At 35.4% G+C, this 107,063-nt stretch overlaps 18 protein-coding genes, 1 non-coding gene and 1 pseudogene across 28 annotated transcripts; 8 read left to right on the top strand and 12 right to left on the bottom strand.

Annotated features, from left to right (window-relative positions):
* The first annotated feature begins 933 nt into the window (after positions 1–933).
* LOC108223619 (pectin acetylesterase 8) lies at positions 934–5,746 on the top strand. Its single transcript, XM_017397958.2, has 13 exons — positions 934–1,168; positions 2,406–2,537; positions 2,661–2,743; positions 2,975–3,104; positions 3,188–3,267; positions 3,532–3,618; positions 3,697–3,821; positions 3,928–3,988; positions 4,142–4,195; positions 4,276–4,353; positions 4,520–4,625; positions 4,815–4,960; positions 5,321–5,746. The coding sequence occupies exons 2-13, from the start codon at positions 2,411–2,413 to the stop codon at positions 5,426–5,428; spliced, it is 1,185 nt and encodes a 394-aa protein (XP_017253447.1). The 5' UTR covers positions 934–1,168; positions 2,406–2,410; the 3' UTR covers positions 5,429–5,746.
* Positions 5,747–5,996: 250 nt separating this feature from the next.
* Positions 5,997–8,703, bottom strand: LOC108222043 (serine/threonine-protein kinase BSK5). Its single transcript, XM_017395931.2, has 10 exons — positions 8,503–8,703; positions 8,193–8,407; positions 7,967–8,102; positions 7,713–7,846; positions 7,524–7,629; positions 7,343–7,428; positions 7,076–7,264; positions 6,844–7,008; positions 6,530–6,643; positions 5,997–6,443 (listed from the first exon to the last, which is right to left on the bottom strand). Exons 1-10 carry the CDS (start codon positions 8,585–8,587, stop codon positions 6,195–6,197), a joined length of 1,479 nt encoding a protein of 492 aa, XP_017251420.1. The 5' UTR covers positions 8,588–8,703; the 3' UTR covers positions 5,997–6,194.
* Positions 8,704–9,725: 1,022 nt separating this feature from the next.
* LOC108221753 (uncharacterized) lies at positions 9,726–13,055 on the bottom strand. Its single transcript, XM_017395611.2, has 3 exons — positions 12,920–13,055; positions 10,150–12,572; positions 9,726–10,068 (listed from the first exon to the last, which is right to left on the bottom strand). Exons 2-3 carry the CDS (start codon positions 12,457–12,459, stop codon positions 9,871–9,873), a joined length of 2,508 nt encoding a protein of 835 aa, XP_017251100.2. The 5' UTR covers positions 12,460–12,572; positions 12,920–13,055; the 3' UTR covers positions 9,726–9,870.
* A 1,159-nt stretch (positions 13,056–14,214) lies between these two features.
* On the bottom strand, positions 14,215–18,528 carry LOC108220783 (uncharacterized). Its single transcript, XM_017394644.2, has 5 exons — positions 17,908–18,528; positions 16,806–17,670; positions 16,108–16,199; positions 15,430–16,017; positions 14,215–15,158 (listed from the first exon to the last, which is right to left on the bottom strand). Exons 1-5 carry the CDS (start codon positions 18,398–18,400, stop codon positions 14,287–14,289), a joined length of 2,910 nt encoding a protein of 969 aa, XP_017250133.2. The 5' UTR covers positions 18,401–18,528; the 3' UTR covers positions 14,215–14,286.
* Positions 18,529–21,888: 3,360 nt separating this feature from the next.
* Positions 21,889–24,374, bottom strand: LOC108220492 (uncharacterized). The gene is made up of 3 exons (XM_017394276.2): positions 23,927–24,374; positions 23,105–23,351; positions 21,889–22,307 (listed from the first exon to the last, which is right to left on the bottom strand). The coding sequence occupies exons 1-3, from the start codon at positions 24,152–24,154 to the stop codon at positions 22,135–22,137; spliced, it is 648 nt and encodes a 215-aa protein (XP_017249765.1). The 5' UTR covers positions 24,155–24,374; the 3' UTR covers positions 21,889–22,134.
* Positions 24,375–28,247: 3,873 nt separating this feature from the next.
* Positions 28,248–30,703, top strand: LOC108219860 (ras-related protein Rab2BV). Its single transcript, XM_017393412.2, has 2 exons — positions 28,248–28,543; positions 30,001–30,703. Exons 1-2 carry the CDS (start codon positions 28,376–28,378, stop codon positions 30,478–30,480), a joined length of 648 nt encoding a protein of 215 aa, XP_017248901.1. The 5' UTR covers positions 28,248–28,375; the 3' UTR covers positions 30,481–30,703.
* A 1,915-nt stretch (positions 30,704–32,618) lies between these two features.
* LOC108220742 (serine/threonine-protein phosphatase PP1 isozyme 2) lies at positions 32,619–35,687 on the top strand. Its single transcript, XM_017394591.2, has 4 exons — positions 32,619–33,127; positions 34,156–34,715; positions 34,789–35,002; positions 35,377–35,687. Exons 1-3 carry the CDS (start codon positions 32,929–32,931, stop codon positions 34,960–34,962), a joined length of 933 nt encoding a protein of 310 aa, XP_017250080.1. The 5' UTR covers positions 32,619–32,928; the 3' UTR covers positions 34,963–35,002; positions 35,377–35,687.
* Positions 32,634–32,715, top strand: TRNAS-GCU (transfer RNA serine (anticodon GCU)). Its single transcript has one exon. It is a non-coding gene; the product is annotated as a tRNA-Ser (tRNA).
* A 395-nt stretch (positions 35,688–36,082) lies between the features above and the next one.
* Positions 36,083–47,262, top strand: LOC108223262 (pentatricopeptide repeat-containing protein CRR2, chloroplastic-like). Of its 7 annotated transcripts, none has more exons than XM_064093092.1 (4): positions 36,083–38,462; positions 39,055–39,108; positions 45,793–46,134; positions 46,842–47,260. In XM_064093092.1, the coding sequence occupies exon 1, from the start codon at positions 36,153–36,155 to the stop codon at positions 38,091–38,093; it is 1,941 nt and encodes a 646-aa protein (XP_063949162.1). In that variant the 5' UTR covers positions 36,083–36,152; the 3' UTR covers positions 38,094–38,462; positions 39,055–39,108; positions 45,793–46,134; positions 46,842–47,260. The 7 variants fall into 7 exon arrangements, with proteins under 7 accessions (XP_063949162.1, XP_017252912.1, XP_063949159.1 ...); XM_017397423.2 differs by having other exon boundaries at positions 46,830–47,260; XM_064093089.1 differs by having other exon boundaries at positions 45,793–47,262.
* A 780-nt stretch (positions 47,263–48,042) lies between these two features.
* LOC108220615 (uncharacterized) lies at positions 48,043–49,510 on the top strand. Its single transcript, XM_017394428.2, has 2 exons — positions 48,043–48,519; positions 48,811–49,510. The coding sequence occupies exons 1-2, from the start codon at positions 48,165–48,167 to the stop codon at positions 49,320–49,322; spliced, it is 867 nt and encodes a 288-aa protein (XP_017249917.1). The 5' UTR covers positions 48,043–48,164; the 3' UTR covers positions 49,323–49,510.
* Positions 49,387–51,017, bottom strand: LOC135152886 (uncharacterized). The gene is made up of 3 exons (XM_064094043.1): positions 50,286–51,017; positions 49,601–50,137; positions 49,387–49,523 (listed from the first exon to the last, which is right to left on the bottom strand). The coding sequence occupies exons 1-3, from the start codon at positions 51,015–51,017 to the stop codon at positions 49,425–49,427; spliced, it is 1,368 nt and encodes a 455-aa protein (XP_063950113.1). The 3' UTR covers positions 49,387–49,424.
* Positions 51,018–51,787: 770 nt separating this feature from the next.
* LOC108220614 (ATP-dependent RNA helicase DEAH13-like) lies at positions 51,788–61,364 on the bottom strand (annotated as a pseudogene).
* Positions 61,365–62,841: 1,477 nt separating this feature from the next.
* LOC108221752 (uncharacterized) lies at positions 62,842–64,233 on the bottom strand. Its single transcript, XM_017395610.1, has 2 exons — positions 63,469–64,233; positions 62,842–63,384 (listed from the first exon to the last, which is right to left on the bottom strand). Exons 1-2 carry the CDS (start codon positions 64,231–64,233, stop codon positions 62,842–62,844), a joined length of 1,308 nt encoding a protein of 435 aa, XP_017251099.1.
* A 1,299-nt stretch (positions 64,234–65,532) lies between these two features.
* Positions 65,533–66,918, bottom strand: LOC108221751 (uncharacterized). The gene is made up of 2 exons (XM_017395609.1): positions 66,160–66,918; positions 65,533–66,078 (listed from the first exon to the last, which is right to left on the bottom strand). Exons 1-2 carry the CDS (start codon positions 66,916–66,918, stop codon positions 65,533–65,535), a joined length of 1,305 nt encoding a protein of 434 aa, XP_017251098.1.
* A 1,490-nt stretch (positions 66,919–68,408) lies between these two features.
* Positions 68,409–75,509, top strand: LOC108224071 (transcription initiation factor IIA large subunit). Its single transcript, XM_017398620.2, has 11 exons — positions 68,409–68,757; positions 68,983–69,153; positions 69,248–69,445; positions 69,681–69,732; positions 69,860–69,918; positions 70,882–70,998; positions 72,748–72,861; positions 73,937–73,997; positions 74,078–74,241; positions 74,363–74,446; positions 75,151–75,509. The coding sequence occupies exons 1-11, from the start codon at positions 68,632–68,634 to the stop codon at positions 75,172–75,174; spliced, it is 1,170 nt and encodes a 389-aa protein (XP_017254109.1). The 5' UTR covers positions 68,409–68,631; the 3' UTR covers positions 75,175–75,509.
* Positions 75,510–79,707: 4,198 nt separating this feature from the next.
* On the top strand, positions 79,708–83,368 carry LOC108222067 (D-xylose-proton symporter-like 3, chloroplastic). The gene is made up of 14 exons (XM_017395953.2): positions 79,708–79,961; positions 80,050–80,138; positions 80,321–80,399; positions 80,524–80,583; positions 80,674–80,740; positions 80,865–80,989; positions 81,090–81,191; positions 81,278–81,655; positions 81,791–81,838; positions 82,118–82,180; positions 82,262–82,342; positions 82,461–82,559; positions 82,813–82,950; positions 83,052–83,368. The coding sequence occupies exons 1-14, from the start codon at positions 79,926–79,928 to the stop codon at positions 83,184–83,186; spliced, it is 1,500 nt and encodes a 499-aa protein (XP_017251442.1). The 5' UTR covers positions 79,708–79,925; the 3' UTR covers positions 83,187–83,368.
* Positions 83,369–84,310: 942 nt separating this feature from the next.
* On the bottom strand, positions 84,311–90,055 carry LOC108222882 (uncharacterized). Of its 2 annotated transcripts, XM_064093563.1 has the most exons (6): positions 89,926–90,055; positions 88,578–88,631; positions 86,351–86,498; positions 85,684–85,989; positions 84,706–85,581; positions 84,311–84,483 (listed from the first exon to the last, which is right to left on the bottom strand). In XM_064093563.1, exons 2-6 carry the CDS (start codon positions 88,605–88,607, stop codon positions 84,440–84,442), a joined length of 1,404 nt encoding a protein of 467 aa, XP_063949633.1. In that variant the 5' UTR covers positions 88,608–88,631; positions 89,926–90,055; the 3' UTR covers positions 84,311–84,439. The 2 variants fall into 2 exon arrangements, with proteins under 2 accessions (XP_063949633.1, XP_017252329.1); XM_017396840.2 differs by lacking the exons at positions 88,578–88,631; positions 89,926–90,055 and adding an exon at positions 86,615–86,882.
* Positions 89,793–90,895, bottom strand: LOC108222883 (transcription factor LUX). Its single transcript, XM_017396843.2, has one exon. It carries the CDS (start codon positions 90,752–90,754, stop codon positions 89,948–89,950), a length of 807 nt encoding a protein of 268 aa, XP_017252332.1. The 5' UTR covers positions 90,755–90,895; the 3' UTR covers positions 89,793–89,947.
* A 1,030-nt stretch (positions 90,896–91,925) lies between these two features.
* Positions 91,926–98,632, bottom strand: LOC108222881 (pumilio homolog 2). The gene is made up of 9 exons (XM_017396839.2): positions 97,307–98,632; positions 95,441–96,972; positions 95,211–95,352; positions 94,993–95,100; positions 94,222–94,434; positions 94,016–94,126; positions 93,669–93,863; positions 92,617–92,791; positions 91,926–92,160 (listed from the first exon to the last, which is right to left on the bottom strand). The coding sequence occupies exons 1-9, from the start codon at positions 97,922–97,924 to the stop codon at positions 92,072–92,074; spliced, it is 3,183 nt and encodes a 1,060-aa protein (XP_017252328.1). The 5' UTR covers positions 97,925–98,632; the 3' UTR covers positions 91,926–92,071.
* Positions 98,633–99,851: 1,219 nt separating this feature from the next.
* On the bottom strand, positions 99,852–104,812 carry LOC108220206 (E3 ubiquitin-protein ligase SDIR1). Of its 3 annotated transcripts, none has more exons than XM_017393907.2 (9): positions 104,659–104,812; positions 103,976–104,097; positions 103,792–103,843; positions 103,661–103,710; positions 103,311–103,539; positions 102,628–102,739; positions 101,780–101,828; positions 100,614–100,736; positions 99,852–100,119 (listed from the first exon to the last, which is right to left on the bottom strand). In XM_017393907.2, the coding sequence occupies exons 2-9, from the start codon at positions 104,051–104,053 to the stop codon at positions 99,994–99,996; spliced, it is 819 nt and encodes a 272-aa protein (XP_017249396.1). In that variant the 5' UTR covers positions 104,054–104,097; positions 104,659–104,812; the 3' UTR covers positions 99,852–99,993. The 3 variants fall into 3 exon arrangements, with proteins under 3 accessions (XP_017249396.1, XP_063949635.1, XP_063949634.1); XM_064093565.1 differs by having other exon boundaries at positions 100,614–100,727; positions 104,659–104,799; XM_064093564.1 differs by having other exon boundaries at positions 104,542–104,668.
* Between the last annotated feature and the right edge of the window lie 2,251 nt (positions 104,813–107,063).

Raw genomic sequence — 107,063 nt, 5'->3', positions numbered from 1 at the left:
TGTAAACATAGGTATGCCCTATATTAGTTCCACAAAAAAATCATTCGACCGGTCAACCAGATCCTAAAAATTAAACTGTTTTAGATATTAATTTTTTTAGTTATAAATATGTAAAAATATGAGCGTAAATTATCTTTTATTTGGAGCCACAGTAAATATATGTAAATATAATATTGCAATTATCAAAACTTCACTGAGTTTCTAAATTTCTTCAGTCTCGATCATATTTTCGGGTCTATCTTTATACCATCTCCTAAAATTTGGTCAGATGCCACAGCACTGTTTACCTGGGAAATCGGTTAGAGTTTGGCATACAAGATGTCACCAGAATCAAATTATTTGTTAAATTCGGCTAAAAATTATTTTGCAGTAACACTCTTATTAAATTTCAGAACGTATATTTTCCAAAGCACTATCTACTGGAAACTGATTACTACAGAACTATTCGTTACTATGATCGTAAAAATCCAAAATAAAAAATCACGAATTAATTGATGGAGGTGTTGAGTTTAGATTAATTGAATGATAGGTCTAAATAAAAGAATTAATCCTATTACAAATAAAATATTTATAATATTATAATAATACCGATATATTACTTAATTCATTATATAATTTATTATTTAAAAAAGTTATAATAATTAACTGGATTTTAAAAATCTTATTAGAGGAACGTTTTGTAAAAAAATATTGGAAGATCGATGAGTCAGGAAGAATTCTCATAACCAAGTTTTCTTCTTGCTCACGTAAGAGCCTGCAAAGTCGAACATGTGAATAAGAAATACAAATGCTCTCTTTAACCGGCTGAACCGGCTTCTCAGAATCAAGTTCTGTAGACATAATTCAATATTTTATTCACCGCATGGAAGCATAATTGAAAGAAGTTTCACGCTCACGTTCAATTATTTAGGTTGTTGTTCTGTGTGTCTAGTCATAAGTGTTTTGAGCCAAATTTAATACTACTGCTGACAGAACATTGTAACTATGTAAGATAAGGTGCATCTACTTACACTTCAGACAAAGGCCACACTTTACAGTTTGCACACAAACACTCTATATATACCTCTACCACTTTCTGCACTAATGCAATACATAATCTCCTCTAAGATCTCAATTAAGTAGCTTATTTCTTTCAGGCCCTTGAAGCTTTCTTAAATTCTCCTTTCAGGTACTCCTTTGTTCATGCTTGTTTTTAGTAATATTGTGTGATACATGCATTTATTCACACACCTAATAGTTTTAGTTTAGCAATAAATTTTCATAGTTGTATACTTCCATAGGCAAACTAGTTTCCTAGTACAGGTATGTGAATATGTGGTTGTAGTTGTTTAGATGGTATGTACTCCTTTGTAGTGTTAATTAAAGCAATGCCCTTGGATTTACTGTTCCAGTTTCATAGTAGTACTAAGTTACATCTTTATCCAGGGGTATAATGGTACAAAAAAATATTGTGCTATGTTGTTGTGATATGTATTTTGGTGAGTTACCATCTCTGTCAAGTGATCTGAGTTTTTGAGTGGTGTGAAGATGGTGAACAATCCCCAGGGAGGTAATTTGTGGTTGCAAAGTGGATAATAAGGAGTGGTTTAAGGAAAAGCATCTGTTGGGGAAACCTATTAATGTGCAAACACTCGATTTAAGTGATTTAACTGATATTCAGTTTAGTTGGGTGGTGAGTTCACTCATAAAAAAGTCCTCCGTCGGAAAATTGTTGAGCAGAACTCTTGAAAAGAGTTTGTTGTTCCCAAATTTAGATGTAAAATAATTATTATGTATTTCGAAAAGGGACTCATTAGACTACACTATTACTTATAAGGTTGAGGGAGGCCTTGCCAGGATATTCGAGGCTCAGATACCATGTTAAGTAAACTCATCTAAAACCTTAAGCTTAAAGTGTTAAATGAAGCCTGAGATCATATATTATTCAACAATGTGCAACCCATAATTTTTGAAACATAAGTTTATGGCCTGGAAAATAAAAGAGAGTAAAAGCAGGAAAAAATAGTACATGCGGCGCCATAAGTTTATATATAATTTGATATGATATCTTTTCTATTATATATATCTTGAATCAGGTAGGATATATAGAAATGATCTATCCTGTTTTTTCCTTGGCCGGCTAGCCTGGCTGAATGTAGACACGTGTCTTCTGAATTTTAAATTGATCATGTCTGACTATCAGAGGAAAGAACATTTGGCTTCTTAATCAGCTATATGACTATTATAGTTCAACTAGTTATTACTTTAAGTTGAATATGTTAAGCATGTTTTTGTAATCTAGTACTGATTAAGTTAGTATAATGTAGCCTGTTACGTTCTTCAAATCGGACAAATAGCATAAAAAATTAATTATTATTATACTTTCCTCTCATTATTCTCATAAATTGTGGATGGCTCTTTTTTAGTTACAATGAGGATGGTGAACACCAGAGTATGCCTGTGGTTTCAAATACTAGCTGTAGCGCTAGTTCTGCTCAAAGTCGATAGTTTTGATGTTGGTATCACTTATCTCCAGAGTGCTGTAGCAAAAGGAGCAGGTAAAAGACAAGGAGTAATTTTTATTTTTTTTGGTTACATACTCTTTTTTGTTTCTGTACTGATATGCGAGTGGTTGTTGATCACAATATTTGCTGATCATATGTATGCATATGTTTTTACAGTATGTCTGGATGGAAGCCCACCGGCTTATCATATGTCCAAGGGGTTTGGTGCTGGAATTAATAATTGGTTGGTCCACTTCGAGGTTGGTATATTTTGTGTAACATTTTCAATTTTATTTTGTATGGCAACAGAATTACTATATGATCTTGATTAACACCTTCAACAAAAATATCAAAACTATTTAAATATCTTCAATATACTCTCAGAAATGATAGATTGATTTGAGACAATCTTCATAATGTGGTTTCGAGTAGTATACAGAACACAAACACACACTAACGTAAAAAGTGTAAATATGTGGGGAATTTTCCAGGGAGGAGGTTGGTGCAACAATGCGACTACCTGCCTTGATCGTATAAATACACGCTTAGGTTCTTCCAAGCAAATGACGAAAGTACTATCATTCTCAGGGATGTTTAGCAACAAAGCTAAGTTTAATCCAGGTCTGTACGTCTACTCTGTTATTCTGGTTAAATATTTTCACCTGACTTTAACATTGCTGACAAACTCTTTCATTTATTTCTAGACTTCTACGACTGGAACACAATCAAGGTTAGGTATTGTGATGGAGCATCATTCACTGGGGATGTAGAAGCAGTTGATCCTGTAAGTATTGCAAATTTTGTGAGAAATACATTTTTTTCATTCCTGTGGAGATTGATATCAAATACACAAATCTGTAATCCCGAACAAGAAAATATAAAAACAGATGCATCTTCTCTGTGTATCCCCCTGCAGCATAGCATATTTTAGATATGTGATAACTTGAGCTCAGTACATATAGGCCAGGTCCTATATTAGGTCTCATGTCTCTATATATCTTCTTACCTCAATTCTTAGTTTTCCTGATGCGCGAACAAATTTTTTCAGGCTACTAATCTTCACTATAGAGGACAAAGGATTTTTCTCGCTGTTATTGAGGATTTATTAGCAAAAGGAATGAAGGATGCAAAAAATGTATGTGCCAGTTAGTTATTAGTGCTTCCCTCTAATTCTGAAATGTTCTTATTAACTCTGTAAGCCTTTTAATCCCAGGCAATAATTTCTGGCTGTTCGGCTGGTGGATTAGCTTCCATATTGCATTGTGATAAATTTAAATCTCTTCTACCTGCGAGTGCAAAAGTGAAATGCCTTGCTGATGCGGGTTACTTCATTAATGTGTAAGCTCTTCTTGACAGACTTGCATATATCCTTTATATTTGCATGCAGATTATATTTCACTCCATTCTAATCTGTCCCTTTATAAACATTTTGTCATCTGTACAGAAAGTCTGTTGCTGGAACATCACATATCGAATCTATATACGATGACGTTGTCAGAACACATGTATATTCTCTTCTCTTTGCTTCTCCAATCAGCCACTCATTCCGTCTATAATATCACACAACGTCCACTATTGTTATCCTCTTCCTCATGTGTTACAGTCGACATGTACTCTTACGTGTTCGGTTCCTGAATAAATATACATCTTTATTGCAGGGATCAGCGAAGAACTTGCCTTCATCTTGCACTTCACGACTCAAACCGGGTTTGGTAAGAGTTGTCAATATCATATGTTTGTCCCCTTTTGCCTATTAAAATTTCTTAAAAATCTCATCAAATTAAAATTGCAGTGTTTTTTCCCTCAAAACGTGGTGCAACAAATCCAAACACCAATCTTTCTGCTAAATGCGGCCTATGATTCGTGGCAGGTTAGACATCTTATGCTTATAATCTAGATATACTAACTACTCTTTGAGTGGCCATTCGTATTTTCTAATCAATAATCTTTTATAATTTGCTTCTACAATATGGTAGCCAAATAATCGTTGTTTGTTCAGTAATTCTTAGTTCGTGCTTTCAATTCAATCATTTTAGGTAAAGAACATTTTGGCTCCTGGTGTTGCTGATCCCCATGGCACCTGGAGCAATTGCAAGCAGGATATAACAAAGTGCTCTGCAGCTCAACTTAAAACCTTGCAAGGTATATTACAAAAGCTCCTCTTTACTTTATTTTTTTCGTGCATAGCACAAGATCTAGTCTGACCATAATTTCTAGCCAAATGTCTATCACGGAGAATCACTTCTCTCTTATAGTAAATGTATCAGTCCACATTTTCTTGGGCAACACTATCGTACTTAAACTAATCGGAGTAAAATTTTATTGTTTCAGAATTTAGGACGCAGTTTTTGAGTGCTGCACCTGCAGTGGGTAGCTCTAAATCTAGAGGGCTTTACTTAAACTCTTGCTATGCCCACTGTCAAACCGGAACACAGGAAACTTGGCTAAGGGCTGACTCTCCCTTGTTGGATAACAAGGTAATAATCTCTACTTCTCTTGCTGTTTTGAGTTGGTTTCCACATACTATTACTATATTACCATGCTTAACAACCACTTTAGTCACATGCCCCTGTTTTATATTCCATGTCATGTCCCCCACTAAATCATTTTAATATGAACAAGTTTTCAGCATAGGCGAATTACAGTGCAGCGACCTTCAGCGCTGTCTTAGTAAATTTAGCACACAAAAAAGCGCATAGTCTGTGGTTATTGATTTGGTCTACTTAACAAGTCTGCTAAAATAATCTTTTTTTATAGTGACATTTTGTGCTGGACACAAGGATATCTTTTCAGTAATACTAACAGGTTTATGTTTTTGTTCAATATATGTACTGCAGACGATTGCGAAGGCAATAGGGGACTGGTACTACGACAGGAGTCCATTCCAGAAGATAGATTGTCCATACCCTTGTGATAAAACTTGTCACAACCGGATTTTTGAATGAGCACCCGATTTGCATCACAAATCCTACCTTGGCCGCTATAATTGCTTGTCTATCAATTCATGTTTATCTTAAAATAAAAAGGGAATATGGGGAAGAAAGTTTATGATTGATCAAGTTGCTGGAATAAAGTCTGCACAAGCTGCGATCTGGTGCTTGTAATATAATGAAATCAGTGGAGTGACTCTGATAATTGATGTAATTGAATATCAGATGCTATTATTTTTAATTTTATTAACATATTTATCTTATTCATTAAATATGCATCAACCATGTTGTATATCTTTACTGTATATGATCACAGTTTACTTTCTTGTTTTACCAAGTTCAGTTGGAACTATTTTTAGCTTTCAATCGTATTTCTTTTAAGCAGTAGAAGTATGCATTTACCTTTTCGGAATCTGGAATTTGATATGACCAGTGATTTCTTCATGTCAGAACTAACAACTTAACTGCGGTTCCATAAGACACACTATGGAAACCCTGACATTGGCCATATTGTATTTGACAATATTTGAACTCTCAATCTTCGGTGGTAAGCGAAGCGAGGTAAATGTCATATGATCAAGAGGCCATAACTCTGAGACTTTCTTTCTTGATAAATGGATGTAATGTTAAACGCACATAAAAAACAAAAATACAGCAATTACAAATCAACATATTCTCAGACCTTGCTGCATTGCTTAGAAGTCTGCCCAATAGATAATATAAGACAAAAACTACAAAAATTAAGAGTTTGTTGTAACAGAGGAGATGTAAAGTTTTACATCTAAATTTTTGCTTCTTTTGTTTTGGCTTCTAATAAGAAACCATCTTCAAGTGTTTCCCGTGCATCCTTGTCCATCCCCAGGCTGTACAAAGCAGCTGCCTGAAGATACAAGGTAGAGCACCAGTCTGGAGATATTACTTGCGCTTGCATTGCGTCTCCAAGAGCTTCTTGAGGCTTGTCATTCGTCAAGTAACACAAACAACGTCTCAGGAACACGATAGGACATGCCAATGCTCCGGCCTCAATGAACTAGATGTGAAATCAGCACTGGTGAGTGATACCTCTAAACAATATTATGGAGTTTGCAGATACCACTACTTCCTGATGATGCTTACCTGTGTATAATAATGGATGGCTGTAATGAAATCTTTAGCTCGAAAAGCACTGTCCCCACGCTTTCTGCAGTTTATGGTTTCCTGCATATGATTGGTCCACATTTGAAATGAAAGCTGCAAAGACAAACAAGAGTTATTATTACAAATGTCAATGCACATTGGGCTATTTCTTTTTCAGATAGAGAGGGAGGGGGGGGGGGGGGCAGAGAGGGGGGGAGAGAGGGAGAGGGAGGGAGGGAGAGAGGGGGAGAGAGAGGGGGGGGGAGAGAGGGAGATAGGGAGGGAAAGAGGGGGAGAGAGAGAGAGAGAGAGACCCCTTCTGCAATCCTTGTGTGATCATTGTACCCAAGCTTCTCCAATATGTCATGAATGGCAGCTAGATCCACTCTTGAGCAAGCTTCTCCCAGAGGAGATAACTTTGTGAATTGCATTGAGGAATCAGTTTCCTGACTAACACCGAGCAAAATATAAGACGCAACCTGCAAAGAACTCCATATCAGAAACTGTCACATAATGTTCCATAGATGAGTTGTGATTAAGTTGAACCTCTGTTTCTTTTTGAAGAGAAGCAAGAGCAGTGACAAGAGATTTAGCACTTGGCCTATCTCGCGCCTCATACTGTAAACATCGTGTAGCTATCCGTACCAACTCAGCTCCATCATCATTTGAGAAATGACCTTCTAAGCACGAGTCTGTTAGCATGGCATAATTCTTCCCACGTATCAAGTCAAGCGCCTGCAAGATATCAACAACAGACATTTACGTGTGAAAACTCGTGCTAACAACAGTTCATTGTCTAAAAGTGACATTTACATGACTTGGTGGAATGTGTTTGCCACTGAGAAGATCAAGCAATATGGTGCCAAAACTGTAAACCACACTCTCTGCCGTCACTCTGCCTGCCACATAGAGACTTTGATTTGAGTTCAAAACATACAAAAAATTATGTTGTGCTTGTAGTTCTTGTTGATTAATATCAAAGTCTCTGTCATACCTGTCCTCAAATATTCTGGTGGGGTGAAAGCTAAGTTTGTACTATAGCTCTTTCCGTCCCTGCTATTTTTCATAAGGCCAAAGCATGAAAGCCGTGGATTGCCATCCTGTCACGGACTCAGGTATCATAGTTTAATAACGAGATCACCAAATAAGTACTTGCTAAAAAATGAGAAGGATTTAGAAGAACCTGATCAAACAGAACTCTGTAAGCATGGAGGTCATGATACAATGCCCTTCCTTTACTGCTACAATAATCCAAGGCTTGTGCAAGATACAAGGCCACTCTCAACCTAAACGCCCATTTTAACGGTTGTTTCTCCCCTAAATAATGCAAAACAATCGATATACCTTAGGCACACACTCAGTTCTCTCATTTGGGAATCGAAGAATAAAGATATCTCAAACTTTTTAGCAGATTTTGAAAGAGTGAGTGAGACTAACAATGGAATAGATGCTTTGAAAGTGTTTCATGAGGCATAAACTGTGCCACAAGCAATCTCTCATTCCCTTCACAGCAACATCCAATCAAATTTGCCAGCCGTTCACTTCTAAGCATCCCCACTGATTTAGCTTCATCCTGAAAATACCAAAAACACCATGTTTTTGTCACAAACATACTAAAAAAACATGTGCATACATAATCACACTGATGCAGAGTAGCACGAACGAGGAATTGGCGAGTATCTGGCCATGCAGATCTATTAAAACGCTTAACCGCGATCCAACGATCATCATCTTCCTGCTGTCCTTTGTAAACAACATTAGGAGCTTTTGCACCATGTTCTGATACAATGTTTTCTTTTGAGAATCCAGAGGTTGCTGCTCTAAGTTCATCTAGACTGTAAATCCTGAAAGCAGGCAATGCAGCTAACTCTGCAGACTCTGCACAAAATCATCCACATAAAAAAAGAAATTCAATATAACATTGCATGGCTTCTTGGATCAAAAGAAACGAGACTCGAAAGAATAAAGTTTACCCATTTCAGAAGAATTAGTGATCATGTGGGTTTTTAGGTTGGAGGGCCAAAAACATAGAGAAACTTTTGAGCAACCAGCACCCATTTCAAGGTCTCAAAGAGAGAGTTTTGATTATTTCTTGTTTTTCTTCAACAGAACTGCAGGGAAAATTTATAGGAAACACTGAAATGGAAAGAAGTGAGGCTTAAAAAGAGTGACAGAGAGAAATACACTTTTGGGTCCAACAGTTCTCCTTTATATAAAATGAATGCATAAGCTCATCATATCATCCCACTCCATATTTGCTTTAATCTCTGAGTTTCAGTTTTTTCAGGTTTTCGAGATACCAAAGCATAAAAAAGAAAAAAAAGGCACTAAGCCAATTGAATTATTCATATCATGGGGAAATCAGAGCATATGGCAAGATTTTTTGTAATTACATTATGACTAATATGATAGTAGTGGGGCTGATGATAAGAAAGATCATACAAGATATGAATCAAGTATTGTAACATTAAGATAAGAAAGAGACTTGTAAAGTAATTACATTGATGATTCTATGAGTTGGGCTGGTTTGAGGGTGGCATGTGATGCTAGGAGTTTTCTTGTCCCCAAATATGCATCACAAAATCTATTATAGATAATGAGTATCTTTCATTACTATGCTTTACATTTACATACTTTCTTCTGTAACTTCTTCTCCTTACTATTGTGTCTACTTGTAGGTTTTCTTTTCGATTTCCATTGGAATGGTGTATGGTTGATTGCTTAGCTGCATCATTGACTCACATGGCAGCGCCGTTGCCTTTGTTTATTTATTCACTGGTCTCGGCTTTTTAGTTGGGTACATTGGCTCTGGACCGTTTAAGGTGAGGCTGCTAATTAAGTAGGATAGTTTTATCTTATCGAGTTTGAACAAACAGGTAAGAAATTGTAATGCAATGCAACGTGAGAGTTTAGTATTCGATGACATTATGAACAAAGCTGGCCTTTTTAGAAAGGGAAAGGCCCTTACCAAATATCAAGATGTTTTAATGCAGTCTTGATCAAAGACAATGTATTTGAAGTAGAATCCGTCTGGTCATACCAGTGCACAGGTCTCCCACATCCCACATATGTATTTTGTACACAAATACAGTTCCAATACAAAAATAATATGAAAGCTATACGAAAATGCTTGCTTTCAGCTAGAGAACATTGCAGTATTGCAGGTTGGGAACCATCTTAATAAGGTAATCAGGATGATGAAACTTGGATGCCCGGCTTCTAGTGAAATATTATTTTCATGTTTTAGACTCATTGGACAGCGGAATGGGATGAGTCTGTGACATGTTGCAGACTTGCAGAAATATCACCTGACTTATTAGGGGACTCATTTTCATATTTGTTTAGTGATGTGTTTCAGCTAAATTCTCCTTAAACAAGCCGCTTGGTTCTTGAAGCTCGGATGGTTTTCTGCTGTCTATTGCTGCTATACTAATGGAGAATGCTTGTAGAAATGAAATAGATGAATCAAACTTGACTGAGAAGATCCCACTATTTAGTGAGGACAGCGCAAAGAATGGTGGACACTTTGAGACTTCATCCTGCATGATAGAATTGTTTAGAAGAGCTTTTTTGTAGTAGTGAGCACCTAGAAATAATTTATCTCCATGAAAGCGTCATACCTGAGATTGTGTAAAAAGTTCAAACTGCCCTGCAGAATTTTGATGTTGATTACCAAGAACTTTCACCATGCAGCCAAGATCCCAACCTCCACAATCACATAAGCCGCCTGATTTCCATCGTTCAATCAGAGATGATGGTTCTCCTTTACTAGGCATACCATGAGCTTCACCAGGTAGTATGACAGTCATGCTCTGAACTTTATGACTTCTAACAGACAATTTATTCTTAGAAAGACCCCTCACATTATAAGAGTTTCCAAGATCTGGCAGTGACTCATGTAAACTTGCAGTGGTTTTTGTTGTAGGCTTGACAACAATGGCTGCAAGCTCATCGTTTGGCTCAACATCTGATGGTTGCTTATCAAACAGCCTCAAGTCAGCCGCAAATAAAACATACTCCTTTGAGATCAACCTATCAGCCAAATGCTTTCCACCTGAATCTAAATGTTGCATGTCAGAAACCTTCATTTGTGCAATCACATTAGGAATGTACTCTTTGTTTTTCGGTCCATAATTCAACCAACCTACACTTTTCTTCGTTTCTTGAATTTTGAAGAAGGTATAAATCCAGACAGTATCATCTTTTCTCAGTGAAAACTTCTTGACAGTTGCTGCTAGAACAAAACTGTCGTTGTCAACGGTAAATGTGTATAAAGGAAGATTATTCTTGACTGCAACTTTTATATACGCTTGTTTTGTTGAGGATCCTCTTGTTTCACAGAGAGGTACAACATCCAAGTTTACATTCGTTGAATGCACTGAAGAAGGTTCCTTTTCTGCATGAAAAGATGTGGAGACCCTATTAGATGATGCTGAATAATCGCTTGATTGATCTGGAAGAGATTGAGATTTGGCTGCCTTTGGTTTTAGCAATGGGTCAAGTAGTCTTCTCAAAGGACTAGATCCTTTTCTTATAGTATTCGGTATATGGCTTATTGGACTTTTTGAGCAAGACGAAGAATCGCCCCCCTCTAGGCCTGCACTGTTTTTGGCTGTGACAACTTGAGAGCCAGATTGAAGTACAACTGCACTGTTTTTGGGACTGGCAATAACGCCTATTTTGCTTAAGCCAATTCCTAATAGACGTTTTGGTGAAGCGTGTCTCAACTTAGTTGTTGGCGCAGCTCCTATGTTCATATCTGATCCCCTAGAACCATTAGATAAGGTTAAAACTTTTGGCATCACAGGTGACTTTGCATCCTCAAACTTGCTTTTAAGCGGACTAACTGAGCTTGTCTTTGATGGGGGTGAGGGAAAGAACTTAAACTTAATTGTATCATCATCATGTTGTCCCTTCTGTGAGCCTTCAACAGTATCAATTTCTTGAGGCGGCAGGCTATGTGGGATGCTGGAACAAAGGTCAGCACGGGAGAGCTTCTCAAAATGAAATCCTTCTAAGTTCATCCGGGAACGTTCTGTACTTTTTCTACCATTTGTTTCAGAATTGCGGGATACTGCAGCATCTGTATTCCCAGGACTATCTCTTGGCAAAAGTAGGACTATCCTTTTGTTATCCGGGGACACAACACGAGGCATTTCATTGTTCTGATCCAGAAGTTTCTGAGACATCTTCATATATTCGTCGTATTTGGCCTCAAACTTTCCTTTCATATGTGAAGCTGTTCCATGGCCATCAATGTTTCTGGAGGTTTTTGTCTTGGGGATTTTATTGCACTCTTTTAACTTAACTTCTGAAGGTTTTTTGTTGAAAAACCGAAACTCTTTCAGAACATTAGCGTGGCCATCAACAGAGTTGATTGGCACAGCTTTGACATCTTGAAACTTATCAGTATTTCTCCAAGAAGACTTCACGAATTCCAGCTGACCTTCGCTGGTAGACAAGTCTAAATAAGATTGCAGCGTAGGCCTGCGCCCTCTACGACCAATAGGAGAGCTACTATGACCTCTTGGCCGACGATTAGATGAACCATCAAAACAGTTTGGGGCAATGTTGCTAGGTGATGAGTACCTGGTACTTCTAATAGGAGTTCTCGGATGATAATACTGCCAATCTTCAAAACTACGCCAATCAAGCCCCCCGATATCCAAAGGCTTGTCCACAACTTCTACTTCCTTCTCTAGATAAGCTGGTGATCTTGACACAGGTTTAACAAGCACTCCTCGTTTGGTTGCCTCCACTCTAGCATGTTGCTTTCGATGAGGACTTGGAGAAGGGGGATTCATAAATTTAACATCATTCACTACTTCTGAATGGAGATCTGCATATGATAACTTAGACTTGTCTGGTTTAAGCCTGTCTTGCAGCTTCGTATCACCACGACTTGCACCAACCAGGGAAGGACTTCTCATTATCTCAAACTCGACCTTGAATTGTTTCAGACTTTTTGCTGCTATAGTACTACACAGGACCTCCCTTTTTCTTTCTAGGTTGTTCTTATTTTGATTGCACCGACAGCTTAGACCTAATGACATTATAAAATCAAATCAAAAGACGAATATGAAAATAACCAACTCTCTCAAAAGCTTAATGTACATTTTAACAATCGGGGATCATATATACTATATTCAACCAAATCCACAACGCAAACTGCAAACTAAGGCTTTACGGAACAGTTATCTGATTTCTACCGAAATGAAAAAACCAAAACTTAAATTTCAAACATAAATCAACAACCATAAGTGAAATTAAACTAGAAATATAGAGCATATCATGTACATATTCAAAGTTCACATGCAAAAGGAAAGACATGAATACTTTACATTTACAACAACAGAAAAGAAGAAGAAAAATTAAAAATTTTAAAGTTACCTTTATGTTTTCTCTTTTCTGCAGGTTTTAGCCCTTGTTCAAGAATGTACAGAGCCTGTAGAAATAAGGACTTAATATATTACTACTAGTATTTTGAAGGCGGGCTGGAAGCTCAAAATGGAAGAGTGTGGGTCCTCCATTGAAGCACACTTTTCACCATTACATCCTTGTAATCATATATTTGGATACTCTGTTATTCCTTTAAGGATTTATTCAAAACCGCTGCAGAATATTTACATGCACAGTGATGTACGGCTTTCTGACCAAGTTCATCATTTTACGTGTCATGTAATTCCGTTTGTTATTTATAAATTCTGTTTTTGACATAGTGAAAATGATTTTTTGTGTTTAAAGAATAAGATGTCAACGTTGATTTAGGCATTTTGGTGCTGCCGTAAAATAAATAATAGTAAAAATACAAACCAGACTCTGACACTGACCCTCCTGGCTCCTGATCTTTTCTGTCATTTTTTCTTTGTTTTTAACAGTACTGAAATCTTCTTCAAATTGCTTACTGATCTTCTGTTTCTCCGGTTCTTGCCAAATGGCACTCATTCCTTTCATTTTTTAGTACATGACTCGAGGCCTCAAGTTGTACCAAAATTTTAATACTCACGCACACATATTCAGGACTTCTTCTGCTCAGCTGGATATTTGATTTTAAATGTATATGAAAAAAATAGAGTACTTATTGGGACAAGAGAGGTCTTAATGATTTTATAGGTGATTGATAAAAAAATTTATTGACGGATAATTGGATGATATACCTTAAATTTTGCTGCATTTTGATTTCTGAAATTCTGAAATGATTCAAGAAAAAGTTTGAGTTCAAGGCAGCTTGGTGTAGCCAGATCCAAGTTCACCCTCACCATTTGATGATTGACGGATCTAGGAAGGGGCAATGGAACACATTATTTTAACTAGGACTGTGTTTACAAGGTTGTGATAACTCCGAAAAAGGGGAGAAACATTATACTTATACTTGACCCACTTCACCCATGTTGTTTTGTGAAAAACTTTATTGTGGGTATGGATCAGACATTGTTATCTGAGGAAGTTTATGTGATGATACATGAATATAAACACCTTGAAAGGGGGTAAAATTTAGTAATATTTTTATCAGCATGGGTAGTGCCAGACTGCGTAAACCAATTTCTGATAGCTTTTCATTGTGATACTTGTTACAACACACTTATACTTCTTATAATTGTACATATTTCTGCAATGCAGACATGAAACATATAGTACAAAAATGCAATGATGCACGTTATGATTCAACGTCGTTTAAAATAAAATGACTCTTTAAAAATTTAATTAGGATATTGAAACTTGAGTTGCTGAACCTGGTCCTGCTGCTAATTTGTCAATCAATATGACAGGATAAGCTCTGCTAAAGCATTCATCGACTCGTATGAAGAACCTCCCTTACTCACACTGACCCTAATATTTTCCTTCATCCTAATTGCGTTCTGCCTTAATTCTTTTCCCTCTTGGTCGACCATAAGTCTTAATATAGCTTGCTTGATAGGCTCTTTCTCTAATGCATTCTCAAAATGCAGTCCAAGCTTCCACACATGACTCAAGTACCTAGCATTTATGTATTGATCTCCGTTACAAGGCTGGCAAATCATGGGGACTCCCTGGCTCAAACTTTCTAAGGTCGAATTCCAACCACAGTGACTCCAAAAGCCTCCCACCGCGCTATGTGCCAGCACCTCGCTTTGGGGTGCCCATTTAACAATGCACCCTCTTTCTCCAACTGACTGGATAAATTCATCAGGCAACAGATTGCATTCTGATTCACTAGCCAAGTCTGTTCTGATCACCCACAAGAACGGCTGCTTACTGTTTGCCAGACCCCAGGCCATCTCATGGATCACTTTCTTTTCCAATACTGCTAGACTCCCTACACTTACATAGATAACTGAATGAGGGGCTTGCTTATCAAGCCATGAGATGCAAGTGGAGTCTGCCTCCCGTAAGCTAGTCGATGAACTCGGGGCAATCATATGCAAAGGGCCTACTGAGAAAAATGGAAGCGGATATCTCTTCTGGAACAGAGTCAGTTCTGTTTGCTCAAGATGGTCGACAGTGTTCCAGATATTGGCCGAATATTTGCTCGATGCATTTGTGAAAATTCTGTCCTCTAGTACATCTTTGAAACTACCCAAATCAGATGTTGATATATCCTTGAACCTGAGAGCAGGAAATCCGGGCACCAGGTCCTCCAACTTGGAATCTGCGATACATTAATAGTTCATGATAAATTTCGATTTTAAATATTTACCAAATATTTCATTTCAAATGACAGGATTAGAGTTGTCATTTCAAATTCTCATGTTTATACTAATATTTGAATGTCCAGGATTTGAAATGAAATCTAAATCCATATTCACATACAGGTTATTTGTTCAATTTCAGAATTTCAAATGAAATCCAGGTTTCCAAACGGGGTAATATGCCTCAGGGTGGTGAAAATTTTAATATCGCTAAAAAGTTGGAATACATACTTGGATAAGGAATGTGCCCTTGTGCTGCAAGCATCGGTAGGGAATCATATAGTAAAGCAACAGAAGCCGGAACAGTACGAAAGTTGATACACGGAATCTTGAAATGATGAGCCACAGCTTCAGAACAGTACATGATTGTGTCATAGATGATGCATGCAACTCGATCATTACCATCCCCTTGTGTGATGAACTGAGCCAGGCTTTCGCGAAGCGGCTCTTGACAGTTGGTATTAATAGTCTTTACAAGATCCAACCGCTTTTCGATGGAGGTATCGGGATGATCAGGAAGGTTATCAGGTATAGGTAAGAAGGTAAAGTCAGGGTGATTAGAAGGGGTGGGAGAATTGAAGATGGTGTGTGCTATAATGATCGAAAAGCCTCTGGAATGCAGAGCAGTGGCTAGCTGGAGCATTGGACTTATATGGCCTTGGAATGGGAATGGGGCGATTACTACATAAGGGCGTTTTGGTAGGATTTGATTCTCCATTTGTGATTGTGTTTGTGTTTGTGTTTTTGACTGAGCTGTGCTTGTGATGTTTATATAGAGGCTCTCGCATGTGTAGATACTTGCCGTGCAAGAAGATAAGACTTTTTAGTAATAGAATATGGCGACTAGTGATCAGAACTTGCAGAGCAAGAGATGGTCTTGTTTTGACTTGCTTAGCAGCAATGTTTGACCTCGTGGGCTGACAGCACTATGCTCAGAGTGAGTGTCCTCAGGACCTCCAGAAAAGATTTTCAAAATCCAAAAACGATCAGTTGGTTCACATCTGAGACCCGTCACAAGATTTCAAATGACATGATTTGATCGTGAGGCCATCAGCGTGACCTGTTTAGCATCCGGTCTTATATGACATGCTTGTTGTCAATGATCTAGCATTTTTTTATGTATTGTGGGTTTAGTATAGTATATGTCACGGCTTGTTGGTCGAATTATTATCTCCCATCTATAAGTACACAATAATTTTTTTTTTGTCATAAGTACAGAATACTTGGAAAGGAACTTATAGGATATTTTATTAACCAATAATTTAAGGCTGCAGAATTATTTATCGTTATCCGCAGACACTAGAGAGTGGGTCAAGTATGATATGTTTGATTGTTTGTCACTGTTCAATCACTTGCTCTCGACTAGCTCTGCTGTTTGGATAGATGTATGAAATTTAAGTTTTAACTCTTTACGAGAACTGATAACTTAACATTCCGACCTGCCCTGACAGCCTGACCCTCACTCTGATTCTGATAAAATTTCAAAAAAATTACTAATAATGATACGACACTAGATCCTTATATGTAAAAAAATTCTGAGGGGAATGATATGTTAAAGAACTATGATTTAGCTTCATACACCAGCATAATAAAATCACTTCAGTTACAGAAAGAAGTCTACCAAATTGTTGAGGGAATTGAATGAAGAACCACCTGCAGACATACAACTCTCTATCTTTTCCTTGATTTCAATGGCTCTTTCCCTCATTTCTTCACCTTCTTTTCCTCCAAATAGTCTTCTTATCGTACTTTCCACGTTCCTTCTATCGAATTTCGTCTCCAATTCCAAGCCTATCTTCCAAACATAACTGATAAACCTTGAAACAACCGGTTGGTCTACATAAAAGGGTCTGCACATCATTGGTTTCCCTTCACATAGACTCTCCAATGTCGAATTCCAACCACAATGACTCCAAAATCCTCCCACTGCCTTATGCGCCAACACGAGCTTCTGAGGTGCCCATTTCACTATATGACATCTTTCTCCAACATTTTCTATGAACCCTTCTGGTAATAGCTCAAGCCATTCTGAACCAATGACTGAGCCTGGCCGAATCACCCATAAGAAGGGGTGACCACTGTTGGCTAATCCCCAGGCTGTTTCTGTCAGCTCTTCCGCGTCAATTAAAACTAGACTTCCTAAACTTACATAAATCACAGAGTTTGTAGCCTGTTTGTCTAGCCATTCCATGCAGGTTTTATCTTCTTCTAGTAAGCTAGTCGATGAGGACATCGACGATGTTTTGTGCAAAGGGCCTACTGTGAAAAATGGAACTTTGTAATGCTGTTGAAGCCTGGGGAGTGACAAATGCTCAAGAAAATCAACAGTATTCCAAATGATGGCTGAAGAACTTCTCAAGTTAGATGTGATTGCATATAGTGCTAATGTTTCCTCTATATTTCCTCCGGAAAATGGTAGATCTTTGAATCGCAGAGGGTAAAGCTCTGGCACTAGCTCCTCCAACATTGAATCTATGATCAAAATGATCAACACTAATTAAGCTACACTGTATATGAATGTTCATAGAAGAAAACATCTCCATTTTTGGTTTTTTTTTCCTAGAAAAACGACGAATTTCAATACAAAAATGTGCAAACAAGGTTATCTTATGTTTAATTTGTTCTAGCACTACAGAATCAAGAATAACCAATAAGCTTATGTTTAGACAGCAGCGCATCTTGAAATCGAAAATTTACAATTTGTTTTACCTTGCAAAGGGAAGTAGCCTTCTGCCTGGAGGCGCGGCATGGCAATTGTAGCAAGAACATACGTAGAAAAGCTTGTCCGAATCACCATACTAGGAATCTTGAGCTTATCAGCCACAGCCTCAGCACAAAACATGAGCGTATCGTAAATGATCCCCACAACCTGACCATAAGCCCCCTCCTGTTCTTGTTCAATCTTCTGAACCAAAAACTCCTGCAACTGTGCCTCACAATTCGTATTAATTTTCTTTATAAAATTAAGAACTCCAATATTTTTCGGTGTATCAAGGCTGGTTAAATTATCCGCGAGGGGACGAAACTCGAACCGAGGATACTGAGAAGGATCAGGAGCATTGTGACAGGTGTGAGCAATTGTCACAGACAGGCCTTTCTGCTCCAGGGCTGCTCCTAGCTGTAACATTGGAGTCATGTGACCCTGGAATGGAAATGGTACTAGCACTAGTCTTTTCTGAACCTTCTTGCCTTGTGTTTCCATGTCTGAATTCTCTTCTGGTTCTTGTGTTTACAAATATGGAGTATTGAGATCCTTCTCTTAAATTGTTGAAACAAGTGGACAATGAATGTAATAGTAATTGTTTAGAGACATAACGGCATCTATTGATGCAGATTTTTTTTGAAAGAATGCAGATCTTTTTATATAGCAGTATTGTTAATATACAATTGTGCCTTTTAAAGAAAGAAACAATGGGCCCTGCTTAATATTAAATAATTTTTCTGATTACTTCCAAAATTTTGATTCCGGCACCTTATTTTGTCGTAAGTCGTCGCTAAATTTAAAGTTTACGCAGATTGGTTACTAGACTTGGGCATGGGAATTGATCACCATGGACGAGATAATAGGAAAGTCATACTCCCTCATGTCCTTATTATGGGCCTGTTCGGCCATTCACGAGAAGTATTTCTTTTCCAAAGAAGTCGGCTTCTACTTTTTTTTCATCCGTTTGTATAAAAATGTAGAAGCATTTTTTAGAAGTTACAAATGCTAGTTTTTCACTCACATCTTCTGGTTTTTTTCAAAACACTTTGATCACTTATAAACTTCTAACTTCTACTTCACTTTTTTACTTTAATCAAGAAGCACTTATTTTAAGCTCACCCAAACGGCCCCAAGTCATCAAGATTTTTTCCACATAATTCTAGGTGCTTTGACCACACACTTAAAATTATTTTTATAAAATTTTCTTTCTCTGAATTAAAATATATATTACATATTTTAATTCATTAAAATATATATCACATACTTTAATTCAGAAAAAAAAAATTAGAAAAAATAATTTTAAATAGGTGGTCAAAGCACCTAGAATTGTGTGCTAAAAGTCTTGGTGCCTTATAAGACGAGAGGGAGTACTAAACAAAATTGATGAATAAGAATAGAGTAAAGTGCATTATGTGTACCTGTACTTTGGGCGAGACACCACTTTTAATACTGTATTTCTGAAAGCTCCACTTGAGATACTGTATTTACTTTTTTGTTAAACATTGTTGCCTTCCGTCTATTTGAGCTAACGCCGTTACATATTCCATGACCCTTTTAGAAGTACTATCTATTGGCGGGCTTTTGGGTAACTGCCGATCGAGTCTAACTTTCTTTTACATCGAGCACCATTTCTGAAGCATCCACACGGCGATTCTTGATTTCAATAGCAAGGGGAGATGAACTGGGTTCGTTGGTCACGGGCAGATCGCGATATCTACACACCAAATGAGTGCCCTACTTATACCTGTAAGTAAAATTAGGGTTATACACTGATTTGGGGGCTGCATCCTGTTCTAATAGCTGGAAAAGAAAGAAAAGAGCCGTTGTAGTTGTGAAAGTAAGGAAATACCCTCACCTTTCCTAACGGTGTCATTGCTACACAGACGGCAACACACAGAATGCTGCGGGTTATGAACATCAATATCTCAAGTGGAGCTTTCAAAAATACAGTATTAAAAGTGGTGTCTCGCCCAAAGTGCAGGTACACATAATGCACTTTACTCATAAGAATAATTATAGATCTTTCAGGCACGTGATAACTACTCCCCATGTCTCACAAATTCTTTACGGTTTCTCTTTTTGGTTATCCCACCCATCTCTTTACACTACAAAACTTTCCTAAAATGTAAATGGGTCCCACCACTTTCTCACTTTTAACACTACTTTTACTTCACTATCTCTGTTTTATATATTAAAAATCCCGCCACTTCACCCACTTTTCTTTCTTTTTTCCACTACTTTATACGTATTTCATAACCTCCGTGCACAAATCCAACGTAAAGAATTGGATGGACGGAGGAAGTATTTTTTATTTAAATAAAAAATTTTGATTAACAGAAATACATGCAAAGGGATCATAATTATTAATAAAATAAGAGTATATTTTATTAGTGTGCACACTAAAAAACCGAATAAAGATTATGCTCCAGCAAAGCACTATGAGTGCTCATTCCACTGGAGTTCTTTTGTTGCCACAGGTCCACTCACATGGCTAAGAACTTACGTGTGCCTGGGTCCAAAAAATTTGAATTCTAGATTTGTTCTATCTACATCTCTTAAATACTTGGGTTAGACACGAAGTTAAAATTATAGTAAAATAAGATAAAAAAGCATAAAAATGAGAATAATGGTGGAATCGATTGATATTAAATATGATAAATGGGTATAATAAATTAAAAGTAGTTGATTTTTATATTATAAAATATTATTATAAATTTTGAAATATAAAAAATTGAATGATACATGAAAAGAAAAGTCTAAACAAATAGTTGCGATCAAAAGAGTAACATAAAGGTAAAGGAAAAAATAATTTCGGTACCTATGCCTGAATTTTTTTATTTTTGTAGTCCGGCCAAAGCACTGATGAACAAGGGCCGACTGGTCAGGAACCAGCTCTCAGACGACTAGTTCTTCAACCGGTCCTGATCAACAGACTTTTCTAAATTCTTATTGATACGCATAAATTCTTATATTTATGTTTTTTTGTGTGAAACAAATGTAAACTATGGTTAGCAAAGAATGGTTCGTCTCATTTCCATACAGTATTTTTATATTATTTAAGACGTAATTTGAGACTTATATAAAATGTAACTTACAATTTTTCTAAAATTATTATTTCCGAATAAATATTTTATTTTTATTTCAAAAAATTGAAATAACATAATTTTTAAAATTATATTGTATAACTTCCTGTGCTGAAAAAGTACAAAATCTTAAATATATACTCTCTCTTTCTGGTTGTTTACGTTCACTGTTTTCTCTCTTTCTGGTTGTTTACGTTCATTGTTTGCATGTATTTTAATGCTCCTGTAAAGTATAATTTCATAATTTTTTTTTATTTTTTTTTGAATAAAAGTTAAACATCAAGCTTTCATCAAAGATTCTTGGCGTTACTGTTTTTTTCTTTCATAAGACCCTATGTTTTCGTTCTTATCATGCTTATTCTATGAGTCAGAATGTCAGATTTTTAATCTTTTTATCTTCCCGTGAATAATTTTTATCCAACCCATTTCACTAATAAAATGTAATTTTTTTTAAAAAATATATAATGAAACTATATTTTAAATGAATGTTGAAAAATGTGTAAAAAAATAATGTAAATAATTGAGAGAAACAGAAGATTACGCCTCAGTGTCACCATGAAGTAACCTGGAAGTAGAAGTTAAAACGATTACAATCATTTTGACCAGTATTTTGTACCGCTGAGATGAGGATGGCCTGCATTTTGAACTATTAAAATGATTCATATCGAATCACGACCATTTGTGTGTGTTCACATGTCAGTATATCACCCCCAAACTACCAAAGCATCTAGCATCATATCCTCTCTCTCGGCGGATCTAAGATCATGGAGTCTAAGCGCACAGGACAAAAAATAGAAGTACTTTTATATATGAGGGTGATTTCCAAAACTTTACTTAATTCCCCCGAAATAAAAAATTCCAGATCTGTCTTGCACTAATTTCAAAAGAAAAGATAAGAGCATATAGCCTAAGCAGGATACAATCATTATTAATTTTTATAAATAATCAAATATTTATTTACAAAGCGGAATTCCAATAATTTAACTAGACACATCTTAATCATCAGCACCATATTCATACGTATGGTGATTACTTAACCTGAATCTATGACAAGATTTCTTATTTGACAAAGAATATTTTCTTCTTGTGTGTTGATTATTCTTAACTAGTTCCATCTGACAAAGACAGCCATTACTAATGCTTCGATCATCAGTAAGTCCATTCTTGCGGAAGTTGCAGCTCCTGGTTGTGATTCTCCTGCGACTGCAACCGTTGATTCTGTTGCGTATGCGATTGCAGCCCTCCGTGAGCATTTGATCTCTTCTCGAAATGCTGCTTCAGAGTCTGCAGCACTCTTTCTGGTACCAGAACCGTGGAGCATACTGATGAAAAAACAAGTAAAATTATTAGAATATAATATGATTCTGACAAGTCTTCCTCCCAGCATTTTGAAATTTTGGGAGAATTGGTCACATAACATGGTACGAGAACTCAATCTCACCGGACTGTAATACTAACAATAAGCAATAAGGTAATGAAAATTGTTTAAGGTAAAACAGTCCTTTCATAAGGAGACCTTAATTCTTTTTGATAATTGCAGATGCATGCACACTTCAGTAATTACTACTGTGCACGTTAATCAGATGATTAGGTACAGAGTCTTGAAATGTGAAGTAATTATGTAGTGGTGTAATCATGCAACTAGTCAATAATGATAAACAAAACCAAATTAAGTTATTCCAGCACAGGGCATTATGGAAACCAATAATTGGTTGCATAAGTTAATAGGCTTTGTCAGGCCACTTGCTGGTCCGCTAAAACAGATTCCAAATGACGAGCATGATCAAAATTTTAACATGCTCAAAAGGTCAGTCCCGATCTGATTCCGCGGGTTAACAATTCATCCCAGATTACACTCAAATGTAAATGAAATTGCATAATGTAATGTATGATGCAAAATGAAGATGCAATTATACAGAGCAAGATGGGCCACACAAGTCACAATCTCAAGCTCCAAATAATTCAGTACCCAACAAGTAATTTTCAAAAAGCAAGATTCTAAAGTCAAAGAATCTTAATTGGAATCTATTGCACACAACAAAACAAAGTACAATACGTCATTTTAGAGTTCAGAAATTTCAAAAAAAATAGGTGGAGTACATTAGATTTCAAAACGTACCTGGTTTCTTACGGTACTGATGATCATAGGCTGGATTAACAATATTATTATTATTGGTAGCCTGTGATGGCAAGAAAACCCCAGTTCCGGATGACCCGTTTTTTGACCCGAGAAACACCACTCTCATACCCGACCCGGCCTGTGCTGCACTCAGAACACCCGGTCTCCTTGCATGCGCATACCCATATTCTCTGTTTCTTGGTTGGTGTTGAAAATGAGCCTTCTTTTGGTGTTCATATTGTCCGCACTTTAAAAAAATAAAATAAAAAATCAGATATTAATTACGGTACTGGTATTTTTTTATGGGTCCGGATACTATATTAGTGGTTTTTTTTTTGGAATGATATTAATTCTAGATTTTTTATGAAAATATTGAAAAAAAACTAGTGTATTTTTCTGCGAAAAGTGCTCATTCTACAGACTTTACCTTCATAAAATTTTTCCTCAACATATGCCGAATATAATTGATTGTGGTGTACCATTATCTTTTTTTAATAGAAAACACTAAACATTCCAAAAATTTTAAATACAAGTAACTTTTTTTTGAGTAAAAGTAACTAAAAACAATTTTAGCTTCGTATAACATACAGATATTCCATTTAAATGTTTACCAACTCGCATACAGATTACATGCTTAGAGCGATGGGATTTATAACGTTTGTGGGCTAAAACGGATATTTATCGAAAACCGACGGTACATAAACCGTTACAAATATAACGATCATTCTAAAAAAAATCTCGATTTCACTAGTCACTTAACATGATATCATAATTCAATACGGACGAGATAAGACATACGACAAGCAGGGGCTGTGTACATACCTGAGCAGTGTTGTCCGAAACAGGGGAAACAGGGGTAGTTTTATTATCATCTTCAAGAAGCATGTTTTCCGCCATTTTTCGAGTCAACTCCGCCATAAAATCATCCTCCTCGCTCTCCAGAGAATCCAGGTCCGACCCAGCAGGAGTATTCAGACCCGAAGAAGATCCAAAGCCACTGAAAACAGATTCAGCGCTAGAACCATGCTCATAATTCATCTTCTCCTCCATAATAAATCTCGAAACTTTCAGTAGTCGTTAAGTTGATGAGAGAAAATCTAGAGAGAAGAAACATAAGAAGAGGCAAAGATAATAAGTTGGTGATGGATAAATACAAGTGAATGTAAGTACATATCTCTTAGCTGGGGTGGGTCAGATATTTAGTTAATCAGTTGATGAGATTGGGTTTCAGCTGTTGGGGTTTTGTTAGTTGGACAGTGTATTTGTTCAGCTACACAACTATCCTGACATTTGTTTCCATTTTATAACCTTCACTTGTCTTTTTTTATAATCCTTATATTATTCAAAATAAATATATAGTAAAATTTCCATATCCAGATACACACGTTAAAATAAAAGGGGGGTATTATATTGAGATTTTAAAACTTTTTTTTGCATTCATGAAATCCGAGGGTATTTGATTGAGATTGTGTGATATCCATTAAAATCTTGAGATATTCAATTGAGATTTTAAATTACGCTACAAAATCTGTTGGTATTCAATTGGGATTTTAAATTATGCTTTAAAATCCGATGGTATTCAATTCGGATGTTTAAAATCCATTAAAATCTGATCATATTCAAATGCTGATGAATTTTTTGGATTTAATTAAAAGATGGATTTTTTGGCATTCTTCGGTGTATTTTAAGTTTTTTGAAATCCCACCAATGTGGCAAAAAAAAAAAAAAAAAAAAATCCCACCAAAATCAATAGGACTTTGAAACATTGTGCTTAAATCCTATCTAACTCTGCGATATTTTATCAAGAATCCGTATAAAATCAAAATCACATACAATCCATTAAAATCTATAGACTAAGAACAATCCATTAAAATCACAATCGAATACATCCCTCTGAATTAAAAAATCTATTAAAATCATCGGTTAATAAACTCAACTTATGTGAAAATTAAGTTGACGACGAGTATATATATCATTATCACATTGAACTGTGATCATAATTGTAAAAATCGAGAATCAGAATTAATTGATTAACTTACCGCTTTAGGATTTATTACACATATATTTGATAAATCAAGAATTTTTGGTCATCGTATATAATCGATATGATAAAATATATTTTAAGAATTAATCGAATTTTTAAGAAACCGTGATGATTAAAAGAGACGTAGTGATGGTTAGGGTTGTTCAATAAGCATCACCTAGATTATTTGACAAAAGGGCTACTTTAAGAGGTGAAATTATCCTTTTGGCTTGAGGCAGTTAAAATTCGGCTGCACCTGATTTTAGAGATGGAATTATGAGCTGTTTTTGTATACTCCCTCCGTTTCAAATTACATGTCCACTTAAAAAAAATCACATAGTTTAAGAAAAGTGGATTGTGAGAAGAAAGAGGTGTATTAAGTCATTAATTGAACATAATGTGTGGTGTATGGTTGATTTTGGAAATATAAGTTTTTAATATGTGAAGGAGAGTTGATTTTGGAAATATAAATTGACATTGAAAGTTGAAGTGGACAAGTATTTTGAAACAAACTTTTTTTGCTAAAGTGGACATGTATTTTGAAACGGAGGGAGTATTATGTATTGACTTGATCATAAATAAATAAACCTACTTGTGACTTCGTTATCTATCTATCCAAGTAGGAAGTGGTTGTTGGGTCACTGAATAAACACCTAATACACATTACATCTATATCTATGGGAACAAGTTCATATATGCCTTAACTTTGTCTTCAAATTTCCATTTGTTTTTTATGCTTGCTTCCAAAGATCAATTTTATTAGCTTAAAAATTTTCTCATCTAGGAAGTTAAACACATTCGATAGATAAAATACCCCAGAATCCAATTTTTTTTTTAATCATTTATCGAGGTTATCCGAAAATTTTATTGCTTCATTCAAATATCTTTCTTTTTAATTACTCTTACACCCTGTTCTCGAGTTTTAAATAGAGAGGAAAGGTAATGAAGAGGAAAATAAACGACAAACCTTGCACTCTGGGAATGCCATCAGACCAGTCCAATAAACCCCATTCTGTGTAATTCTCTGGTAATCCTTTACCAGCAATATGATAGTTTGGCATTACCTAAAAGAAGTGCTTCAAAAACTTGATACACTAAACCAGAATCCGAGGCTCGTACAGAATTGATGAGACCTGCTCCAATTCTGTATCCAGGTGCTTCATTGCATTCATACGCCAAGCTGTGACAGGAAGGATAAAGACACGAAAACGGAAACAAGAGATTAAAAGTTTGTTTCTGTTTCAATATGTAGAGTCTTAGACCTTTATGGTCCGGAGGCCAGAGGCCATGGAGCTTCTAATTATACTATTAGTACAAAAAGTCGTTCATAGGAGTAATATTACGAGCCTCATGGTCATACATGACATTGGTCCTGTAGTTAATATAGCAGATGAATAAGTAGCTAAACTAGCTACTCCAGATAATATTGGTTCTGTCTTGAAAAAGTAATCTTTGCGCGACTTGTGTAATATCAGGCTCCTTCAAATTCAAGATAATATTACTTCCGTATGTGTCTAGGGTCATGTTACACTATAAACTACTCGTTAATCAGCCTACAAACTCACAAACCAGCAAAAAGTCCATAGCAGTCGGCTAGTCGCGGTACAAATCACATTGTCAAACTAATCACAGTAATACAAATCACCATTTTGTAATCAATAGGCTAAATTAAGTTGTATATGAACCAACACTTGTATATATGCATGACTCAAATCAAACACGAACCAAAAATCTTAAAACCAGAAAGCTCTTTTACTTCATCGCTTGAAAGTCTTTTTTTTGACTAAATCGCTTGAAAGTCTAGTTACCAAGTGGTCAGATACAAACCTAACATCACATAAGCAAAGTTAATGTTAGAAAACTTGCAGGTTGCATGCCGTTCAAATAAAAAAACATTTATCATGATCAAACAGAACAAAATTCACACTATAACTGAAATAAATAATGCCATATGTCCATAAATCACTCTGTACTCTGTTCTATGACTGCTATCAACTAAAAATGCAGTAAAACACGAAATTTAATCAACCCACCATACAAAGTACTTGACACAAATACTGCATCCCTTTCAAATTACTGGTCTTTTTCCGGTCAAACCGACTTAATTTTGACTTCAATTTACAGCACCAAAATGTAAACCTGTTTTAATAGTTGAAAGTTGGTGGCTACCTATCCGCCGCCAAACATTTCTCTTCACACCGATATAACACATACAATAAATTCGCTCCCGAAAACAAATGCAGGCCACGACCCACGACCCATGTTCTGTATAAATTTACAAATCGGAGTTAAATACTAATATGCATGGAAAGTGGCGTCACCGTCTTTGCCAGTCTGTGTCTGCCTGCCTGCACTAAGGGCCAACCCAACTCAACTTGGTTTTTTATTGTTATTCATACTAATTAATTAATTGTTCCTGCACTACAACAAATATAGATATACAAAAAGAATATAAACCTACAACAAGAATCTGCATTCATTTTTGATTCTCTGGACCCGGTCCAACCTATATAAAAAAGTCTTCGTTTCAGTTGTGTTTCTTTATTTTTTACTATACTCAATTTTGTTTTAGAATAAAAATTTGTTCATATTTTAAGAGAACCTGTTGCTCCGATATCAGTTCATATAACTGATAGTTCTAAATATTGTTCTATAAATGATGCTTATGTGAAGGTCAATTATCATGCTATCAGTTTTATGGCTGTTATAGGTTGGATTGCTCGATTTGTCATTGTATTACTTTTTAGATAAAAGAACTTGAATATTCTATGTGTTAAGCGATCTGAAAACAAAACGATTATTTGTTTAACTCGTTATTTGTTTCACAATCAGTTGACAGTTCGAGGATTTGTTAAGGCTGAGTTCTAATGAGTGATTTCGTTAATAAAATTATTTGTTTGTAAAAAAAATTTATTTAGTTGAGCTCAAAGAAGGTTGAGTTCAAGATTACCGGAACTCAAGGGCATAATATATTTAAGTTTAGCCAGAAAAAAATTGGAGAAAATTTTATTTAAATTTTGAGGTCATATTTCCGATTTTAACTTCGAATGAATTTAAACTATTGGCCAGTAATAACTGATTTTGTTTTAAACTGAAAGTGATTTTAAAAAGGGAGAGAGGGGATAATTGAAGAGTCATAAAGGGATCAAAAACCTGATAGCAACAATACTCTCTCCCTCTCTCGCTCATTCACATTTCTCCCCTTTGCGAGAGAGAAACAAAACAAAACACAACAGCTTGGGAGAGAGATGGCGAGCAGAGTGGATCATCACGAGTACGATTACCTGTTCAAGATAGTGTTGATCGGTGATTCAGGTGTGGGCAAATCCAACATCTTGTCTCGCTTTACAAGAAACGAGTTCTGTCTTGAATCTAAGTCCACCATTGGCGTTGAGTTTGCAACTCGAACTCTTCAGGTCTTCTCCTTTTCATAACTCACATAGACATACATGAACTTGGTTTTATTGGTTGGCTGTGAATGCACTTGTCTTTTCTTGATTGCTGCTCACCTGTTTGTGTTTTTGTCTCTCAGAACTATTTTGTTTGATTTGGGGTTTGATTAAATTCTTGTGAGGGAGGAGGGGTTTTTGTTTCGTGGGTTTTTGAAATGTCGTTGAAATGCTTTACTATCTTTGACTTGTGCTTTGATCGGGTATTTGGGGTTTTTACTAGTGAGTAAATCATGTATGTTTGGTTCGATTCGGATATTTGGGGTTGCCAAGTGGTAATTTTCTCTGTCATTTTTCAAGAATTCGTTATTGCTACTAAATGCTGGTTTTCATGATCTCATATGATTGGTTGTAATGTGAGAAATCATGTTTGGTTCGATTCGGATTTTGGGGTTGCCAATTGGTAATTTTTTTTGTCATTTTTCAAGAATTCGTTATTGCTACTAAATGCTGGTTTTCATGATCTCATGTGATTGGTTGCAAATTGTAGTCACTTGTATAGTAATGTTTGGTGGCTTTGTTTGTTTCGTTGAAAACATTTTAACCATTATTTTGGTGTTTGATTGGTTAAGTATTAATGAATATATTTCGAAGGAGGAAAATCCGTTGAAAAATGTTTCTGTATGATTTTAGGGAAAGAAAATTTGTGTTGCTCTGAACCTCACAAACTTACCAATTGTACCCTTAAGCAGCCAATCATTACTCCAAACAACACACATAACAGAAAAGTGGCTCCATCTTTTGTTTAACAATTTGCCTGTGAAGTGGATTCCATGAATCGACAGGGTGTCTTTAGGATGGAGGAGAGGGAGAGAGATAACTGGAACAAGAGTAAAGGATTCGGGATTTGAGTTTTAGTATATTGGGTAATGAGATTAGGAAGTTGATTTCTGGGTTCTAATTTATACATAGAACTATAGAAGTGGTTATTTGATGCGAGATAACTGGAACAAGAGTAAAGGATTCGGGATTTGAGTTTTAGTATATTGGGTAATGAGATTAGGAAGTTGATTTCTGGGTTCTAATTTATACATAGAACTATAGAAGTGGTTATTTGATGCTCCTTTATTGAAGCTTGATTATTAAGATTTGTATGAGAAAGAGGATGAAGTGAGAGGGAATTTATACTTTATGTGATAATGGCCCAGCAACAGAAGGTTGACATATACTTTTAATACTTTTAATTTCTAAATCAAGTCATTTCCCTACAAAACAAAGTATATAATATATGCACACAATTTTTGTCAAATGGGTAATTTACTTGGAGTTGTGTTTTGTGTTATATAATTAATGATCTCTATAGTTGGTTTAGAATGTTTTTAATCTTTTTTTGTAATGTTTGTGTGGGTAAGCAGTTAGATAAGTACTAGTGAATTATGTCTTAGTACTCATGGTTCGCTACTTTGTTCCACTTTAAAATACAGATAGATGGAAAGACGGTCAAGGCCCAAATATGGGACACTGCAGGACAAGAGAGGTACCGTGCTATAACAAGTGCTTACTACAGAGGAGCCGTCGGTGCCTTTATTGTGTACGACATAACCAAGAGGCAAACATTTGACAATGTTCAGAGATGGCTCCGTGAGTTGAGAGATCACGCTGACTCAAATATTGTTCTCATGATGGCTGGGAACAAGTCTGACCTAAACCATCTCAGAGCCGTAGCAGAGCAAGATGGTCAAGCTTTGGCAGAGAAAGAAGGGCTCTCATTTCTGGAGACATCTGCGCTAGAAGCATCAAATATTGAAAGGGCTTTTCAGACTGTTTTAACTGAGATATATCATATCATGAACAAGAAAGCACTGGCAGCTGAAGAAGCAGCAGCTACACTTCCTGGTCAAGGGACTACCATTAATATTAATGATGCATCTGGGAACATGAAGAAGGGTTGTTGTTCTACTTAAGATAGGAATACAGCCAGAAATGTAGAGAATCATTAGGAGCATATACATGTTTTCATTATTCCCTCCATTACAAATTGGATTTTTTTCTTCCGTTGATTGATTCAGTTACCTAAAAGGAAAATTCTTATATGAACTGTAGACTAAATATTTGCTCGGATGATTATTGCCTTAAACTGGCAGCTAATTTGAAATATCAGTAACTCTGCAATGGAGTTAATTGCAAGTGTTTTGTTCCTGCTCAAGAGTACTTGGTAGCTTTTACAGGATGCTTAGAGGTAGAGGCTAAAATTGATACTCCTGTCTTTTAACAGGATATCGAGTTTGCGAGGCTGTTAGCTCATTGGCTAGGATTAATGTCCATCTCTCCCTTTCGCTAATTAGGTAATGAAAGGTTGGTAATTTGACTCACTGGCCTGCCGCAGGCTGCACATGAGATGCTCCGATGAATACAACAAATACTAAACAACGGGTCTTGGTTTATAGTTCGGGGGTATTTCATGATTGTATTTATTTAACAAAAAAGATCTGATTAATATTCTATGTTCCAGCTAAAGAGGGCAATTCATCCATTATAATATTCTGGTGAATTTTACACAAAAATGACATAATACATGTATTCTCTCTTTAAAAAGAAAAAAAAGAGAAGATAATTTTTGTTGCTGGGCTTTACTTTATTTTTAGCTCAAAATAATAATGAAGTACATTGAATAATGGTTTGAAGAACGAAAAACAGCAGACAAAATGAAACAACAGCAAAACAATCAATACCTCTTATTAATAAGCGAAACCTCCTTTCAATGGAACATCGGTACCAAAAGTACCAAAATTTGGTCATCTTATATCATATTTAATTATTATTATTATTATTATTATTATTATTATTATTATTATTATTATTATAAGTACTATATTATTATTATGAGACTTATATTGGTCAGAAAATTTATAATATATTAAGATATTATAATTAAAGACGACTTCTATAGTTATTAAGATTTTATAATCAATATAAACTTTTTACTTAATAATGATAATCATTAAACTATTATGAAAAAAATGTCGTATTGGTCAGAATTTTATAATTTTATTATATTATTATGAAAAAACTTTCATATTTATTATGATTTTATAAGTAAAGACTTTAATATTGGTTAGGATTTTATAATTAAAGACTTCAATGTTATACTATTAAAAAAAGACTTCTAACGTTGTTAAGATTTTGTAATGCAAATACAACCAATAAAATTATTTATTTTAATTTTCTTGAACTCAAATAATATAATCTATGAAACAACTCTGTAAAACTCCTATCATATTTCAGCATTCAAATAAATAAAGTTTTATATTGATATTAATAGCCAAATCAATATTATCCATATATATACTATTTATTAATATGCGAAATTTTTCTTGGAAGAACATCAGATGCAAATACCGAACTATCAAAATTTGATTATTATCATGTAATTTAACATTGTCCTACTCTTCACAATAATATAATATTATTATAATAACGGAGAGGGTGTGGTAGCACTACCATGGCAAATGCAAATTCCAACGAGAATAAAATTACTGTGAACATAAAAAGAGGTTTACAAGACTTTGTGAAAAAAAATTATAAATAAATTAATTTTAAATTCATTTAATTTATAATCTCTGTTATAGTTTTATATTAATTTGACAAATGTCCATCAATATTAAATTACAAGAACTTCAATTAGTGATACACTTAATAATATTTATTAGACGTCTAAAACAATTATGAACTAAAAGTTAAGTTTTATTAAAGACTGAATACATTATATATGCTGGTGTTGAATTTTTTTTCATCTATCTAGAATCAAAAACAACATAATGATTTTATTAAAATAAAATGTACTATTTTAAAATAAATTCATATAATAGCATGTATCCTGAGAATATTTATTTTGAAAAATAAAAGTTAAACATAATTAAATATTAATATGTTAATGCATAATAAATTTTGTATCTCAACAATATAATTTAAATAACTATATCAAAAATATTATATTTTCAATAAATAATAAACTTAAAAAATTCAGATAATCCCGTGCTTGGCACGGGTTATAAACTAGTTATATATAAATTATCATGTGATATGATCTGAAAAAAGGACCATCTAAAACATGAGCGACGCTTTGGCCGAGTGGTTAAGGCGTGTGCCTGCTAAGTACATGGGGTTTCCCCGCGAGAGTTCGAATCTCTCAGGCGTCGCACCTATTTTTTGGCCCAAAGTGAACGTTGACTCTGCACCAGACAAGCATCAAAAAAACATATGGATGCATCTCCATATACAAACAAACTAATGTTTATAGGCATGAACGCCTGATCTGTGTTGTGTTATAGATAAAATCGGACAGCAACAATCCAAAAATCTCTCTTACTAGTATTTTAAGGCTTCGTGTTTGTAAAGATTTTGATAGATTGATGGCCCATAATGAGGAGGGAATGAACGCTTTGCTTCTTGATGATATCATCAGCCGTCTTCTGGAGTCCCGACACGCAAGAACTCCCCGCCAAGTTCATTTATCGGAGTCGGAGATTCGACAGCTTTGTTGTGCTTCTAAACATGTGTTTCTGCAACAGCCTACACTGTTAGAACTTGAAGCCCCCATCAAAATCTGTGGTATATATCCCCCTCTTCACAATTTAGGTGTATGTTATGTTTGTTGTCATTCCTTTTGCTTTTTTTTTTATGTCTTGTTCCTTTTTTCCTTGTGAGAACATTGATTTTGTTAGGTTTGTATTTATATATTGGGAGTTTTTTGAAAATTTCCGATTTATTAAAAAATTCGCGATTAATTCTTACAAAAATTGTCATCAGTTTATTGACTCCGATTTGACTAAAAATCTCCGATTTGTTCAAAAAAATCTCCGATAGATCCCATATAAATCTTGAATCGGTATGTCAATCGATTATTTCCGATTTCCGATTTCTACGACCATGGGACTTGGGAGTAAATACTTCAGTAAAGTTTGGGGTATTATCAGATTAAACAAATGTGATGGGGAGGCTCAAACCCGAATCTCTCCTAAAACCAAGCTATCATGTAAAATAACTTGATCATCTAAAACCTCAGGGTTTTAGAAAACATGTTTTTTCTGTTCCTGTAATAGTCACTTGTGTGGTTTTAGTAGCCTTGCAGTACTGGGTTCTTAAATTCGTATCTTAGGGAAATTCAAGTTGTACCCGTGATATTGTTGGCTACTTTTTCCATGATATGATATCAAAGTAAAGGATGTTCATTTGAAAGTGTGTAGACTTGTCGAAAATTTAAACACACTTGATTTATATAAAGGGCAAAAAGAGATTGACTAATACAGTAACATACGCACCATTTCCATAATTTCCACAAATAATTATGTGCTATAAAATATGGTATATCTGACCCAGATTCATCGATCTCCCCAAAGAAAACTACTACTTGTCTCATCCGAAGACCTGCAGCCTGTAGATTGTTAGTGGACAGATGAAAATATGAAATAAAGGATGAGATGTAGAAGAAATAAGGATGAGACCCATATAATGTGACTATACGAAGTAAAAAAAAAAAAAGAAGTTAAAGGAGAAACAGACTGAATGATCTTAAAAGTTATTGATGTTTTGATACCTTTCTAGAATATATATATTTCATTTTTATTCCTGTTTTTCAGGTGACATTCATGGGCAATATGGTGACCTTTTAAGTCTGTTTGATTTTGGAGGATTTCCTCCTGAGGCCAATTACCTGTTCTTAGGAGACTATGTGGACCGCGGGAAGCAAAGTCTGGAAACGATATGCCTTCTCCTTGCATACAAAATCAAATACCCGGAGAATTTTTTCCTTTTGAGAGGAAACCATGAATGTGCTTCTATTAACCGGATATATGGATTCTATGACGAATGTAAGCGGCGTTTCAATGTGAAGCTCTGGAAAACATTTACAGATTGTTTTAATTGCCTTCCAGTGGCTGCTCTCATAGACAACAAGATACTTTGCATGCATGGGGGCCTTTCTCCTGATTTGACAAACTTGGATCAAATAAGAAATCTAACTCGTCCTACCAATGTTCCTGAGTCTGGTTTGCTCTGTGATTTACTTTGGTCTGATCCTAACAGAGAAGTTCAAGGCTGGGGAATGAATGATCGGGGAGTCTCGTACACCTTTGGTCAGGATAAGGTGTCAGAGTTTGTAATGCAACATGATATTGACCTTGTTTGTCGTGCTCACCAGGTTTTCTATGTTACCCTTCATCATTGCTCTTTTTATTTTCTTATATTACCTAATATTATTTTTCTCTGTTTAGGTTGTGGAGGACGGATACGAATTCTTTGCTGAGAGGCAGCTAGTTACCATTTTTTCAGCCCCTAACTACTGTGGGGAATTTGATAATGCTGGCGCAATGATGAGTGTTGATGAAAACTTAATGTGCTCTTTCCAAATTCTAAGGCCAGCAGATAGAAATCATAGGTTCTTATGAAGACATAAGACGCTGCAGCCTCGATTGCTTTATATTTCAGGTCAGCATATTTTTCTTCCATGGTTCAGGAATTGCCAGCTCTTCCACTGTTTGCTAAAGTGTCTTATCCCTTTTTATTTTGTTCCTGACTAAATTAATTATTTCGATTTATATATCAAATGAGTCAAGTTTGCTATGTAGTTTACTGCGTTCAAGTATTTACCACATGTCTGAGGCATTAAGACAATTATTTACTGGATGAATTTGTAAAAAAAGCCTGGTGTGCTTTTCTTTTTGGCACTAGAAACTGTATTTTCAAAAAGATGACCTTGGACTGCATCCTTTCGTTCAGTGTGGATTTTGAATGAACTCTTTGGATTAATCAGATAGTTTATATTGTGCGGACAGATCATTTGCTTGTTCTTGTTGTTGCAGATGTCCTGCCTATCATGTTGGCAACTGTGAGTTGCAGATGCTGGTTTACAAGCACAGTAGAAATCTGTGCGAGGCAGCACAAATTTCCAGTGACATTAGATATATACATCATTGGTTTGGATAGTATAAAACATACTAATGCATTACTGCATGTTGTCAATATTCTGGTGTAGATTTCCATTTTTATTTTCCGATGAGGCGACAAAGTACCTGTAAGCTGTAGCTATTGATTTGCCACACATGAGATTGAATGCACTGTTCTTTAAACATTTGACAGAATGCTGAGGTGCAAAATCTTTTTAAGCCTTAAACTCATGACTATCATCTTGCCCGGATAAAACCGTTCATTAGCAACTTTTTAAAAAAAAGGGCGAACATTAAAACAGCAAATACATTGCTAAATGCATATTCTGGGTGAAATAGCTTAAGGATGGGAATCACGTTGGTTTGCAATTAATTATATCTACGTTTTTTTACAAACTTTTGTCTTACAACAGTAAGACACAAATTCTAGAATGAGTGTTTAAATCGCGGATAGGCGACGTGATTTCTTATATTTACATCAAAAAATCGGAAGTTATTTTTTTTAATGATAGAATACCGCTAAAAATTACCGGAAATTATAATTGTCAGAGACCCTGCCCAAATTTAAATGGCCAAACGTGGTTAATGTATTAAATATTTAAATATAAAACAGGTTTTGGCTTAAAAAAAGCCAAAACTAGGCACCAAAAATTTCAAATAGAACACCAGATGCAGCAGTAGTATACATGTAAATGCTTGTGTATCATCTCCCTAAAACCCTCACACGCCTTTGCATTCGTTTCTTCACCCACCCATCTCGTCTCCCACCTCATCTTCAACACACTCCCACTGGCAGCAACTACTGTATACAGTCTCTCTGTCAACAAGGTGACCTCAAACAAGCTATTCATCTCCTCACTCAAGAACCCAACCCAAATATTCAAACTTTTGAGCTTTTAATCCATTCTTGCTCCATCAAGAACTCATCTTTTGATGCAAGAACTGTTCATAAACATGTCATTGATAATGGGTTTGATCAGAATCCTTTTCTTGCTACTAAACTTATTGGTATGTATTTTGAGTTGGGGCTAGTTGAGAGTGCATGGCAAGTGTTTGATGGAATTTGTAATAGGAATTTGTTTGTGTGGAATGCTTTGTTTAAAGGGTTGGTGAAGGTTGGGAGAGGTGATGAGGTGTTGGGTATGTATAGGAGGATGAATGAGGGTGGTGGCCTTTCAGACAGTTTTACGTATACTTATGTGCTTAAGTCCTGTGTTGCAGAGAAGACTGGGGAGGGTTTTGTTGAAGGGTTGGATAGAGTGAAAGAGATACATGGTCATGTTTTAAGACATGGGTATTGGGGGAATTTGCATGTTATGACTACTTTGGTTGATGTGTATGCTAAGTTTGGTTGTGTTGAGTGTGCTGGTTTTGTTTTTTATGGGATGCCAGTGAAAAATGTGGTTTCTTGGACTGCAATGATTGCGTGTTGCGCGAAGAATGGGAAGCCTTTTGAAGCGGTGGAGCTTTTTAGGGAGATGATCGTTGAGACTCATGGCTTGGTTCCAAATTCGGTGACTATGGTTAGTGTTATCCAAGCTTGTACGGCTTTATGTGCTGTGGAGCAGGGAAGACTTCTGCATGGCTATGTACTTCGGAAAGGTCTTGATTTGGTTTTGCCTGTTGTTAATGCCTTGGTGAGTATGTATGCAAGATGCGGTGACCTTGATATAGGACGTCGTGTGTTTGATCAGATGAAGAGGAGAGATGTAGTTTCTTGGAATTCTATGATTTCAGGTTATGGTATTCATGGGCTTGGTAAAAAGGCTATAGAAGTTTTCGAAGAGATGTTACACTGTGGAATCCAACCCAGTCCCGTATCATTTGTCAGTGTTTTGGGAGCTTGTAGCCATGAAGGGCTTCTTGAGGAGGGTAAAAATTTGTTTGAATCAATGGAAAGGGATCATGGGGTATACCCTAGTGTTAAACACTATGCTTGCCTGGTCGACCTTCTAGGTAGAGCAAATCGGTTAGATGAAGCAGCAAAGGTCATAGAAGATATGCAAATTGAACCAGGACCTACAGTTTGGGGTTCCCTTCTTGGATCATGTAGGATTCATTGCAATGTTGAGCTTGCAGAGAGTGCCAGCAGAAGGCTTTTTGAGATTGAGCCAGAAAATTTTGGCAATTATTCACTAATGGCTGAAATATATGCACAAGCAGAGATGTGGACCGAGGTTAAAAGAATAAAAAATCTCATAGAGGCTCGTGGAATTCAAAAGCTCACAGGATGTAGTTGGATCGAAGTGGAAAAAGGAATTTACTCCTTCATATCAGCTGATGAGCTTAATCCAAAGAATGAAGTGGTTCTAGCTTTATTAATGAAACTCTTAACTGAGATAAAGAAGATGGGCTATGTTCCACATACCAAGGTGGTGCTCTATGATACAAGCGAAGAGAAGAAAGAAAGTAATTTACTAGGACACAGTGAAAAGTTGGCACTTGCTTTTGGTCTGATGAATAGCAACGAAGGTGAAACCATTAGAATTACTAAGAACTTAAGGTTATGTGAAGATTGTCATTTGGTAACGAAGTTTATATCAAAATTTTTGGATAGAGAGATCTTAGTTAGAGATGTCAACCGGATTCACCGATTTAGAGACGGGGTTTGTTCGTGTGGTGATTATTGGTAATAACCAATGCGGCAATGCAGGTTTACTAATTCTTTCTCATGAAGAGTCACAAGCTCCACTTGTTGAGTATGCTGAATGGATATATCAAACTCTGGTCATCACTGGGATACACTTAGCTCTCAAATTCATCAAATATTATAGGCTGCTCGAAATGGAAACTTATTGGTAAAAGTCTCCCACAGCCAAATGTGGCACATCAGTCTAGTCAAAATGCAACTTCTATAGGAAAAAGGGCTAGGATACAATGTGGACTCCAGATACAAGGTTTTCACGTGATATTGTTGGACACTATATTGAAATACACGCTGAAGAGTATTCATCTTTTCAAGTCCCTGGAATACTTAAAACTCTTTGGTACCAATGGTTGAGGTCAGTTATATCCATAGAGCATATTCTATTTGTTTCCACTTTCCATACATAAAACCCTACATTACAGATAAGCAACAAATTGTTTTTATATAATCTTGCAACTTATATCTCTAAGGTGTGTCGGAGTGGGGTACTCAATATTAGTTACTGATAGTTTATCTTCCATTGTAGCAAGCATTGTTCTATAGTAAAACTCTTCTTCATCAGTGTCACTAGCTTGCTTATTCGCCCTCCAGTAACCCGTGATAATATCCTCAATTACATTTCTGCTGCACTGTGGGTGTTGTCAGTATATTTCACGTGTTCCACTGTTTTAAGGAAAGGAAATATATTAATGCATAAATGCATGATAGTCTATCCCTACTTCTGACTCGAATACACCATGTAAGACCCCATTTATAATTATATTATGTAATATTTATTTATTGAACTATATATTTATTTTAGTTAATCAGAATCATAATAATTATGAAGAATAAATAAAAGATTTTGGAGTCGTAAAAAAAGGTAGAAAGAAAAACAAGAAAACAAAAGGAATAAAAAGTGTGTAAAAAAAGAGGAGATGGGTTTGACACTTTTATTATTTTATCAGGGAGGAAGAAGAGGAAGGAGGAGAAGAACTATAACAAAGCTTAAGAGGACCAAGGTAATCGATTACCCCTTTTATATATATCTATGATAGTGTACTTAAGGGTTTGGATATGTTATATACTTAAATTCATGGTTTTATGATATGAACTGAGATGCAATTTACTGATAATAATGATAAAAGGTTTACTCCTCCAACAGTACTTTAGCTAGATACGCACTAAACAAGTTTACACAGGAAAACAGAATGAGAAATGATAGTAGAAAACAAGCTTGCTGCCTTTCGAGAGGACAGCTCTCTCCCAGCCAAAGAGATAAAAGAAAACAGCTCAATAAACTCGATGCCTCCTTTCTTCCAAACCCTAGCTCCTTAACCCCTTTTCCTTCCTTTGTGATTTCCCAATTTTACCCTTTCTTCTGTTCAATGACCTCTTTACCCTTTTGCATCTTTTGTTTCTTTCTCTGGTACGTTCTAAGTGCATGTGGCTGGACCCCAGACATTACATTGCCTCCCTCCCAAACTTTCACCTTGTCCTCGAGGTGGAACTCAGGAAACCTTTCACTGATAAGGGAGACATCCTCCCAGGTTGCTTCAAACTCTGGTAGGCCTTTCCACTTCAGCAACACTTCAAGCTGTAGCGACTCGCCTTGTGGGCGGTGACGTACGTTAAGGACCAGCTCCGGTTGCACAACTAACTCCATATCAACGGATAATTGATCAGGAATGTGGGCAGATGTTTCTTGCGTGCCAACAGCTTTCTTAAGCTGAGAAATATGGAATACCGGGTGTATTTTACTAGACTCCGGAAGTTGCAACTTATATGCCACATTGCCCACACGCTTCACTATCTCAAAAGGCCCATAGAATCGCGCTGCCAATTTTTCAAAAGGTCGGCGAGCCAAAGATCGCTGCCTGTAAGGTTGAAGTTTGACGTACACCATATCCCCCACTTCAAATTGCACATCTCGTCGCCCTTTATCAGCATTAAACTTCATGATGTGCTGGGCACGAAGTAAATGAAAACGCAAATCATCTACTATGCAATCTCTCTCCTGCAACAGAGTTTCCACACTATCCACAGGTGATTGGCCTTTGCCTACTCGGCGAAACAGGGGAGGATCTCTACCATATAACACCTTGAACGGGGAGAATTTAGTAGAAGAATGGGTAGAGGTGTTGTATGAAAATTCTGCCCAGTGAATCCATTTTACCCACTTTCGGGGCTGACTTCCCGCAAAACAACGTAGATATGACTCCAAGGCTTTGTTGACAATTTCTGTCTGGCCATCCGTTTGGGGATGGTAGGCGGTGCTATGCCTCAGCTGGGTGCCATGAGCTTTAAATAGCTCCTGCCAGAACAGACTCAGAAACACTTTGTCGCGATCGGAAATGATTGTTGCAGGGAACCCATGTAACTTAACAATTTCTTTAATGAAAACCTCAGCCACTGTTACTGCCGTAAATGGGTGGCGAAGTGGTATAAAGTGTGCATACTTTGAAAACCTGTCTACCACCACTAACACCGAATTGAACCCATTAGAAACTGGTAAACCCTCGATGAAATCCATCGATATGTCTTCCCATACCTGATTGGGTATTGGTAATGGCTGCAATAGGCCCATTGGCGATTGTTGAGACACTTTATTACGCTGGCATATGGTACATTGTTGCACGAAACGGCTCACATCCTTCCTCAACCCGATCCAATACCATTCTGCCGCTATCCTGAGGTAAGTCTTAATTTCGCCACTATGTCCCCCAACTACGGAGTCATGGTAAACTTGCAATAATTTGGGAATGAAAGTTGAAGTGCGAGGGATCACAAACCTGTCCTTGTATAGCAATTTCCCTTCCCTTACTGAAAAACCCACATGGTGCTTCTCCTGCAACAGAATCTCCCTTTTGAGCTGTGTTAGTAACGGGTCCCTGGAAACCTCTTGGTCCAATAGTGACCAATCCACCACAGAAGTCGACACCAGAGAACCGAACTCAATGTCACCTACTGACTTGCGAGAGAGAGCATCAGCCACTCTATTTGAACAGCCCGGCTTGTATTGAATCTCAAAAGAGTATCCCAATAGTTTGCTCACCCATCGCTGGTAGTCAGCACCAATTTCCCGTTGCTGTGTCATATACCTCAGACTTTGCTGATCAGTTCTCACAATAAAATGACGCCCCAGCAGAAAATAGCGCCATTTTTGCACTGCCAAACATATGGCCATCAGCTCTTTTTCATAGACTGACTTCTGTTGTGCTCTAGTGCCCAGAAGCTTGCTGAAATATGCAATCGGTCTATCATTCTGCATTAACACAGCCCCGACTCCGTATCCGGAAGCATCCGTCTCCAACACAAATGGTTGAGAAAAGTTAGGCATGGCTAAAACGGGAGGGGTCACCATCGCTGTTTTCAAATTTTCAAAAGCCTCAGTAGCCTTAGCCGTCCACCCAAAAGCTTCCTTTCTCAGTTGATCGGTGAGAGGCTGCGCAATCTGTGCATAATGTCTCACATACTTCCGATAGTACCCCGTTAAACCGAGGAAACCCCGTAGCTCCTTCAAACTAGTAGGTTGAGGCCATTCGAGAATTGCTTGCACTTTATCACTGTCCACAGCTACTCCTTGTCCAGATATGGTATGGCCTAAGTAAGCCACTGCTGTCTTACCAAACACGCATTTCTTTTGATTAACCACCAGTTTGTGAGTAGCCAACGCCTCTAACACCTGACGCATATGTTCACAGTGTTCCACTTCCGACTTGCTATAAATCAGAATGTCGTCAAAAAAGACCAACACATACTTCCTTAGGAAAGGCCTGAAAATATCCTTCATAAGCGATTGAAATGTAGAAGGAGCATTCATTAGCCCGAAGGGCATGACTAAAAACTCATAATGCCCATCATGAGTCCGGAATGCGGTCTTGTGTGTGTCCTCGGGTTGTACCAAAATCTGGTGATACCCGGCCTTTAAATCCAACTTGGAAAAAATTCTTGCTCCATGCAGCTCATCAAGCAACTCCTCAATGATCGGTATAGGATACTTATCGGGAATGGTCTCCTTGTTTAAAGCCCGGTAGTCTACACAAAACCTCCAAGACCCATCACGCTTCTTAACTAATAGAACGGGGCTTGAAAAAGGGCTTTTAGAGGGTTTAATGATACCGGCTGCCAACATTTCTTGGATTAGGCGCTCTATTTCGTCTTTCTGGCTTTGAGGATAGCGATACGGGCGTACCCCAACTGGACCAGCGCCTTCTTTCAGAATAATGGAATGTTCATGGCCTCTAACTGGAGGCAGACCGACTGGAGCCCTGAAAACAGCTTCATAATCAGCTAGGACAGGGGCAAGAAAAACAGGGACTGTGGCTTCTGCTCCTTCATTCTTAACATCAACTCCATCATTTACCAACTGGACAGCCTCTACTTGATTCATTTCGACATAATATCCCCCACCTGTTTTACGCAAAGTTCTCAACATGGCTTTAAGTGAAATCTGGGAGTGCACAAGTGTTGGGTCCCCGACTAGAGTTATTGTTCTCCCCTCTATATCGAACTGCATAACTTGAGTCTTCCAATTACTCGTTACATTTCCTAACGTCTCGAGCCACTGAATTCCTAATATAATGTCTGCACTCCCCAACTGTAAGGGTAAAAAATCGTCCTTAATTTCCAAACTCCCAGCCAACTGCAGATTAACTCCTTTACACAACCCATGCCCCCTCACGGCTTCCCCATTCCCCAAAGAAACACCAAAACCTCCGGCATCTGTTATTGGCAAGTGCAGCTCCCCCACCTTAGCTAACGATATGAAATTATGAGTGGCCCCCGGATCAATAAGGACCACTACTTCATTCCCCTTAATTACCCCTCGTAACTTCATAGTTTTAGGATTTGATAAACCCACAACCGAATTTAGAGAGACTTCCGGTTGAGTTGTTACCTCAGGCACGAGTTCCTCCGGAGGAGACATAGGAGCCTCACTACTGCCTCCATCCAGCCCTTCATCTTCTTCGTCATCTATCACCAACACACTTAATTCTTTTTTCTTGCAACGGTGACCCTGAGACCATTTCTCATCACATTTGAAACAAAGTCCTCTTGCACGTTTTTCTTGAAGCTCTTTATCAGACAAACGGCGTAACTCACCTCCTTTGTTGGGACTAGAGACAGACAATTTAGGGGAACTAACAGAGTTTTGTGACTCACCAGCTTGTGTTGCCCAACTCCGAATTGATGCTGCGGGGTGGGAAGCACTGTACAACGATGTGCCACCTGCACTCGGAGCCTTGAAGGACGCTGAGTAGGATCCCGTTTTGGGACTTATACCACTAAATTTCTTTCCTGCAGTGACCTGATTTCGTTCCTCCACCCTTAAAGCCATCTCCATAGCTTGTTCCAAGCTAACTGGATTCCACAACCTGACCTCAGCCTTTATAACATCAGAGAGCCCATTGAGGAACTGACCCATCAGAATTGATTCGGGCACGCGATCTAATGGGGCTGCAGTTTCAATGAAACGCCTACGATACTCTGCCACAGTTGTCTCTTGTGTGGTGGCCAACCACTGCTCGTAGAGCGACCCGCCCAGAGCTGGCCTAAACTGCCTAAGTATAAACAATTTTAAATCATCCCACCGCCTGATGGGGTGTCTTTTGTTCTCCCACTGGAACCAACGGAGGGTGTCTCCCTCTAATGCTACCACCACAGCTTCAAGTCTCTCCTCTTCCGACAGCTTATAGAAGTTAAAATACCGTTCGACCCGTAAAAGCCACCCATCAGGGTCTGACCCATCGAAAATGGGCATATCCAGCTTACGGTATTTCCAATAACCCGGACCCCCTCCTGAGCCACCACCCCCGGAAAATCCCCTCTCCATCATCGGACTTTGAAATAAACCCTCAGCTGCAGAGCCTCTATGGGATGAGTGACCCCCACCCTGGAACGAAGAGCCAGCCATGGGCGCACCACTGTCCAATTTGTCCATATTTGGCTGGAAGGGGGGTGGTCTGTTGGATAGCGACGCCAAAGAGGAACGAACTTCTGACTGAAATTGGTCTAGATCTGTCTTCATCGAGTAGATCAGAGCCTCTTGGTGTTCACGAGCGCGAGACAAACGCCCCTCTAGTCGTGACCCCAAAGATTCCAACTCGCCGCCATACTTCTTAGAAGTTTCAACTTGGCCCTGTAACAAGAGCTCCACCAGAGAATGTTTCATGGTGTCAACTGCCTTTTCCACCGCTTGAGAAACCAGATCGGTAACCCGCGACTCGATGTTGCCGAGCGCATCCTCCAACTCTTCGACACGCTGACTAACACTGGGTACGGACGGTGCCATGGATCGATGGGCTCTGATACCAATTGATATGAACTGAGATGCAATTTACTGATAATAATGATAAAAGGTTTACTCCTCCAACAGTACTTTAGCTAGATACGCACTAAACAAGTTTACACAGGAAAACAGAATGAGAAATGATAGTAGAAAACAAGCTTGCTGCCTTTCGAGAGGACAGCTCTCTCCCAGCCAAAGAGATAAAAGAAAACAGCTCAATAAACTCGATGCCTCCTTTCTTCCAAACCCTAGCTCCTTAACCCCTTTTCCTTCCTTTGTGATTTCCCAATTTTACCCTTTCTTCTGTTCAATGACCTCTTTACCCTTTTGCATCTTTTGTTTCTTTCTCTGGTACGTTCTAAGTGCATGTGGCTGGACCCCAGACATTACATTTTATTATATAATATAGCGTTCTAATAATCAGAGAAATCTGAAATTCTTAAGAATCGTGTATAATCTTTAAGTTTAAGATATGAATTGTTTTACTTTTCTTGTTATCTTCGTATGGTTCGTTTATTTGAGTTACAAGAGTCTGAATTCTTATTCGTACAAATTTCATTCATTTTTTATTGTATAGTGATGATTTTAGTGTCCTTGGAAACTGGAAAGATAATTGAAATATCACAACTTCTGTTTTTTAACTTTTCTAAAAAAAATCCATGAGTTTGAGTTTTTTACGGCTTTTGTGATTATTATTAGTACTTGTAAGTTGTACTTGTATGAGTATGGGTGAGATTAATATTATTTTGGATGTCTGGAATTTAATTCGGACTTGATAAATGTGGATTTAGATATTTTATTTCAATTACAATTTCACGGATAGAAAGTTGGATTTTCAGGACTCCATCATTTTTGACAGATTTTTGACGATCTGTCAAAACCGAAGAAGTAATGAGTACCGAAATAAACAAATACGAGCTAAACAGAATCAGCTCTTAATCATACTAGGATTTCGATATTTAAGACATTGACATCACAAATTTGATAGCAGAATGTAAATTTACGAAAATTTGGAAAAAGTTAAACAAGGAAGTTTTAGATATTTCATTTTTTTTTTCCGGGGACACTAAAAATCATCATCACATAGTAAAAAATGAATATTGTTCAAATATGATAAGAATGTAACTCAAACAAACGCACAATACGAAGATAATAGGGAAGTGAAACAATCTACCTTAAATTATAATTTGTTTTAAATTATATATTTTTTATATAATTTGAATTGTTTTTACTACTGGTGGTTGAGAAATAATGAAAATTAATGTGTTGATTTGAAAAATTGAACCCCTTTAGTTAAGTCTAGTATAATTTTATTCAAACTTTCTAGTTGTTCAAACTAGGAATTCTAGTTGTTTTTTTGTTTTTTGTTTTGTGAAACTACTCCATCATCTACCCTAGTTGTTATATCTGCCAGATCCTACAGAAGTAGATCACTTCCGGTCAAAGATTAATTGTCAAACGGGTATACCTTATTTAGAGTTGCTGCACTAAGGATTCTAAATTATATGAAAAAAAAGACATTTAGCAAGTTGTTCTTGACAGTGAACCTTTACAGCCCGAGCTGTCATCATCCCTGTAATGTAGACGGAAACAATCCTACTAGAGTCGACAATTAGTTGGTCCGGGACTCCGGGGCTTATGCACTGATAGATTGCCCAAAGAACTTTTTATGGGTATCATATTACATTAACTTCAAGCTCTTCAGACTTTTATGTGCACACTTCACAAATCACAACCACTAAGGTCAACTCTTCAGGTATGTCCTCTTATAATTTTGTCATACACATTCCTGAAATTTATAGGACAACTTTCAAACAGATATACTGTATTTTATAATTCACAGAAAGTACTTTAGACCTGAGTTTTGAAGATCTTAATGTGATTTAAACTTAATGCAGGCAAGATTTGTTCAAAAATTATCTTGTTATTTATTTGATATTCATTTTTTTAAATAACAAATCTTAAATCTATAACTATAATGTTGATGTTTCAGACTCAGAAATCAGCGGGTATTGCAAGTAGTAGTAAGGGAGTTGTATATATGTATTTGCCAAGGGACCAATATTAAATGCACTTAATTTATTTTTTCAGTTTCTACACATAAATAACACTAGAAACAGATCTTCACTCTCACTGCTATTACTTCAATGTAATAGCAGTAAATATAGACACTAAAGTTTACTGCATAAATTTCTAAAGTTTAACTTCTCTAAACTTTAATGCAATGCAGTAAATTTATTGCATAAACTTGTGAAGTGTAACTTCTCTAAGGACAATACAGACACCAACTCATAGCCCTTTACAGTTCTTACATAGATTAATGCTACACTTACATTAATGTATATATATGGTGTGTGTATATAGTCTATATAGAAAGCTAGATAGTGATGTATATGTGCATCCATTAAGTGAAGATGTATCTGATCAATATTTCCGTTCTGATTTGTATAGCCCTGGCTCTAGCTGTAACTGTAGGTGCAGATAGTTCTATAGATAATGGAGCCGTAGGAATGGATGGGACTCCATGTGATCCGCTTCGTGATCCTCAAGGTTGCCGACCGCTTCCAGCAAATCCTTATAACAGAGGTTGTAGCAAAATCAATAGATGTCGGGGGAATGAGAAACAGGATGCTTCTGATGGAATAGCTCCAGTGGAAGGTGAAGCAGAAGAACGCATTAGAGGAAATTGATAGTCTTCTATTTGTCTACTTACATTTTAATGCTGCTATAAGATGGTCTAGGAAGTATGCACCCTCCTAATTTGTAAGGCCTTTTCGCTCAATGAAATGTTGTTCTTGAGTTTAGGATGAAACTTGTGTTTGGACTTTGGTGGGTTTTTTTTACTAGTATTAATGGTAACAAAACCAAATCCGGATCAAACTCAACAGGCCAGGCAAATAAAAGTTAAAACTGCACAGGTCTCAGCGTCATCAAAACATCAGCTGCACAGGCAAATAATCCATGTCCGATAATTTAGATACAAGTATGCATCTTCGTATGAAAATATAATATAATATTATATATAATAGTCATAGTTAGAATAAATTACGCAAGTAATAATTATGTAATAATATACAATATATATTTTGTTCATTATTTAATATATATTATATGAAGATATACTATATTTAGCTCTTAGTTTTAAAAAGATTGATTCAAACTGTATCTTTATAAACTCAAAAATAGATGTCCATTTTAAAATTAATTTGAATAATATCCAAATTCATAATCAAATATAATTTTAGAGATTTTCAAAATCATATATGAATTTGAAATATTTCAAATTTAAATCCCAACTAGATTATAGATATTTTCCAAATTAGTTTCAAAAAAAAAAGAAGATATTTTCCAAATTATCACAAATAATGCCGAACTGTTTACGGGATGGGTGCGAAAGGCCCTGAAGGGAGTTAGATTCTTAAACATCTTCTAGAAAAAAAATCATAACAAAAAAGGTCATATAAGTAATAACAAATTTCATAAAAGATTCTGAAAATAATAAGAAAATAATTTGTGCACACAGCATCAATAATAAGCTATTATTTTGAAACTAAATATTATTAATATTTATTTAACTAGTTTCGAAATCTAAATTTAAATAATTCAGTGACCACCCAAAAATTGTTCAGTACGTGGGTTCTTACAACTCGGGCGTGTTCAAAAACCGAACCCACGTATGAAAATAATAACTGCCCATGAACTCCCCGCCTATAAATAAAAACATGCTGCATCCTCAAAATTTATTGTATTGCTCACACCAAACCCTAATACTATACAGGCAAAACAATGAGAATTTCTTCTATGGATGAATGCTCTAGCAGCCAGCCAACAAGGCCTCGTTGGGCAGACGACGACGACGACAACGACGATGACTTGATTCTTCCCCCACGTCAGGTGATCGGGCCTGATCAGGATGGTATCAAGAAAGTTATTGAGCATAAGTTGAATGATGAGAACAAACTGGTCAGGATCACGACCACTACTCGAGTTCGTAAAGTGGCGGATGCAAGGCTTAGTAAGCGTGGTGTGGAGAGGAGAGCTTGGAGAAAGTTTGGACATGCTGTTAATGAAGAAGCTGCTGGTGCTAAATTGACTGTGGTTTCTACTGAGGATATTCTTCTTGAACGACCTTTGCCTTATGGTATTTACTTCTTCTGTCTCTTGTTAATGTGTGGGGTCGGGTTTTACGTCAGAAAAATTGTGTTATATTTGAGAACAGTTGTTTTGCAATATTAAAAGGGGCGTAACCAGGATTGGAAATTATAATAGGCACGAATTAGTCATTTATTTTTAAGATAGAGGCCGGGGCTGGAGCGGGGTCCATAAAAATCGATGTTTTTACATTATTTTGCAAATTTAAACCTGTAATTTCATTTTTCTACTAATATTTAAATTATATTCTGACCATCTTTTGTTGATCTGTTGCTAACAGGTAGCAAAAGAGAAGAATCAAAGCATCAAAATGAGAAAGAAGGTACCACTCTTATGATTTGCAGAAGCTGTGGAAGGAAGGGAAATCACTGGACTGCAATGTGTACTTACAAAGATCTCTCCCAACCGATTGAAAGTTTTAGTGAGCAAGATGTAACATCTGCAAAAGACGGTACAAAAGGAACATATGTTCCTCCCAGTTTGCGACGTGGGGCAGAGAGGAGCAGTGGCTCTGATATGAAGCGCAGGACTGAAGAAAATTCAGTCCGAGTCACAAATCTATCAGAAGACACCCGCGAGGCTGACCTGAATGAGCTCTGTCGTGCTTTTGGCCCTGTTACTCGCGCTTATGTGGCCACTGACCACAGCACTGGTATGTGCAGAGGTTTTGGTTTTGTTAATTTTCTTAACAGGGAGGACGCTGAGAAAGCGATCAAGGTACTTAACGGCTATGGTTATGACAACCTCATACTCCAGGTTGAATGGGCAGCACCTAGGACTAACCAAATTTAGTCCATGATCAAATAATAGACTCTTTTTTTTTTTTTAATGCTCTGTTTTTTCAATAAATGTCTTGGAAATGTATTAGATAACATTCTGGCCTAGTTACAACAATTAGGATAATATTTCATCTTCCATACAAGACCTGATCTTGAATGATGTACTATTCATATACGTCTCCTCAGAGTCGCAACATTCTCTTCTACTTCCGTCCTGAAAAGTGTATGCAGATATATTTTAAAGGCTATATATAGTTAGTAAGAATGAAAACTTTACTTATATTATCTTACCTCATGAACCCTCACTGGTGCCAAGACTCGGATTTCAGATATGTGATCTGCAGAATGATTTCCACTAGATGAACAAGCAGGTAATCCACGTGCTGAACTTCGAATGTAGACTGTTTCATGATGGTTTTCCCTTGTTCTTTCTATTGATTGGAAGAAGAAAACATGAGGAGCTTCACAAGAATTATTTAGAACAGGTCGAGTATTAAACATATAGTATGGCCAATATGCTGGTCTGCGCCAACGAGAAAAAGTCTCCAAGGGCGCTTGTAGAACGCTTAGAGGAATGATTTTCTCATAAATATGAATGGAGTAGCCCCAAGAGATGGAGAAAGACCAGTTTTTGTGCTTTTGATAACAAATGGTTTGTTGTAGTAGCCTTGCTTCATCGATTCTTGCTGCTTTCATGAGATGCTTTACTGAATCCAGACGATTCATGGAAGGAAATATCGGATCTACTGCATCAAGATGATGAAGTGAAAGAACAAGAGACTGTGAATGAGCTGATAGTAAACCAGATATGTCTTGATGAAAATCAATCTGCAATCATTCCCAAATTTATCATTAAGCAAAACTAAATCATACGCGGAGCAGATAAAACTAAGGGACACGACGTACAGAGACTTGCAACACTCATCATATGATTATATCAGAAGACTAGTTGCTTTAGCAGATCAATGTTTATTACCTGATGAAACCCTTTTTCTAGAGTTAGTGAAACTCCAAGATCACTGATACAAGAATGCATAATCTGATCACTTCCGACGAAAGTAGGATATCTTTTAAGACACCAGTCTAAATTCTTGGCAACTAGCCTAGCCAAAGGATAGCTCAAAGCATAACCAGCTCCTCCAAAAGCCATATTAAATGAAAACAAAGCATTGGAGTCAGTACACTCTGAATGCATCCCAACATAGAAGTACTTGCTGTGATCATACTTTCTCAGAACTTCTGCAACATTATCGAGGAAAAGTATAGTGTCATCATCAGCAATAACATACCATCTCACATCATCTCCATTATCTGCCTTAAATATTTCCTCGACCACACGTACTAATCGAATGACATGTGGATTTTTGCGCCTATTAAATGCATTGTACCTCGAAGTGTCCTCTGAAATCCGGTACGGTGCAAGAGAAGATGGCTCATTGGGAGCTCTGTCGAGGAAGATGAAGCCACGTGTGACGTTAGGTTTCCACCATGATTCAATGTAGGGTTTTCTGTACCTCCAAAAATTTGATGAACTTGCAATGCCAATAACTAAATTACTAACATTGGTATCAGGATATGGAGATAATCTGGTGTAACTAGACAGTGAATTTGGCTTGCTGCAGCAAAATTCATTGTTAAAGAAAAAGATGTAAATCATAACATAGAGAAATAATCCTACAATAACTATTTTCGATAGCCATGACAGCATTTTATTGTTAGACAATAACATTGTAAATTTCTTGAATACAGGGTAGCTTATTGATTAGTGTCAATTTGGAGGAAGAAGCTGGAAATCTTGCTTGTTTTCCTCAAGGATTGTCTGCACTTTACATGTGAGTCAGGTTGAAGTCTCGATGTGAATACACTTTAACACAAAAATTAAGCACTTGTAAAGTGCTTAATCACATGAAATAGATATGTCTAACTGTGAGTGTAAACCTTGCATGTAAAGCACTTGTGCTTTCAAATTACTGGACACCCTGATATTTCCCTTTCGTGTTAGAACAATTATCAATAATCTTGACCTCTCAAATCATAGGCATTCTTGTTTGAGATGTTTATCTATGGTTTGATTTGTAGCCAATCTCACATTTGGTTCATTCCGCCTATAGATATTCGAGATATGTTCGACACAATATTCATGTTGTTTCAACTTCTCACTTAAATATTTTCAATCTCTCAATTCCTCATTTGCTGGGAAACTTTTCATTTGATAAGATTGGAACAACTTATAACTAGCTAAAATAATACACTTTATCCACAGATTCAAAATAAATCAACAATTTTCTAATTCACAATGCCAGAACATGATGATATTTTTAATTAGTCTTAGTAAGAATGAGTTTGCCTCAAAATAGTAATAGCCAATTTTTTCTAAACAAGAAAAATCATTTCAAATTTAATTATTCATTTCAACTTTCAAAATAATTTGTTCATTCCAACTTTCAATGTAAGTTTTAAATGTTATATAATTTAACCTTGAAAAGTTATGATATATTTTTTAAATTCATATATTCAAGATATATAATAAATATATTTAATTACTTTTTAAAATCCAACATTTATATGTCAACACCGCAACCCGTTGCCTACATCATTTATAGGGAAACTATGAAGTGGGAGCTGCCCCTGGCAACAGCCAAAAATTGAAGTCATCTGACACAAAACTTGGTCCCTCAGATGTTCATAATAGAATTCAGGCGCAGAAAATGTGCATAGAACTTCCATACCTTACAAGCCATTCTGGTTTCACAGTTGTCGCAACATAAATGTAGGGGTGTTGTTCTCCATGCACTAACTCACTGTACACCAAAAATTCCGGGGATGACCTATATAGAGATGATCTACGATGGAGAACAACTTTTTCATTTGTGCGGGTTTGGTAACGATCTGCATTAAGATTTCTATCTTTGTCTGAATATGCTCCAATTTTCTTAGCAACTCTATCCACCCAGCCAGCGCAGATAGCTTGGCCCAAGAGTTCTTCTTCATACATAAACAACTGTTTCCCTTTAGATGAGTCCCTCCAAGAATGTTCAACATCAACCATTTTACCAAAAGTCCATGTAAAGTTCTGCTGAGAATCGCCAATCTGTTGAAACACTAGTTTAAGTAGCTGCTTTCTAAGCTTGGACATTTCCTCCATAGTTTTAAGATGTAAAGCGTATTCCATGCAGAATTTCATGGGGCTGTTCGAGAGTTCAAAACATCGCAATGCATAAGCTGTGCTCAAAATGTCACTAGTAGGGTTACAAAAATTTTCATGAGATGCTTTAGAAGCTTCATTTAGTTTTTTCTTCCTCAGTTTTTCTTCCTTCTCTAAAACTCTCTCACTAGCTTCAGTATCAGATTTCTCATCATAGTTATCTTCATATTGTGTAATAAAAGGATTTGACAAACTTATAGCTGCAGCTGCTGCAACAGCATAGCCAAGTACTAGATTAGGCCGGGAACAGCCTTTATCCTTTTGAAGTATTTGAATAGCAGTTAGTAGCATCCGGGAATGTCGAGGACTCATAGGATAGTGTACCATTGCTTTCCCAAGAGGGGTCAGCCTGCCATTAGTATCAAGTGCTTCAAGAACCTTTAAGCAGCCTTCTGCTTCCTCTATAGCAGATAACATTGGGAGTGTAGGAAATGGGAAATTAGCAACCTGAAACGAATTAAGAGTCATAAAATAGTAATACAAAACCACCATATAATACTTTCTCGCAAAAACAAATTACAGATAGATGGACCATAAAAGGAGACAAATGAGCTAAATCAGTTGTCAGATAATTAGAGTTCAGACAGCAGATGCACCAAATGTAGAGACACTGCACGGTACACGATACAAGTTAAATGAGACATCTGTCCAGGTTTTTAGAAGACAAATTCTAATCCTTCACATGTAATGAACCATGTGAAAAAAACCTCATGTTAATTAATATTTACACACTTATTCAGGGAGAAAATTAATTTTCTAACTGAGCGGTAAATTCTCAGCCAGCCCTCTTCATTTTTAACATATGTTTACGAAGTAGGCACAATACACGTGTCTCTACACACATACGTTCTTGTACTCAGTGATACAAGTGTGTGTGTCTACACACAACATTCTCGTACTCAGTGGTACAAGTTCAGTTCTACTTTTTTCACTATTACCTACACAAGTAATAGATACTATGGCCATGAATGCTTGAAAGCATGTGCGGGGCCATCTAGAAGAGTTGCAATGCGGCTGTGTAATAAGTGTTGCACAATGTGCACAATAGCTGCCTTTTGTAACACAGTGTGATTGCTGAGACACTCGTCAATTGGCATCCATCCTACATGGCATGATTCCTAAATAACGGTGTCCTGATATATTCTATTGTGTTCAAATTTTTAACTGTATTACATAAGAAATAAAAACAAGTAAAAATACATAGCTATAAAGTTTCTTTGGCACACGTTTAGATACGTGTATGTTGTGTGTAGAATATTTCCAATTTCAACAAAAAATATGCACAAATTTTTACTAAGAAATTTCTACAGATAAAGTACAGATCAAACAGAACTATGTATTGTAAAAGGTCACATCTCAAATAAGATCAGATATAAGAAAGCATACCTTATCGATACCCATGGACTTCATGAGAAGGACAACTCCATCAACAGGAATCTTAGAAATTTCAGCATTTGAGAACTTGTGAAATTTGTTGAACATGGTAGAAGAATAGAGGCAATAACAGTGGCCAGGCCCTGTTCTTCCAGCTCTCCCAGCACGTTGTGCAGCAGATGCTTTACTTATCCACTGTACATTATATGTTTCCATTCCATTTGTAGAATCGTACATCTTCACCTTTTCTCTTCCAGTGTCCACCACATACTTTGTACCTGGAATGGTTAAAGAGGTCTCAGCAACATTTGTGGCAATAACTACTAGGCGCTCTCCGTCCTTCACCTTGTTAAATACTTGAAGCTGAGCAGATGCAGGAAGCATTGCATATAGAGGCAGAACATGCATTGGGCTCACAGGGGGGATATCAGATTCCATTGTGTTCTTCCCTGAGCTCAAAATACGGTGATCTGAACCTTTTGCAGTACCGAGTACACTTTGTTTTCCATCAGTAAGCTTCAGCGTATTTTTCCCGGCAAAAGCAGCCTTCATTGAAGTTAAGTTTCCATCCTCCCCAAAGAATTTATCAGAGGCCACATTGTTTTGACCAAACACATCCTCGTAAGAAACTTCCAAATCACTCTCTTCATCTGAATCATAAGAAGCATCCGACTCATCCTCAGACATATCATCGTAGGAACTAAATCTATCAGTTTGCTGCATGCTTAAGTCTCCTTCAATCTCAAATGCTTCACTTAATTCATTAATGTTATGATCTTCAGCACAACCCCCTTTTATCAGAGCAGATGCTTTTCCAATTCGTCTTGAACTATTAGTGACCATTTTTCTAGAAGCTTTCCTAAGTTTTTGACACAGATACTCTACTTCCCTTTGTCCAGTCACAAATACGAGTATGCCTCCAGCTGGAAGGTTCTTGTGAATCGACAAGACCCTTTTATAGGCCTGGCCAACATAATCCACAATATCTGTTCTCTTTGAGAAGTGTATAATCACCGGATACTGTCGAACTGAAACTTCAATTACAGGTGGGGGTTCAGAAAATATTCTTCCTCCAGCCGTGAAATCCTCGATCCGCAAAGTCGCACTCATCAGCACAAGTTTTAATGGATACACTTTATTTTCAGGACTCGTTCTATTTCTCAAAAGGATCTCCTGATTCTTCTGTTCCTCGTATATTCTCTGACATATTAATAAAAAGTTTTATGACAACAAATATATCAGGGGCTGGGAAGGAAGTACAAGAAATTTCAACCTGAAAATTCTGACAGGCAAGTGACATAAATAAGTTTATGAATAATCTAGTCTCTGGAGGCAAGCAAAGAGAAGAAATTTTTAACCACAAAGTTTTTAAAAAATATAAAAACTTCATAATAAAATGCAATTCACTAAAAAAGCCCACAAAAAAGCGAGCATTTCTGGCTTCCAGCTTCTAGCATTTATGACTTCTGCTTCTTTTGCCAAACACTACGCAAAAAGTAGAATCAGCTTAAAGTGCTAAAAGAAGCCCGGAAGTGCTTATTTTAAGCGTTGCCAAACACCCACATAATACATATATTACTTCCAGTCTTGGGTGTGTGGGTCATACCTACATCATCTATCTATACTATACTATAAAATAAAGAATTTAGATAGCGTATAGTCATATACACTACACATAGTTGCAGAAGCCATATACTATTTATCAATAATTCATAATATTTTAAATACAGATAGTTTAAAACTAAGGGTAAAATAGCGTTTTGGTCACTGAACTGACCTATAACTTTCACTTGGGTCATTGTACTCAAAAAGCTGTCTGTCAGGTCACTTAACTAGTAAAAATATTCAAATGAATCATCAAACACAATAAAAATTTCACAGCCGTTAAATTCTTTTGACTTTAGACGGTGCTCCGTTAAATTCTCATGCTTGTGCAGCCACATCAGCGGGTTAACCCACCCACTAATAAAACCACCCAACTTTCTTATGACCCGACCCAAGTAATAACCCTCGTCCTATCTTCCCAATTCATATCATTTCATTTTCACCTAAACTAACCCTAAATTAACTGATCTAAACCCTAATTGTAATCATTTATCTGCTTGTATGTACCTGCTTGTAATCATATATCTGCGCGTTCATTTGATATAATTTTTGAGTTTTCCGGCAAGAACAAGTGATGCCCAGATGGAGAAACATGCTGTTGTTGAAGAATTCTATGTTGGAATCAATAATTACACCTCCTCCATCTCTCACTTTTGCTTCTTTTATTCATTCTCACACCAATTTCTTGTGAGAAATGGAGGAACAAATGGGGCCCTATAAATTTTGTTTGTTAATCTTTTGAGTAATCTTTGATAGAAAAAGGGGTTTTTTATTTGTATGATTGATTTCATCTTCAATTTATAGGTATTTAACAATGTTATATACTCTTAAGTTTGCATTTTTATGCTTTTAGTTCACTGGTTTCTGGGCTTGTTGCAAATTTTATTGTATTTATGACCCGAGGGCCACGTTTCACGCTGCCACGTTGGTGAATAACAAGCCCCATCACCTGCTGCTGATTCATCTTTCCGTCCAAATTTTAACGTTACTAACGGGCAGTGACCTGATTGAAATTTTTTATCAGTATAATCAGTTGACTGACAGCTTTTTGAGTACGATGATCCAAGTGAAAGTTATAGGTCAGTTTAGTGACCAAAACGCCATTTAACCCTTAAAACTAATTAGTATAGAGGCCCATGTGTTGCATAGAATCTGTAACATTAGTTAATTATGATAATCAATCACCTTTAAAATCCAAAACTCACCTGACGCTCATGTATAATACGAGAAAGCATTCCTATAAGTATGTCGGTGTTCAGACTTCTTTCATGAGCCTCATCCAAAATTATGACCGAGTACCTCTTTAACAAAAAATCATTCTGCAAGAAAAAGTAAGGTTGCAGAAAGAAAACAAGCAGCAGAAAAACAACAAATATTCCTCTTATTCTCAAGCTTCATACATTCACTAATACAGACTTTTAAGTTTAAAATTGATAGTACATGCATAACAAAAACAGCAATGCTAATGGTATCCATACCTGAAGTTCTCGAAGCAATATCCCGTCTGTCATGAACTTTATAGAGCATTTATCCCCAATCCTCTTGTCATGTCGCACTTGAAAGCCCACTTCCTTGCCTAGACGGAGACCAAGCTCAAATGCCACCCTTTTCGCAGTTGCAAGGACTGCCACACGGCGCGGTTGGGTAACACCAATCATACCACTTTTCACCGATGACCGAGATGAACCAAAGCCGGCCTCATAGAGGAACTGACGCAGAACACCAGGTCCAGTGTTAAAATTTAAGACCATCACTAAACGCATAATATAATTCTTTGAATATCATCTAAAAGATTACACCCCTTGTTTTGTTTTATAGTTCATATTAGAAAAGAATGATTTCTATAAACATGGCAATTCTCTGTTTCAATCCAAGCTCGATAAACTTTTACCCCTAATACCCCTATATAATATTTAAACTTACAACTTTACATGATTCCAAAAAGACTGGCGGAGTCTATTATTTACTACGCTTCTTTTTTCTATATCTACTTTATTTAAGTTTTACTGTTTTCAAACTTTAGTAATTCTATACATTCTAGTATTCAAGATCTCTAGATATTCTACAATATTATTGTTTATGGAAGCTACATAATCAAGTTGTATCCAAAAAATTAGAAATATATTTTAGCTGATACACTTTTCTTACAGAAATTATGTTTAACCTCTATCAAATATTAAAAAATATACGATGTAATTAAATTAAAATTAGAGGTGTTTATATTCTTTATTTTAAGTTTATTACTATTCGATTTACAGTTAATTTTAAATAATCTGTTTTGTATTCTAACTTCTATAATTTCCAGTATACCGTATATAAATTTAGAGAATACGGAACATGAGATTAATCTCAAGTTCATTGCCTGATATAATAGTGTTCTGCACTAGAACTCACATTGTTGTACAAAATGCCATGTTTTTGCATTTAAACTATATGAGAACTTTCATTCTTTCAATCAATTGAATTCACGGAGTCATTCAAAAAATCCAAACTAAAATTTGCAATCAAATGTACACTTTATTATAAAAAAATATTGTGTTCTGCAGCAAAACATAGTATTCCGCACATACAAAACGCTGTGTCCTACAGCATAACATAATAGTTTGCACTTTGTACGCATTTGTATCATATCTGAGAACTTCAATTGTGTTGAACTGTACAAGTATGTATCTATCATAGCACACAGTTTCATAAAACCGCGCGCTTTTCCCGATCTAAAAATAGAAATGTATATACGTGTATGTATCTATGCATACATAAAATGTCAGTGTATTAAATAAGGTGTTAAAGTGTTCTTCAACAGAACACCACACTGCCATCTCAGACTCTCAGTATTATTGTTACTATAAAAAAGAAAGCGACTTCGGCGTAGAACCTTAACATATCAGGGAATAAACCTGACATTATCTTAAGTTCCTGATTCTAATTTGTGAGCACTATAAACAAGTATATGAATTTTGACATGTTCACTTCATATGCTAACATCCCCATATACTAAGCCGTTTAATATAACTTTTAATAGTATAAAAGGAATATATAGTACAACCTACATATTTGTCAAGTTTTGTTTAAAATTAAATGTTAAGCACCATGACAAAAGGCCGAAGCCACAACAATTACTAGATTGTATTAAACTAAACCATTTTAAACTAAACTAAGTTTGAGTAAAAAAGAAAAGGACTATAATATTAACCAATAAAGTCAAAGCTACTGATATTCTCTTGTTTTCCCTTCTTATGTATTAAACTATACATGTTGATTTTTATTAGTATGTATTTTTATAATACACAAGGAACTATATTAAGGTACAATTGTTACTATGACCTTATATTGGTTTTATTAGCAATAAAATTGATATTTATAATAATTCATTTCTTTCACCATACTCTGCTTATCTTCAAGCCAGGTCAAATAAAATGAGAAGGCAAAAAAAGAAAAACATTCCTTTGAGTTCTCTTATTTAAGTATTTAATTATGTTAGTTACTTCTATAAGAACATTTGTATGCCCTAAAAAATAAAGGGAGTGTAAAAATTTTAGACTAAATAAATATAAAAAATGAAACTTTCGGGCAGATCAATATAACTATATAATCTCGTAATAATGAGCTTTCATGATTCTTGTGAAATAACCGCGAACAACCTACTATAAAATAAGAGAGAGAGAGAGAGAGAGATAAACTCACCTGAGGAACTTGCGTAGTCTTACCACAACCTGTTTCCCCGCATATAAGGACACTTTTATTTTCATTGATAGCTTCCATTATCTCCTGCTCCATCATGACTATTGGAAGGTCTTTTCTTAAATCTTCAATCTCTGGTGGTCTTGAAACATGTATTGCTATAGGGGCACTTCGAGCTCCACCATGATGTCCATTAGCCAGATTACTGATCCCACTGAGATGCACTGCTTGATATTCATGTATCCTATCCTGTTTCATGTTAATTCATGAGGCACCTTGGTGATATTAGAAATTTATCCAATAAATATATTTAAGTCAATTATAAACAAGTGCCTAAGCTAGTGAATTTCAGATCCCTGTATAGGAAGCCCAGAAACACTAAAGCTAATTTTTTTACTAATTAGAAATATTGAACCTTACCACAGCTTTGTCCACTTTTGGCACAGTAAAGACACTATTTGACAACACATTCTCTTGATTCAATGGCACTGGCATCTCACAATTCTCAAAAGAAGTTTCTGTAAATTGAACGGAAGTTTCACATCGTCCGACATCAACAAAACTGCTGCCACGGATAGAACTATCAACTTGCCTGAATTCTCTGTCACCTATCAAAGGATCCTTAAAGCTACTGACATCACAATTTTCATTCTGATGTAGTCTTTTCGATTGTGATTCATATTTGGAGGTGTAGTCATTATTCTTTCGCTTGACAGGCTGATTATTGGTTGGCAATCTGAGTCCAGCCTTACTAAGTTGCACTTCCCTTCTACGTTTTGCTTGAAAAGTTTCAACCTGCAGAAGTACAGAGCAAATAGTTTTAATAACACAAAGAAAGATTCGCCTTCCATCTAAACATAGAGTAAATTCATAGTAGATAAGAACTACAGACATAATTAACATAAAACCTGGCCCAGTTTCTTTGAAGTCCACATGAGTGATTGTGCAAGATCTCCAATTTTGTACTTCCTAAAAATGGGATCACAACGTTTTCAATTAGTCAATCCTAGCTCAAATGACTACAAGTTTTATAAGAAACATTAATATGATCCAACAAATAGGTGGTGCAGTGGTTGAGCTCTTGTCCCCCTTGCGGGAGGTCAAGAGTTCGCTCCCAGCGTGTGCGTGTAAGACCAATATCAGAATCATACTCCAATGTCTCGATACTTTTTAGTATGAGAAGTTCCTTTTCCTTGTCCTCCTATAATTAAGAAAAGCAAGTCAATCAAATTCGGTAAACAGGTAAAATGTAGTAGATTTACAGAAGCGAAAAGGCACAAACACACAACACCTGAAGTTTCTGTAGCTTTCTTTTTTGGGACTTGCTGTGCTCAGTGTTTCTCCTTTTCTTCTGAATTTCGCAAACCTTGGAAGATGAAACAAAAGTATTTATATTTCTCCATGGTACTACGAACGAGTGAGAGGCTAACAGAAATTAACAGAGCAGCACAGACCTTGTTCTTTTTAGTACCATGCTTCTTTCCTGGCAATATTATAGCATTGCTATCATCGACATTCAAACTAAAAATCAAACACAGGGTTGAGGAATATCAAGATCAGTCGAAAGATACATATACAGAATAGATATATATCTTGTCCACTGCTCAGATCAGCAGAAGGCTCCATTTCTTATAATAGATACCCAATGGAAGCAAGCTAATAGATATCTAGACGTGACAACTGTAACAATTGTTTTTAACATAAAATTATCACTAAAAGAAACTTTGCGTATTGGAAAATATATAGAGAAGCTAAAACTTGGATAAATCATCTAGTCCATATTGCAAGTAGTATTAAAAATAAGTATTAACAGCTTATAAGTAGATGAATAAAACCTCGGGGCAATCCGGACTGTTTGTATAACCCTGCATAGATATATAGACTTGGATTCATCCGTACATCTCACTAACGCGTATAAAACATAAAATTGTTCGTACTATCAACAAACTATAAGCATAAAATCACAAATAAACCCTAGTTTAAACAGTTATAATTTAACATGTAAAAACAATGAAGAAACAAAATAATGATGAGAATAAAACAAAACATACTCGCGTTGAATCTCGTTGACGCCCATGGTGTAATATTAGATTGTGATGAGATGGAGGAGTGTGTATATATTTCCCGGCGAATAGCGAGGGGGTTTAACGTACAAGGCCACACTAACAAGAGTCAGAATCATACTCCAACGTCTCGATACAATCTGAAATAAAACACAAATAAAATTAAATTGAGCGCTACATCATAGGCTGAGCATTCGGTTAATCAAAATACCAAAATATTTCGGTTCGATTAACCGAATCGAAATATTTCGGTTTTTAATTTGGTTATGATTTTCTGGCTATTTTGATTTTTTTACCGAATTAATCATAAAAAACCGAAAAAACTAAATAATTAAAATATTTAAAATAAAAAATATATATTTTATTATATACATAAAAATTTATTTTTTAATATATCTTAATATCTTGTAGGTGTGTTTTTATTCTCTTACTTTTCTCGAGTTTGCTACTTTAAAGAGGGAAGTCTATGGGAATTAGGTTTTGTCTGACATATATATATTAGAGCATCATAGAATGCTCTAATATAGTATATCATTTCGAAATATTATAATTTCAAAATATCTGTATTATTTTATATATCTGAATACTATAATTATTTGGGAATTTACTAAGTACTTGAACACGTGTGAAGCAGGACATACTGTATAGTTCAAAATTTATTATTTATAATTTTAATTTTAATATTATTTTATTAACAATTTAGTAATAATAAATTGAAGTTTGATTAATTGACATAAGTTATATTTTGAAAAATAGTGGTGGGGTGTTTGTAGTTTAAAGCGTAAACTGTTTAGTGATACAAGAGTAAAAGAACTCTACGTTTTGCACTACAAATTATACCATCATTGTTAAAGAAGATGTAAATTATAATGTAGAGAACTATACTAAAAATAGTTATTAATTTGAAAAGTCGCGACAAGAACTTATTATCAGACGATAACTTTGTCCTCTCCTTGAATTTACGTCAGCTTCGTTTGAGCAATGCATTGATTAGTGCTAGTATAGAGAAATAAGGTGAAAAACTTGCTTCATTCTTGACTCGACAGTTCATGTGAATGTCAAGTTGATTTCGTATCTCTTACTATCGGATTACAAGCAATTTCTATGGAGGAAATTAAGGATCATCTGCATTTTACATGTGCTTAAACTTGGAATCTTGAACATGCATAGACTTAAACAAAAACTTTGCAGTTCCATAGAGAATAACGTGAATATATCACATAAAATGAACCTTAATTCCAAGGTGTAATTGGTCTCGACTTTTCAGCAGTCCTGTTTGCTTCAAATTAGCACGCAGTACACTAGCTTTCAAACAGATGTACTCCCCAGAATCCAGTTTAGCAAATTCTGATAATAAATTAACATTTGATGTTTCATTCAAAAATGCTAATGCTAAACAGGGTATGCAGCTACATTCTCTAGTTATTTACTTGCTATATTCAAAAGAATGTTTCAACTTTCATGCAAGACCTGAGCTTTAGTGTTGCACTATTCATACTCATTCCCACATAGTCACAGCATTCTCTTCTGCTTCTGTCCTGAAAAGGGTACACATAGAAATTAGGGAGAGAATACTTCAGTAGATATCAAGATCTTGATAAAACTTATCTCACCTCATAATCTTTTCTCACGGGTGCTAAGACTCGGATTTCAGAGATATGGTTTGCAGTATGATTGCCACTAGATGAACAAGTAGATAATCTATGTTCTGAACTCCGGATGTAGACCGTTTCAAGGAGATTCCCCACATGTGTTACTATAGAATGTAAGAAAAAAACATGTGGAGCTTCACAAGAATTGTTTAGTACACGTCGAGTCTTGAACATATAGGGCCATCGTATTCTGCTGATAGGAGAAAATGTCTCCAAGGGAACCTGCAGGATGCTAGTGGGTAAAATTGCCTCGTAAATATGAATGGAGTATCCCCAAGAGACGGAGAAAGTCCAGTTTTTGTGCATCTGATAACAGATGGTTTGTTGTAGGAGCCTTGATCCATCGGCTTTTGCTGCTTGCATGAGATGGTTCACTGATTCAGTACGATTCATGGAAGGAAATATAGAGCGTAGTCCTTCAAGATGGTGAAGCGAAAGAGCAAGAGATTGTGGATGAGCTGAGAGTAAACCAGATATGTCCTGATATAAATCAATCTGCAGGCATGGCTCCAGATCAACATCTAGAAAAGTAGAGGTTGAAAAAAAAATGAGATTAAGAAATTGGTAAAATTTGATTACCTGATGAAATCCTTTTTCTGGAGTTAATGAAACTCCAAGATCAGCAATACAAGAGTAGATGATCTCATCACTTCCATACAAAGTCGGATATCTTTTAAGACACAAATCTAAGTTCTTCGCGACTGCCTTAGCCAGAGGATGACTTAAAGCATAACCAGCACCTCCAAAGGCCATGTTAAACGAAAGCTTAATGTTGGGGCCAACACACTCCGAAGGCATCCCAACATAAAAATACTTGCTGTGATCATACTTTCTTAATACTTCCACAACATTATCGACAAAAAGTACAGTATCATCATCAGCAAATACATACCATCTCACATCATCTCCATTTTCTGCATTAAATGTTTCCTCAACCACACGTGCTACACGGATGACATACCGCATTTTGTGCATATTAAATGCATTGTACCTCGCAGTGTCCTCTGAAATCCGATAGGGGGGCATAGAAGATGGCCATGGAAGGTGCTCATCCGGAGCTCTATCAAGGAAGATGAAGCCCCGTGTCACATTAGGCTTCCACCATGATTCAATGTAGGGTTTTCTACGTCTCCATGACTTTGAGGAACTTGCAATGCCAATAACTAAATGGCTAATGTTGGTGTCATGATATGGAGATAATTCGGTGTATCTAGACAACGATGTTGGCTCAGTGCAGCATGGATCATTGTTAAAGAAGATGTAAATTATAATGTACAGAACTATTCCAAAAATAGTTATTAATTTGAATAGTCGCGACAAGAACTTATTATCAGATGATAACATTGTGTTCTTCTTGAATTTACGTCAGCGTCGTTTTAGCAATGCATTGATTAGTGCCAGTATAGAGTTATAGGGTGAAAAACTTGCTTTATTCTGGACTTGACAGTTCATGTGAATGTGAAGTTGATTTCATATTTTTTACTATCGGATTACAAGCAGATGCAATGGAGGAAATTAAGGATCATCTGCATTTTACATGTGCTTAAATTTGGAATGTTGAACATGCATAAACTTTAACAAAAACTTTGCAGTTCCATAGAGAATAACGTGAATATATCACATGAAATGAACTTTAATTCCAAGGTGTAATTGGTCTCAACATTTCAGCAGTCCTGTTTGCTTAAAATTAGCACGCAGAACACTAGCTTACAGACAAATGCACTCCCCAGAATCCAGATTAGCAAATTAAGCTAAGGGGGGTATGGGGTACATCTTCGTTACATTCAAGACGAGTTAATTCGTTTGATGAAACTGAAAGAATTATGAAATCTTTATTAATGGCAACTATTGGAATTACATACGAGTGCTAGTCGACTTAATGGTATACATAGCAAGTATATTTTATGTCTTCAAATCTGTACATGATTTAGCATAATTTTCTAACAATTCTACTTGTAAAAATGCATAGGTTGCTGCTGGGCCCTTTCGTCTGAGGCTGCTATTGAAGGAATTCTTCACTTTATAATGGAAAAATTAATCTAACTATCCGAACAAGAGTAGGTGGATTCTTATACTAGAGGATAAGATTGAGGTTGTGAGAGGGGGCATATGGACAATGATTCGAGTCCATCCAACAAAATCATGGCCTCTCAACTGCAACAAGTTATTAATATAGTAGAACCTATGGGCTATGGCACTTGCAATGCCGACAAATAAGCAAACCTCACAGCCGCTGGGCAAGAAGAATTTCTAGCAAGTACTGAGATTTCAGAGTGCATTGTAATAATGTATGGACTTGGTTGCTTACTGTTACCTTCTTTGTTCTTTTTAGCCAATAAAAAAAACCAACAGCAAATTCTGTTTGATCATTAAATGCATAAAAATCTGATAATAAATTAACATTTGATTTTTCATACAAAAATGCTAATCCTAAACAGGGTATGCAGCTACATCTTCTAGTCACTACTTGCGACATTCAAAAGAATGTTTCAACTTCCATGCAAGACCTGAGCTTTAGTGTTGCACTATTCATACTCATTCCCACATAGTCACAGCATTCTCTTCTGCTTCGGTCCTGAAAAGGGTACACATAGAAATTATAGGGAGACAATACTTATGTAGATATCAAGAGCTTGATTGAACTTATCCCACCTCATTAGACCTTCTGATTGGTGCCAAGACTCGGATTTCAGAGATATGATCTGCAGAGTGATTGCCAGTAGATAAACAGGCAGGTAATCCACGTGGTGAACTTCGAATGTATATCATTTCAAGATGACTCCCCTCAGTTGTTTCTATAGAATGGAAGAAGAAAACATGTGGAGCTTCACAAGAATGGTTTAATAGGCGTCGAGTTTTGAACATATAGATTGGCCATGCCATTCTGCTGATAGGAGAAAAAGTCTCCAAGGGAACCTGCAGGATACTTGAAGGTATAATTGCCTCGTAAAAATGAATGGAGTAGCCCCAAGAGATGGAGAGAGTCCAGTTTTTGTGAATTTCATAACAAATGGATTGTTGTAGTACTCTTGATTCATCAACTTTTGCTGCTTTCATGAGATGATTTACTGATTCTATACGATTCATGGTAGGAAATATAGGGTCTACTGCATCAAGATGGTGAAGTGAAAGAGCAAGAGATTGTGGATGAGCTGAGAGTAAACCAGATATGTCTCGATGCAAATCAATCTGCAACCATGGCCAGATTATCATCTAAGAAACTAGAGGTTGAAGAAAAATTAGATCAAACTAACAGTTATACTTGTTTACCTGATGAAACCCTTTTTCTAGAGTTAATGAAACTCCAAGATCAGCAATACAAGAATGCATAATCTGATCACTTCCATAAAAAGTTGGATATCTTTTAAGACACAAATCTAAATTCTTTGCAACTGCCCTCGCCAAAGGATAGCTCAAAGCATAACCAGCTCCTCCAAAAGCCATCTTAAACGAAAATGCAGCATTGGAGTCAATACACTCTGAAGGCATCCCCACATAAAAATACTTATTATGATCATACTTTCTCAGAACTTCTGCAACATTATTGACAAAAAGTATAGTATCATCATCAGCAATAACATACCATCTCACATCATCTCCATTCTCTGCGTTATATGTTTCCTCAATCACACGTGTTATACGGATGACATGTCGTACTTTGTGCTTGTTGAACTCATTGTACCTCAAAGTGTCCTCTGAAATCCGATAGGGAGGCATAGAAGATGGCCACGGAAGGTGCTTATAGTCTGGAGCTCTATCAAGAAAGATGAAACCACGCGTCACATTAGGCCTCCACCATGATTCAATGTACGGTTTTCTGTATCTCCACGACTTAAACGAACTTGCAATGCCAATAACCAAGTGGCTAACGTTGGTATCAGGATCATAAGGAGATAAGTTAGTGTCTGTAGACAGGGATTTTGGTTCATAGCTAAAGAAGAATAGGCAAATTAAAATGCAGAGATATAATCCAAAAATAAGTATTAATCTCAACATCCATGACACTAATCCATTGCTAGACAATGACATTGTAATTTTCGCTTCTTTCAAGCTTAGCATTGATTAGTGTAACTTTAAAGAGATGAGATGGTGAGTTTGCTTGTTTCCGGACTTGACAGTTCATGTGAATGTCAATCTGCTTTTGTTTTTTTATAATGATTTGGTTAAGGAAATCTGCATTTTACATGTGTACTCAAGATTGCACAAATATAGACTTCAAACGAAAAACAAGCTTTTGCAGTTTTAAACAGATTCATGTGAATAGATCACAATGAATGGATTTCCTGGGTGTAATAATATGAAACAAATATTAATTCGCAAGATATATAAGTTTAATTATCAGAATCAGAATTAGAGAAAAGGTTATTGTATCACAATCGTTGTCTAAAATATTATATTGTGAGAAATGACCTAAAATATCACTTATAAACGCACGCTAATAATCTAGTATTTGAATTTCGTTGAAAAACATTACCTAGTGTTATGTTTAGTTTTGAAAATTATTACAAAACATCGTCTTTTCCCACTACATGAAAAATAGCGTTTAGGGTTTGAAAATATTAGACGATCTTGAGTTAAGAAATAGAAAAAGTATGAATGCTCTACAATATAGCGTTTGAGATTGCAAATTGTTAGTGAGGCCACTTTTCTGTTTTGATCTAATCCAGGAAGAAATGATAAATTGAGTCAATAATCCTTAAAATAAAGGAGTTAATAATGTATTATTCAAAGAAAAAACTAATAACATTAAATCTCCACTTCTTAATTATATATATATATATATATATATAATTAAATATAAAATTAAATTGAATTAATGTAATAAATCCTAGTTTTAACTTTTTTACGATTAAAGTCTGATAATTTTCCTAATTTTTACAAGAATAAATTGAAAAAAGAAATAGGTTTTGTGTAGTATCAAGCAGTGTTCTAAAAGTCGTCGATTAATCGGGATTAATCGCCGTTCGGTCGGCCACCGTCTCGATTAAGCATTAATTGTTGAAAAAATCATTTTTTTGAAAAATCGGTCAAAGACGGGATTAATCGGTCAAAAGACGGTAAAATCGGTAAAAATTGGTAAATTTAAAAAAATTAAAAGTCATAGCTAAAAGAATTTAAAAATTAAAAATTAATCTTAAGACACATTGTACTATTGTCTTATGGGATGAATTGATCTAAATATTTAGAAAATGGATATTTTGTGGATAAAATCATTGATTTTTTTAATTTATAGAATTATATGATTATAAATCTATTGTAAATATAAATATAAAATAATATTAAATTGATTCCGATTAGTGCTCCGATTAATCACTCCTATTAATTTCCGATTATCCGATTAATCGCTAGACGGGTTTTGTCGACTAAGTCCGATTTCCGTTTTTTACCCGACGATCAGTGTGAGGCAAATGAAATGGGCTGGTGGGCTAGTGAATAAATAAACAGGTGCATCTGTTGTAGAAAAGGATGTAGGGGAGGCAACAAATAGAAAAGCAACACGTAGACCCACTCATATAAACGGATGCAAACCTATTTATATTCTCATCCCCCCTTATATTTCTTTTCTGTTCCGCCCCAATCTCTCTCCTCTCTCTCTCCACATCTCTCTCTATAAATCTCTCCCAGCTTTACACTCCCAAACAATTCTCAGCACAATTAACACCACTCTCTCCTCGCCGAGATCTGTACTGTCTTAATTTTTCATCAATTTCGCGCACAATTCAACTCCGATTTATCGGATAAATGGCGAGTTCGACGGCGACGAGCGGCGTTTACATCCAAGTCATCGAAGATGTTATCAATAAGATTCGCGATGAGTTTGTTTCTAACGGCGGCCCCGGAGACGCCGTTCTTCTCGAGCTTCAAGGAGTAATTTTTGAACCCTAGATTACTATATGTTGTGTTTGATTTTGTGTTTGTTTGTTGATTGTGTGATTGTGTTGTTGGTGAATTGAAGTTTATTGTGTTTGAATTGTGTGGGAGTTGTTGATTAGGTTTAATTAGGGTTTGATGTTGGATTTTGTGTTTTCTATTGAATTGATGTGGATAGAATTGTGGATATCGAGGTTTTGACTTTTGTGTTGTGGAATTTAGCTGTGGGAAGCCAAGATGATGCAAGCTGGTTCAATATTGGGGCCAATTGAGAGGTCTGCTGCTCCCAGGTTGGCACCTGGAGGTCCGATTACTCCAGTTCATGATCTTAATGTTCCTTATGAAGGGACAGAGGAGTATGAGACACCTACTGCTGATATGCTGTTTCCTCCCGTGAGTTGTCGGACTTTATGGATTGTGTTTTGAGTTTTCTTTGTATTGTAAAAGATGGAACTTTATGTTAAATGTTGTGTTATTGTGTGTGCAGACACCAATGCAGACTCCTATGCAGACACCATTACCGGGGTCGGGTCAGACGCCTTTGCCAGGAACAGTTCAGACACCTGGGACAGCTGAGCTTTATAACATTCCGACGGGTGGTACTCCTTTTACTCCTGGGGAGTACCCTTCTGAGAATGCTGGTGGAGTTTCTGAGATGAAACCTGGACGACCGAGCCAATTTATGGTAGATATTGTGTTATATTTGTTTATGTAGTATATGTTCATGAATTTTTTGCATTAAATGTAATGTTTATTATGGCTATGTAGGGTCTGCTATAATTTTTCTTCGAAACGGAATGTTATTTAGTTTTTGTAAACTTTTTTAATCTTCTGTATGAATGGTGAACAAACAACATTATATATATAGGATTCTATATACAAAGATATCAGAAAGTGACTATTTTACTTTCCTCTTGCAGCAACCACCTGCTCCCTGGTTGAACCAAAGGCCCCCGCTTGATGTTAATGTTGGTAAGGAATTACATATAACTGCATCATAACTTGTTATATGTACCCACTGAATAGCTGTGTATCTGTCAAGACACTATTGCGGAAAGTATATACGTAAAAGATTGATGACATTACATATCCTTTTCAGCTTACGATGAAGGGCGTGAAGAGATTGAGAGAGGAGCTTCTCATGAGCCAACTACGCAGGTGACTATAATCTGTCATTAAGATTGAAAAGATCCTGTCAAAGAGCCAGGGTGGTATACTGGTATTGATGTTTAAAATAGGCAATTTTGCCGTACGTCATATAAGCCCAATATATCTTTGGCATGATTACGTCTACAGGCGGGAGAAAAGTTTTTATGAGCATGTTAAAGGCACAGGCATTGAATTCTGAATATACAGCAATAAAACAAAAACGTTGATGTTTAAAGAAGACAATTTTGACGTGATAGAAGCCCAATAGACATAATAACTTTAATGGGTAAATATTTTAAATAAAAGACACGAAGACATTGAATTCTGAACAGGACAGCAAGAAACAAGTATGATCAGTCAGCAAAAAGATTTACCTTTGGTATTTTCCAAATTTAATGTGCTGATTGTCAAGAAATCTGAAATTGCCTAGATATATCTGATGCAGGGAAAGGTTAAAAGAGGTTTGTACACAGCATGAAGCCTATTTTAGCCAAAGTAGGAGAAATAAATCTTTAATTTTTCAATTATTCTTTAGTTTATAATAAATTCGAATCTTTTAAATATAGAATATCACAACTCTTTTTTGGAACATTTTGAAATCTGGAGAGCAAGTATGATTACTGAATAAAAGAAAACTTGTAGTGACAATGTCTAAATTCCAAATAAGATTTCTACTAGATAACAAATATTATATATCTAAATTCTTGTATTGTCCTAAATATAACAAAGAGTTGACTACATATTTACTTATATCCTTCAATAACCAACTTGACTTTGAATGTTGTTCTAAATAAATGTTATCCTAATCGTCATAAATGATTGCTCAGCTGATACATTATTGTCGAACCTGATCTATAGTGTTGATGATGATGTTATATATGTCTTTACTAATTTAATACTTTGTTAAATGATTTTTACTGCTTTAAAATGTAATAGTGCCAGAATTGATATTGTCATTTGGTTAAATTTTAGGATTTCTTCACAATGTCTGCTGGAAAGCGAAAGAGGGGTGATTTCCCTTCACAATATAATAATGGATATATACCACAACAGGATGGAGCAGGAGATGCTTTATTAGATGCATCGAAGGTGATTACGTTATTTGCCTTTCCATATTATTGTTGTAATACAGTGCGCCGCCAATGAGGTCTTCCGTCATTATATATGTATATATATATATATATATATATATTTGTTTTTGTACTTCACCGCATCATGACTGCCCTAGATGCAATATAGATGTAGTTTGAATATTGAAAAGGATGCTACTAAATGAAAGTTACCAATTGTAAATTTGGAATCACCTCACTCTTCTAATCTAGCAACTTGTAACTTCTGTGACCAATTTAAATTATCATAATAAGACAACTTTGGGATAGTAATTAGAGAACAGAAAATGCATAGTAATCATTCAAGTGGCGACCCTTGTACTAGTGTTGTGACCTTCACAAAAAAAAATTATTAGTTACAAAGTAGAAGTTAATGACCCACTCCAAACTAAAGATGTCAACATGGGGCTACATCCATCTTTTAAAGACATGATAATATAGTTGCTGAGTGAAGATCATTATTTTAGTTGATTGTCAGGGTAAGACACTGCTGGACTTTCTGTATGATTAGCTCAAGCAACATGAGCTAATGTAGGTTGCATAACCTTTTGATGAGTGGTCATGATCCATAGGCTAAGGCGTGATAAGCCTACTAGTGTACATTGGTTTCATCTTTATGGTTACCCTTCAATTTTGCTGTGAGGACTGTTTCTAACTAAAGGTGAATGTTAGTATTATGAAGCTTTGTAAGTGGTTAGAGGTTGGGCTTCATAATGTTTATGGGTGGATAGTAGCCTTTTGGGTAATTAACAAAGTGACCTCAATAGGAAGCTTGTAAAGAGTTGGTATGCACCATATTGACAGAGTAGAACATATTTTCATATTCCATGAGCTTACAATAGTTGGGTCGCGCTCAAGAGAGAACCACTCCTTAAAATAGAACCATAGAACCACTAGGGTTCTGCTGCAGAACCCTAAATTTTAAATAGATTTTTAGGATCTAAATCTAAAATACATGTTTTTTTCATGTTTTTTCATCGTTGTGTGTGTTCAAAAATAATTTAAAAATGTAATCCATAGATATTGCATTTTTTTTGTGAAGTTCTGCTGCAGAACCCCAACTAATACTTAAGTTCTGCTGCAGAACCCTTACTTAACAAAGTAAGGGTTCTATGGTTCTCTCTCTAATGGTTCTCTCTGGAACATGACCCTACAATAGTTAATTGATGGATATCTACTGTGTTACAGGATGAGTCTCCAAATATTTATAAACTAGGGAATAAATATAAAAAAATGCAGGGAGAACTATTTCAGGTAGAGAATATGACACAATTAGAGCCCATAGCTTCTAGTTCGATTTTACCACTATTTGACTAAAAATAATAATGACGGGTTGCGAATCATCCCATCCAATTTTCGAGATAATAGAAGATGATTATGAGAGATGATGATTCTTTTGCGTACGGTGCTGTTTTGTACCCAGTTCCTGAACAATTTAATAACTACTTGAGATAGAGAGGTTAAGTCTGCCTATTATGTTCTATGCTCTAAATATATATGGGTACATATATGTTGGGACTTGTATATTGTTTTATTTATGCTGCCTACGTCACAGCTATATGTAAGTTTCATTTATGTGGCATATGGACCTTCTGTTGACTTGATCATCTATCCATTTATTATTTTGCATGTTCATTTTTCTTATGGTCATCTCCTTCTCCTATATGTTTTAGTTTTGGTAGATAAATATTCTCGGGGGTCATTTTTTAAACAAGGCTTCATTTCTCAGGAGGCCACAGCTGCTAATCTAGAGTTTGGAAGAGGTGTAAGCATGTCTTCTAGGATTCCACAAGTGGATGGACCTACTCCTGATCCATATGATGATGCACTCTCGACACCAAATGTGAGCCGTTTCTTTTATAAATCTGTGAAAAAGTTAATTAATTAGTTATGGGCTTTTTCATGTTTTTCCTTACAAAATATAGAGCTGTTTCTTTTAAGCTATAGAGTTTTAATTTTTTTTCGCTTGTGAATTTTTTCGCTGCTGCTCGCTGTTTAAAATTTAACATGTGAGTTTTTATTTAGAACATATATATAATATTATAATATTCAGGGTCTAAAAATTAACAGGGCTTTAGAATTTTGGGGACATAAGAAGCTTTCTACTTGTGCAGGTTCTCTCTGCTGTTGTTGGGGGTGTAACTAGACCCCATACTGAAAATTTAAAATTGTAACTCTTGAAGAATGTTGCCCTTCACGTTAATTCCCTATTGATATAATCTAAAGTATTAATTGTTGGATCAAATTGTTTTTGCACCTACTGAATAAAGGCTGGTACCTTCCTTGATGTCCTATTGGCCTAACTTCTTTGATCTCTCAGTTTGCTTACTCATCTTTGTCCTATTTTTTGTTTGAACTTCCTTTTCTTTTTCTGCAATCCCTCTTTATCTCTCTATTGGCATTTTTTTATTAATTTACAAGCATCATGTATCACGTTCCATTTTTCTCCTGTAAAAGACACAGTCTTTGCTTCAAACCAACATGGTAACTTTGTAAAATAGCTTCGTGCTGTCAAATTTGTTCTGTGCCACCTCTTATCAAAAATAGAGGAACCTATTCATAATTTGTAAACATAATTAATCACATTTTTCTCTAGAGTTATAGAATTCGTTGAGCAAATTTGGAAATTTGAAGTTTAATGTGTATATCTTTCTTACTCTCTCCTAGTAATAGTATTTTGCTAGCTATGGAAATTGGAACCATTAGACTTAAGATAAGCCGAGAAACTTTATTAGAGAATTATAAGGTTTATGACTTTGAATCTTGAGTGGTATAACATTATATAACAGACATCATGATAAGTTACATGGTCCGATAATCTTCTTATTACTGTTTGATAATGTAAGAAGCTGCTTGATGAAATATAAAGTATATATTCTTATTAATATACTAATGGGATTTTTGACTATCTATTGAAGATATTCAATTATCAAGGAGTTGTCAACGAAGACTATAATATAGTGAACACTCCAGCTCCAGGTAATGACATTTCATGCTGTATGGTTATATTCGAGGGGTCTCATCTGTTAACTATAACTCTGTTTTTAACGTCTCATTAGAGCTACAAGCAGCAACCCCAGCAGCTGTCGCCCAGAATGACGTTCTAGATGAGGAGGATGATGATGAACCTTTGAATGAGAATGATGATGATGACGATTTGGATGATGTAGATCAAGGAGAGGACCTAAATACACAACATTTGGTTCTTGCTCAGTTTGACAAGGTAGTATGATTTGTATTTTGCATATGGATATGATTTATTTTTTCCTCTCTCATAAAACAGACTGAGTTATCAGAGCTATGCTGTTGTAGTCCTTTGAAATAATATTATACTCTGTGTTCAGGTTACTCGAACCAAGAGCAAGTGGAAGTGCACTTTGAAGGATGGCATTATGCACATTAACAACAAAGACATCCTGTTCAATAAGGTGTGGTTTTTTTGTATTTAAATGTTCACTTCGAATCATAAAAGTTTGACTTGGATCCTTGAATAAAAGAATTCGGGAAACTAATCCTTAAAGTAATTTTTGTTGTTGAGTCCTTCCCTAAGAAAATGGCAGGTTAAGATTATATATTCAGTGTGGCACTTTTATACATAACCTAGTACATAATATATTAAGGGAAATGGAAGTGTGGCAATTTTGTGGTTCAACAATTATTATTCTTTCAGCCTTTCTGATTTTGGATAAAAAGTCTTCTCTTCCAGAAATATTTTCTTTGTAGGGTTTTTAGATCATCTTTCCATTTATGTCTATCAGCACAAATGAGACATATTGTACTCAATAGAAGGCTAAAACTGCTCTTTTTTTACCGGAGTCTAGTATAATATAAAATGCAAAATGATTTAGTAATGAATTAAAAGAAGTGCGACCTTAAGTGGTTACTCTAAATAAAAAACCAAAGTTAAATAATAAAATTTCAACATCTGTCCTAATTGATGCATGTCATATATCTATTCATAATGACTTAATTAGAATGTTGAAGGATTAGTTTCCCATGTTCATTTGTCCAGAGGATCAAAGCTTAGAGATTCAGTAAGATGATTTACCCTATTACTCCGATAAACAAGAGTTTGTGTTATCAATTCTTTTTCGCTGCTATATCCATTTATGGGTTTGGTTCTTTTCATCAGGCAAATGGAGAGTTTGATTTCTAATTATTCTGGAAGTGCGTCTAATGAGATAGCAGCTGGCCATTGGATAGCAAGTCTGGCGGTTTAGATGGGTGTGTCTCGTAGTTTGTGTTTACTTATATTATTAAGTGAGAACTCTGAGGAACACTTAGCAAAAAGAAAAAGAAAAAAAAAACGAGAACACAGGTGATCAGAATGATGAACTGTTGGTTGGCCAGATGTACATAAATGATGAGATTGTTTTTTGGCCGTAGATGGATGTTTCAGCGAATTTCTTGAAGATTGTTACTTGCTTATGGGATATGTAGTGCATATTACATTCTGGGATGTTTTTGTTAATTCAACTTGAACCGTATCAATTCTCTTTGCATATTTCATTGAAAAAAAATCAGCTTAATATTTAAATGTGCCGCAGTGGGAGAAAATTATATCATCAGTCTTGTCTCCATGCTGCAATATGTGTCTTGTGAAGCTTAAATTTTATAGTGAGTGTGAAAGGTGTTCAAATACTTGGGACAATAGGCAGATATGGGGCAAGTACATGGGTTGTTATACAGCTCGACTTTAATGGTTGTTATACAGCTCGACTTTAATGGTTTCTGTTTGAATTTGTTTTCCCAAAAGTTGTATTTACGATTTCAAAAACAAAAAATTGCTTTTATTTGTGTTTTTGGGAATATTATTGTCACAGAAAACAGAATTTTGGTACAACTTCATACTGACTTTTTTTCAAATGTGAGGTTGTTGCAACTGGTTTACGTATCCTGAAGTTTTTGCAGTGGACAAATTAGTCCGATCATTGCTTTTATTAGGGGATGGGGTACATTGGTTTTATTAGGGAAACATGTCAGAGCAGATTTATAGTATAGGCCATAGGACAATTTTACTACTGATTTCACTTCACAGCATAACATTAATAATAATTTGATGTCAGAGAACAAATTTAAGCTAGAGCTGCAATAGAACAAATTAATTACATGAGATTGAAAAATCCAACTCGGACCAGGATTAACAGGTAACTCATGTCTAATTTAACTCTTTCATAATTCCTCCGTCTCAATTTATAAGTCTCTTTTGCGTTTTGCTTTCCCAAGAGTCAAATTGACTAATTTTTAACCAGCTATTAAAAAATATGTATTTGTTATTTTACAAAATAAAAAGTTACATATTAAAATAGACTTGATTTACCTTTTGATGATATTTTTTAAAAAATTTTCAATTATATAATATCTAAAAATTTCAGTTAAAATATAGTCAATTTGACTAGTCAAAAAAGACTTATATACTGAGACGGGGGAGTATTTCACACTTGCGTGCTATTATGTACCCATGCGTATCGTTCATGATACAGATGCTTATCAAACTTTTTCTAGTCCACATTAATTTTTTTAAGCGATTCACTTTAACCTCGACATGATTAAAAAATGGATTAATTATCTAGTTGGTCATTGAACTGAATTTAATGTATCAAGTTGGTCATTGAACTGAAAACGGTATCAAGATGGTTACTAAAATCACCATAAAGATCAAACAAATACCTCAGAGTACAAGTTTTATATTTTTTATAGGGATTATATCCAACGTTATTATTGTTTTGTTATTTATTTGTATATAATCAGGTAGGAAATTATATACATAAATCATTGAATTATATATATATATATTGATGCATCTGAATTATCTGGTACGTGCTGATGTGATTACTAATATATAATAAGATAAGAGGTTATATTGAATTATATATATTTAAATACCGATGCATGTGAATTATCTGAATGTGAATTATCTGATACGTTCAGATGTAATTTCGGGATTGTATTTATTCAGAGTGTTGCAACAATTGTTATAAAAACTATTTAAATTCCGGAAGTTGTTATTTATTTCTGAAAATCAATTTTTATTTCGGATTAAACTTATTTATAATATTATTACAAATGTTGATGTTTAAATTGCAGAGATTATTTTTTTATTATAAATTGTCGGTGACTATAAATTAATGGATTTTTTTTAAGTCACTGTATATTTATTGAATAAAGTTGTATTTATTAAAATGCTCAGTAAAAAAAAAGAAAACTAATCTCGATCTAATTATATACAAAGAGGATTATCAGATTGGGAGCCAAAAGTTTCTTACGAAGATAAATGTTTTTCACGAAAAATAATTAAATATTATTGACTAATTCTAATCTAATATTATGTACAATTGACTAATTATAATATCGCATTAACATTCTAGAATAAATTTTTAGAGTTCCGAAGACATAGACAGATGCGACCTCAGGTTTTGATACTAACTACTTAAAAACATGATGGACTTGAGCTTTTGAAATTATACTCCGGTAAAAGATTAATTTCAAAATAAAATTTCATGACGTTGTATCTCAGATGCACCTTGAATGATATATGGGGAAATGTTGTACAAGTTAAACCTCAAGGTTGAAGGATCACGAAACAAGTTATATCATCTAAATTTGATGATTTGACAAGTTGACATTTTGACAAACAACTGTTGTTTTGACGAATGAATTTTATTATTTAGAAAAAAGATTTGTTGTTGATTTTCAGATCACTCGACTTTAGGAGATATTTTAGTTTGATTAAATTAAATGTTTTAAATTGTGATTGAATTATAATTGAAATTATAATTCTAAATTATTTAATTTATACTATTATCCGGCTTATATTTAAAGGTATATTATTGTTGTGTTATTTGTTTATATATAATTAGATAGGAGATTATATACGTAAATCATTGGATTATATATGTGTATATACCGATGCATGTGAATTATCTGACACGTACGGATGTGATTATTTGTTCATTATCATTATTTTATTTGACATATTTGATTTTATTTTTGTTATTTTTGTGGGGCGATCAAAGCTGTTGACCAAAGATGTGAGACTAGATGACGTTTGGATTCAAATAAATATTTTGCCGCGGTGGAAGTTAGAAGGTGACTAAATCATTATTTTCATGTTGCATTCGATTCAATTAAAATTGACGGGTTCACGTAAAATTTAAATCAATTTTATTGGATATAGAAAAAATCGAGTGTGATTATTTTGAATCGTATTCAATTTGATTTGATATTTATTACTTAAATATATAATATAATAAGGGTTATGTTCATCTTACAATTCTTAGTCATTGAACTCCGAGTCTTATTTCTAGTATTAATTAGGTTCCCTTGCAGAATTGCACATGCAAAAAATGTTGTATTTATATATGAGAATAAGGAATATCAGATTAACCTTATATAAACAGTGTTCTTATATCAGGTTAAACTACACGCTTTTTTCTCTTTTATACGCATTCGTCTATATTCTTTTTTAAGATACCAAGAGTTCAGTTCATAAACACAAAACAACAAATGTATACCATATAATTTATGTATAACATAAATCCGAACAACATGCACTAGGTCCTCGGTTTCAGAGTTTAACCTCGTATAAGAAATATCAGGTTTATCTGATATTCCATTTTCTCTTTATATATTATATTTTGAAATAATCAAATTATTTTTGAACAAACAACGATGCCAAAAATGTATATTTAGATTTGATGTAAAGAATCTATCTAAAATTTGGGGCTCAGCAGTAAAACTTAAATGATTCTAACACTTCATTTTAAAGGATTGATTTTTCTTAAACACGAGACTCAGGAATATATTTAATTAGATGTTTTATGAAATTATATTCTTGAAATCCACACGTGTTTGATTTAGATTTTAAAAAATATATTCAAATTTTCAAGTTTTAATTAAGAGTACAAATTATCCTAAAAATTTGATGATATTAAATAGGAATTTCAAATTATGTCTAAAAATCTGGTATATTGAGATATTGAAAATTCATTACAATTAAATGATAATATTTTTGATTTTATTAAATAATAAATTTTAAGAGATTGTTATAAGTATTTTATATTTATAGAGATCCCACGAAATTTTTTGATATTAGGAATTATTTTGTGTTTGTTCAAATTCACGGACTCTGCAATAGCAATTACTAATTAACCTAATATCCACTAATCACTATGATCCACATGGAATCAAATTCAAATATAATTCCTTAGAATTAGAGGGGTGTATTGGATTGAGATATTAAAGATTTTTTTTGCATTCATGAAATCCGAGGGTATTCGATTGAGATTGTTTGAAATCCATTAAAATCTTGATGTATTCAATTGGGATTTTAAATTATGCTACAAAATCTGGTGGTATTCAATTGGGATTTTAAATTATGCTTTAAAATCCGATGGTATTCAATTGGGATTGTTTAAAATGCATTAAAATCTGATGGTATTAAATCTGATGGTATTCAAATGCTGATGGATTTTTTTTCATTTCATAAAATGATGGATTTTGTGGCATTGTTCAGTGTATTATAAGTTTTTTGAAATCCCACCAAAATTAATGGGATTTTGAAGCATTGTACTTAGATCCTATCAACTCTGCGACATTTTATCAAGAATCCGCACAAAATCAAAATCTCATACTTCGTGTATTACTACTACATTCATTAGATTCCGAATTGAATATGCCCTCAACCTAAAAAATTGAGTACTTTTACGTCCGAGCCGTAATAATCTGAAACCACAAAAATCATCCATGTTAAAACAGCTCAAGCTGTATTCTCTCCCTCATAATCGGAAGTAGCATTTCTCAACCTCCTTTGAATAACCTCTACAATTTATCTCAACTCAATTTGCCATGCAATAAAGAAACCCCGCAGCTCCCATTTCTTAAATTCTCTCGGGAATATTCAAGAAGATGCTCAAGAACTCTGGCGGCAACTCGTTTATGAAGGTGACTAATCTACAATCCTGCAATGTTTTCTTCAAGAAACGTTTCGCACATTACGATTCTGAATTGTTGGTTTGGTGGTGCTTGATAGATTAAACAATTTGATGAGGAAACAAATTCAGTTGCTTCTTTTGAATCCACGTCTTTTGAGGATTTTAATTGGTCTTCTGTTATTTTACCGTGAGTGCTTCTTTCATTTTTCTTTATTTTTATTTTTGTAAATTTAGGGATGATTTTGCAAAATTATTCACGAATTTCTCTTGTAAGAACGTTGTTAATCTTTATCATCAGGTTGTTTATGGATAGTTTTGTTGGTCCGGTATGGAATGAACTTATAATTTGTATGCGAGTGAATAATTCAGGTTTCTGTTCCCGGCTTTGGGCGGCTTGTTATATGGCTATGACGTAGGTGCAACCTCTGGTGCTACCATTTCGTTGCAGGTGCACGTTTAGTCTGTTATAGGCTCCCGGTTGCTTTTCAATATCACGCGTTAAATTTGTTTCCCAGACTCTGTATTAGGTATTTGTCTCAAAGTGAATTCTCTTCTGGTTCATGATTTTACAGTCACCTAAGCTTAGTGGCACAACTTGGTTCAACCTTGCACCTTTCCAACTTGGTCTTGTTGTACGTTCACTCTCTCGGAGTCATATTGTTGTATACACAATTCCTTTAATTTTTGATCATGCATAAATGTAGGTCCTCTTCTGAGTGCAGGTAAGCGGCTCCCTTTATGGAGCTTTATTTGGTTCAGTTCTCATCTACCCAATTGCTGATGTAATAGGTGATTTATTGCCTAATAGCAGATGTGTAATTTTATTTTTATTTTTTCTCAAATTGCAAGATTCTGCATGTCACATTTTAGATATTCTTATCATCTCTGAATTAGTGAATTGTCTTTTTTTCAGGGAGGAGGAGAGAGCTTATGCTAGCAGCCATATTTTACCTGCTTGGTGGTCTTACAGCAGCATATGCTCCAAGCCTTATTATTCTTTTGCTTGGTCGTGTAATCTACGGCTTTGGCATTGGTCTGGTGAGATTCCCTGGAGATACGCATTGCTTTCTGGTTCAATGTGATTTTCTGGAACATTTTTCAATCAGATAATCTGATTCAGATTGATAGCGTTTTACAGGCTTTGCACGGGGCTCCTCTATATATATCAGAGACTTGTCCATCTCAAATTCGTGGAACTCTAATTTCTCTGAAAGAACTATTAATAGTATTGGGAATGTTGGTAAGATGTGTTGAACTTGTTGACACCTTTCATCCTCAACCCAAACTGTTCAGATGTACTTTAAACTGTATTGAATGTTTCTTCAGTTGGGCTATTTTGTAGGTAGTTTTGAAATAAATAAAGTTGGAGGGTGGCGCTACATGTTCGGACTTAGTGCTCCAATTGCTTTGGTCATAGGATTAGGTACATGGACTCTACCTCCTTCTCCACGTTGGTTACTTTTAAGAGAAGTTCGAGGTAATGGGGCAAGAGAAAATTACAAAGAGGAGGCTATTTTTGCATTGAGCAAACTTAGAGGCAGACCTCCTGGTGATAAATTATCTGCAATGGAAATTGATGATGCGCTCACTTCACTAAAGTCTCAATCTGATAAGCCAGAATCTGAGGGGAGTTTCCTAGATGTGGTTCAAGGGCCAAATTTTAAAGCATTTATAATTGGTGGGGGTCTGGTCCTGTTTCAACAGGTAAATGTTGTCCTTGGCATATAGTTCTATCTCATTTGCTTTCTGTTCAGTTTTTTCTATCAAGTCTTGTGAGTTTTTTCTACCATAAATAAGATAATTAGGTAAATATACTAACATTCCACATGACTACAACAGATAACAGGACAACCAAGCGTTCTCTATTATGCGGGTTCAATCCTTCAGGTATTTGATGGTTGTGACTTGTGAGGCAAATTCTGTAACTTTCTTATGTTATGCTTTCGTGCAATCTTCTCATCCTCCCTCAGAATCAAATATAACTCACCTAATCAGATTCAATCACCCTCACTCAAACCCAAAAAAGTGATACATGTGAATATGTGATTATCTAATAATTAAAAAAAATTGAAGATATTGGTACTGGTACTTTCTAAATTGTCTATAATATCAAAATGAATGAAGGCATTTTGATGTATCTGTAATTGTGTGATTATGCTATTGAAGACTGCAGGATTCTCTGCGGCTTCTGATGCAACGAAAGTCTCAGTCCTTATTGGTGTCTTCAAGGTATGTGACTTGAATTTCAGCTCGGGAAAATGAGAACAAATTCAGGTTCTTTTATATGTTATTTTATTTATGTATCTGCAGTTGGTGATGACAGGAATAGCTGTTGTTCAAGTTGATAAGCTAGGCAGAAAACCATTGCTAATTGGAGGTGTCAGTGGAATAGTATGCGACTAATCACTTCATCCTCATTTAAATTCTAGCCTGTATGCACATGTGTATTGTATCTAAACAGAAAATGATGGAAAGTTATGTTATTGTTTCCTTCTATTTCGTGCTGCAGACCATTTCGTTATTTCTCCTTTCAGCATATTTCAAAGTCCTGCAACGGTTCCCTGCAGTTGCTTTGATTTCTCTTCTTATGTATGTTGGCTGCTACCAGGTATTGGCACTGTGATGTCTTCATTTTTATTCATCTGAGTGATGTTCATGCACTACTGGCAAAATAAGTGTGTGTTTCTCTGTAAAACTAGTTATCTACTACTTGTTTTCTTACATTGAATTTTGAAGAGGTAGAGAAAAATGTAATTTTCTTTATAAAGTGGCCATCATTTGTTATTGTATTTTTCTGTCAGTTGCTGAATTGAATTCAGGTTGTGTGTCTAATCTCTACTGTATTATGAATGTATTATTAGGCATCTTTTGGACCAATTAGTTGGCTTATGGTGTCCGAGGTATTCCCACTTCGAACAAGAGGGAGGGGCATTAGTCTTGCAGTTTTTACAAACTTCGGTTCAAATGCAGTTGTAACCCTAGCTTTTCCAGCATTGAAGGTATTGTGTACATTGCCCTGAATCTTTTAGTCCATTGATTCTAGACCAAGATTATAAACGTCTGTTGCACATATCCATTCATCTTTCCCTTGGTTCTTCAGGAATATTTGGGTGCTGGAAACATATTTTTACTTTTTGGAGTAATTTCTCTCGTTGCACTTGCATTTGTCATATTCCAAGTCCCGGAAACAAAGGGTTTGACCTTGGAAGAAATTGAAAGAAAAATCTTGACTTGAAAGCTAATCAAGCAATAATCAACATTACATATTTCAATTTTTCTGTAGGCAATGAAGGTTTCTTAGTGGCATGTAAATTTCTCCAGTCTCTAGTGTATTACATTTAACATGGTTTGCTTTAGTTATTTTTTATCTTGTTTCTTGCAAGTAAATACCAAATTAATCTTTTACTTTGTCATCAACTATTTTCTAATCTTTTGTCAATCCAGCTTTCGGTCATTAGCAAATAACCAACAGCGAAAATCTGGAATCTGTAATATTTCAATATTATGCTAATGTTGTTTGGTGGAGCTCTCTAATATAAATCTGCCTAAATATGGGATGTTGCCAAAGGATGGAGTTTGTTGAATCACTAGAAAACACTGGTGCCTTCTCCAGATCTGCTGCACGTAGATCCAAAAGTTCAAAACTGACTAAAAATTCCCTAAAACCAGAACAAAATAAACGTTACCCTACTCCAAGGAGCAGAGAGATTTTTGAATATTCTGAAAGTTTTGCTAGTGAATCAGAAGGTCTTTGTGTTGCCACTTTGTATAAAGCCGCTCAAAAGGACGGATTTAAGAAGTTTGCAAATTATCTTGAATTTATTTTTCATTTAGACTTTATTGTGAAGAAACTCTTTACCCGCCTAGCAGATAGCAAATTGACACTGTTTTTGACAAGCACAGCCCTCTTTTATCAAACTACCATTATTACAAGGGAGAACGTTTCTTGTGTGAAGCTAAAGAAAATCTTAGAAACTCATCAGTAGCTATGTAGACAATACTTAGGGCTGTCCTCAGTGTTCCGCACTTCAACTATTTCAGAAAACATGGATGTGTGATTGTCCTTATTATTTGTCTCAGAAATAACTTCAGCTTTAGTGTTCAAGCTAAAAGAAATGGTACAAAAAAATGCAAACTATATAATTAGAGCTTTGAGGGGAAGGGGGAAGTCTCACTAAACAGATAAATCAGTAGGTATGATATTGAAGGAAATGTTACAACTATTTTCCGAAAGTCATAAACTGTAATTGTACAAGTGTATCAAAAGCTTATCAATCATCATGAGAACCTGTTAAAATCTCTACTTCTACTGGCAATGTCTGTTCATGGAGATACTTTTGTACATGGTCTGCATACTGATTAGCTATACACACCCTGTCGATCCCATTTTGAGGGAGGGAGGAATATTAAACTTTCCCTATTAGTTATAACTTTAAAACACTATATCTGCACACTAAAAGTTCCGTAGAGGTGAGCTATGTCACTACTTCAGTTGGTTTGGAGTACTTTTCCATGGTTTTCTGCTTTGTTACCTGCAAGATAACGTTATCTGATTATGATCACTATTAAAGTGCACATGAATCTGTAATGTATAGCAATTTTTAGTTTCAATGATGTTGGGAAAGAACGGAAGCTTTTCAGTTTCTCATGAGTTGGCTTTAATAATAATTCAAATGCTTAAGTGGTGATCTTCCCTTTACCTTGTCAGGTAAAGCTGAGTGAGATACTTTAGAAGTACTAAGAATTTGACTTACCTTCCTCAGAGTTGGTAGAGATGGGGATAAATGCTGATAATTTTAAATTTGCAGTAGCATTGCATGATTTCGACTTCAACTTGTTGGCATCGACTGAACTTTCTGACAATGAATACGATTTGGTGTCAGCAGCAGGGGCATTTTGCTCTGAGGCCTTGTAGGCAGGATCATGCCTCGTGTTAAAAGTTTTGGAGGCAGTAAAGGCCTTGTTTGATGATGTCTTCTGATCTGTAGAGACGTTAGAGGCCTTGTTTGATGATGAGTTCTGATCTGTAGAGACGTTAGAGGCCTTGTTTGACAATACGTTCTGATCTTTAGAGACGTTAGTTTTTCCCAAGGACTCTGCAGCCTTTGTTGCTGAATCAGAGGAAGGTTGAAGATAGGAAGTTACAGCATCTTTCACCATCCCCACCACTCCAACTTGTTCAGATCCCTTTGGACTAATCGCATCTGTAATAACCTGAGAAAGAGCTTTTTCATCTTCTCCAGGCTCAAGTTTCTGCATCAAATACTCCTTGACAGAAACGCCTTTATCATACATAGGTGGACCACTGTTTCGTATCTGTCCTCTACTCTCAGAACTCGCATCTCCAGAACTACCATCACTAGTCTTGTTTGTTAAACCCGTGGTTTCAACAGTCAAGCTGGAGATCTTGGAAGTAATTGCCTGAGTTGCAGTCGACACTGCATTATAGGCCGGTACCAGCTTCTCTGACACTGTTTCTGTCACTGTCTTGAGAGCTGGCTCACTAGCTTTCCTGGCTGCATTTTTGGCACAGCTTTCAATGATATGCTTGTCAGCTGACGCAGTAACTTCTCGCGGATGCTGTTTCACATATTCTTTACATTCTTGAGGTGCTTGTACTGATTCATAAACTATTCACAAACAAAGTTTCTAATATTAATGAAGAAATTCACAATTTTTCGCTGTTTATAGAAGAAACTGAACATATTGACTAGTAAGGTTAACAAGATTACTTGGAGCTCCGAGGTATTCAGGATCTTCATCAATTTCATCTTCATCCAAGTTAACTTCCATAGAGCGGATAGTCTTATCATCATCATCCTCATTGTCAATTCCATTCTTGCTCTCCGTTTCATGATCATATTCGCTGTCAATATTGCTCTGCCTGATTCTCTTGCTGCTCAATGTGCTCTTCAGCTTCTTAGCCTTGTCCCTAAATTTGTTAAGCACTGACGACTTTCTGTTGGGCGCAGGATCACCACCATCATAGTCATTATGTTTTCCAGAAGTTAAGGGAGACTGATGCATTGCGCCATCAGCTGCAAAACATAATTTGCTCTTGTTTCATTTATTTTAATTCTGAAAAATATTAAGCCTAAATATTGTTGTCTGTGCCTCTTCATTTCACCCAAACTTCTTGGATGTTCTAATTTAATTTAATTCTAAAAGATATTAAGTCTAAATATTGTTGTTTGTGCTTCATTTCACCCAAACTTCTTGGATGTTCTTACTATGCATACCAAAAAAATAAAACCATCAGAATTTATATGCATGCAAAACAAGGGTAAAACTACAAGGCAGACATAGGTGATCCCGACCCTGACTATAGATGGACAAGACTTTGGTTTAGGACCCTGACCCCGATAATTTCTCCGGCTTTAAAAGGGAAAGTAGGGGTACCTGGTAAAAGTTCTTCTACTTTAGCGACCTCAGCTTGAGGACTTTTGTAGGTTGAGGGTGGAGTTTGAAATGAATTACTACTTTTAAATGAATCGGATAATTGAGCCATAGCTGAACAGTTGGTTCCGAAGCTGAAACAATCCTTCCCCTATTGAAACAATTACAAATATATCAGAGAAGAAGAAAATGAAAGAAGAATTGATATATGTTGAGTGATGCATGTACAAAAATAGAAGATTTGTAAGGAATTAACGATGTATATACTTTCATGCATTTCTTTTCGGACACATCACATATCTTGTGAAGCTCAAGAAGCTTTTGGGTTCTCTTTTTACATATGCCACACAAATTACCATTACATTGATTTTCAATTACTTCATGTGCATATATGATATATGGACCAGGTTTGTGTCCAATATATCTCATCTTACTGGTCATCAAATTTCACAAGGTTTGCCTATGACACTTGACTTGGGATTTGTCTGCTGTATTTTGGATACATGCATCATTTGTTATAAATTATTTGACCTTAAATATATACCTATTCAAGAAGTGAAAATAAGTGGGATGTGTTGTTGTCCTGTTGAAATGCATGAAGAAAATTAATCATGTTGAATAGGGGATCATATACTCAATGTAGTGAACTAGTATATATTAATGTTCAGGGCAAACGGAATTTTGAATCTAATGTTATTATTTATTTAATAAATATATATAGTTATAATTATCAACTCACTAAACAAAGAAAAATGGACAAAAAGGAGTACACTTGAATTTTTTTGTATTTAAAGATGAGATGTATTGAAATTTATTTAAATAGAAATAAGATTTAGAAACAACATCTGACCAAAATAAAAGGGATTTAGAAACAACGACATGAAGTTATTTTAGCGTGAAAAATAAATTTTCGAACATAATTTATTGGCTTCTTTCAATATGTCTTCTATGCTTCTTGATTAATATATTATGCTTCTTGATTATTTTTGGCATTAAAAACACATGATTGATTCGAGGGTTGATCAAATTAGGAGTATTTGTTCTGAATTCAAACAATATAACATTTGGTAAAATTTTCACCGATCACATGCCCGATTTTAAGAACATGTTAATTGGTTCTATGCAGAGTACAGAGTTTCATAGCTTTTATGGATTCCACAGAACCAACTAATATCCTGCAAACGTCACCAGAAAATAATCCACCACGCGGAATTCTCCTAGCTGCTTGTTCTAAGAGCTCATTTGGGATAAAATTACCTCCGTCCGTAGGTAAATTATAATGACGGCCAGCTGAAATATCATATTTCTTACTATGGTGCCGCAAATTAACACATTCTGCTTCTGCATATTTATAACTTCTGTGCCAGATTCAAAAGCATGAATACAGAATGCATCTTGATATTAGAGAGAAATGAACCCCATTAATAGAGACCAACCTATAGGTTGTACTTGTATAAATAGGCAATATCAGGTACTAAATGTGAACCGGAAATTTTGGGATCAGCGTGATTTTACAGCGACATTGCAAAGTCTAACCCGGGATCATACTGTAAACTATATGCAACGTGGCGCCTCATATCCTGGATCTACAAAAGAATATATGCCCAGCCACCTATGATATAAAACTTTATACATGTGCAGTATATATATCTACATTTGAAACCTAAAAGTATATGTATTTGCACACATAAACCAGAGAAAAACCATACCATATGTGTCCTCAATGTTTGTCAAATATACAAATTAAGATTACCAAAACTAATTGATCTACAGTTGTGAAGATACAATAGATTTAAAAAAAAAAAAAAAAGAGGTGTTGCATAGTGGGATTCAAGAATTTTGGTCATGTGAGTTTAAATAAAACAATAACCAAATTCATGAATGGAAAATTCAAGTGGCGAATGAGAGAACCGTAAACAAGGTATGCAATCATAGAGGTATATTTGGTTTTGAAATAGAAAGGGCCCAATGTGTACATGTGACAAACTTTAGGGCACAATTTTGAACTTTGAGGGTTTGTTTACAATCGCAGATAGCCGGATACTTTAATGGCTAAAATGTAAATACCCTAAAAATAACATAAGAAAGAAGGCTGACAGTGGAGATGGACCTTTGGGCAGACTGCGAATAGGTACGAAGTAAATGGAAACGACAAAATAGAGAATTTCAAAAGCTTATATAAACAAGAAGAATATCTAAATAAGAAGAATTTATAAGGGAATTCGACCACCTGATTCCCAGAAGTTGAATGATGCTTCATTAGTGCCTATAGATTGCTTCATCACTGGAAATGGTCAAGCGAATTTATTAAATGCAACAGAAGAACAGATGTGTACAAAAGGGCCATAATTGTAATTAACAACTAGTCATATAGGTATGTGAAATACGACGCATCGGTAATCATCTCACGATTTGCATCTGGGCAGAAACATGCAGCCTGGACAAGAAAAATGGTAATGCATTGTTCTCCAGGTGACAGATGCAATGCTTTATGATTTAGGCACCAGATGCTGACCTATGACGATGAAAGTTAAAGTCTAGTATATATTATAAGAAAGGACTTTCAAGGTAAAACAACATGGTAATGTGCACGACTAAAACAATATTGTAAATAGTAAAAGACCCTTGGCAGTATAAGGTGCAGCAAGGTAATAAACAGGATGTTCACCAGAATTTTATATTCTATATTTTTTAAACGGTACTTGATATCCTAAACTAAAAATATGTTCAGGCATAAAAAATCCAACAATAGAAGACACTTGACTTCTCGACCTTGTTTCAGGTTTTGATAACAATCTCATTCCCATTAATAACCATCTCAAGAAAGACTTAACTCGATGTTTTGGCTGGCACTCTCTTCCTTCCCAAGAATCAAGATAGGTAATGAACACTGGATAAAGTGTCTGAAGAATAAAGACAAGCAAGCAGCAAGGTCATCATAGGCCTTGTTTCCACCTGCTCCAGACCCCTAACGAGCAATCCCCACAAGTTGATCACATAACTGATCAAGTACATATAAAAAGAGTAGAGTGAAAAAGTCAAATAGCTGTTTGCCCTATATAATGAGCACCATACAGTGAACTGTAGTTTTTTTCTCCAACTCATCAATAGACCGCATAGTATAAAGTATATATACGATAAATGATCTTTATCTTTTCCTCTAGATGGACAGCAAAGTATAATGTTGTTGCAGACAGCTGGGGTGGGGAATGCAATAAGAAACATCTTTGTACATTTGTACTAATATCTCTCATTTTCATATAATTCTTCCAGGAAGAACAACTTAGACAACTGCCAAAACTATCAATATTTTAGACAATAACTATATATAGAAGCAATCACAATACATCAACTGAATGTTATGCCTAGATTAGCATAAGTAAATGAATACAAAAGTTAATAGTATATCCATCAATAAGCACACATAGATCATCTAAAACAAGAATTTAAACAAACGATTTCAACTTTTCAAGTCATTCACATAATTTATGCATCATCCATCAGCACAATAAAAAGGCAAAAGTTAATATTATATTTCAAAAACGACAATTAAAGCTCCAAAAAGGCAAAAATCTAACCTCCCTTCCAACAACCAAATTATCACTTATCACATTGAGGGATCCGCTGATACGAGTTAACCGCATCAAACTTATTCCCAGACCAATCCTTCTGTTGCATCATACCATACTCAAATCCAGGATAGCCACTCATCTGTCCATAAACCGGCAATGGCATCGGCATCGGCATTGGCACCATCTGCGCTCCATAATGCATCGGCACATGTCCACTCACATTTCCACTCCCACTACCACTTCCACTCCTCACCGAAGACTCTTTCAAACTCGGCGGCACCGGAGTCGATTCAAACAAATGATCATTCGCCTCACTTGCTCCTCCTCCCTGCATTCGCTTCAAATAAAGCCTGTACTTCTGTAAATGACTCGCGACATTCTCTCGCGTCAATCCTTCGACATTCATCAGCTGCATAATTGTCTTCGGCACCGCATTCTTAATCCCTAAATGCGCCACCACATCCACAAACCTCTTGTGCAACTGCGGCGTCCACACCAGTCTCTGCCGCTTAATCGTCTCCGCCTTCCTCGAATCATTTCGATCCGCATCGATCTCCTCCACATCGAACTCCGCACTCCTCGAATTATCAAACGAATTATAATTATTCACTAATTTCGACGAGTACTGTCCACGCAATCCCGAGAAAGTGATCTCCGACGCGCGAGCAACGTCTCCGGCAGTCCGGTAGGGTTCCGGCGAGATACTGAACGCCGACGCGAGCTCCGGCGTAATCAACGGCTGAGACAACGGCGGCAACTCGTCGGAGGTTGGTAATCCGAGCTCCCACTCCGGAACACGATCGTCGTAGTCGGAAAATCTCACTTCTTCTCCCATATGTATGTATGTATAGGTGTGTGTATAGCTACGAGTGAATCATCCAAACAGAGTATAAAGATGGAGCAGAGAGAGAGTCAGAGAAAAATGAGGAGAGAGAGACAGGATAGTTCGGAGAAATTAGAGAGAGAATAGGGAAGAGGAGAGAGAGTTAAGGGCGCGTTTGGGTGGAATGAAGTGAAAAAATAAAGGAACTTTACGCTTTTTGAGATGATAAAGTGCAGGATCTATTGCTTATGTGGACTAGATATTTATATTCTCTCTCTATAAATATCTTTTTATCTCTGTCACGTTGCCCAGCCGTATATATTTGTTTTTATCTTCTTTTTAGTTTATAGCTTTTATTTTATTTAGGCATATTAAACATTTATTTATTTGTATATGTAAATAGGCTAATTTTTGCAAAAATTTATATTAACAATTTTTTAATTTTCGATAGAAATTTAATTTCATCGTATAACTAAAAAATAGTAATTTTATAAAAATTTAACTATTTTATTTTACCATATAGTTTATAATAAATATTAATTAATACGACAATTAATATATTTCGTTATATAATTTGTTGTAGGTTTAAATCCTGATAATAAAATAAAGTTATATATTTATAATATTAATTTAAATATTTCATTCTAACAAAATTATATATTAATATATAAATAATAATATAACAAGGCCTCGGAAATGGTCTTCCAGGGGCTCTCATAGAGTGCTTTTAAAAGTCGTGATATCAAGAAAAAGTGGCAAAATAAATGTTTTTGTGGAAATCAAAATTATTATTTTATAATTTATTTTTTTTAATATTTACGTATTTATAAAAAATTACTGTAATATTATTGAAGAGATTTAATTGTGAAATCTAAAATTACTTTTCATAAAAGCCGGAAAGTAAACTTTTACGACAAACGCAATTTTTGAACCAAAAACTGCTGCTTAAAAAAAGTTGATTTTAAATTTATCAAACAATTTTTAACCTGTTTTTTTAGCCGGACCTAATTAGATTTGCACTGTCCATTTAGAGATTATGATTTACATGAACCCTGAGACACGGGAACATTTTGTACAGTCGCTTTGAGTCAAGGACACTACATCAAACTCATTTGTACAACCTTGGAAACTCTTGCAAGTCGCAAGTCAGCAAGTCACTACCCCTGCATGGACATTAGACCTGTTCTACATCAAGCCACTTTACAAATTACGGTATTCTTTAAGTATACAAGTCACCTTCAAAATTACATCATTTACAGGTTTCGAGTTCTACTTATACACCTTTATTAGCAATACAACAATAGATACAGGATAAGGAAGGAAATGAGGTCACTCATACTGGCCTCGGGTTAGCTGTACAACTTCCTTCTCTGTGCCCCCTACTGCCACGTGCTGCTGGGATTGAGCACCCCTCCTTTCTGCAAACGAATTAAACCATCAGTGGTTCGAGTTGGTATTACCAAGAAAGCATCGAGTTGCTTGCTAAAAGGTCATTAAACAATATCAGTTACGAAGTAATGTTGTGTTTGGTTGGCGAGAATGGAATGAAATGAGTAAAAATAAAAGAAAACATTAGAGGAAGTATGGAAAATCTGGAAAAAAATGAGTGAATGCTAAATTATTATGATGAGATTTGAAAAGAAGTTAGATATAGGAAAAAATTGAGAATTCCTTCTCAAATTGGGGGTGTGACCTCTAGTTCTGGGTGCAAGGAATGAAATTTTTGAATGATAGGGTAGTAATATAGTTCAAATTTCATTCCATTCCTTCCCGCTGCATTCATCCCAATCAAACACAACACAAATTTCTATGGCAACTTAACAGAAGGAAGGCTTGAGGGGAAAAAACTATAACCATGAGGAGAAAATATGTACCTCCAGCAGCAACAAGCTTCTCTACGCGAGCTACAATATGCTTCCCGTAAGTGTATTTCTTCAGTGCATCTAAATGAATTTTAACTCGGGTTAGAATCAGTTCACGTTCCTCATCGCTGCACTTCTCCAGCACCTTTTGCACAACATAATTTGCAAATTGATCTTTCATCATTGCCTGGGTAACAAAAGAATTAAAAATAATGTGTCATATAAACAGGATATATTCAAGATAATTGATTCAATAATCATTATACAGCGCACAATACAACTCGCTCTGTTTGAATAGCATTTTTTTGGAGTTGATTTTGTTTAAGGATATTTACCTTTCTCGTCATCCTAGAATGCATAGAATATTTAATTCCAACTATATCCCTAATAATAGTTCAATAAGTTCTTTCTTTATTGTGGCATTATAGAGTTTAACAGGGGTAATATTATACTCCCAAACTTATATACATTAGTATTTTTGCAAGTGAATTAGACATTGGTCTGTAACCTAGAAAGCATTAAACTGAAACAGAGGGAGTATAATGTGTAAATAACTCTGAATGCACTTGCCTAAATTGTAAGAACTAAGAAGTAGCTCTACATCATTATCTTTGCTTAAAGTTTTCTCGAAAATTCAAGCCAAAGGAAATGACTAAAAGACTGGTTTCATCAACACTAATCATTTAGTTAAAGCTTCAGGAAAGCTTAACATCTGTTTTAGCTTTTGATATAATGTAGCCTAACCTATAATATGGCAATATAATAGGTTTCATTGTGAAAAGGCATACAATATTAAAAATATGAAGTTGGTAATATATTTTTATTTTATTTCATAACAAGTATTTCAGTAATAGTACTATAAATGTCAATCTACCATAGACACAAACCTCTGCAGTGATCTCCAAGTATGAATACATCATACATGAACTATTGGCGAAAGAAAGCTCATTTATGTGTTCTTGATTAAATCATACTCCAATTTTATTTCTGCCTCTGTACTAAGATATGAAGTTCAATTTTAATTTCAGGAGTCAATAGAAGTTTTTGCAACTTGGCACACCTACCTGGAGAGGCTCATTTTCGTCAGTTGTTCCAAGTATCTCCCGAACTAGAAGTTCACGTTCACTAGAATTACCGAAAGTTAAACATTTCTCAACAACATTTGAAGCAAACTTTTGCTGGCTCATTTGAACTATCTTCCCAGCTAATTCCTGGATTATAGTTGAACGTTCATGCGGCTTACCATGCTCCAATACATGCTGTGAAATATATTTGGAAAAATGAAGCAAGAACTATATATAAGAGCCACAGCAGCATTTATTGTGAAAGAAAATTAATGTTAAACTAATTATAATAACAAAAAAGAAGCAGCACGTATCCAGGCAAGATAAACAGAAAATCGACAACGGACCTGAATAACATAATTCCCGTACTGATCTTGTGCCAACATGCTAACACATCCCAGGATCTCCTCCATCACCTTACTTTGTGTTTTGGTCTCTTCACAGTGCTCCAGTACCCTCTGCACGACGGTAATTATAACATATAACATTTCCAATCCATCCAATTGCAAAGTTCAGACGAGGAAGAGATAGAATGTTAAAAAGGAGTTGCAACCTGTATCACACGACACCCATATGGATGTGTGGAGAGGGTGACAACTTGGTCAAAGAATGATGATATAATGAATTGAATATGGACTTCAGGAACACATTCAATACATTTCTGGATGACATGGTTCCCATTCTGATCACGCACACAGCGCATAACATGACCATCAAGCTCCATAACCATTTCAATTTTCTGGTCCAGATCTACTACTTCAATTGCCTGAATTGTCAGTGCAAACATAATACATTATTAATGAAAGCTTGAAAATGAGTAGCTGACTCTGAATTGACATTACAATTAGGAGAAACGTATTTATATACATTAATTAACAATGAAAAAGAACATACTGAATAAAATGTCTAGTGTAGGAAGAAACAAAATATCTTATTTCTTTCCATATTCGCTCGCAATAATTCCACTTATATAGTTGTAGATATAAATAGCTGTGGTGATGTCTAAAGCAATTCCACTCTTATGAAACCATATACATACATGTGTGTGGGCTCTATGGAGCTTAGGGAGTACATTTAGCAGGCCAATATTAGTTTCCGCTCCATATGTTTGTGCATATGTGGATAGTTGAGCACAATATATAGTTCCAGTAACAAAAGAATGAGTTGTAAATTTAGAATGCATTCTCTGAAGTGAAAGTACAGCATGATGGTCAAACATCAGATATGTACCAATAACCTCGATAGCATGCTGCAGATAATCAAAATGAAAACCTTCTGCAAATAATAAGAAATACTTCATGTGGAAAGTAGTTAAAAGCTTTACCTTCTGAATTACTCGACAACCATACATTTGTAAGCTTAGTGTCAGAACTTGTCCAATCAGCTTGTTTGCCAATTCTCTTCTTTGTGATGCCATACCATGCTCAAAGAACTGAAACGAGTAAATAGAATTGTGAATTAAACTAAATTTTGTGAAAAATGAACAAAAATAACTGCCCTAGTTAAGAGTCAGAGAAATTAAGGCAAAGTATATGTATATACCTTCTGGATCACGTAGTTGCCAAAAACATCAGTCATCAATGTGAGGGCTTGGGGAAAAAGCTCTTTATAAACCATGGTTTTCTCATCTGTTGTTGCAGTTTCGAGTTTCTGTTGAATAAACCGGCTGCCATACTGATCCGCACTGATAAATCAGATAATGTTGCAAGTCAACAACAGATATCTCATCACAAACAAGATCTATACTGAGTCTAGTAGTTTAAAATATGTACCTGAACTCAACAACATGACCTGATATTTCTGAAAGTTCAAAAGATCGAGCTTTATTACTTTTGAACTCTTCCAGTAACGATAAAGCAAAGCTATTCTCCAAGTTACCAGAGTTTAAGTGCCAAGGCCCCATAATACCCCCAGATAGATTTCGCATCCCAGAAGTAAATCGCATATTGATGTCACCATGCCTCATTGGACTACCAGGTCCAACAGGGGAGTTTGGAATAACAGGACTTGACAAGGGACTTCCAGGATATGAGACTCCAAATGCAGGATTACCATAGAAACCTTGATGGTTAGATGCACCAGTTTTACCCCCTAGAGGAACACCATATTGTGATTTTTGAGGTGATACCAAAGACTCAAGATAAGCTTTTTGAATCAAATCCACGTATGAATTACTCATGTAGTTTATGTCCATGGTGGGATCATTAAGAAATGCAGCTTGTGCTGCACCATACTCAGCTGTCCTTAAGTACTGAAGATACAATGGATCCACATACGGTGCCTGAAGAGCACTACTGGCCATCTGGTTCCTGATTCTGCCAAGATTTTGTAATTCTAATGCATCATAACTGGAATTTGTTCCCGAAGTAATATTACCCCCCATTATCCTCGAATCCATGACTGGAACAGCCATGGCTGCTGCAGCAGCATTTTCAAAAAGGGGTGGCATGTTAACATTGCCAGTATGGCCTGACATCACAGATTGCACCGGTGAATTCATAGAGTACTCATTTATACCATAGTTTGGATATGACAAATTTGCCCCATTAATATGCTGATAGTGAGGCATTAAACCACCTCCATTATAAGGGACAGAACCTGGAGATCCTTCTGGGTAAAAATTACTATGCAGGTCAGCTTGGAGAGACGGGTTCCCAACTCCGTGACCATTGCCACCGCTCTTGGAGCAGGAAAGTTCTGTTGGGCTAGGAGAAGACCCGTGTATATGTGTTGCCTCAGATTTATTCATGTAAGAGTGATGCTTCATATTACTCTGATCACCTGGCATGTCGAAAACATACTTTTTTTGGTCATCAGTGGGTTCTTCAGCCTGAGTCTTCAAATAATTATCAGCATTATGTACACCATTCGACAAATTCATGTCAGACATAGATGCTACCACGTCTAAAGGCTCACTTATGTGAGAAGAGACACCATGAAATGAGTTAGAACTTGTGTTTCTCTTTTCCGCAGTACCTCTCCCAGCACCGATGGGAGTAGGGCAAGGACTAGGAGCCCTTGCAGTGTGTTGAGGATCCGGAGTTGTGCTTCTTGACAATGAAGTACCAAGTGCAGCGACATAAGAGTATGATGTAGATGGGGGCTGTGCATTGACATTTTTCACGCCAGATGAACTCTGAAACTTCAAAGCTGATTCGAAATTATCTTCAGAAGATAAGCCCTGATGCAGCTGAGCCAGCTCGGCTTCAGCCGACCCCAAGGTGTCAAAATTTTCGCTAAAAGTATTACGACTAGGCGTACGAGAAGGGTGCCCAGAACCAGGAGTTACACGACCTACATCATCCTGCATAGATGCTACATATTAGCTTGCCATAAAAAGATAGGTAGCGTTTTTCCACTGCAGCTTTTATGGACAGCTCAATTTATTTACAAAAGAAAAAAACAATAATAAATTTAAAATGATGATTACAAACACAATAGCTTAGTTTTCCATATATTGCCTCAACTTGTGTATCGATATTATCTATTGCAAACAACTGAGTGCTTTCAATATTATAAGGAGTGCAGATCCTTGGTGCTAAAAACTCCATTGATATTCAAAAAGTCTAAAACAATGAACAATATGCACAAAATTCACTTGCAAAAAGCCAGCTAGGACACATAACCTCGAAAATCACCTGAAAGATCTCAGCAAGGCTCTTCTTTTTGCTGCCCAAACCCAAACCGGGCAAACCAATCAGCCCCTCACCACCCCATTCCAATTCGACTTCGCTTTCTTGTTTCTTATTGTTAAACCCTGGTGGATTTGAAAACAGCGACACTCCACCACCAGCAACATCAGTATCATTTCTATTTACTTTCCTCCTATCTCCAATCCCTCCCACGGTTGAACTTCCTCCTTGTAACCTCTGAGTATATCGCCAATCCTCTTTAGAACGCAAAGGAGGTGGCAACCTAGGATTTAAATTAACATTCGAGTAATAGTAAGACAGATAAGCAGGATCAGACCTAAGCTCTTCCTCAGAGGAAAACTGATTTCCACTTTTATTAACCCCGAGTTCTGGAAAGGGTGTTCCACCACCTCCATGATTAAACAACCTATCAACTGCACTCAATGAACCCTCAACAGTAGGTGGAGCTGACCCACTTCTATACATATTAAGCTCCTTCTCAAGATCATCATACTCCTGCCGCCTCGGTTCATGGAGCAAAAAACCTAACTCCGTCTCCAATCCATCACCAAATGATCCTTCTTTGCCACTAAACATCGGTCTTCTACCTATTCCAGATAACATATCCACTTATATCAACTTATATCAGCTTCTACCATCCACCAACAATCTCCAAACCTCCTAATGTAATCGCAAATACCAAAATCCAAAATCCTTACTCCAAACAACCTTTGAACTCAAAAAGATTGAAACTTTACTGACAAAACTTCAAGATTGAACAAACTACCCTAAACAAATAATCTAAAACCCCCAAAACTCCAAATTCAAAAAGATCAAAACTTTGATCACAAAACTTCAACAAATATGAAAGAAGAAACAACTAACCTAAGCACAAATCCAAAACCCCTTACAGAAACTTCAAACTCATAAAGATCAAAACTTCAATCAAAAATCTTCAAGAAACCTGAATTAAACTGCCCTGCTAATCCCTTAATTTAAACTTCAAGCTCATAAAAATTAAAACTTTGATCACAAAGCTTCAAGAAACATGAAATAAAGCACTAATTAATAGCTAATATATAATATTATATATATATAAATGGATATACTACAACTACATATATACAGCAGAGGCAGCAAGGTTATAAGACATTAACCATCTCTTTCATCGGTGCTGTAAGAAATCATTTGGCGAAAAAGGGTGGGGAAATAAAGTGAAAATATGAGTGGGGAAAGAAAGAAAAGATAAATTCGGCGCCGAAGTATTATTAAAATACTGTACAAGAAGTTTAGGGTAGCGTATTTTCAACAGCTGAGCAAGCTAGACATGTACTGCACGAAGAGTAGAAGTATTATTTTATTTATTGGTTACCTACTTCTGTTAATTCTGTGCAAAGCACAAACCAAATGTGGTTTTCTACTTTTAATTGTTAGATAATGAAGGTGCAGTGATGAAATCAGACAGGCTCGTCGTAATCTTGGAAGATCTGCCACAATTCCAGAATAAAAAGTTATACAAAATATTTATATTATAAAGAGTCTATTTTGATGAATTATTTTTTTATTTTAACTTATTTGAATATTCTTTCTCATCTGTTATCATATTAAATAATATATTTTATTAATAATAAAATAAAATAATAAATTATTTTATTAATAATAAAATAAAATAATAAATTATTTAAACTGTCCTGAGTTATTTATATTAGTTCATATTAGTTAGTTATTATTTATATTATTTTATATGAAATATATGCTTTTACTGGTTAAGATATTATTTAAAGATTATTAATTAAATAAAGATTAAAAAGAGATTTTTTCAAGAGATTGTCTATATTTTTTATTTTGATATGATAATTCACTTTTTAATTAAATACTTTTAAGGTCGGAGATAATTTAAACATTTGAAACTATCCTATATAGGAACACGAATGAATTATTTGGTGCGTCTGTGATTGCATTCAATTAGTTTTGATTTTAAATTTATATTGTTTTGTTGTAAATATTTTAATTTTTTTTACCAACAAAAGGATTTTATTAACTTAATAACTCAGCCACCAAAATATTAGGAAATATAGGTGAGTAATATTCAGAAATTTATCCTCTTCTACCTTGCAAAATGTGAGGTATCCGGTCACAGGTCGTAACATAGTTCAAATTTTATCATATTTCTTCTAAATTCATTCACTTTGTTATGTGATCCAAAAAATTTACGATTATATTAGACTTAAAAGGATTATATTAAACTTAAACAGAGTTAGAGTATCTATTCTCGACGTGAGCCCGGGGAAGATTTTCCAGGTAACGGGCCACCTGGTCTGCTATGCAAAATTGGAACCCTCTGGGAGATTGTTTAATCTTTCATGCCTCTCCAATTATCCCTGTAACTCCAGAATACAACATACTGATGCTTTTAGATCATTTTCCGGCTGGAGAAGTTGCGATACAAACACAGCTTGACAGCAGTGAGACGTGAATGAGCTTCTAGACATGCATGTAAGATAATACAGAAAACCTGTGGACAGGCTTTACAAGTACTACACATGTATAATATCATGCAAATATAAAGAACGTAACTTTGAAGATAGATTCGTTAGATTCATACATAACTCTCATCCGGTATCCCCTCATAGTCATATTTACATCAATACATGCAGCAGCATAGGCCGTAACTCTATTATGGAAAACAGTTCTTACACCATGTCGTCACCATCTGTTTCGCTCTCTCTACTTTCCTGCCATCCAGAACCTACCATAAGTTTGCAGACCGGACATGTTCCTTGTTGATGTAGCCATTGATCAATACAAGTTGCATGAAACTGCAAGGATAAGACTGTCAGAATCATCATGCAGGGTACCATTCAGTCCAATAGTCAACAAGTGAGCGAAAGACATATAAGATAGAATCCAGGAGCAAGTATGGGAAACCAATTCAGAAAAGTAAGGCAAATGACCGGCTTATCATGAAAGTATTTTCTCGCTCCAAAAGTTCCAAGATTTGAGAAAGTATATATTGAGTCTCTATTGACCAATTGGATAATTATGTAGGAGGTTCTTCTACTTGCATATCTGGCATTAGTAAAGAGGTACAAGCAGAATCTGAAAGCAACAAATTGCTTTTCAGGTTCTTAAATGATATTATTGTCCTGACTTTGTAAAATTTGTGTAAACTCAAAGAATATTACTACCATTACGGCAGAAGGGAATGCGAAAAATATGTGTTATATTGTGAATCAAGGAAAGCATGGGAACTAGAATTTAGGGAAGTAATATTACAAGCTAATTATGTTTATTAAGTATGAGGAGGAATAACCTGATGCAAACATGGCAAGCTGCGAACAAGCTCCCCCGCAGTGACTTGCTCCAAGCATATGGTGCAAGTTAACTCGTCTTCGGGCGATTCTGAATTCTTATCCACCTCTGTCTCCTGCTTAGACTGCAGTAAAAGTTAATATACAAAATATAACTTAACAGGAACAAAGAACTATAAAGCAATCGAGAAGCAAGATGCATAAAATAAAGCAACATTGTACAGACAGTCAAGGTATAATAGCAATACTATTCACAACATGTATCCAAAAATCTGCAATTTCCACTCAATGGGTGGGCATTGCAACTTAGTTTGTTTATCAACTGCACAAGTGCTTCTCTTTTCTAAATATAGTCTTCTAATTGTAATCATATATTTAAAGCTAAAGTTGATATGATATGACGTGTAGACTGTTTTAGGACTTTCAATTACCTTCAAAATTAATGAAATATCTACATAAAACAATGTAATATTTCATTGCCAAAGCAAACTAATTGCATTAAGACTGGAGCTTAGTGCTCTAGTCGGTTTCTCTACTTCCTTTCTTCATTGTTGTCCAGAATTAAACCTTGGTTAATCAAGAACCAAGCAATATCGTTCAATTAGTATACAATTTCTTGTTTTCCTCGGATCCATCTTGGAATCTTAATGATATTCAGGGCATCTGCATGGTTTGTTCCACCCAAAAAATATTAAGAATAATAGTGCTTTGATGGGTGCATGTTACTGAAAACATCTCCTAGTCTGTCCAACATTAATATACAGGTAGAATATATGACATTGCAAATTTAGTATCCATGCATCATACTGAGACATAGTACTGATCGTGTCAAAGCATTAAGCTGTAAACATACTATTTCCCTGAGAAGCAAAGGGAGGTATTGAGGAAATAAAAGGGTTGGAGAATGCGAAACAGTGAAAAAATGGTTCAGAGCCGGCTATTCAATTTTTAATATAAGCTATCGGTAAGAGCTGATTTTTATAGTCTTCCGCACCAGAAGTACAAGAATCTGAAGACCCGTAATCTTTTCTCTTTAAATTTTTTATTTAAAAGTTCTAAAAGAAAATTTAGTCTCCCAAACAAACAATTAAATATATAATCAAATACTATATACTGGCCCTTAACAGATAGTTAAGCTTTTAGCATCGTAAAAGATGTGGAATTTTACCTGCACTAGTGATGAGGAACTTGAGCCTTTTTGCTTTGCTAAACCATCACTATAAGAAGAAAAACAAGGATTGATAGATTATCAGCATGAGTTACAGACTTGCAGCTCTATACTCCATCCTTGAAAGGATGGCTCAAAGGTTGAGAAGTAAATTTTTAGTAACAAACAGATTAAGCTTAAATTAGAGAAACTACTGAAGAAAAGACGACTTTTTTAAATGTTTAGGTGGAATTGCATGTGTCAAAATCAAAAAAGAACTATAATAGAGCTCCCAAAAAAATAGGCACGTATCATAATAATTAATTATTAACGTATTTAACTAGCTGTTATTACAATAAGTTACAGGAAATCTATATTCTTGACACTTGTAAGCATAACAGAGAGCTCTTAATATTCGTGCCAATGGTCCCATATATGAAGAAAATAAATATCCGATTAATACTATCAGACTTGTTTATGTATGCATCATTAAATTCATGCAACTTATTGAACCCTCTTATCTCGAAAGAACTAAATTTAAATATTTTATTACTTTGAAGGCAGAGCCTAATACTTGAGACCAAATTCAAAATAATTAAGATGGCATTCAGCTTATCTACCCCCTTCCAACAATAATATATGGCCTCCTTCCTAATTATCTATTGTAGTTTACTACTACACCACCAACATACTAAAACTCACAAGTACATTTAATTCTTTGTTCAACGGAAAGAGGGTGATCTTAATGCGATGATGCTAAAAAAGAGTTTGGTTATGCATGACTGGAAACAAATATACAAAGTATCCCGGAAGGCCTAGGCAATTATCAGCAACATATTACTCTACAGAATGCTACATTGCTCTATTACCTATGTGAATTGGACTTGTACTTGTGAACTGGTAAGGCATTTATTTCTTCTTCACTCATTGAATGTGTGTTGGGAGGATTATTAGAATCCAAAGATCTCAGTGTCTCATAATCTGCAACAGAAAAAACATAGTTGGACTTCTACAACTGGGATAGGCATGAGAGAATAATACAACAGACCTATTAAGTCACAATTTGATTGCAAGCATGTGAATGCAATGAAGATGATTTTGAACCCCATCCTCTGTGTACGAGTAAGTATATGTGAATAAGAGCATCTCCAAGAAGCTCTTTATTTAGACTCCTAACTTGAGATTTGAGGAGGTAGAGAAAAAATGTTGCTCCAAGAGACTCTTAAGTGGCTCTTAAATCTTAAGAGCTTCTTGTTTCTCTCTCCTCTCTCCTCAAAGTTAAGAGCCACCACATGGCTCCTAACTTACTTTTTTACAATAAAAAAATCTTTTCCTCCAATTCATCTCCATCTTTCACTCTCTTTTGTTGTAGTGGAGCCCAATATATGAATAAAATATGAAATAGAGAAGGGATGTAGAGAGTATTGTTGGAGTTTACGCTCTTAACTTTGTCCTAAATTGCTAAGAGCCATATTTTTTATATTATATTTAGGAGCCAACAAAGAGGCTCTTGGAGATGCTCTAATACTCTTACTATTAAGTATTAACAAACCTAGATCATCAAATTCACGGTCAAGAAGTGCCAGCTGCAGTCTCAATCCTTGTAATCTCCCTCTTGTTGTCAAAGCTATGGATGGTGGCATGTGCAAGCGAAATTCAGTGCGAGCTAACAAACCACTGGCAGCAGCGGCATGAGCTTGGGCCTGTGCCTGGAGGCGTTGGCAGGTTGCATACATCCTCAGGGTTGTGGCCATCAAGAAAATACCCAGTACTACCCAAAGCTATACAAGAACCAAAAGGATGCCACCTCAAATACTATGATATAAAAAATGCTTATAAAATGACATAGAGCAGATCAACAATGGCACATTAACTCAATAGTAATATGGAGCAGATGATTACCAGAAAGTTCGGGGACATTTGAGAATTCAAAATTGTGAAAAGCAAGAGAACTGCCGAGGCAAACTTACAAAGTTAGAAGTGCAATGAAAGAGTCAACTGCATTCATAAGAAGAATAGACATACATACTTACCGGAAATGAGAAAAGCTAGAGAATTTGTATTAATGGGCCTCGGTTGAACACGCTGGCATGGGCAAAATAAGATTCAGATTTCAGGATATTATATAACCTCCATTTATATCTCACGTGAAGACAGCAATGCACTCCATAAGAAAAAATCGACAACAAAAAGAATGTAGACACGCAGAAAATATACCATTGCTCGTCTATCAGGAAGAACTCCCGACAATCCATTTTCAATGTCAGGTCTCGCCCCGCGAAAAACAAAGCTCATCTTCACAAGTCTTCAAAATCAGCTCCCAATTATTCTTCCAAATCCTAAGATAGCAGTTTAGTTGTTAGACAATGTTGCTTCGCACAGTCCCCACTTGTCTCGGTAAACTAAGAATTCAAAAAATGGAAAACCTCCGGTCCCAAAATTATGTGCACCCAAAATGTATACTAAATCAAATCCAAATAATCCCTCGTTCAACCAGAAGCCAAACACCCTCACAATCTCACACAATCCATCGTCTCAAAACATACAAACATACAATTCAACAAATTCCAAATCCATCCATTACTCATATCAATTAACAGATTTTCAGTTAAATTAAGTTAAAAATGTAACACAATAACCGATTTAACAACATACACATCAAATCACAGCGAAATCAAATAAAATCTACAAGATCATTCATACAACTCGACAATCACAAATTAAATAAAATGATTCAATTAACCAAACATCAAATCATGTGCAAAATCACTGTGTTCACTGACCTCAATTGAGAAAATAAAAATCCGATACAAAAGAAAAAAGGTTTAATACGGTGCCGTTTAGTATAGAAGAGTATAGTATATGGTGAGTCGAGATTAATAAAGAAGCGGAGTACTTACGGTGAAGTGCGGGTGAAATTCAAAACTCGGCGAAAGTGATACTTGAAGCGAGTCGGTGGGGCGAGTTAGGTAGTCGGAAAATTTGTCGCCAAAACACGCTGATATAATACGTTTTTTTTCTTTTTCTTATTCGGGTTAAGTATCAACTTTGAATGAAGGCCATGATTCATTGATCTGGTATCATTTTAATTACTAAAATCGTATAAAATATCAAACAGATATCTCGAAAAATGTGTCGAGAAGGTTAATATTTTTTTTCATTAAGTTCTACACATTTTTATTCAACGTTACTGTAACCAAATGAAAAATGGTGAATTCTAGTATCTTAGATAATATATCTAGATTTTTAAACACATATTTACAATATATTTTTATTTAAATAAGAATAAATAATTGTAAAATTTAAAATAAATAATAAATATTTTTAAAAAAATCTAGATATATTATCTAAGATGCCATAATTAACCACTTTTCATTTGATTATAGTAGCGTTGAAAAAAATTGTGAAGAACTTGATGAAAAAAATATTTATTTGCCCGACACATTTTTCGAGGTATCTGTTTGATATTTTATACGATTTTAATGATGAAGATGATACCTTTGATCTCTAAAAGATCAATAAATGAAGTGATACATAACTTTCACTTGAGTGACCAGCTTGATACTTAACCTTTTCTTATTCTTGTTTCATGAGATAAAGATGATGAAGGGCCCTTTTGGCAAATACGTTATTAGTTTTTTTTTTTATTATTATAAAAAATAGTGGTAATATGGACCAGTGAAAAATATAATATAAACTATATATGTTCTCGATAATAATTTTTATAGTATAAAATTAGAAAAAAATCAACCAACATTGAAATAACAATTTTGACCATTTTTCTCGTTCTCTCTTGCGAGACTTCCACCGGTTTTCCGGCGGAAAACCCCAGATTCTTTGCGTTCAATGACTTGTTCATTGGTTTTTCTTACTTGTTTGATTGATTTTAATAAATCTCCCTCTCTCGACAAAGTTTTCTTAGATCTATATCACCGAAAAATTCAATTTTTGTTTTTGTTCGTTGCCAGAGAACTTTTTGGATTTGTGAGTAGGTCGATTATCTCCTAGTGTCGGTTCGTGGTGCAGATCTAGTTGTTTTAGTTTGCAGTTGGATTTTCTCTGGTGTGTTATATTTTTTGTTTGAATTCTCTCCTTGGTTCTTTAGTGATAGTTGGTTTGAATTTATCGATAAAAATCTTCTCTGAATTGCATTTATGGTTGATAGATTAAACAGATTTTATCAGAAAAGACGGTGAACACAAAACAAGGTTCTGTAAAAATACATCGTTGTCTCATCTTGGGTATATAGACAGTCGTGTTAATTCTTTATCTGTTTGTACGACTCGATATTTTTGTAAATGCCGTATGCCTATTATTTATTGAATTATCTCATTCTCTTCAAAAACAGACCGTAAAAATAAATTTAAAAACATGATACAATTATATGGAAATTAAAAAAAATTAATATAATTATATATGTAATCTCAATTAAAAAATTAATAATTAAATATTATTTTTTCCCAACCAACACTGTAATAACAATTTCGACTTTATTTTTAAAATATATATGAAAATACATGCATCATCAATAAATCTGAATAATATATGTATTATCTATAAATTATATTATTTGAAATTTACATATGGTAAATATAGAAATAAGATATGAAATATTAATAAAAAATTAATGTTTATAATTGAAATATATTTATCAAATTTATTGAATTTATCTATTACAACATTGCGTTATTCCGTATGATTTATTGATTAAAGTAAATAAGTAGATTATAAGTGTGAAGTGACTTATTGATTAAAGTAAAGAAGTAGATTATAAGTGAGAAGTTGGTCCGGACTTATAAGTTGTTATAAGTGTTTGTATACGGCGACTTATAAGTTTTATAAGTGTTTGGATAACTAAACTTATAAGTTGGTATAGTTTAGTAATTTTGTAATATAATAATTTGTTTCTCTTAAAAAATAAATTATAATAATATAAGACCTTTTATTATTATTACATTAAATATTTTACAATACAATATTTTAAACTTTGCATCAAAAAAAAAAATTAATAGCTGCAGATTATACAGATAATACAAATAAAAAAGTACATCATTTATTTAATATTTATATTTATTTATTTTTGAATAAATATTTATATTTATTTAATATAAGATAAAAGGTATCTTTTATTATCAATATATGAAATAGTTCAGCAAAAATAAAAAATAAGCAAATTATCGGTCATAAACGACAGCAACAATCTAGCTGAAAATACAATGCAGGTAATTACTAGCTTTTTGTTTGCATCCATTTTTTTTACTAATCCAGCTGAAAATGCAATGCAGGTAATTACTAGCTTTTTGTT

The sequence above is a fragment of the Daucus carota genome, chromosome 5 (genome assembly GCF_001625215.2).
Source record: "Daucus carota subsp. sativus chromosome 5, DH1 v3.0, whole genome shotgun sequence".
Taxonomy (NCBI): Eukaryota; Viridiplantae; Streptophyta; class Magnoliopsida; order Apiales; family Apiaceae; genus Daucus; species Daucus carota.
The sequence above is the reverse complement of the archived record's forward strand: the minus strand, read 5'-3'. Positions and strand labels throughout refer to the sequence as shown.

Coding starts and splice junctions, on each gene's coding strand:
- LOC108223619 (XM_017397958.2), top strand. CDS start 2,411: ATGAGGATGGTGAACACCAGAGTATGCCTGTGGTTTCAAATACTAGCT. Junction 4,626..4,814: donor TCAACTTAAAACCTTGCAAG/GTATATTACAAA, acceptor TTATTGTTTCAG/AATTTAGGACGCAGTTTTTG. Junction 4,961..5,320: donor CTCCCTTGTTGGATAACAAG/GTAATAATCTCT, acceptor TATGTACTGCAG/ACGATTGCGAAGGCAATAGG.
- LOC108222043 (XM_017395931.2), bottom strand. CDS start 8,587: ATGGGTGCTGGTTGCTCAAAAGTTTCTCTATGTTTTTGGCCCTCCAAC. Junction 7,265..7,342: donor AACACATTCCACCAAGTCAT/GTAAATGTCACT, acceptor GATATCTTGCAG/GCGCTTGACTTGATACGTGG. Junction 6,444..6,529: donor CCATCCATTATTATACACAG/GTAAGCATCATC, acceptor TTTCACATCTAG/TTCATTGAGGCCGGAGCATT.
- LOC108221753 (XM_017395611.2), bottom strand. CDS start 12,459: ATGAGAAGTCCTTCCCTGGTTGGTGCAAGTCGTGGTGATACGAAGCTG. Junction 10,069..10,149: donor AACTTTTTACACAATCTCAG/GTATGACGCTTT, acceptor TCTATCATGCAG/GATGAAGTCTCAAAGTGTCC.
- LOC108220783 (XM_017394644.2), bottom strand. CDS start 18,400: ATGGAAACACAAGGCAAGAAGGTTCAGAAAAGACTAGTGCTAGTACCA. Junction 16,018..16,107: donor TAGTGCTGTCAGCCCACGAG/GTCAAACATTGC, acceptor ATTACTAAAAAG/TCTTATCTTCTTGCACGGCA. Junction 15,159..15,429: donor AGGGCACATTCCTTATCCAA/GTATGTATTCCA, acceptor AATGTATCGCAG/ATTCCAAGTTGGAGGACCTG.
- LOC108220492 (XM_017394276.2), bottom strand. CDS start 24,154: ATGGAGGAGAAGATGAATTATGAGCATGGTTCTAGCGCTGAATCTGTT. Junction 23,352..23,926: donor TTTCGGACAACACTGCTCAG/GTATGTACACAG, acceptor ATTTTTTTAAAG/TGCGGACAATATGAACACCA. Junction 22,308..23,104: donor TCAGTACCGTAAGAAACCAG/GTACGTTTTGAA, acceptor TTTTTTCATCAG/TATGCTCCACGGTTCTGGTA.
- LOC108219860 (XM_017393412.2), top strand. CDS start 28,376: ATGGCGAGCAGAGTGGATCATCACGAGTACGATTACCTGTTCAAGATA. Junction 28,544..30,000: donor TTGCAACTCGAACTCTTCAG/GTCTTCTCCTTT, acceptor TTTAAAATACAG/ATAGATGGAAAGACGGTCAA.
- LOC108220742 (XM_017394591.2), top strand. CDS start 32,929: ATGGCCCATAATGAGGAGGGAATGAACGCTTTGCTTCTTGATGATATC. Junction 33,128..34,155: donor AGCCCCCATCAAAATCTGTG/GTATATATCCCC, acceptor CCTGTTTTTCAG/GTGACATTCATGGGCAATAT. Junction 34,716..34,788: donor TTGTTTGTCGTGCTCACCAG/GTTTTCTATGTT, acceptor TTCTCTGTTTAG/GTTGTGGAGGACGGATACGA.
- LOC108223262 (XM_064093089.1), top strand. CDS start 36,153: ATGCTTGTGTATCATCTCCCTAAAACCCTCACACGCCTTTGCATTCGT.
- LOC108220615 (XM_017394428.2), top strand. CDS start 48,165: ATGAGAATTTCTTCTATGGATGAATGCTCTAGCAGCCAGCCAACAAGG. Junction 48,520..48,810: donor TGAACGACCTTTGCCTTATG/GTATTTACTTCT, acceptor TGTTGCTAACAG/GTAGCAAAAGAGAAGAATCA.
- LOC135152886 (XM_064094043.1), bottom strand. CDS start 51,017: ATGCTGTCATGGCTATCGAAAATAGTTATTGTAGGATTATTTCTCTAT. Junction 50,138..50,285: donor TAGAAAAAGGGTTTCATCAG/GTAATAAACATT, acceptor GAATGATTGCAG/ATTGATTTTCATCAAGACAT. Junction 49,524..49,600: donor CACCAGTGAGGGTTCATGAG/GTAAGATAATAT, acceptor TACACTTTTCAG/GACGGAAGTAGAAGAGAATG.
- LOC108221752 (XM_017395610.1), bottom strand. CDS start 64,233: ATGTTATCATCTGATAATAAGTTCTTGTCGCGACTATTCAAATTAATA. Junction 63,385..63,468: donor CAGAAAAAGGATTTCATCAG/GTAATCAAATTT, acceptor CCATGCCTGCAG/ATTGATTTATATCAGGACAT.
- LOC108221751 (XM_017395609.1), bottom strand. CDS start 66,918: ATGTCATTGTCTAGCAATGGATTAGTGTCATGGATGTTGAGATTAATA. Junction 66,079..66,159: donor TAGAAAAAGGGTTTCATCAG/GTAAACAAGTAT, acceptor CCATGGTTGCAG/ATTGATTTGCATCGAGACAT.
- LOC108224071 (XM_017398620.2), top strand. CDS start 68,632: ATGGCGAGTTCGACGGCGACGAGCGGCGTTTACATCCAAGTCATCGAA. Junction 69,446..69,680: donor GACGACCGAGCCAATTTATG/GTAGATATTGTG, acceptor TTCCTCTTGCAG/CAACCACCTGCTCCCTGGTT. Junction 69,733..69,859: donor CCCGCTTGATGTTAATGTTG/GTAAGGAATTAC, acceptor TATCCTTTTCAG/CTTACGATGAAGGGCGTGAA.
- LOC108222067 (XM_017395953.2), top strand. CDS start 79,926: ATGCTCAAGAACTCTGGCGGCAACTCGTTTATGAAG. Junction 80,400..80,523: donor GTGCTACCATTTCGTTGCAG/GTGCACGTTTAG, acceptor ATGATTTTACAG/TCACCTAAGCTTAGTGGCAC. Junction 82,343..82,460: donor TTGGAGGTGTCAGTGGAATA/GTATGCGACTAA, acceptor TTCGTGCTGCAG/ACCATTTCGTTATTTCTCCT.
- LOC108222882 (XM_017396840.2), bottom strand. CDS start 86,788: ATGACCAGTAAGATGAGATATATTGGACACAAACCTGGTCCATATATC. Junction 86,499..86,614: donor CCGAAAAGAAATGCATGAAA/GTATATACATCG, acceptor TTGTTTCAATAG/GGGAAGGATTGTTTCAGCTT. Junction 84,484..84,705: donor CTCTACCAACTCTGAGGAAG/GTAAGTCAAATT, acceptor GTTATCTTGCAG/GTAACAAAGCAGAAAACCAT.
- LOC108222883 (XM_017396843.2), bottom strand. CDS start 90,754: ATGGGAGAAGAAGTGAGATTTTCCGACTACGACGATCGTGTTCCGGAG.
- LOC108222881 (XM_017396839.2), bottom strand. CDS start 97,924: ATGTTATCTGGAATAGGTAGAAGACCGATGTTTAGTGGCAAAGAAGGA. Junction 94,435..94,992: donor GTTGTCGAGTAATTCAGAAG/GTAAAGCTTTTA, acceptor CTGACAATTCAG/GCAATTGAAGTAGTAGATCT. Junction 92,161..92,616: donor GAAGCTTGTTGCTGCTGGAG/GTACATATTTTC, acceptor ATTCGTTTGCAG/AAAGGAGGGGTGCTCAATCC.
- LOC108220206 (XM_017393907.2), bottom strand. CDS start 104,053: ATGAGCTTTGTTTTTCGCGGGGCGAGACCTGACATTGAAAATGGATTG. Junction 103,711..103,791: donor TCTAGCTTTTCTCATTTCCG/GTAAGTATGTAT, acceptor TTGCCTCGGCAG/TTCTCTTGCTTTTCACAATT. Junction 100,120..100,613: donor GCTTGCCATGTTTGCATCAG/GTTATTCCTCCT, acceptor TTATCCTTGCAG/TTTCATGCAACTTGTATTGA.